This window comes from Oncorhynchus keta, chromosome 19 (assembly GCF_023373465.1).
Source record: "Oncorhynchus keta strain PuntledgeMale-10-30-2019 chromosome 19, Oket_V2, whole genome shotgun sequence".
In the NCBI taxonomy this organism is placed as follows: domain Eukaryota; kingdom Metazoa; phylum Chordata; class Actinopteri; order Salmoniformes; family Salmonidae; genus Oncorhynchus; species Oncorhynchus keta.
In genome coordinates, this window is record NC_068439.1 from 34,727,867 (window position 1) to 34,872,045 (window position 144,179).

Here is a 144,179-nt window from a genome sequence, read left to right on the forward strand (position 1 = left end):
AAGTGCGCAAGTTAACGTTTCCAAAAAGCTAACCAAACAAAAACATCATTACTTTTATGATACGTGTTTGAGCCGTCATGTGCATTAGTAGCACAATTTCTAACTTATGTACATTCTTTTTACTTACACTTGTATGTTGACTTCTCCATATTAATGTTGGTTTTAAGTTTTGTCTGACTGTTCTTAGCGGATGTACAATCGTCGTGAATTGAATTATGGGGCATTTCAGGCCCAGAGTGAACATAGTTACTCGCAAACTCAATCAGAAACGAGGGCTGAGGGGCTTACGTTGCCGACTTCCCTTCATTGGCTAATCATTTGAACCAACGACAAAGATGGCCACGGGGGTTCCCCCAAGGGCAAAGGTGAAGGAAGGTAAGTGGAGGAGGGTGTCTTTTATGAGTTTGAAATGCAGCCCTGGTTAAGATTACCTACTGTATTCTTCCCTCCCAGGTGTGTTTTATTTTGAACTTGTTCAAGCATGCAAGTAAAGGAATGTTTATACCTATGGGTGGCGGGGGGGCTGGAGGAGGGGGGGGTCAGGGGTAGGGTTGTGATGCACTCTCTGTTGTGAACTCTGATTGGAGGCACCACAGCCCCTTCACATACCCACCCAACCGGTAGGACCACATGGATCTCACTAACAGTATTGAATGTGAAGGCTATATATTTGTGTATACATTCAAATGTGTGTGTGTGTGTGTGTGTGTGTGTGTATATATATATATATATATATATATATATATATATATATATATACACACACATTATATATATATATATATATATATATATATATATACATACACACACATTTGTATATATATATATATATACACACACACACATTTGTATATATATATATATATATATATATATATATATATATACAAATATATATATATATACAAATGTGTGTGTATATATATATATATATATATACACACAAATGTATATACGTATATATAATATATATATATATACAAAATTCAGATTTTGGTTTTGAAATCTTCAATCAAGTCTTTTGTGGTCAGTGATTCCTGAAAGTCTGGTCAGATTTCTCTCAGCCCCCGTTGTTGTCTCAATGGTTGCAGGAATTTTTCATAGAAGTGACTGGTCCAACCATACATGTCCATGCTGGGTGGGGTTCCGGTGGTCTGGTTGGGTGTCTTTACTTCAGGCAGGAAGGGTTTTATTTCATTCTTTAATTTTCTAAGAGAATAGGTTTGCAATAGTAGTGGGGGTGGTGGTTTTTCGACAGAATATCGACTCCGAGAAATTGCACGATTTTTGAAAATGTTCAGGTATTTTTCTGAGCCATCCTAATACTCGCCCAGGTTGTGCCACTTGGCAATCTGCCGGCGGGGGTTGTCGCAGACCTCTCTCCAGTGGGTGACCCCAGTGTGCATGAGGCTCTGGCCGCCGAGCACCAGGCGGCCCACCACTTCATTCTTGGTGGTACGGTCGAAGTCGACCACCAGGAACTCCACAGAGATGTCGGCCAGCAGCTCGGCGGGTACGTCGTAGATGAATGACTCGTTAAAAACGGGGTTGAGGGTGCACTTCTTCACGTGCGTCTTCTTCTTGGCAATGCGCTTGCAGCCGTAGAACACGTTCACCTTCACATAGGGGTCTGTGAGGGATGGATAGAGGGGAAAGTGGGTGAGATGTGTGTGTGTGTGTGTGTGTGTGTTTGTTTGTGTGTTTGTGTGTGTGTGCGTAGTACTTACTGCCTGATAGGCCAGTGATGTCCATCTTGGGCAGGTGTTTGGCCTTCAGCACCACCACATTGAGCCTGTGAGTGACAGGCTGGTAGGACAGAGACACCAGTAGCTCCCCACGGCTCACACACTGCAGAGAGAGCACAGGGTTAGAATGTAGATGCACACACACACAGCGGGGAGAACACAGTTAGAACACACACATAGACACATACAGTGCCATCAGAAAGTATTCACACCGCTTGACCTTTTCCACATTTTGCTGTGTTACAAAGTGGGATTAGAATGGATTTTCATATGAACTATTTACACAAAATACTCTTAATGTAAAAGTGGAAGAAAAATGTGATTTTTTTGGGGGACAAATAATGGAAAATAAAACACTAACATATCGATTAGATAAGTATTTAACCCCCTGAGTCAATACATGTTAGAATCACCATTGAATCAGCTGTGAGTCTTTCTGGGGAAGTCTCTAAGAGCTTTGCACACTTGGATTGTACAAAATTTTCCCATTCTGGTTCTTGATTATTGCTAGACAGCCATTTTCAGGTCTTGCCATAGATTTAAGCCAATTTAAGTCCAAACTTAAGAACACTCAGGAACATTCAATGACATCTTGGTAAGCAAATCCACTTTGTGTTTTAGGTAATTGTACTGCTGAAAGGTGATTTTGTCTCCCAGTATCTGTTGGAAAGCAGACTGAACCAAGTTTTCCTCTATGATTTTGCCTGTGCTTAGCTCTATTCTGTTTATTTTTACCATAAAAAACTCCCTAGTCCTTGCCGATGACAAGCATACACATAACATGATGCAGCCACCAACATGCTTGAAAATATTACTTTATTTCCTTATTGCAAACAGGATGCACATTTTGGAATATTTTTATTCTGTAGAGGCTTCCTTCTTTTCACAGTCATTTAGAGTGGAAGTCAGAGGTTTACATACTCTTTGGTTGGAGTCATTAAAACTCGTTTTTCAACCACTCCACAAATTTCTTGTTAACAAACTATAGTTTTGGCAAGTTGGTTAGGACATCTACTTTGTGCATGACACAAGTCATTTTTCCAACAATAGTTTACAGACAGATTATTTCACTTAATCACAATTCCAGTGGGTCAGAAGTTTACATACACTAAGTTGACTGTGTCTTTAAACAGCTTGGAAAATTCCAGAAAATTATGTCATGGATTTAGAAGCTTATGATAGGCTAATTGACATAATTTGAGTCAATTGGAGGTGTACTTCTGGATGCATTTCAAGGCCTACCTTCAAACTCAGTGCCTCTTTGCTTGACATCATGGGAAAATCAAAAGAAATCAGCCGACCTCAGAAAAATTGGAAGAATTGGAGACCTCCACAAGTCTGGCTCACCCTTGGGAGCAATTTCCAAACCCCTGAAGGTACCACGTTCATCTGTACAAACAATAGTATGCAAGTATAAAACACCATGGGACCACGCAGCCGTCATACTGCTCAGGAAGGAGACGTGTTCTGTCTCCTAGAGGAGAACATACTTTTGTGTGAAAAGTGCAAATCAATCCAGAACAACAGCAAAGGACCATGTGAAGATGCTGAAGGAAATAGGTACAAAAGTATCTACATCCACTGTAAAATGAGTCCTAAATCGACATAACCTGAAAGGCCACTCAGCCAGGAAGAAGCCACTGCTCCAAAACCGCCATTAAAAAAAGCCAGACTCCAGTTTGCAACTGCACATGGGGACAAAGATCACACTTTTTGGAGAAATGTCCTCTGGTTTGATGAAACAAAAACAGAACTGTTTGGCCATAATGACCATAGTTATGTTTGGAGGAAAAAGGGGGATGCTTGTAAGCCGAAGGACACCATCCCAACCGTGAAGCACGGGGGTGGCAGCATCATGTTGTGGGGGTGCTTTGCTTCAGGAGGGAGTAGTGCGCTTTACAAAATAGATGGCATTATGAGGTAGGAAAATTATGTGGATACATTGAAGCAACATCCCAAGACAGTCAGGAAGTTAAAGCTTGGTCGCAAATGGGTCTTCCAAATGGACAATAACCCCAAGCATACTTCCAATGTTGTGGTAAAATCGCTTAAGGACAACAAAGTCAAGGTATTCGAGTGGCCTTCACAAAGCCCTGACCTCAATCCCATAGAAAACTTGTGGGCAGAACTGAAAAAGCGTGTGCGAGCAAGGAGGCCTACAAACCTGACTCGGTTACACCAGCTCTGTCAGGAGGAATGGGCCAAAATTCACCCAATTTATTGTGGGAAGCTTGTGGAAGGCTACCCAAAACGTTTGACCCAAGTTAAACAATTTAAAGGCAATGCTACAAAATACTAATTGAGTGTATGTAAACTTCTGACCCACTGGGAATGTGATGAAAGAAATAAAAGCTGAAATAAACTCTACTATTATTCTAACTTTTCACATTCTCAAAATAAAGTGGTGATCCTAACTGACCAAATAATTTTTACTCTGATTAAATGTCAGGAATTGTGAAAAACTGAGTTTAAATGTATTTGGCTAAGGTGTATGTAAACTTCCAACTTCAACTGTATGTTAGTATTGTGGAGTAACTTCAATGTTGTTGATCAATCTTCAGTTATCTCCTATCACAGCCATTAAACTCTAACTGACCTTACAGATAATTGTATGTGTGGGGTACAGAGTTGGGTTAGTCATATGAACACCATTACTGCACACAGAGTGAGTCCATGCAACTAATTATGTGACTTGTTAAGCACATTTTTACTCCTGAACCTATATAGATTTGCCATAACAAAAGGGTTAAATACTTATTGAATCAGGACATTTAATTTTGTATTAATTCAACATTTCTAAAGACACAACTTCCCTTTGATGTGGTATGTGTTTAGATCAGTGACACAAAATCTCAATTGAATCCATTTTAAATTCAGGCTGGAGCACAAAATGTGGAAAAAGACAAGGGGTGTGAATACTTTCTGAAGGCACTGCACATTACACACATATATACACACACAAAGTACCCATAAAGTACACACATACACACAAAACCTGCCTTGCACAAGAATATGGCAGACAAACCTCCATAACCCACCCATCCACCTACACTTCCGGTATCCACACAATTCCTACATAATGACAGTCAAACTAATATACAGTACCAGCCAAAAGTTTGGACACACCTACTCATTCAAGGGTTTTTCTTTATTTTTAATATTTTCTACATTCTAGCATAAATGTGAAGACATAAAACATTTGAAATAACACATGGAATCATGTAGTAACAAAAAATGTGTTTAACAAATCAAAATATATATTATATTTGAGATTCTGCGCACTTTTGGCATTCTCTCAACCAGCTTCATGAGGTAGTCACCTGGAATGCATTTCATTGAACAGGTTTGCCTTAAGTTAATTTGTGGAATTTCTTTCCTTCAAATCAAATCAAAGTTTATATCTGTCACATGCACCGAATACAACAGGTGTAGGTAGACCTTACAGTGAAATGCTTACTTACAGGCTCTAACCAATAGTCTAAAAAAGGTATTCGGTGAACAATAGGTAAGTAAAGAAATAAAACAACAATAAATAGACAGGCTATATACAGTAGCGAGGCTATAAAATTAGCGAGGCTACATACAGACACCGGTTAGTCAGGCTGAGTGAGGTAGTATGTACATGTAGATATGGTTAAAGTGACTATGCCTATATGATGAACAGAGAGTAGCAAAGAGGGGTTGGCGGGTGGTGGGTGGGACACAATGCAGATAGCCCGGTTAGCCAATGTGCGGGAGCACTGGTTGGTCGGCCCAATTTAAATAGTATGTATAGTTAAAGTGACTATGCATATATGATAAACAGAGAGTAGCAGCAGCGTAAAAAAAGAGGGGTTGGGGGGCACACAATGCAAATAGTCCGGGCAGCCATTTGATTACCTGTTCAGGAGTCTTATGGCTTGGGGGAAAAAATTGTTGAGAAGCCTTTTTGTTCTAGACTTGGCACTCCGGTACCGCTTGCCATGCGGTAGTAGAGAGAACAGTCTATGACTGGGGTGGCTGGGGTCTTTGACAATTTTTAGGGCCTTCCTCTGACACAGCCTGGTGTAGAGGTCCTGGATGGCAGGCAGCTTAGTCCCAGTGATGTACTGGCCCATACGCACTACCCTCTGTAGTGCCTTGCGGTCAGAGGCCGAGCAATTGCCGTACCAGGCAGTGATGCAACCAATCAGGATGCTCTCGATGTTGCAGCTGTAGAAACCTTTGAGGATCTCAGGACCCATGCCAAATCTTTTTAGTTTCCTGAGGGGAAAAGGCTTTGTCGTGCCCTCTTCACGACTGTCTTGGTGTGTTTGGACCATTCTAGTTTGTGGTTGATGTGTGTTTGAGCCAATCAGTTGTGTTGTGAAAAGGTAGGGGTGGTATACAGAAGATAGCCCTATTTGGTAAAAGACCAAGTTCATAATACGGCAAGAACAGCTCAAATTAGCAAAGACAAACGATAGTCCATCATTGCTTGAAGATATGAAGGTCAGTCAATGTAGTAGTAAAAACCATCAAGCACTATGATGAAACTGGCTCTCATGAGGACCGCCACAGGAAAGGAAGACCCAGAGTTACCTCTGCTGCAGAGGATCATTTCATTAGAATAACTGCATCTCAGAATGCAGCCCAAATAAATGGTTCAGAGCTCAAGTAACAGACACATCTCAACATCAAGTGTTCAGAGGAGACTGTGTGAATCAGGCCTTCATGGTCAAATTGCCGCAACAACAAAAAACACTACTAAAGGACACCAATAAGAAGAAGAGACTTGCTTGGGCCAAGAAACACGAGCAATGGACATGAGTAAAATTTGAGATTTATGGTTCCAACCGACGTGTCTTTGTGAGACGCAGAGTAGTTGTACGGATGATCTCCACATGTGTGGTTCACACTGTGAAGCACAGAGGAGGAGCTGTGACTGGTGCTTTGATGGTGACACTGTCGTGATTTATTTAGAATTCAAGGCACACTTAACCAGCATGGCTACCACAGCATTCTGCAATGATACACCACATCTGGTTTGCTCTTACTGGGACAATCGTTTTGTTTTTCAAAAGGACAATGACACAACACACATCCAGGGTGTGTAAGGGTTTTTTGTCCATGAAGGAGAGTGCTGCATCACCGGACCTCAACCCAATCGATACTTTTTCGTTACTACATGATTCCATTTGTGTTCTTCCATAGTTTCGATGTCTTCACTATTATTCTACAATGTAGAAAACAGTAGAAATAAAGAAAAACCCTTGAATGAGTAGGTGTGTCCAAACTTTTGACTGGTACTGTATATAGATAGACCTGTGGCTATCCCCATCGTTCTGTTCATCTCTTAGTTTCTCTCCGTCTCACTCTTTTTAACTGCTTGCATATGTCTCGCTCTCTTTCAAAGAGCGTCAATTCCTATACTACGTCTAGGTGTCACCATGGCAACGCGCTGCGGGAGGTTAGCCCAAGGCTGAGTTTGAACTTAAAACGGAGAAATAGAGAATTACCGAGGCCGAGACGTGTGTCTGTGTGTAATGTGTGTGCGTGTAAATCTGCTACCATCTGCATACAAAGTATGACGGAAATAGATAGCCTCCTAATTGTCTCCAATACCGTGTATCGGTAGCTTTTTCATTAGTGAGCAAGACTAAATGCCACACTTCATTTAGAATCACCACTAGTGGCAGGGGAGCTCTGCTCTACAAAAAATACATAAAAATAGTCTGAAACTACTGGTCTGTACACAACCATTTGTAGTGTACAATAGTTCAGTTCCCTAACATTTTAATCTTGTTTCCTTTTTGACTATATTCTAAAGTAAATGATGCATTTCATACTTAAAGTGACCTTTTTGAGTACATAAATTAACATGCCAAAGATTCACTGCAGTGTGAGATGCAGAAATTACCCATCATGTTTGGCGTCGCTTGGTTCCCTGACATTTTAATTTAAAGTACAAGTAAATGGTGCAGTTTTTTTTCTTTCATGGATGGTTCTTGCTGCAAAGCACAGTCATAACAGCGCTAGGAGCTAATGCCGCCATATAAACCAATGTGTCATTTTGGACGGCTTGTGCTGAATGGGAGTTTTGAAGCGTTTAAGCGCTACTGTAGAATGATGGAGAATCACAATGGCCATGCTCAAAATATACATTATATGTTCTAAACGGATAATAGCTTTTATGAACCACCGCTAAGTGTGTGAGCTACTTCTGTCGTAGTGAGTGTGACGTCTTTACTGCCCCCCCAATTCAGTCATTTAAGCTTTCCCCCTCCACTTAAGTTCCCCCGCAGATTTAATGGACGTCTCCTCTGGACTTATGGTCTGGCCACAACCCTTTCCCCCCCCACAGTGCCATCTTGCTTTCTCTCCCCCCATCACTACCGGATCATCCATCAATCTCCTGTACTCACTTTTGTCTTCTTCATCTAGTCAGTGCTATTGCTCTCTTTCTCCTCTTTCACTCCATCAGCAGATACCTATGTCTCTTCTTTTTCATTTACTCAAACTAATCTCTCTCTCTCTCCTATTTATGTCTTGTTCTTTCTCTCCCTCTCTCTGGAAGATCAATTCCATCCTGTCTCTAAACCCCTTAAGGTTGCACTAAAATAGGAGGGAATTCAATTTAGATAAGATATAAGGAGGAGAGTGAGATGAGGGGGTAGACAACAAAGAGGAAGAGAAAGGAAGATGAGATGGGGGAAATGGAAATAGAGGGAGAAAGGGAGAGGAGATGGTTGAAGTATGCACTTATAAACCTCCATATGAGGGAGAGGGGTGTGAAATCGTGTGACTGCATGGAGATGAAATGTGTACAGTACCAGTCAAAATCTTGGACACACCTACTCATTCAAGGGTTTATTTATTCGTACTATTTTCTACATTGTAGAATAATAGTGAAGACATCAAAACTATAAAATAAAACATGGAATCATGCAGTAACCAAAAAAAGTGTTTTATATTTGACATGATTTAAAATAGACACCCTTTGCCTTGATGGCAGCTTTGCACTCTTGGCATTCTCTCAACCAGCTTCACCTGGAATGCTTTTCTTGAAGGAGTTCCCACATATGCTGAGCTGGCTGCTTTTCCTTCACTCTGCGGTCCAACTCATCACAAACCATCTCAATTGGGTTGAGGTTGGGTGATTGTCGAGGCCATGTCACCTGATGCAGCACTCCATCACTCTCCTTCTCAGCCAAATAGCCCTTACACAGCCTGGAGGTGTGTTGGGTCTCATTGCCATGCTAAAAAACAAATGCTAGTGGGACTAAGTGCAAACCAGATGGGATGGCGTATCGGTGCAGAATGCTGTGGTAGCCATGCTGGTTAAGTGTGCCTTGAATTTTAAATAAATTACAGACTGTGTCACCAGCAAAGCACCATCACAGCTCCTCCTCCATGCTTCACAGTGCGAACCACACATGCGAAGATCATCCGTTCGGTGGTCTGGGGAAATGCATCATCTAGTGAAGTTAGGAGGCTGCAGAATGCACAGAATAAAGCAGCAAGGATTGTTTTAAGGCGGAGATATGGTTCTTCTGTTGCAGTCATGGGTTGTTTTAAGGTGGAGATATGGTTCTTCTGTTGCAGTCATGGGTTGTTTTAAGGTGGAGATATGGTTCTTCTGTTGCAGTCATGGGTTGTTTTAAGGTGGAGATATGGTTCTTCTGTTGCAGTCATGGGTTGTTTTAAGGTGGAGATATGGTTCTTCTGTTGCAGTCATGCACAGTGTTCTTGGTTGGTCATCCATCGACAAGATAATTGAAAAAAACATGCTTATTTTATTTTATAATATACATCATTTAAAACGGCCAAGTTCTATTCACAATGGTATTCAGTTGGTAAGAGACAGACATTCCCTAAATACTAGTAATAGATTGTCCATCATCTATGCGTTATCCAGACAGAAAAAATAAATGGGAAAAAGAACATTTTGATTTAGAGCAATAAAGAAATGGAATAAATTAACTGAGCAAACTAGAAACCTTTCTAAATATATACGTTTAAACATTATTTTAAAACAATTTAAATATAGTATATAGAAATGTTGTGGGACTATAGTAGATGAAGAATCAATATATTTTTTTAGATTGAGTATTTATTGGGTCATTATGCTAGTGTATTATGTATGTTTGTAATAGTGTGTTATATGTGAAAGTGTGTTTGTATTATAAATTGTATTTTACTGTTAAGGACTCTTGGAAGATTAGTCCAAATGGGGACTAAAAGAGATCCTAATAAAATCAAATAAAATCACATACTCTGCATCTCACAAAAACACGGCGGTTGGAGCCAAAAATATCAAATTTGGACTCATCAGACCAAAGGACTGATTTCCACCATTCTAATGTCCATTGCTAGTGTTTCTTGGCCCAAGCAAGTCTCTTCTTCTTATTTGTGTCCTTTAGTAGTGGTTTCTTTGCAGCAATTCGACCATGAAGGCCTGATTCACGCAGTCTCCTCTAAACAATTGATGTTAAGATGTGTCTGTTACTTGAACTCTGAACCATTTATTTGGGCCGAATATCTGAGGCTGGTAACTCTAATGAACTTATCCTCTGCAGCAGAGGTAACTCTGGGTCTTCCTTTCCTGTGGCGGTCCTCATGAGAGCCAGTTTCATCATAATTGCTTGATGGTTTTTGCGGCTGCACTTGAAGAAACGTTCCAAGTTTGTGCCATTTTCTGGATTGACTGACCTTAATTTTTTAAAGTAATGCTTATTTGAGCTTTTCTTGCCATAATATGGACTTGGTATTTTACTAAATAGGGCTATCTGCTGTATACCACCTCAACCTTGTCACAACACATCTAACTGACTCAAACGCATTAATAAAGAAATTCCACAAATAAACTCTTAACAAGGCACACCTGTTAATTGAAATGCATTCCAGGTGAAAACCTCATTAAGCTGGTTGATGGTTGAGGGAATGCCAAGAGTGTGCAAAGCTGTCATCAAGGCAAAGGGTGGCTACTTTGAAGAATCTCAAATATAAAATATATTTTGTTTAACGCTTTTTTTGGTTACTACATGATTTCCTGTGTTATTTCATAGTTTTGATTGCTTCACTATTGTTGTACAATGTAGAAAATAGTACAAATAATGGAGAAAGATATTATGCATGTGTGTATACATCTGCACTGTCTCACTTGACAGGCTTACAGTGGCACTGGGAATGATACTTATGCCTGTAATGTGTTTACACGCGTGTGTGCATGACTGTGTGAGTGCATGTGCGTGTCTGCTGTCTTCGAAGAGTAGCTGTGTGTACTGCATGAGTTCTAGAGATGATATGAATATGTTTTAACGTCTCTGTGGGAACATAATGGTGTGTAGCTTATTTACAGTCTGTCCTAACAGCCATATGGTCTAATCAGTGCAGACTTTGTACCGGGTCTCTCTCTGTGTGTGAGTCTGGCTGTGTGCAGTATGCATTCAGTGCAGGTTTCTTTATATTTATCATTTTATCAGTGCAGATTGTGTTGGGCAGAGGTCTTTCTCATATAGTGCAGGCCTCTTTCTCTCTGTCTCTCCCTCCTTCTCTCTAAGTGTGTGTTATGGATGGGGCCCTTTCTTGTCAATTGGAGTAGCCCACCCCACTCTATTTCTCTTTCCATCACCCTCTCTCTCTCCACCCCCCCCCCTCTCTCTCCTCTTTCTATACCACCCCTCTGCTCTCTCACACCCCTCCCTTCCTCTGTCTGTCCGCCCCCCCCCCCTCCTCTCTTCTGTCTTTCTGCTCCCCCACCCCCCACTCTCCCTCCCTCTGCCTTATATGGATCATGTTTAATGATGTGGGGAAGAGGCTTTTGTTCCGGTGCTGACCATGATGGATGTCTTCCTACAGTCAGAAATAACACCAGTCTCTCTCCACTTTTATGGGCCTAATGGGCCTCCAATCAATACACACACACAAAGAGACCAGCCTCCCAGATATGTTTCAGCTGCACGTGTGTGTGTGTGTGGAGTGTTTGGGAGTGCATGCGTATGTGATAATGATTAAATGAGAGAAAGATTGGTTGTTTGCAATAATACATATGCAATAGCCAAAAAGCAAACAAGCCAGGTTTGGTTATTATATTATTTACACCATTTCATATTTCAATCTGTAGACATTTATTTAGCAAATGTATCACCCTTCTGCTAACCCTGTGCTAGAAGCCAGCTATGATTAGTCAGTCTCTTCTCTCTCTCCATCTTTCTTTCTCTCTCTCCCCTCGCTCTCCTTATCCCTCCCCCTTCATCTCTAGTGTTGCTGGCCATAAAAGCCCAGTAACTGCTCATCCTATCCATCCTAACCTCCTCTCTCTCCTTCCTCCCATTCCCCCTTTCTCCATCCTCACCTTTCCAACTCCTCCCTCTATCCTCAAATTCTGTCTACTCATCTCTCTATGAATTTCTATCTTTTACCACACCAATTCCCTCCCTCCCTTTCATCCTCTTTCCCATTCTCTTCATCGGTCCTTCATTCTAGAGTACATTTCATCATCTATCCTCCATCCCTCACCTTTATTCCTCTGAAATGTATTTTTAATCAAAAATAAAAATCCTCCTCCATCACCCAGTTTCCCCTCTCTCCCTCCTTTTCTCAATTCCTCATTCCCTTCTCTAACTAGGATGGGTCTATTGTCAGGCCATTACTGTAAAAGAGAAGGAATGTGTTGTTAATAACCTACCTAAATAAAGGTAATAAATCAAGGTAATGCCTTCTCTCTTCCCTCCCTCCATCCACCCCTCCTCCCCATCCCTCACCTGGATGTGTCTCTTGCTGATCTGTTGGGTGATGTGGACTCGTCCCGTGCTGGGGTCCACCCCTGCCAGGGGTACCGCCGCCTCCCCGATGACATCATCACGGGCAAAGCGGTCAAAGCTAAGCACCAGGAAGTGCAGCGTGAGGTCAGGCAGTGTGCTGTAGGCCACGCCGTAGAACGTAAACGTCTCGTCAAATACTGGCGCCAGGGTCTTCCTCAGAACGCGGGTCTGCAGAGCAATCGCTTTTATTTCAGTCTGGTTGCTATTGTGACAGTAGCACTTAAACAGTTACAGTGACACTAACACTATCTTTTACAATAACAAATAACAGGGATAATGCAGGGCTCTTCAAACTTTTCTTGCCTCATGTTTGCAATAATAAAAGCATATGGCGTCATCTTATTTTGATCTAAATCTGTAATAATGATAATTCACATAATTCAATAATAACAGTATTAGCCTAATTGGGACTGCAACCCTGAATACCTAAACCCTCAACAAAGCAAATCAAAGAAAACAGTGGAAAGGAACAACCTTGTAGGTAGGAAGAAACCTCCAGAGGAACCAGACTCACCTTGACCCGGTGCTTCTTTTCTGGCAATATGGTCATCTTCACGTAGGGGTCCGAGCTACCCGCCTGCTCGTCCACGGCGGGAAGACCATGGGCGCCAACAATGGTCACCACCAGCGCCTTCTTGGGGAAGTTGTAGTCCACCACCAGGCTGAGGGTACCTAGGGCAGCGGGCGGCATGGTGTTGCCCTCTCCCTGACACGGGGTAAAGGGCGAGGCTGTCTTGCTGGCGTCACAGCTACTGCTGCTGCTGTTACCCCTGGAGCTGCTCTCCAGGCAGCAGTAGTCGGAGCGGATGGGCAGCGCCTTCTCTAACCTAGGCTGTCCAGCAGGGGGCAGTAGGTGGCTCATCTGCAGGTTGGTGGAGCTGTTGAGCAGGCCCGTTTCTGGGTCGACGTCCACCAGCATCACCCTTCCTCCTCCCCCTCTTCCTCGCTCACCATTACGACCCCACTCGACACCGGATCCGCTGCCATTTCGCGAGGAGTCCGGGCGTCGACCCACACGGACTATCTTCTTGTTACTAAGTGTCTCCGGGTAGATGCTGATTCCCTTGAGCATGTGGATGAACTTGTAGGGCGGATCCACGGCCTGGTCGCAGGGACCTGATTGGAGCTTGTAGCTGCCCGTCATCTGACGGTAGCGACGCTGGCAGCAGGTCCAGAGGAAGACGGCCACCGTGACTGAGACCACCAGGACCCCGGCGCCCAGGAAGCCCGCCAGCACCGGGGACACGTCTGAGAAGGGTGGCGGAAGAGAAAGAGGGACAGAACAGAGAAAGGTTATTCATTTGATCTTATCATTTCCTTTCCATCGTTATAAACCCCATTTCTTCAACACTGATGGGTTGAAAGCCTTATTAAACAGGAAGATCTGAACTTTTTTAAACTGCCTAAAACAAACAAATGAAGAACGCGTGAGATATGACACACAAGGTAGGATAACATCAAAAAGCATCACTCTCTGCCTAAAGTGAGAACATGAAAGGCTGTCAAAAAGATGTGCTAAAAAGCAGGAAAAAGAGGTTCAAAACACAAATAAACCTTAAATGGATGAAATTGATAAATGTGGTAGGATCAAAGGATTTCAGTTTGTCCCTGTTCATGTTTCTTGGGGCCTTGTCAGATGAGGAAGTTGAAGTTGCTGTAATCCTACTGCAACGACTTATAATATGTTTTACACCATGTTTACACAGCGCATTTTGGAAAACACACAACACCACTGACCTCAATTTGGACTGCGAGCGGTACCGGAGCGCCAAGTCTAGGTCCAAGAGGATTCTAAACAGTTTCTACCCCCAAGCCATAAGACTCCTGAACATCTAATCAAATTGCAACCCAGACTATTTGCAATGCCCCCCCCGATTAAACCACTGCTACTCTCTGTTGTTATTATCTATGAATAGTCACTTTAATAACTCTACCTACATGTACTCAACTAACTGTATATAGTCCTCAACCCCTGTATATAATCTCGCTATTGTTATTTTACTGCTGCTCTTGAATTACTTTTATTTCTTATTTGTATTTTTTTTTAAACTGCATTGTTGGTTAGGGGCTCGTAAGTGAGCATTTCACTGTAAGGTCTACCTACACCTGTTGTAATCGGCGCATGTGACTCATAAAATTGGATTTGATTTCTCTCTAAAACCCCACTTTGTAAGTTACCTATTAGAATGCGACAATAATTTGTGTCGTTCTGGCTTGGACAAGGCTTATAGTTGCTTTAATACGGACTCGTTCTCTGAGGCCTCTTCACCAGCCCTGTAGTCTCACACACACACATACACACCGTAATTAGTGTTGTAATGAGTCCAAATACTAACCTGTGACAGCTCTACCTTGTTATAACTGAACTTCAGTAAAGGCTGCAATGTCAAAAGTCTTTTTTTAAACAAGCCTATAATAGTTTTTGACAGGCTTGCCTTAGAACTATCATTGGCCTAAACTTTTAACAGCAATTTAGCCTGCACATATGGGTACCCTTATGCCCAGGTAAGTGCTATCAGTCATCTACTGATGGTGTAGGTAGATTAAGGTTTGGTGATGCTGGTCACATTTTCTCAGGAACTGATTGACAGAGGCACAATGTCTATCTTTGAGTAAAGCAGTGGGTTCTCAGTCTTGTTGCTAATGTTTAAACTATCTCTGTAATGTTACTTTTGTTTACTACATTACTATGCATGTTGACTACCATGAAAATGTGGTTTCCTTCGCCCTCTCCTTCAATTTAAACCATTTTATTCAAATGAAGCCATTTTCCCCAATAACATTCTGTCTTTCCTTCACTGTCCTCTCCCTCTCTATCTTGTCTCATTTGGGTGGCCCTGGCAACAGCGGGGGCCCCTCTCCCGTCGAGCTGGTCGGTCTGAGCTGTTTGGAATTCTGAGTTCACCCCGGAGCGGATGAGAAGAGGATGTGCGTTCCACCGTCTCCACACATAATCAGACTCCAGAAGCCATCGAGAGAGTTGGTGGGGGGGGTTTACTCACACACTGGCACACACACACACACTAAGAAACACGGAGCCTGGTATACAGTGTGAGAGTGTTTTCCAGTTAATGGACACCCGTTATTGTCATGTACGGTAATGTGGTGAGGGATGGAAGCCTCTGGAAAAGCGTGTCTGTGTGTGTGTGTGTGGTCAGGGGTGTGAAGAGTGTAGTATTCAGCACGCGTCATGCGGTATTGCTCCATCAGGGGCGGGACAGGGACCCGGGGCGTATGTAAGGTTCTGCATACAAATCATCAGTGCACACTATAGAGCAGGGACCTCCAGCACTACTGAGTCTGCAGGCTATCACTCCAGTCCTGCAATAACACACCTGATTTAGCCAATCATTGTCCAGACTGTAGAGATCATGAATGTGTGGATTGCGTGTGCGTTGCATGCTTGTGTGCGGTTGAAAGACACTGCTGTACGGCTGCACTGATCACAGCTATAATGAGGCCTCAAGAGCCTCATTATTTCTCCTTTTCTCCTGCGAGTTCTATGTAAAACAACTCAGCAGCAAGGAAAACTGGGAGGTGAACTACACTATACACACTTAGCATAAAGAATGTTCATGCACTTACAGTAAAAACACTCACATACTGCATTCACAAAAAGCCACCGATGCAAATGCATAAACAACTAAATAAATAAAAGCCCTGAATTATGCATGCCGTTGTCATGGGAATTGTCATGGAAGTTCAATTCGTTTTTTTGTGTAAACGCACCAATTTGCTCACTAATAGGTTTAAAGGGACTATATTACAGTGTAGTCTACGGAATACATAGTTGTTTGTGACTGTTCACTTGTTTACTGTAAAGGCAATCATGTTATATGGTAAAAGCCATTCTGACTTCTGTATGGAGTCAAGTCAGCCTCTAGAATGAGTCATTCTCTATATCTCACTGACCTCTCCTTGGGTCTATGAATGAATACAGATACTGATGAATACAGATGAATGTCAATGTCTCATTCAACATGATGTGTCTTCCTAACAATGGTATCAACACACTTGGAAATTCAAGTGAAGTGCAGCTCATATTTATGCGTTTCACATGGGGATGTCTGCCAACTGAAGAGATTCCTCCCACCAGAGTTGTGTTCAATAGGACACACGGAAAACGAAAGTCTGTGTTCATGTTGGGCAAGTTCTGGCAGCATCTCTCAGTTTCAAAATGTTTCAGGACGTTTTCTCCCTACTGAACACGACCCATGTGTCATGTAAAAGGCTGCGGGATAGGCCTGAAACTGAAACAAGAAGCCACACCCACCAATGGACATCCTAATGATTTCACTTCCGGCGCCGACAGAGATGTCCGCCTCGCTTCTCGTTCCTAGGAAACTATGCAGTATTTTGTTTTTTTACCGTGTTATTTCTTACATTGGTACCCCAGGTAATCTTAGGTTTCATTACATACAGTCGGGAGGACCTACTGAATATAAGAGCAACATCAACGCACCATCATTACGACCAGGAATATGACTCTACCGAAGCGGATCTTGTGTTTTGCCTTCCAGCCAGGACAATGGATCGGATCCCAGCTGACGAACCAAAACAACGTCGCTGTAAAAGGGGCATATGAAGCGGTCTTCTGGTCAGGCTCCGGAGATGGCCCTGAACAAACTTTATTTGACTCTATGTAAACTGGAAACCACATATCATGAGGCTGCATTCATTGTAGCTGGGGATTTTAACAAGGCTAACCTGGATCATTGTTATTCTAACTTCCGTGACTCATATAAGGCCCTCCCCCGTCCTCCTTTCAGAATAGCTGACCACGACTCCATTTTGTTGCTTCCAGCCTATAGACAGAAACTAAAACAAGAAGCTCCCGCGCTCAGGTCTGTTCAATGCTGGTCTGACCAATCTGATTCCACTCGTCAAGACTGCTTCGATCACGTGGATTGGGATATGTTCTGGATTAGGATATGTTCCGCATTGCGTCCAACAACAACATTGACAAATACGCTGATTCGGTGAGCGAGTTCATTAGAAAGTGCATTGGCAATGTCGTACCCATAGCAACTATTAAAACATTCCCAAACCAGAAACCGTGGATTGATGGCAGCGTTCGCGCAAAACTGAAAGCGTGAACCACTGCTTTTAACCAGGGCAAGGTGACCGGAAACATGACCGAATACAAACAGTGTAGCTTTTCCCTCCGCAAGGCAATCAAACAAGCTAAGCGTCAGTATAGAGACAAAGTAGAGTCGCAATTCAACAGCTCAGACACAAGAGGTATGTGGCAGGGTCTACAGTCAATCACGGATTATAAAAAGAGAACCAGCCCCATTGCTGACCAGGATGTCTTGCACCCAGACAGACTAAATAACTTCTTTGCCCGCTTTGAGGACAATACAGTGCCACTGACACGGCCCGCTACCAAAACCTGCGGTCTCTCCTTCTCTGCAACCGACGTGAGTAAAACATTTAAACGTGTTAACCCTCGCAAGGCTGCAGGCCCAGAAGGCATCCCCAGCCGCGTCCTCAGAGCATGCGCAGACCAGCTTGCTGGTGTGTTTACGGACATATTCAATCAATCCTTATCCCAGTCTGCTGTTCCCACATGCTTCAAGAGGGCCACCATTGTTCCTGTTCCAAAGAAAGCTAAGGTAACTGAGCTAAACGACTACCGACCCGTAGCACTCACTTCCGTCATCATGAAGTGCTTTGAGAGACTAGTCAAGGACCATATCACCTCCACCCTACCTGACACCCTAGACCCACTCCAATTTGCTTACCGCCCCAATAGGTCCACAGACGATGCAATCGCAACCACACTGCCCTAACCCATCTGGACAAGAGGAATACCTATGTGAGAATGCTGTACATTGACTACAGCTCAGGATTTAACAACATAGTACCCTCCAAACTCGTCATCAAGCTCGAGACCCTGGGTCTCGACCCCGCCCTGTGCAACTGGGTACTGGACTTCCTGACGGGCCGCCCCTAGGTGGTGAGGGTAGGTAACAACATCTCCACCCCGCTGATCCTCAACACTGGGGCTCCACAAGGGTGCGTTCTGAGCCCTCTCCTGTACTCCCTGTTCACCCACGACTGGATGGCCATGCACGCCTCCAACTCAATCATCAAGTTTGCGGACAACACTACAGTGGTAGGCTTGATTACCAACAACAACGAGACGGCCTACAGGGAGGAGGTGAGGGCCCTCAGAGTGTGGTGTCAGGAAAATAACCTCACACTCAACGTCAACAAAACTAAGGAGATGATTGTGGACTTCAGGAAACAGCAGAGGGAACACCCCCCTATCCACATCGATGGAACAGTAGTGGAGAGGGTAGCAAGTTTTAAGTTCCTCGGCATACACATCACAGACAAACTGAATTGGTCCACCCACACAGACAGCGTTGTGAAGAAGGCGCAGCAGCAAACAAACTTATACAGATGCACAATGGAGAGCATCCTGTTGGGCTGTATCGCCGCCTGGTACGGCAACTGCTCCGCCCACAACCGTAAGGCTCTCCAGAGGGTAGTGAGGTCTGCACAACGCATCACCGGGGGCCAATTACCTGCCCTTCAGGACACCTACACCACCCGATGTCACAGGAAGACCATAAAGATCATCAAGGACAACAACCACTCGAGCCACTGCCTGTTCACCCCGCTATCATCCAGAAGGCAGGCGAGGTCAGTACAGGTGCATCATAGCAGGGACCGAGAGACTGAAAAACAGTTTCTATCTCAAGGCCATCAGACTGTTAAACAGCCACCACTAACATTGAGTGGCTGCTGCCAACATACTGACTCAACTCCAGCCACTTTAATAATGGGAATTGATTGTATCACTAGCCACTTTAAACATTGCCACTTAATATAATGTTTACATACCCTACATTACTCATCTCATATGTATATACTGTACTCTATACCATCTTGCCATCTTTATGTAATACATGTATCACTAGCCACTTTAAACTATGCCACTTTTATGTTTACATACCCTACATTACTCATCCCATATGTATATACTGTACTCGATGCCATCTACTGCATCTTGCCTATGCCGTTCTGTACCATCACTCAGTCATATATCTTTATGTACATATTCTTATCCCTTTACACTTGTGTGCATAAGGTAGTAGTTGTGGAATTGTTAGGTTAGATTACTCGTTGGTTATTACTGCATTGTCGGAACTAGAAGAACAAGCATTAACATCTGCTAACCATTTGTATGTGACAAATAAAATTGGATTTGATTTGATTCAGATTCACAACTGCAGTCTGCCAAGCCACCTTCTTTGGTTACAATCTGTGACTGGGGCCCAAAATCAACCTCAGTGGTCAGGAACAACTACACATAGTCACATTTGCTTAAGGTTACCTAACTCTGTTATAAAGCAAAGATGACAGAGGCCCCAGCTATCGACTACAATAATTCTGCGAGAGATTTTCTCTTGGAAGAAAATGATAGTAAAGGAAGAGAACTTAAAATTGTACTATCAAAAACCAACAGGTTTCAGCATAGCTGTCACGTTCTGTCCATCGTTCGTATGTGTTTTCCTTGTTTTAGTGTTGGTCAGGACGTGAGCTGGGTGGGTATTCTATGTTGTCTGTCTGGTTTGTCTATTTCTATGTTTGGCCTGATATGGTTCTCAATCAGAGGCAGGTGTTAGTCATTGTCTCTGATTGGGAACCATATTTAGGTAGCCTGTTTTGTGTTGGGTTTTGTGGGTGATTGTTCCTGTCTCTGTGTTTGCACCAGATAGGACTGTTTAGGTTTTCACTTTTCTTGTTTTGTATAGTCTGTTCATGTATAGTCGTCTTTATTAAAAACATGAATAACCACCACGCTGCATTTTGGTCCGCCTCACTTTCACCAGAGGAAAACCCTTACAATAGCAGCCTTCATTAGCCGTCATGCACCTTGGCTGAAATTAGTAGCCTGGTAAAACCAGACTGAACACAGCTCTTACAGCTCTCTTGAGTGCATCATTCAGTCTGGTTTGACCAGGCTAGAACTGGACTGGATGACCCCAGATGCTTGAAGCTGCAGGCGGCCACACCCCGGGCCACCAGTAAGCTGCATGTGCAGGGATTTAGCTTTAGTTTCAGCGGCCAATATTCGTATCCAGCAGTGAAGTCAGCTGGAGGGGCTTAGCAACAGTGCTGGAGGCAAGAATTGGGTCAGGGTTAGCAGGCACTTGTCCAGTTGTCACAGACAGGAGGATTTTAACAGCTTGACAAGCCAGACAGAAAAACTAAAATGGCCATGAAATGAAGGTGGCAAACACGGTTACTTGAGGATAAGAATCGGGGTAGAATTCAAAGGTAACAGGAAGAGAGAGGGAAATGGGCAGGAGAGAAAGGGGAGAAGAAATGGTGAATGAAAGAGAGAGAGTCAGGAAATGCGGTATGAATGAGTGGTGACTTTGGCTGCTAACGGAGAGACAACCAGTGAGACAAAGGATCCATAGCTAGGGCCCAGACGGAGAGTCGAGAGCAAGCGTGCCAGACAAACAGACTTTTGGGACATTTCTGAAGAGTGACAGTCACTTCCATGCCGGCCTTGGGAATTCAGAACAGCAGACACTTGTCTGCGTACCGCAGGGCATACCTCACGGCTAAACCATTTAGTCATTTTATCGTCAATAAAATCAGTTACTGGCATCTTGTCCTGCTTTCCCTTTCCTCTTTCTTCTTTTCTTCCCAGAGGCAATGTTTTACCTTTTCCCACACTCTATTTCTTAATCTCTCTCTTCCTCTCATCCACTCACTGTATCTCCATAGTGTCTACAGTAGCTGCCCACACCCACTCACTCCCCCTCTAGACAAAGACTCGACCACCCCCCCAACATTATTGATCATTGTGACCCCAGTGGGGCATTTTTTGGAGAGTCTTTAAAGCACAGCTGTGAAGCTCCCGTTGCCTAGACACATCCCCTGAGAGACAGACACAGAGAGAGAGACACAGACCAAAATGGTCAAGGTCTAAATGAAATAAAACCTTGAGTGAGTTCACATCTCGATAGCAATACTGAAGGCGACATCCAGGATTTCAAAAGGAACAAAATGCGTGAAAGGACAAGTGTGTGTACACGTGTCTGTGCATACGCAGGAGGCGTCCATTATTAATAGACTGCTGTAAATTGTTAATCACGAGCAATGATTCTATTGTCTGATTCATACGCGAGGAGGCGAGCAGGGAAGTGTGGGACTGTGGAGGAATACGGTAAGTGTCACGTCCTGACCTTAGTTCCTTTTTTATGTCTCTATTTTAGTTTGGTCAGGGCGTGAGTTGGGGTGGGCATTCTATGTTTTGTGTTCTATATTTTCCATTTCTATGTGTTTGGCCTGGTATGGTTCCCAATCAGAGGCAGCTGGCAATCGTTGTCTCTGATTAAGAACCATACTTAGGCAGCCTGTTTTTCCCACTTGAGTTGTGGGTAGTTGTTATCTGTCTCTGTGTCTCTACCAGACAGGACTGTTTCGGTTATGCTTTTGTTTACTTTGTGTTTCAGTGTTCAGTTCTCGAATAAATCTAACATGGACACTTACCATGCTGCATCTTGGTCCTCTCCTTCCAACAGCCGTTACAGAACTACCCACCAAAAAAGGACCAAGCAGCGTGGTCACCAGGAGCTGCGTGGAATGGACTCATGGACATGGGAGGACATTCTGGACGGGAAGGGTTCCTACACATGTGAGGAGATCCTGGCTGGAAGGGATCGCCTCCCATGGGAACAGGTGGAGGCAGCCAGGAGAGCGGAGGTAGCAGGTAAAGGGAGCCAGCGCTTTGAGGGAACACGGCTAGCAAGGAAGCCGGAGAGGCAGCCCCAAAAATGTGTTGGGGGGGGGGACACGGGGAGTGTGGCTAAGTCAGGTAGGAGACCTGAGCCAAATCCCTGTGCTTACCGTGGTGAGAGGTTGACCGGGCAGGCACCGTGTTGTGTCGTAAGGCGCACGGTGTCCCCAGTGCGCAGGCATAGCCCGGTGCGCTACATCGCAGCTCCTCGTATCGGCCGGGCTAGAGTGGGCATCGAGCCAGGAGCTATGAAGCCGGCTCAGCGCATCTGGTCTCCAGTGCGTCTCCTCGGCCCGGGGTATATGCCACCAGCCCTACGCACGGTGTCCCCGGTTCACCAGCACAGCCCAGTGCGGTCTGTTCCACCCTGCCGCACATGCCGGGCTTCGGGGAGTATCCAGCCAGGACAGGTTGTGCAGGCTCGGTGCTCCAGACCTCCAGTGTGCCTCCACGGTCTGGTCCATCCGGTGCCTCCTCCACGCACCAGGCTGTCTCTCTCCTGTCCAGCGCTTCCAGCCTCCCTCCTGTCCTGTGGAACGGTCATTAAGACACTAACAGCTTACAGACAGTAGGCAATTAAGGTCACAGTTATGAAAGCTTAGGACACTAAAAGAGGCCTTTCTACTGACTCTGAAAAACACCAAAAGAAAGATGCCCAGGGTCCCTGCTCATCTGTGTGAACGTGCCTTAGGCATGCTGCAAAGAGTCATAAGGACTGCAGATGTGGCCAGGGTAATAAATTGCAATGTACGTACTGTGAGACGCCTAAGATAGCGTTACAGGGAGACAGGATGGACAGCTGATTGTCCTCGCAATGGCAGACCACGTGTAACAACACCTGCACAGGATCGGTACAGCCGAACATCACACCTACGAGACAGGTACAGGATGGCAACAACAACTGCCCGAGTTACACCAGGAATGCAAAATCCCTCCATCAGTGCTCAGACTGTCCGCAAGAGGCTGAGAGAGGCTGGACTGAGGGCTTGTAGGCCTGTTGTAAGGCAGGTCCTCACCAGACATCACAGGCAACAACGTCGCCTATGGGCACAAACCCACCGTCGCTGGACCAGACAGGACTGGCAAAAAGTGCTCTTCACTGAGAAGTCACAGTTTTGTCTCACCAAGGGTGATGCTCAGATTTGCGTTTACCGTCGAAAGAATGAGCGTTACACCGAGGCCTGTACTATGAAGCGGGATTGATTTGGAGGTGGAGGGTCCGTCATGGTCTGAGGCGGTGTGTCACAGCATCATCGGACTAAGCTTGTTGTCATTGCAGGCAATCTCAACACTGTGCATTACAGTGGTATCCTTCCTGCAGGCTCATCCTGACATGACCCTCCAGCATGACAATGCCACCAGCTATACTGCTCGTTCTGTGTGTGATTTCCTGTAAGACAGGAATGTCCGTGTTCTGCCATGGCCAGCGAAGAGCCCGGATCTCAATCCCATTGAGCACATCAGGGACCTGTTGGATCGGAGGGTGAGGGCTAGGGCCATTCCCCCCAGAAATGTCTGGGAACTTGCAGGTGCCTTGGTGGAAGAGTGGGATAACATCTCACAGCAATAACTACAAATCTGGTGCAGTCCATAAGGAGAAGATGCACTGCAGTACTTAATGCAGCTGGTGGCCACACCAAATACTGACTGTTACATTTGATTTTGACCCCCCTTTGTTCAGGGACACATTATTCCATTTCTGTTAGTTACATGTCTGTGGAATTTATTCAGTTCATATCTCAGTTGTTGAATCTTGTTATGTTCATACAAATATTTACACATGTTTAGTTTGCTGAAAATAAATGCTGTTGAAAGTGAGAGGACGTTTATTTTTTTGCTGAGTTTACTTTATGAATGCATTGTCACAAATCAACGTGCAGTTTCTAGCGAACTAGCCTGCTAATATTAGCTTTACCAGCCTGCTAACATTACCTTAGCACTGAATCAGTCAGCCATTTTAAAATTGCAGTCATTTAGCGGACGCTCTTATCCAGAGCGACTTACAGAAGCAATTAGGGTTAAGTGCTTTGCTCAAGGGCAGATGGTCCAATTTTTCACCTAGTTGGCTCAGGGATTTGAACCAACGCTCTTAACCGCTAGGCTACCTGCAAAATAGATAGCACGCAAGCACTAAGCTATCTGGATTCTGAGGTGGGAAAAGTTACAAAACTCCCGTAGCCTACTTAACAGAGAACATCCCAAAAGTTGACAAAACAAAAAGGAGAACAGACGAGGTACTACACCATTAGTGCAAGCAGGTATGATTTTCGCTTTCATTGAGCCCACAGCAATAAAGCACGAGAGCCTGCCATGCTAAAGTGTTTCCACTAGATAACACAGCCACAAAGACTGTGACGAGCATGAGGTGTGGCTAACGTTAGCCAGCTTGAGCAAACTAGCTTAAACTCTGAAGCACAAAGTAGATCCTCCATATGACGTTGAGGGGACTTTCGAAGTTATCCGGAAATAAGTCAATAAATATGAAACAACTAGGGTTGCTAAATTCCTGGAACTTTCAACAAATTCCCTTGTTTTCCAGAAATTGTGGTTGCAGGATTCCAGGATTTTCTGCTTATTCTCTCCTGATTCCAGAAATCTCCAACCGGGATTTCGGGAAAACCAGGGAATTTATTGAAAGTTCCCCGAATTTTGCAACCCTAGTAATAACCACCCCAAAAATTACCATGTTTGTACTTATAGGTAACCAGGTAGTGACTAAAACTAAGTTACTAAGTCTTTGACCACACTGTGTTGTTACATTGTTGAGTAAAAACTAATGTTTCCTACCCGTCCCGCTCAGGAGTGACCGCTAACTTCCTGAAAGGTGACGTCAAGGTGCATGGAAACATTACATTCTGAAGTACCTCCATTACACAGAGTCATGTGTCTCGAGAATTTTTCAAATAACCCAAACACTCATATAAACATTCTTGTAAGCAATCTCTTTTCCCTCTTACACGTACAACATATATCACACAGTAAGACATTAACAAAGACAAAACATCTGTAAACATCCATCTCCCCTACTGCCATCAACACGCCAAGGTAAATCACTGCTGCTCAGCTTCACAGGACTAAGCTAAAAGACTATCTAAACCACCTTTCACAAAACGTTAGCTTCCTCGGTGTGTGTTTCTTCATCCTGAAATCTCAGTGAACAAGAGTAATACAGACAGACATCTTGTCCCGAGGTGGATTGTGCTGTATTTCACCACTGTGTGAGAAAGGAGCTTGTCACTCTGACACCAGTCACTATGGCATTAAATCACAAGCGCTGTTCCGGCTAGGCCGGACACACTGCATAGAGAAGGTACAGAGAGAGATGGAGGGAGGGAGGGGAAGAGAGGTGAGGAGGGTAGGACTGTGTGTCACTGTCAGCTCACCCCTTCATCCAGGCTAGTCTTCCTCAGTGAGACATGTACCCCCAAAGAGACAAAGAAAGGCAATAACATAAGGGTACTGTGCTCCCGAGTGGCGCAGCAGTCTAACATGCTGACCACACCGCTCGCAACTTTACACATACGTGCTAGTCAATCATTGCACCCGCTCGCCTCAGTGAGCGTCTGCGTGGCCAGGTGCCAAAATAGAAATAGGTTCTATTTGTGAGGCTCAATTCACTGCAAGTCTGCCCTCTCCCATCTCCTCATTGGTTTTAAAGAGCATATACCCACGTGCCATCTCCTCATTGGTGTTTAGGAGCATATACCCACATGGGTGATTGAAAGATGAACTGACGTCTACACGCCAGTCGGATGTAGTAATGCACCGTAAAGTTGGTTGCCAACCGCCATATAAAGTCCAAAGAAGTTAAAAAGAAGCCTGAGGAAGGAGGAGAGATGTCGAGAAAGGAATTCGGTTTACCGTTTTATCTGTGGATTAATTGTCGGAGTAGAGGACCTTGTGCATTTCAGGTAAAATAACAGCCCAATGTTTATATCCCAGGACAACAGCAAGCTAGCTAGCTAAATTGCCATAAATGTTTAATGCTTTTCGACCAGTCCCCAAATTAATAGAATTGGTTCAGAGTTTGTTTTGATATTTCAACCTGCATGTCATGATCGTGTTTGGTGTGGGGGTACAAAATCAACATGCGCACGATCGCGCATGCACGCATCCAGTTTGGTCAGCATGTAAGGCACTGCATCTCAGTGCCAGAGGCGTCACTAGAGACCCTGGTTCGATCCTGGGCTGTATCACAACCGACCGTGATCGGGAGTCCTATAGGGCACAATTGGCCCAGCATCGTCCTGGATAGGGGAGGGTTTGGCCGGGGTAGGCCATCATTGTAAATAAGAATTTGTTCTTAACTGACATGCCTAGTTAAATGAAGGTTAAATAAAACAATTAAATGCCAAATAAGTACACCAATAAGAATGAGATTCTTCAAAGTAGCCACCCTTTGCTTTGATGACAGCATTGCACACTCTTGGCATTCTCTCAACCAGCTTCATAAGGTAGTCACCTGGAATGCATTTTAATTAGTATGTGTGCCTTATTAAAAGATCAGTTGTGGAATTCCTTTCCTTCTTAATACATTTGGGCCAATCGGTTGTGTTGTGACAAGGTAGGGGTGGTACACAGAAGATAGACCTATTTGGTAAAATACCAAGTCCATATTAGGCAAGAACAGCTCAAATAAGCAAAGAGAAATGACAGTCCATCATTGCCTTAAGACATGAAGGTCAGTCAATCCGGAAAAGTGCAGTTGCAAAAACCATCAAGCGCTATGATGAAACTGGCTCACACGAGGAACGCCACAGGAAAGGAAGACCCAGAGTTACCTCTGCTGCAGAAGATAAGTTAATTAGTGTTACCAGCCTCAGAAATCGGCAATTAACTGCACCTCAGATTGACTTCAAAGAGTTCAAGTAACAGACACATCTCAACATCAAATGTTCAGAGGAGACTGCGTGAATCAGGACTTCATGGTCAAAGAAACCACTACTAAAGGACACCAATAATAAGAAGAGAATGGCTTGGGCTAATAAATACAAGCAATGGACATTATCCAGGTGGAAATCTATCCTTTGGGTTGATGAGTCCAAATTTAGAATTTTGGTTCCAACCGCTGTCTCTTTGTGAGACACAGAGTAGGTGAACGGATGATTTCCGCATGTGTGGGTCCCACCGTGAAGCATGGAGGAGATGGTGGGATGGTGTGTGGGTGCTTTGCTGGTAACACTGCCAGTGATTTACTTAGAATTCAAGGCCCACTTAACCAGCATGGCTACCGCAGCATTCTGCAGCGATACGCCATCCCATCTGGTTTTCGCTTAGTGGGACTATCATTTGTTTTTCCACACGGCAATGACCCAACACACCTCCAGGCTGTGTAAGGGCTATTTAACCAAGAAGGAGAGTGATGGAGTGCTATATCAGATGACCTGGCCTCCACAATTACCCGACCTTAACCCAATTGATAAGGTTTGGAATGAGTTGGCCCGCAGAGTGATGGAAAAGCAGCCAACAAATGCTCAGCATATGTGGGAACTCCTTCAAGACTGCTGTTGGAAAAGCATTCCAGGTGAAGCTGGTTGAGAGAGTACCAAGAGTGTACAAAGCTGTCATCCACACAAAGGCTGACTTCTTTGAAGAATCTCAAATATAAAATATATTTATATTTTTGAACACTTTTTTGGTTACTACATGATTCCATGTGTTATTTCATAGTTTTGATTTCTTCACTATTATTCTACAATGTAGAAAGTAGTTTAAAAAAAAAGAAAAAACCTTGAATGAGTAGGTGCGTCCAAACTTTTGACTGGTACTGTGTGTGTGTGTGTGTGTGTGTGTGTGTGTGTGTGTGTGTGTGTGTGTGTGTGTGTGTGTGTGTGTGTGTGTGTGTGTGTGTGTGTGTGTGTGTGTATATATTTATTTATTTTCTCGTGGATTTGATTATATAATCTTGAAGCCCGTTCAAAACGGTATGGGACTGGATACGGAAGTAAAGCAGAAGGGGTCATCACTTTCATATTATATTTTCCAGAACAGTTACTGCAAGTATAGGGGATGCATAACCAGGCCAGCTCAGTACAACTTGTTTTGGCTCAGCTCAGTAGTGTGAAAATCCTTAAGGTGGGGTAAACTGCAGCTGTTCCCTCCAGCTTTGGCACTGGGCTCAATTCGGAGGGAAAATCCACCCATGAATCAAAACAAAAGCAATGAAAGTTGCTCTGGGAGATAGTTATCTGTTAAGGAGAGGAATTATGCTAATATGAATTTAACAATGCAGACAAATTGATAATCAAGAGAAGATATAACAGAGAGTCCTTTTGTTGGTGTAATTAGACCCCACGCCCTCACTGAGGAGCTGCTCCAACACTCCAGACACAAACAAACAACATTAGCACCTCTACCCTTCACTGCACACACAAAACAATCTCTACAGGAGGTATTTTATTTTCATAGAAAATTCGGTTTGGAAAAGAGGAGAGTTTGAATGTGTCTTACTAATTTTGTCAATGTGATGTGTCTCATCCTGTCCTGTTAGTTGTCTGCACTGGTTGTTGTGTAATCGATTGTTGAGTAATTGCAGGTGTAAACCATATATTTATACAGTAGGCTAAATATATGCATGTGACTGGGTGTAGTTAGTTTTTGAAATATTTGTCCACTCATTCTCTTAATAATAACATATTCTGCCCAGAGTTAAGCCCCATAGTTAATGCTTTAACTCTGACATGGGAGCATGGTGCACTAGGCTATTGGCAAAACATCCATCAATGCTTCCCACCATCCCACAGTGACTTAACTAGATTACACTGACCACGCAAATTAATTGCCCAGCGAGTGAGGTTTTTGGGCAGACGTGAGAGACCACCATCCACCCTGCCCAAATGTTCTGTTACGCTATGGACAAAGGGTCCAGTTCAGCAATTCGGATAGATATTCTTTCAAATAAGAGAAGACCGGGCAGTCGTGCACAGTTGATGCCAAGCCTCAAGAATAGATTGAACGTCATCATCCTCTCAAACCCACACGCACAGTCAAAAGCTATTCGAGAAGGATGGAGAAGTGCCTTTCAAACGGGTCTCACCTTTAACAATAAACCTGTACCGCGCACGAGATTAACCAGAAGTCACTATATATTGGTTTATATATAAATGTCAAAAGGCACATTTTCATTCAGTCGATATCCCCTGTCAACATTCCTCCTGCAAGACAAAATATGACGAAGCAATAGTGGCTACCGCCGGAAACTAACGCACGCATGACCATACATTTTCATGTATAGGCCTATTTGTAATCCCAACCAATTAAACATAGACAACAGGCCTATGCTCAGTTTTAAAATGATTAGAATCGTTGACACTGTCGAGGCCTTGATAGGTCTGTGTTCTCCCCTCTGAACATTGTTGATTAAAAAATATACTTACTCCCTAAATCCACATAGTTTAAAGAGGCTTCCCATATTCTAGGGGTCTTTTTTATGTCTTCCTGCTATTGGTTGAAAGCGACTGTATTTAATTATCAGAATAACATCACTGTAGGAGATAAGACTCACAAGAAGGAATCAACCATGTAGGCAACACGTCACTCGTGTCGTTTTAAATGTTAAATCGACGTGTGCCATTTAATTTCAAACATTAAATGAATTGAATATAGTACAAAAAACGAGACTAAACAACGAATGTAGCACCTGGGGTCTTTCAGCCTTGTTAGGCCAATAAGACACCATTTAGAATCTGAGAACCTGAGAAACACTCATTTTTTTCGGTTAGCCTAAAACAGTTGTCTGGCATGTTATTTATCATGAGGAAAAACATGTAATAATATGTCTTACCATATGCTGGTCTTAAATTGGTTATCTCAGCCATTTTGGGGTTCAAAAGGCTGTTGTCCCCCCCAAAATTAAAATAACAACAAATTAAACTCGGTGGCTTCTAATTTATTTCCATTAATGATATTGTCCCTACGCTTTTTCTTTAGGTCAGTAGTCTATATCAGCCGGGCGATGAGGCGACGATGTTTTTGACGGTCGTATTTTCCTCAGTCCGAAATTATTGTTGTGATTCAGTGGCTTCTCAAGGATGCTCTCGCAATTGCGCTTGCTTCAGCACACTCCTGTCTCGAGCTCAAGTCGGGTGCGGTTGCTGAGCAAGACGGCAACAACCAGCCTTGAGGACCCCCCCTGACAACCGTGAGTTTAAGGGAGAATATTCTTGATTCCTCGCATGCTCTCTTCTCGCCTCTTTAACAAAACCCATTGGATGAGAAGGTCAGAGGGGCGGGACCTCTGACCTTCTCATCCAATGGGTTTTGTTAAAGAGGCAAAACGACAGGGTTTAAGGAATCAAGGAAACTCAAATGAGATTCTCCCTTGGAAATGTCTGGTTGCGAGATCCAATCATATCACCATTTGCTACCGCGAAGTTACCGATAATTGCCCTAACCAACCAGAAGACAGCAACGCTACCAAGAATTGGCGAATGAGAACAAAGCAGTGGCATTGGCCAATGGGGATAGGGCTAGGGCAGGACACAGAAAAGGAGCATCTGTCCTATAACTTTTTTTTGGACTAGTGAAATACAACTTTTTCACAGCATAGTAACCAACTTGGAAAAAATTAATTGATAAGTTGACGTACTTTTATTTTTTAACCCCTACAGATGTTGGATCTTAACTTGATTACTCTTTTGCCACTGAGAATTTTCCTGTTGCGTCAGGAAATTCAAATGAGCCTCATGATTAGTTCACTACAGCTCAGCGTTCAACACCATAGTGCCCACGAAGCTCATCACTAAGCTAAAGACCCTGGGACAAAACAACTCCCTCTGCAACTGGATCCTGGACTTCCTAACAGGCCACCCCCAGGTGGTAAAGGTTGGCAACAACACATCTGCCATGCTGATCCTCAACACTGGGGCCCTTCAGGGGTGTGTACTTAGTCCCCTCCTGTACTCCCTGTTCACCCACGACTGCGTAGCCAAACACGACTCCAACACCATCATTAAGTTTGCTGATGACACAACAGTGGTAGGCCTGATCACCGACAACGATGAGACAGCCTATAGGAAGCAGGTCAGAGAACTGGCAGTGTGGTGCCAGGAAAACAACCTCTCCCTCAATGTGAGCAAGACAAAGGAGCTGATCATGGACTACAGAAAAAGGCAGGCCGAACAGGCTCCCATTAACATCAACGGGGCTGTAGTGGAGCGGGTCGAGAGTTTCAAGTTCCTTGGTGTCCACATCACCAACAATCTATCATGGTCCAAACACACCAAGACTGTTGTGAAGAGGGCACGACAAAACCTTCCCCCCCCCCAGGAGACTGAAAAGATTTGGCATATGTCCCCAGATCCTCAAAAATGTCAACCATCGAGAGCATCCTGACCGGTTGCACCACTGCCTGGTATGGCAACTGCTCGGCATCTGACCGTACAATAAGGCGCTACAGAGGGTAGTGCGTACAGCCCAGTACATCACCGTGGCCAAGCTTCCTGTAATCCAAGACCTATATAATAGGCGGTGTCAGAGGAAAGCCCATAAAATTGTCAGAGACTCCAGTCACCTAAGTCATAGACTTTTCTCTGCTACTGCACGGTAAGCGGTACCAGAGCGCCAAGTCTAGGACCAAAGGCTCCTTAACAGCTTCTACCCACAAGCCATAAGACTGCTGAACAACTAATCAAATGGTCACCGGACTATTACATTGACCCCCCCATTTGTTTTGTACACTGCTGCTACTCGCTGTTTATTATCTATGCATAGTCACTTCACCCCTACCTACATGTACAAATGACCTCTAACCGGTACACCCGCACACTGACTCGGTACCGGTACTCCCTGTATATAGCCTCATTATTGTCATGTTATTGTGTTACTTTTTATTATTTTTTACTTTAGTTTATTTGGTAAATATTTTCTTAACTCCTCTTGAACTGCACTGTTGGTTACGGGCTTGTTGTATTCGGCACATGTGACAAATAAAGTTTGATTTGATTTGATTTCCTGACAATGAGCAGTTCTCTTTCTCCATGCGGAGGCAGTCGAGTCATTGGGATCAGGCCTGCTATCAAAATAATATTCTCTCACTCGCTCAAAACGCTAGGCCTAGGTCCTATTCCTGCAAGATTCAAATGTACAAAAATGGATCTGAAATGCCATAATGTCCATATATAGGACTACTCTGTCGGTTCGTTTCACGCTTATGATGTACATTTAACAAAAATATAAAAGCAACAATTTCAAAGATTTTTCTGAGTTAGAGTTCATATAAGGAAATCAGTCAAATTAAATAAATAAATTAGGTCCTAATCTATGGATTTCACATGACTGGGAATACAGATATGCATCTGTTGATCACAAATACTTGAACAAAAAGACTTGTTGGACAGATAGTGTAGTTGTCATTAAGTCTGTAAAAATACGTTACCTGGTTCTATTCATTCTGCTAAGGTCCATAACTCTCCTGCCTATTCCACTCATAGACTACTACCAACACCAAAGGCACGTTTGTATTGCTGTGCATGTGTGTTTCAACCCAAAAAGCCAATTTAATCATGTAGTGTGTGTTTTCATGTGCAGGTGATTAAAGGTGTGGGAGAGGCACATGGGGAAGATCTCAATTGCATACTCCATGCGTCCTCTCTCTGTAGAGAGTATGCAATTGAGATCTTCCCAGCTAACAATTCTACCTGTAATGTTCTCCTGTTGGAGTGTCCAGTTTTCCATTAGTTAGGTGAACATTGTATGTATAGTACCAGTTAAAAGTTTTGACACACCTACCCATTCAAGAGTTTTTCTTAATTTTTTACTATTTTCTACATTGTAAAATAACAGTGAAGACATCAAAACTGTGAAATAACACATATGGAATCATGTCGTAACCAAAAAAGTGTTAAACAAATCAAAATGTATTTTATATTTGAGATTATTCAAAGTAGCCACCCTTTGCCTTGATGACAGCTTTGCACACTCTTGGCATTCTCTCAACCAGCTTCATGAGGTAATCACCTGGAATATATTTAAATTAATTTGTAGAATTTATTTCCTTCTTAATGCATTTGAGCCAATCGGTTGTGTTGTGACAAGGTAGGGTGGTATACAGAATATAGCCTTATTTGGTCAAATTCAAAGTTCTTATTATGGCAAGAACAGCTGAAATAAGCAAAGAGAAAAGACAGTTCATCATTACTTTAAGACATGAAGGTCAGTCAATCCAGAAAATTTCAAGAACTTTCAAGAAAGTTTCTTCAAGTCCAATCGCAAAAACCATCAAGTGCTATGATGAAACTGGCTCTCACCACAGGACAAGAAGTCCCAGAGTTACCTCTGCTGCAGAGGAAAGTTAATTAGAGTTACCAGCCTCAGAAATGGGCAATTAACTTCACCTCAGATTGCAACTCATAGTGTTCAAGTAACAGACACATTCAGTCTTCCCAGCCTGGTGCAGGTCTACAATTTTGTTTCTGGTGTCCTTTGACAGCTCTTTGGTCTTGGCCATAGTGGAGTTTGGAGTGTGACTGTTTGAGGTTGTGGACAGGTGTCTTTTATACTGATAACAAGTTCAAACAGGTGCCATTAATACAGGTAACGAGTGGAGGACAGAGGAGCCTCTTAAAGAAGAAGTTACAGGTCTGTGAGAGCCAGAAATCTTGCTTGTTTGTAGGTGACCAAATACTTATTTTCCACCATAATTTGCAAATAGATTCATTAAAAATCCTACAATGTGATTTTCTGGATTTTTTTTCTAATTTTGTCTGTCATAGTTGAAGTGTACATATGATGAAAATTACAGGCCTCTCTCATCTTTTTAAGTGGGAGAACTTGCACAATTGGTGGCTGACTAAATACTTTTTTTGCCCCACTGTACACCTTAGCCAAATACATTTAAACTAAGTTTTCCACAATTCCTGACATTTAATCCTGGTAAAAATTCCCTGTTTTAGGTCAGTTAGGATCACCACTTTCTTTTAAGAATGTGAAATGTAAGAATAATAGTAGAGAGAATGATTTATTTCAGCTTTCATCACATTCCCATTGGGTCAGAAGTTTACATACGCTCAATTAGTATTTGGTAGCATTGTCTTTAAATAGTTTAATTTAAATCAAACGTTTCAGGTAGCCTTCCACAAGTTTCCCACAATAAGTTGCGTGAATTTTGTCCCATTCCTCCTGACAGTGCTGGTGTAACTGAGTCAGGTTTGTAGGCCTCCTTGATCGCACATGCTTTTTCAGTTCTGCCCCCAAATTGTCTATGGGATTGAGGTCAGGGCTTTGTGATGCCCACTCCAATACCTTGACTTGGTTGTCCTTAAGCCATTTTTCCACAACTTTGGAAGTATGCTTTGGGTCATTGTCCATTTGGAAGACCCATTTGAGACCAAGCTTTAACTTCCTGACTGATGTCTTGAGATGTTGCTTCAATATATCCACATAATTTTCCTACCTATTTTGTGAAGTGCACCAGTCCCTCCTGCAGCAAAGCACCCCCACAACATGATGCTGCCACCCCCGTGCTTCACGGTTGGGATAATGTCGGAGAACCTTGGACGGCCCTCAAACCAAGGGCTCAGTTTCTTGCAGGGCAGGCGGAGTGGGAGGTGCCTGATAGAAAGCCAGACACGATCCCCAGGGATGAACACAGGGGTCGCATTGCAGGGGTGATCTGCCTGCTCCTTTCGACGGCGGACGGCTGCGGGCCGGACCCACTCATTAACCGCAGGAGCTTCGGTCTGGCCCGGGGTCCACAGAGCCAGGGCCGGCTGAAAACCCAGAACACACTAGAAGGGGGTCAACCCAGTGGAGGAATGATGTAGCGAGTTCTGGGAGCGCCCACTCTCCCTGCTGGTCCTGACAATGACTCCTCAGGAACCTCCCCAGCTCCTGGCTCATCTCCACCTGCCCGTTTGACTGAGCCCATTATGCGGAAGTGAGGCTGTCCGTGACCCTGGGCTTCTCCATAAAGACTTTCCATACCCATGACGTGAATTGGGGACCACGGTCGGAGATAATATAATCTGGAAAGCCATAATGCCGAAAGACCTGCTGGAAAGTGCATCAGTGACCTGGAGAGCAGTAGGGAGAACAGAAAGAGGGATTAAACAATTGGATTTGGAAAATCGATCCACAAACACCAAAATGGTGATGAAACCGTCAGAGCATGTCCCTGAACACCTCGTTAACAAATGCCTGGAACACTGACGGAGCATTGGCACAGCCAAATGGCACCACCATCATGCTAAACGCTTTCCCCCTCCCGGATGCAGATGAGATTGTAAGCACTCTGTAAGCACTCCGCAGGTCCAGTTTGGTAAAGAACCAGCCCCTTGTAGGAGTGCCACTTGGATGTCATCTTTTCAGGATGGTCACACCTAGTGAGAGTAGCAACAGTGCTGAAATGTCTTACCGTGGACTAACTTTTATATTTATATATATATTTTATTTTTTTACCTCCTTTTTCTCCCCAATTTTGTGGTATCCAATTGTTAGTAGTTACTGTCTTGTCTCATCGCTACAACTCCCGTACGGGCTCGGGAGAGATGAAGGTCGAGAGCCACACAACCCAACCAAGCCACACTGCTACTTAACACAGCGCGCATCCAACCCGGAAGCCAGCCGCACCAATGTGCCGGAGGAAACACCGTACACCTAGCGACCTGGCCACCGTGCACTGCGCCCGACCCACCACAGGAGTCGCTAGTGCGCGATGAGACAAAGGATATCCCTACTGGCCAAACCCTCCCTAACCCGGATGACGCTAGGCCAATTGTCACCCCATGGACCTCCCGGTCGCGGCCGGCTGCGACAGAGCCTGGGCTCAAACCCAGAGTCTCTGGTGGCACAGTTAGCACCGCAATGCAGTGCCTTAGACCACTGCGCCACCCGGGAGGCCATGGACTGACTTTTAGAGATACTTTTGTAACCCTTTCCAGTTTATGCAAGGCAACAATTCTTAATCTTAAGTCTTCTGAGATCTCTTTTGTTAGAGGCATGGTTCACATCAGGCAATGCTTCTTGTAAATAGCAAACTCAAATTTTGTGAGTCTTTTTTATTGGGCAGGGCAGCTCTAATCAAAATCTCCAATCTTGTCTCATTGATTCGACTCCAGGTTGATATTTATTAACAATCCAAAAGAGGTAGGCAAGAGAATGGTCTTGGACAGGCAAAAAGGTCAAAACCAGTTCAGAGTCCAGGAGGTACAGAGTGGCAGGCAAGCTCGAGGTCAGGCAGGCAGGAATGGAGTCCAGAAAACAGGCAAGGGTCAAAACCGGGAGGACTAGTAAAAGAGAAATAGAAAGCAGGAGCACGGGAAAACACGCTGGTTGACTTGAAAACATACAAGATGAACTGGCACAGAGAGACTGGAAACATAGGGATAAATGGGCGGCAGCGTAGCCTAGTGTTTAGAGCGTTGGACTAGTAACCGGAAGGTTGCGAGTTCAAACCCCCGAGCTGACAAGGTACAGCTGTCGTTCTGCCCCTGAACAGGCAGTTAACCCACTGTTCCCAGGCCGTCATTGAAAATAAGAATATGTTCTTAACTGACTTGCCTGGTTAAATAAAGGTAAAATTAAAAAATTAAAAAAATACACTGGGGGAAAAAGCGACACCTGGAGGGGGTGGAGACAAACACAAGAAACAGGTGAAACAGATCAGGGCGTGACAGGTTCACATACTTTTTCCAACATACACAGTGAATTTTTAATTGATGAATTCAATATAGACAAGACAAATACAATCATTTGTGTGTTATTATTTTAAGCACACTGTGTTTGTCTATTGTTGTGACTTAGATGAAGATCAGATCCAATTGTATGTCAAATTTAACATTAACATAATAAAAACAGTTCTGTAGGTATGAGGTTTGTGCATATTGGCTATATGCCTGGCCTGCCAATATCGTTCTTCTCAGACCATATTATATTTCCAAACTCAAGCTTGGATCACAAAATAGATCAGTCATGATGAGCATAAACTGAAATAATTTGCAAATAATTCGCTTTTTTATTTTACTGGACTGATGGTACCGGCATCTGATGGTCATGGTGCTTTCAAGACAACTGGGAATTCAGAAAAAAACGAAATCAAATCATGATGTTACTGAACTTCGGGTAGGAAAGTCGGAACTCTAGAAAGATGCCAGAGTTTCCGAGTTTAATTACTTTTCCCTAGTCAGATCTCGTTTTTTTTTGTATTTTTTTTTATTTGTATTGGACGCACTGAAGGCGGAGATCTCCGAGTTCCGATGTGTTTTTAACACGGCATTAGTCTCAGTAGAGACAAATTCCTGTTGTTCCTATGACCAGAGAAAGTGAACTACTCCTAACACGACGAGCTGCTAATAATAATATCAATACACTTGTCTACTCATTCATTGCAGCTGCAACGCGAGTGGAAGTAGAGAAGCGCGTTTTATGTTTGTAATAGCGTTGAATAAAAACGGTGTTGATAGCTCTGGATAAAACGTAGACATGAACTCACTCATAACAACAGCAGCACTTTGCTGTATTCTTTGACAGCCTCTCTCTCTGATCATGGTTTTAAAAGTTATGAAATCTCATGCAGGCTTGTATCTCATTTTGCTGTGGCCGGAGTCGTGGATGCTGTAGGGAGGCACGGTGATTTAAGCTATCCGATTGTCCAGCACAGGAGACGCAGTCGATTTAGCAGATCTCCCAGTTCGTCGGGTAGAGTTTTTCTTTTCAGACAAATGAAATGTTCAAAATGCGAACAGTTTGCCTACTTGGTGTGCAGGGCTTCTGAATCAAGTGCAGCTACCTTCAACAGTGCAACACCGAAAAAAAGAGCGCAAGCCTTCATGCTTGTATCGTTGAATTTTCGTTGGCTTTTCTACAAAAATGTCTGGCTTCAGTATTAGTCAGAAACATTTATTCCAGTGCCAAAATGGACTAAAAAGTGTAAATTGACAAATGTTGGGCATAAGTCAGTATATTCCAAAATAGAGATGTGAGATTTGTGTTTTGTGAGTCAATGCTAACTAGTATTAGCGCAATGAAAACCATAGACTTTCGCTAACGCTGGTTAGGAATTTACGCATCCTTCAAACTGCACGCAGAGACATAAAAATGGTATCCACGATTTCATCTAACTGGGGAAGAAGATAAAGGGCCTCATTACCAAAATCTCAAAGTATCCCTTTAACCATCATAAAGTCGATCATGTCGTTGTAAGTTATTACATTGTATCATGTTGTTGTTATTAACTTGACGTTTGGTGTAATCTGAGCCTTGGTGCTTCAGTGATGATGGTCAATTTATATGGAATTATGTTAAAGACTCCAACCACCCAAACCATATACTATTTTCTCTGCTGCCGCACGGCAAGAGGTACGGTGCATCAAGTCTGACACCAACTGGCTTTTGAACAGCTTCTATCCCCAAGCAATACGACTGATAAATAGCTAATAAAATAGCTACACGGACTATCTGAGTTAACCTTTATCGACCTTTTTATTTCAATTTCTCTATGCACACACTGTCACTCCAACACCTAAACAAAAACTCACTCCACCATTTGCTCACTCACACATAATATGCACATACAATTACGATGACTCTACACATCCACTCACATACAAGCTGCAGCTATTCTGTTTATCTTATATCCTGTTGCCTAGTCACCTCACCCCTATATATATATATATATATATACTCCATCACTCCAGTATCCCTGCACATTGTAAATATGGTATTGGAACTTACTTAAAAATATATATTTCCTGTATATGGTATGCTTACTTACTTACTTACTTACTTAGTGTATTTCAAATTTCTTATTCTTATTTCTCATGTTTTATCTACGAATACCTTGTTATTGATTATTGCATTGAGTTTGCAAGAAAGACATTTCACTGTACTTGTTGTGCATTTGACATTACAACTTGACATGAAAGAACATGGAATCAACACTAGGTCATAAGTATTTTATACTTTGGGATGATTTTGGCATGAAGCGCAAAAATGCTAATATGGGCACCATTGACTAATATAGGCTGGCCTTTTTTATGCATAACGCACAATATAATGAATAGGATGTGGAAAAGAGGAGGCTGGGGGGAGGAGCTATAGGCTCATTGTAATAGGTGGAATAGAATAATTGGAAGGGTATCAAACACACGGAAACCACTTCTGACTCTGTTCCATTCCAGCCATTACAATGAGCCCGTCATCTTATAGCTCATCCCAACTGCATCCTCTGATATACATTTAATGATAGATAGCCTAAGTAACTGAAAGATTAGGCAACATATGGTGTTTTCTTCCCATTCTGTCATCAATCCTGCCACTACTCAAAGGGAATGGGTATGACTGACTTACAGTGGCTCTAGAAACGATTCATACCTCTTGACTTCCACATTTTGTTGTGTTACAGCCCGAATTCAAAATGGATTACACACATTTTTGTCCACCCTTCTACACACAATACCCCATAATGACAAAGTGAAAACATGTTTTTAGACATTTTTGCAAATGTATTGAAAATTAAATACTGAAATATCTCATTACACAAGTATTCACACCACATGTTAGAATCACCTTTGGCAGTGATTACAGCTGTGAGTCTTTCTGGGTAATTCTCATAGGTTTGCACACCTGGATAGTACAATTTTTGCCCATTATTCTTTCAAATTATTCAAGCTCTGTCAAATTGGTTGTTGCTCATTGCTAGATAACCATTTTCAAGTCTTGCCATAGATTTCCAAGCAGATTTAAGTCAAAACTGTCATTTGGCCACTCGGGAACATTCACTGTCTTCTTGGTAAGCAGCTCCAGTGTAGATTTGGCATTGTGTTTTAGGTTATTGTCCTGCTGAAAGGTGAATTCATCTCCCCGTGTCTGGTGGAAAGCAGACTGAACCAGATTTTCCTCTAGCTCCATTCCATTTCTTTTTTATCCTGAAAAACTTTCCAGTGCTTAATGATTATAAGCATACCCATAACATGATGCAGTCACCACTATGCTTAAAAATATGAGGATTGGTACTCAGTAATATGTTGTATTGGATTTGCCCCAAACATAAAACATTGCATTCTGGGCAAAAAGCCACATTTTTTTTGCTGTATTACTTTAGTGCCTTGTTGCAAACAGGATGCATGCTTTGGAATATTTCTATTCTGTACAGGCTTTCTTCTTTTCACTCTGTCCATTTGGTTAGTATTGTGGAGTAACTACAATGTGATTAATCCATCCTCAGTTAAACTCTATAACTGTTTTAAAGTCACCATTGGCCTCATTGTGAAATCCCTGACCGGTTTCCTTCCTCTCCGGCAACTGAGTTAGGAAGGACACCTGTATCTTTGTAGTGACTGGGTGTATTGATACACCATCCAACGTGTAATTAATAACTTCACCATGCTCAAAGGGATATCCAATATCTGCTTTTAATTTTTATTTTTTTTGCAAGACATTGGAAAACCTCCCTGGTCTTTGTGGTTAAAACTGTGTTTGAAATTCACTGCTCAACAGAGGGACCTTAAAGATAAAATGTAATGTATGTGTAGGGTAGAGGGATGAGGCTGTAACAACAAAATGTCAAGTCAACGGGTATGAATACTTTCCCGAAGGCACTATATGATAGAGAAAGTATGTCCTCCAGCATTCAACCTGAGCAGTAGCAAGCCTATAGCCACTAGAATAATCGTCTATCCTCAAAGCTGCTGTGTGGCGGAGATACAGCGACTGTGAGAAGAGACGACTAATTCTATTTGTTTGGGAAACGCTAATCTCACCTGCCAGACTTTACATTACTTTTATGGTAAATTCAGAGACATTTGTCTGGCTCTGTGAGATAAGAACAATTATTGGAGTGGCTGCAAAGCCAATATAACAATGCAATGACATGGTTAACAGTGTTACACTAACTGTGGAATAACATCCATCACAATCTTAAACCGCTTTTATAAGGGTATGAAGATCATAAGACACACTTATGACTATTGTATAAAGGAAATTCAAACCTCATACTTTAAATATCTTGTAGGAGAAGCCTTGCATACATACTGTGCAACATTAGTAGAAACCTTCACTCTGCCTTGGGGCAACGTTCCTTTTATCAGAAACTTTAACTCTGCCTCAGAGCAGTTTCCTCTACCAAATGTTTCCCACTGTAGATGAACATTTCAGAATTTGTACCCTAAGGACTTGAATACTGGAACTAAATTAACATGAAAAGTCAAACAGTGTCAAAAAGACAAAAAAAGTTTGTATTAAAATGACAATGCTGTATTTTTATTTCACTTTGGTGTACAGTCAACATTACAAGAGCAGCATGTCTTTTTACAATAAAATAATTACAATTACAACAATAATAGAAATAACAATACCATAAAATAGCCAAATTGAGTAATTTCACACTTGATAACATATTGTCTATTATATTTTCTGTTTTAAAAGGAAATAGATAATTTATGTATGGAATGATGTATGATTCCTGTTGAGTGACCATCTCACTCACGTTCTCTTTGGTGACAGGTATCAGTTTGAATGTGGTCAAATGCAGAGCAACATGACATGGGTCTCAATTAGGGTTGCAAAGGGAGGGTATATTACTGGAAACTTTCAAAGTTTACCAGTAAACTACCAGAATGTTGGTATCTTTCAAGAATTTTCTGTAATCTATCAAAATACATCTCGTGGCCCTTTTTGGTACCTCGTAATTACCTCTGGCACTCTGTGTGGCTTTATCACAGGTAAAATATCAAATAGAATGCCAAAGCTGTAAAACATTATCCTAAATATAAACCATCAACTGAGTGAATACCACTGATATTTAGTATTAGGGTTTCAGCATGAAATAGACTTGTTTTATTTTTACTATGTCAATATGTATTTGTTTTCAATGTTTTGGTATCAAATCGGTGGCAGTTGTGAAAAAGTCCATAGTTGGAAGAGTTGCAGAGTTAAATAAAAATAATGGCATTGTTGATTAGATGCTTTTTCATTAATTAGGATATTTTCTGTTTAATTATATGGTCTATCTACTAGAAACTCATGGACAATATGGACACAGGTAAAAAAAAAAAATTAATACTATTTATGAATACATTTTTTAAATGTCATTCAAGTATAAATTACCAAAGTTAAGATAAATTGCCACAGACTTTCTGTTAATTACCAAAATTACTGAAGATTCTGGTAACTTTGGAAAACTACCGGTAGCTTTGCAACCCTAGTCTCAATGGTTAAAGCACTGGTTGAGGGGAGATATAGCACTACGATAAGCAGAGCCATAGATGGAGCAACAATAGTTTTAAACCTCTCTTCATCCCTGAATACATAACACTCCCAGACACATGCCGAGCCCAAGTGACAAATAATGAAATCAACTGTGACAAACGTGTGTGGAGTGCATGGGCAGTTTCTAGGGGCAGCAAGTTTTCCAATTCATATTAGACACCTTAGTAACATAATTGTTCAGTAAGGCTAAACAACACAACAATGGCTATATGGATATTTGGGGTATAACTGTCAAACAGTATTAATCCAATACCAGCCTGATACAATAATAAAGTGGTATGTAATAATACCTACAATGGGGCTGTAACACAGTACCTGAGGGAACCACTAGATGTCGGTCTCAATCTAACTCAGGGGCTGTTGAGCTCAACACTTTCACTTCTTATTGCTTTACTGCCCGAATTGATCAGCAAAACTCAGTGGCATGTACAAACACTTGATCTATGTTATTTTTCATTCCTCCCCAACCAACACACTCAACAGAAGGGATAAAACTATCGAGATGACAACCAGTATATAATGGTACTGTATATCTACAAAGGAAGACAAAGTGTAGTTTGTGTGTTTTTACAATCCAGTGTGAGGGGTATCATCTACTTTGACTAAAACTAAAGGCACTAATCACAAACAGTGAGTATAAATGGCTGTTCACTTTAAAGCAGTTGTGTTAAATGACAACAATTACATGAAGGCTTACTTCTATCTTCAACATAACCGGAGCCACCTTTTTCAACCCTGCAGTGAGGCTTCTCTTTCAACAAAATCTCTAGTATTACTGAATAAACTACCACTAAAATTGTTGAATAGAATCGTTGAATAGACTCTTTCAACTACAGATTTTAAAAGAGCTATTGAGATTCTCCCAAAACAGCGAGAACACCTTTTTGACCTTGACCATTGTTGCCAACATGTAGGCTTAGTAGAAATCCCACTCTGACTGGAGGAGTAAATAGTCATGCTTTGGAGAGGCCCCACTTAAGAATGACATAAACCCTGGCGTCTGAAGTACATTCCTAAACAGCTTGACTAGGAGAACGGAAAGGCACAGGTATCAAATGCACCAGAGCACAGGAAGGAGCAAATAAAAGCACTCATGTTCCTGTCCCTGGATTGGGTGATGGTTTGCATTCAGTCCAGGCACTTCAACCCAAAATCATGAAGCCAAGCCTACTTTCTACTACTGTAGAAAATGTGTTACGTCTTATATGATTAGCTTTCATATCGTATCACACATCAATGTTAGAACATCAGTCATAACTTCACTTCAGTAGGCTTGAGGTTGATTGTTACCAACACTAGGGTACCTGATTTAAATGAATGCAAAAAAGTGAAGATACATTTTATGTTTATCAAAAGTGACCTAAGTCACTGTATAAGTTATATTATTCTGGACTAACTTAAATTGACTGAGAATGAATCATTCTATCCAAAAGTGGGACATCCTATTAATATGACATTTGAAAACGTTGTGTTGGGTCTCTACTCAAAATATTATTCCCACGAGTCACGGGATTTAAGATTTTAAATCTGAGCAACTACTGTATTACAGCCTGGATTGTGTCTTGGTGTTCCCCAAGGCTCCATTGAGGGTCCACTCCATATTCCATTTTATATTGATTTGGTGATACAGGCATAATGTGATATGAGGCTGTAAGGGGGAACTTACAAGAGGAGAAAATGCTGAGAGTCTGAGGTTTTGGCTGAAAGACAAACTGTGGGTTTACATGAGGTATTATCATGAGGTATTCTGGCTTTGGTGAGTTCCACCATATGGCAAACTGTTTGGTTACATACACTGTACTGCTTCATCACAAATACAAACACCACTTTTAAAGCTGACATTTTTGGGCTTTTTTCTCTCCATCTTTTGGTAAGAAAATAAATTAGATTGAGAAAGGTGCCCTGTACTATTACAGGGCTAACAATGTTGACAATGACTAACTATGTGATTAGAGATCCACACACAGGAGAACACAACACAAGCACAGATATGACAAAAGGTTGGCTGGCTAGGTTCATTAGAACGCTGGTTCCATCACTCTGGTGTTCTTCCAAGGTCCCAAGCCATTTTGGTTCTGTGACCAAAGTTTTGGTCTGGATTTGCCAAAAACTCTGTAAATCTTCTCGGTTAACCTTAGAATCCATCTGATTTATTTTTGTGTGAGATGTGTGTGTGACCAGGTCATTTTATTACTGAGTTATTTGGGTCAAGTTCTTTAATCCTCCTGGGTTTGGGTCATCTCTGGATTTCTGACCTGTGTGTGTGTGTGTGTGTGTGTGTGTGTGTGTGTGTATAAGCAGGAAATAAGAAAGTGTGGATTGTGTGTGCATTTGAGGAGTACCAAAGTATATCATGTTACACATCTCTGAAACACATCCCTAGATTTCTACAGTGCATATCCATTTCTGTAGAGAACAGAAGATGAATAAACATAAATTACTCAGTAGACATATTCACTAAAGTTACCTGATTATACTATAATAAAGAACCTCTATGAAAGGTAATGCAGGGATCTGGGCTGCTTTATAGTGTTCGTGTTTAGCATGTGGGAGCTGTGCAAAAACAATGAATGTTCACAAAATATTGAAAGTATGTTAAGGACATCAGTAGCTTTATGTCTGCATGCCCACAGACATGTGGTTTGGTTAGTGGTTGCATGGCCATGTGGGAGACCGTACAAGGTGTTAAGAAGTGTGCAGTGATTGTTGGCTGCTTAAGTGTGTGTCTGTGTGTGACGGAGAGATTGATGTTAGCCTTTGTGGGGCTTTGTGTGGCTCTAGATTGTGTGCGTTAAATACAAAGAAAACATGCATGTGCCTGTATGTGGTTCTATCTGCATGTATCGGTCTATATGTATCATCAAGAGGGGGGAAATCAGTGTGTGTATGATTGTACGTTTTAACCCAGTATGGATTTTTAACTGGTCATCTTTCCTTCCACTCAGTTAGCGGGTCCTGGGTCGGCCAAGGGCATGGTGTGTAGTACCTCGTCCAGCAGCTGCAGAGCCCGGTGCAGGTGTACCTCCACCCAACAGGGGGTATGTTTGATGCTCTGCCGGGGGTAGTCGGGCCCCCAACCCTTCACAAAGCTCAGCCGCAAAATACACAGCCTCCGGAGATCATCTACACCTATCCCCGCTGCAGCAGAAAGACCTGGAAGAAAGAGGAAGTGAGGTATCAGGGATAGGCATTTGAAAGGATTTCACTATTAGAATAATAGTTGAAATACATGTTTTTTTAAGAAAACCCTTATATATTTTTTACTTCAATGGGGAGTTGCTCGCATGACTCGGGAGGGAGCCGGTGCGTTACGCTACAGTCTTAGAAAAAAGGTTTCCAAAAGGGTTCTTCGGCTGTCCACATAGGATAACCCTTTTTGGTTCCAGGTAGAACTCTTTTGGGTTCCATGTAAAACCCTCTGGGGAAAGTGTTCAACATGGAACCCAATAGCGTTCTATCTGGAACCAATAGGGTTCTGCAAATGGTTATCCTATGGGGACAGCCAAATAACCCTTTTAGGTTCTAGATAGCACCTTTTTTTCTAAAAGTGCATGCTTGTTTCAGCAGTAGGGTGGGGGAGCAGAAGAGGAGCAGGGGCTGGTGTGTGTGACAATCTGTGTGGCATAGAGGGAGAGGGAGAGAGAAAAGTAGCCAAACCGACTAGCGCTGGATAGAAAAACTTATTGCTTTCATAGGTTCCTATCATACCATCTGGTAGTGCCTGTTTTGACTGCATCAAATCAATGTAAAGAATCTAGCTAGCTACAATAGCCTGCTAAGTTAGCCAGCCAGCTAGCTAATGTAGCAAGGCTAACTGAGGCTATTTTGCTGAGCTGATCTTCATTCTTATTAAACAACAGCCTACCTGTTGGTTGATCATTGTAGCCATCTCATTTAGTCAACGTAATTCCATAATTGTAATTCCATTTTGCATTGGTTAGAAATCTCCCACTTCACTTGATACACATGGAGCCTCTGACTGTAGAGCCAACAAGTTACACTTGTCACCTGTATGGCTATAAGGTATGCCTTTTTATGGGGCGCACGTCATAAAAACTACATTCAAAAGTTTTATAAAATTAAGAATTGAAAATGTCATGGTATATCCTTCTGTGTAGCAATGTCACATATAATTGTATTTAATTGAGAAAGCCTTCATAGTTCAAATTAGTCTATATATTTTTTATTAAAAAAATGCATACTCTCTCAAGTAATCAAACACTAACTGTTTGGATATTGAAATATTTGATTAATCATGCCCATCCCTATGAGGTATACACTGAGTATACAAACATTAAGAGATAGACTGACCAGGTAAATCCAGGTGAAAGCTATGATCCCTTATTGATGTCACTTGTTAAATCCACTTCAAATCAGACTAGATGAAGGGGAGGAGACAGGTTAAAGAAGGATTTTTAAGCTTTGAAACAATTGCGACATGGATTGTGTATGTGTGCCATTCAAAGGGTCAACGGGCAAGACAAAAGTTTTAAGTGCCCTTGAACGGGGTATGGTAGTAGGTGCCAGGTTCACCGGTTTCTCAAGAACTGCAACGCTGATGGGTTTTTCACACTATACAGTTTCCCTTGTGTATAAAGAATGGTCCACCACCCGAAGGGCATTCAGCCAATTTAACCAAACTGTGGGAAGCATTGGGGTCAACATGGGACGGCATTCTTGTGGAATGCTTTTGACACCTTGTAGAGTCCATGCCCCGACTAATTGAGGCTGTTAAATGGGACAAAAGGAGTGCGGGTGCAACTCCATATTAGGAAGGTGTTCCTAATGTTTGGTATAGTCAGTGGTGTCCCACAGGGGTCAATACTTGGACCCATTGTCATTCAACAGAGGTTATAAATTCACAATAGCCTAATGGAAAAATGTAAATAAAAGACACTAAGGCTGTGCATATCTCATACACTGTACATTGTACTTACTGACTGCAGGGGCAATGCCTCCAACACTGCCTGGCCCGGGGATGTTGCCGGCCACGGCGGCAGCCTGAGCTGCTGCTGCTGCCTGCGCTGTAGCTGCTTGCTGCTGCATCTGCCTGTGACACTGTCTCAGGTCAAACACCTACAGGGGAGAGAACAGTCTGATGTCAGAACACCTACAGAGAGTCATCAGTGTCCAGTGAAATTCCTATAGGAAGAGGTCATCAAGAGGTCAAACAACTGCAAAGAGAACAGACGAAAGTCATTGTGTTCCTCACCTTGATGTAGGCGCCGGGGTAGATCTTGTGTACTGCGTCGCCTGGTGCTCTGCCTGCCTCTCGGTCCAGGTAGTAGCTCTGCACGAACACGGCATGGTCGCTCATACAGCGCATCCACACATCTCCCTCGCCACGACACTCCAGCTGCACTCCTTTACCTATGTGCAACCTGTGAGAGAGAGGGAGAGATGAAGATGATGAGTACAAGTGAATATAAGTTGTATTAAAGTGTTATATTTCAGTCAATAAAAGAAGTTTCATTTTGCTAGAGTGGGTCTTCTGCCACTGGTACAAACAGATAGAGACAAGGCATGGCATGATTATGAACGAGAGATATACACCTATTCATAGTTTACAAAAAGGCATAGATGTACCAATCAACATTTGTGAGCCAAAAGAACACAGACACGTATAAAAACATACAAAATAGACATTTGTGGCAAGGTAAGAACTAGCATACTCATTGATATAGAGATGGCATTAGAGGAGCACAGACCTGGCTCTTTCGCTGGAGTCGGTGCGGTGGACGTTGCTGAGCTGGCCCAGACAGAAGCGGTCGCCCCCTGATGGGTCCACATAGCCGTCCACCGTCACCACCGGGCAGCTGGCCGGCACCTTGAACATCTCCCCCACCTGGACATCCATCTCAAAGTAGGAGATGGAGCACCAGAACTCTGGTCCTGCACACAGACAAAGATGTGGATAGCAGAGTGTTTGTGCATCTATATATCTACATACAGTGCATTTGGAAATAATTCAACCCCTTGACTTTTTACACATTTTGTTAAGTTATAGCCTTATTCTAAAATGTATTAAAATGGTTTTTTCCCCTCGTCAGTCTACACACAATACCCTATAATGACAAAGCAAAAACAGGTTTTTAGAAATGTTTGCAAATTTACAAAAAAAATTAAAAATGAATTATCACATTTACATAAGCATTCAGACCCTTTAATCAGTACTTTGTTGAAGCAATTTTGACAGTGATTACAGTCTTGAGGTTTCTTGTGTATGACGCTACAAGCTGGGCACACCTGTATTTGTAGAGTTTCTCCCATTCTTCTCTGCAGTTCCCCTCAAGCTCTGTCAGGTTGAATGGGGAGCATCGCTGCATAGCTATTTTCAGGTCCCTCCAGAGATGTTTGAGGGTTCTCCCGAAGCCACTCCTGTGTTGTCTTGGTTGTGTGCTTAGGTTCGTTGTCCTGTTTGTTAGAAGGTGAAGCTGCCCCCTAGCCTGAGGTCCTGAGCATTCTGGAGCAAGGTTTCATCAAGGATCTCTCTGTACTTTACTCCGTTCATCTTTCCCTCAATCCTGATCCTCGATCTAGTCTCCCAGTCCCTGCCTCTGAAAAACATTCCCACAGATGATGCTGCCACCACCATACTTCACCATAGGGATGGTGCCAGGTTTCCTCCAGATATGACGCTTGCCATTCAAGCCAAATAGTTCAATCTTGGTTTCATCGTACCAGAGAATCTTGTTTCTCATGGTCTGAGAGTCCTTTAGGTGCTTTTAAAAAACTCCAAGCCAGCTGTCATGTGCTTTTTTACTGAGAAGTGGATTCTGTTTGTCCACTCCACCAAAAAGGCTTGATTGGTGGAGTGCTGCAGAGATGGTTGTCCTTCCGGAAGGTTCTCCCAACCTTACAGAGGAACTCTGGAGCTCTGTCAGAGGGACCATCAGGTTTTTGGTCACCACCCTGACCAAGACCCATCTCCCCCGATCACTCAGTTTGGCGTGGGCAGCCAGCTTTAGGAAGAATCTTGGTGGTTCCAAACTTCTTCCATTTAAGAATGATGGAGGCCAATGTGTTCTTGGGGACCTTCATTGCTGCAGACATTTTTTGTACCTTTCCCCAGATCTGTGCATCGACACAATCCTGTCTCTGAGCTTTATTAACAATTCCTTCGACCTCATGGCTTGGTTTTTGCTCTGACATGCACTGTCAATTGTGGGACCTTATATAGACAGGTGTGTTCCTTTCCAAATCATGTCCAATTAATTCCATTTACCACAGGTGGACTCCAATCAAGTTGTAGAAACATCTCAAGGATGATCAATGGAAACAGGATGCACCTGAGCTCAATTTCGAGGCTTATAGCAAAGGTCTGAATACTTATGTAAATAAGGTATTTCTGTTTATTATTTTTAATTCATTTGCAAAAAAAATCAAAAACCGGTTTTCGCTTTGTCATTAAGGGGTATCGTGTGTAGATTGATGAGGGAATAGATTTATTTAAATCAATTTCAGAATAAGGCTATAACGTAACAAAATTATTCAACAGGTCTGAATACCTCCCGACCGTGTGTATGTGTTGTCTTACCTGGATGATTGGACACAGGGGGAGGAAATGAAGCCGAGCCATGATGCTGAGACCCTAAAAGGTGAACAAATAAAAGATGTAGATTACGACACAGGTTACCAAACATACACTATTCCTAGGGCTGGGCGCTGTACCATATTTTACGATACACCGTTATTGATGCCTGGAGTTATTTGGGTTTTTACTGCTAATCAGCATACCACCCTTCATCACACTGCACGGTTGCCTCTGAAGCTAAGTAGGGTTGGTCCTGGTCGGTCCCTGGATGGGAGACCAAATGCTGCTAGAAGTGATGTTGGAGGGCCAGTAGGAGGCATTCCTTTCTTTTGGTCTAAAAAAATATCTCAATGCCCCAGGGCAGTGATTGGGGACATTGCCCTGTGTATGGTGCTGTCTTTCAGAGGTGTCCTGACTCTCTGTGGTCACTAAAGATCCCATGGCACTTATCGTAAGAGTAAGGGTGTTAACACTGGTATCTTGGCTGAATTCCCAATCTGGCCATAAAATCATCCCCAGCTTCTAAATGGCTCATTCATCCCCCTTTCTCTCCCCTGTAACTATTCCCCAGGTTGTTGCTGTAAATGAGAATATGTTCTCAGTCAACTTAGTTAGCTAGCTACCTAACAAACACATTTATTGAGTCAACAATATCTTCTAAATCAAAGAAGAATATGCGAAGCATGAATATGTTAGCTACATGAAGTAGCTATGAGAAAACATGGAATGTTACCAAAGAGTATAGGGTCCCCTAGGAAACACTTAACAACACTTTGGTTCCTACCCTGTCACAATAACTCCTCCCTGGCATTTTCATTTGTTGTCATGTGAAACACTGTATTCAAAGTGCCCACTATTATATTTTAACAATAGAATTTTAATAATCCTTCTATTTCAATGATTCCAACAGTTCACCAAAGTGTTTTGCTCTAAATGCCAGTCAAATCGCAATTTCAACATTTGGTGAAAAAATAAGGCCTAGATTGTTTGCTTATATCATGCAGCCCTTTGTGGCAGTGCGGAAATTATCCCAAATGAGTGCAGGAAATGCAAATTGCAATTGTTTTTGGTTGAAGTTGAATTGAACAGTATAAAACAATCAAAATGGAGAAAGACCCATTGAAATCACTTCGAATATATGTGTTGCCACCCTGTGGTCACACACTACTCAGAAAGCAAATTTTAAACTTTTATTATTTAAACTTTTATTATATTTTTATCCAACATAAAATACTGTCCAAAATGTAAAAAATACCAAGATATGATATTTTGGCCATAACACCCAGCCCTAACTTTTCCAAACAATATATATTTTTTAAACACCTTAGAAGACATACGGACACACTTTGGGCTTGCATACTATAACTTACTGTAACTGCCTAACTTACAGAAGTGGGTTGGATGGTGGAGAGGAGGCTGTTGGTGGCCACGCCCATTTGGTTGTTGGGGTCCTACAGGAGTGTAGGATGCTGTGCTGCTGCCTGTCCAAGTTGCTGAATTCCCCCAAAATAAATACAAGTTAACAACATGCACATCAATCTAGCAAACAATAATTTAGCATTTTTACTAATATTTTGATTTATTTTTACACTTTCTAAATATGATGATCCATCATGCCATTGAAATGAATTGTGTAATGCTCCCTGAGTGTTTGTGTGTGTGTGTGTGTGTGTGTGTGTGTGTGTGTGTGTGTGTGTGTGTGTGTGTGTGTGTGTGTGTGTGTGTGTGTGTGTGTGTGTGTGTGTGTGTGTGTGTGTGAGAACCATATGGCAGTACTAACTGTGGAACGCAGCCTGTGTCTGTGTGTGTTTGGAGCTGTTGTATCCATTCTGACCAGACGGGAGCTGGGGTGGCTGGGGGGTGTGTGGTGGCCCATGTGGTAGCCCGTGTGTTGGGGTGGAGGGGGGCGGCGTGGGGGTTATAGGGGTCATGACCTGACCCTGCGGAGAGGCGATCTGTAGGAGCCCCTCACTGTGACCTCCCTGGAGAGTCAGCATAGAGCCGGGCACTAGAGAGAGAAGAAGACAGAAAGAGAGACAGAGAGAGAGACACACAAGAAGAGCTACCAGGTTCAATATCAATAGGTAGGCAGAAGTCGATAAACAAATGTCATATAACGGGATTACGTAGTAACACCCTTAGAAACAAAAATATAACCCTTGTGGACATCTTTGGTGACACCTACCAAACAATCCCCTAAGCTTTATTAAAATATCACCTTAGGGAGCAGCAAAACAGGAGCGGATATTCAATTTTTCTCTATGTATTGGAACTTATTTTTGTCTAGTTTCTGTTATTATGTTGGATGTGCGTATAACTCCCTCCATTCATTAAACAACTATCGGTTTTACCTGTGGGCGAGAGGGGCATGTTGGGGTAGAGGGTGATGGGCGGAGGTGCGCACTGCGGTTCCGGCGGGAGCTGCAGAGGCGGGAGGGGCTGGCCGTAGTGGTCGGGAGGCGGTAGCTTAAGCGCCCCTGGGTGGGGGTGGTCCGATGGGGACATGCCTAGTGGCATATCCATCTGGATACAGTCATGAATGTACTCCTCTTTGATCAACCTCCCAGGGGGTCCTAGAGGAGAGAGGGAGAGGGCTACCAACAACATGGTATAACATTGTCATTAGTTTCAAGTTTTATTAGGCGTATGTAGGGGATACACATGGTATACACCGTCCAACGAAATGCTAACTTGCAGGTTCCATCTCGTCAATGCAACTATAATAAGAAATCATTAAAGATTATAATACGACCATGAAGTAAATGGCTCAGTAGAATAAACATTTTAGCATAAGAATAACATGAACCGTGTGTGTGCAATTAATTAGCCATCTGTATTAACAGGTTTAAAACCTGTTTTACAGTATTACCACCTGTGTGTAATGCATTGTGAACGCATTTAAACAATTATAAAACATTAAGTTCAATGCTTTGTAATGAATGCAAGTCATTTTTGTCTATGAAACTAAAAAGAATCGATTAATGCAGAAACAGTCTGGCATCCAGGCCAGTGAGGCACGAGCGAACCTCAATAGTACTCTTTTCACACTATTGTGCCAAGTCGAACCGTTGAGTACTGGCTTGGATATTTTTTTTCTTCACATTGTCCTTTCCAGCAACTATGGTGGATGCTTAACCAGACCAGCACAGTGCAGCTAGGCTCAGTAGTGTGAGAAGGGTATAGGAATGAAAGGAAAGAGGAATGTTTGGTCATCTGATACCATCAGCAAAGTATAATACTGTTATACTTAACATGCCTGCAGTAAGTTCGTTAGTGCTGTGATAGGACACTCACCTGTATTTTGAAGACTGAGACCAACTTTGAAAGAGAACAAAAGAAAGAGGGGCAAAGAAAGAAAGGAGAGAATAAGAGACAGAGAATGCTTATCATTTGTAGTTACGTTACATTGTGGTGAAGTCAAAATATCATGCACATAAACCATTTTATGTGAGTAAAGTACATGTTGGATAAAAATGTCATGACAGGCCTGACGGAAACAGCAAAAATCTTTCTGTGTCAGTAAAATGTATTTCGTGAGAAATGGCAGTGAAAACGCATTGATATAATAACCATCAAATCAAAGTAAACTTGGGAGTCACGCAATGATGTTGGTTGGTCTTCCCAATACGACTCGGGAAAGCTTGCAGTTTGTTAGGCAACACATGAAATAAGTGATGATGAACTTCACAGGGAGGTGAAAGTACACGTTGATGAGGTTGATGCGCTTTTCCAATAAATATTCAGGGTCTAATTCTGGTTACATTATGATCGATGCTTGGCTGCCGTTTGACAAATCTAAAATCTTGCCCTTATCCATAATAATCTCATCATGTAGGTAACCTAACCGTGACTGTATCTGCGAGCTGATGGCTAGAGCACATGTACCAAGACCCGAGCAGGCGCATTAGATTACTATTACGCAACTTCTTTGGGAGAAAACCATCAATAGTACTGAAAATGCGATGGAAACTTTTTTTTTTTAATGTTTGATGCATTACATCACCACGCACAGTTTTTTATCCACAGAAAGTCAATTTGACTGAAACATCTCTAGTGGGAAAATGTACATATTGTTTTTCTGCGGATTTTAATTTTTGGAATGTTATGACAGGAAACATAGTATTTACATATCAGAAACACCTGTACCATTAGACATTACGCGATATATGGTGAACTGTCCCTTTAAGCTGTTGAGCAGACCTACCGATGCCGGGAGAAACCACTCTCTCGTAGTGGTAGGGGTTGACACACACATTGTCATATTTGAGGTCGAAAGCGTATTGGCAGAATTTGACGTGCTTTAGCTCATTCTTGTGCAGGTCTGGCCAGCGCCATAGTCGAGCGTAAATGACATGGGGGAAGCCTTTCCTCCCTGCAACCTGGAGATAAAGAAAAAAAGGTTGATAGGGGGGGAGAGAAAGAGAGGGGGTGAGAGAGAGAGGGTGAGAGAAAGAGAGGGGGTGAGAGAGGGTGGGGGGCGAGAGAAAGAGAGGGGGTGAGAGAGAGAAAGAGAGGGGGTGCGAGAGGGTGGGGGGGCGAGAGAAAGAGAGGGGGTGAGAGAGAGAGGGGGTGAGAGAAAGAGAGGGGGTGAGAGAGAGAGGGGGTGAGAGAGGGTGGGGGGCGAGAGAAAGAGAGGGGGTGAGAGAGAGGGGGTGAAAGAGGGTGGGGGGGCGAGAGAAAGAGAGGGGGTGAGAGAGAGAGGGTGGGCGAGAAAGTGTTAGAGATACATTGAGATACATGGCCCTATTCCGTCAAAATTAGTATATGGGTTTATCTTAAATCTCTTAACTGGGTTAGAATTTTGAGAGGCTGTGCAATCAAAAACGTGATTTTACTTTTTTTAATGATATTTCTACACTATAAGGTTGAAATTATGATAATGTCCTTTTTTTATGCCTTGAATTTAAGCCTTTTCAGATGGGATGGAGTTTTTTGCCCACATCATGACATCACAATCTGATTATTCTTACCAATGACCAGTCATCTTTTATTTGCATATGCATCCTCCGACTTTGAAGGGGGAAGTGGGGTAGGCTCTAGGGCAGGGGTCTCCAACCCTGTTACTGGAGAACTACCCTGCTGTAGGTTTCGCTCCAACCCCAGTTGGAATTAACCTGATTCATCTTTTCAACCAGCGAACAAAGTACAAAGTTAACAATATATGTTAGATTTTAGATTCATCAAAGTAGGCTCCCTTTGCCTTGATGACAGCTTTGCACATGGTTGGCATTCTCTCAACCAGCTTCACCTGGAATGCTTTTCCAACAGACTTGAAAGATTTCCCAGATATGCAGAGCACTTGTTGGCTGCTTTTTTATTTTACCTTTATTTAACCATGTAGGCAGGTTGAGAACAAGTTCTCATTTACAACTGCGACCTGGCTAAGATAAAGAAAATCAGTGCGAGAAAAACAACCCAGAGTTACACATTAACAAACGTACAGTCAATAACACAATAGAAAAATCTATGTACAGTGTGTGCAAATGTAGAAGAGTAAGGAGGTAAGGCAATAAATAGGCCATAGAGGTGAAATATTTACAATTTAGCATTAACACTGGAGTGATAGATGTGCAGATGAAGATGTGCAAGTAGAGATACTGAGGTGCAAAAGAGCAAGAGGATAAATAACAATATGGGGATGAGGTAGGTAGTTGGGTGTGCTAATTACAGATTGGCTGTGTACAGGTATAATGATCGGTAAGCTGCTCTGACAGCTGATGCTTAAAGTTAGAGAGGGAGATATAAGACGCCGGCTTCGGTGATATTTGCAATTTGTTCCAGTCATTGGCAGCAGAAAACTGGAAGGAAAGACGGCCAAAGGAAGTGTTGGCTTTGGGGAAGACCAGTGAAATATACAGTTGAATTAAGAAGTTTCCATACACTTAGGTTGGAGTCATTAAAACTTGTTTTTCAACCACACATTTCTTGTTAACAAACTATAGTTTTGGCAAGTCGGTTAGGACATCTACTTTGTGCATGACAATTCATTTTTCCAACAATTGTTTACAGACAGATTATTTCACTTATAATTCACTGTATCACAATTCTAGTGGGTCAGAAGTTTGCATACACTAAGTTGACTGTGCCTTTAAACAGCTTGGAAAATTCCAGAAAATTATGTCATGGATTTTGAAGCCTCTGATAGGCTAATTGACATCATTTGAGTCAATTGGAGGTGTACCTGTGGATGTGTATTTCAAGGCCTACCTTCAAACTTAGTGCCTCTTTACTTGGCATCATGGGAAAATCAAAAGAAATCAGCCAAGACCTCCACAAGTCTGGCTCATCCTTGGGAGCAATTTCCAAATGCCTGAAGGTACCACGTTCATCTGTACAAAAAGGTATGCAAGTACAAACACCATGGGACCACGCAGCAGCCATACCGGTCAGGAAGGAGACTCGTTCTGTCTCCTGAATGTACTCAAATCTACCCCAGAACAACAGCAAAGGACCTTATGAAGATGCTGGAGGACACGGGAACAAAAGTATCTATATCCACAGTAAAACGAGTCCAATATCGACATAACCTGAAAGGCCGCTCAATAAGGAAGAATCCACTGCTCCAAAACAGCCATAAAAAATCCAGACTACGGTTTGCAACCCCACATGGGGGACAAAGAAAGTACTTTTTGGAGAAATGTCCTCTGGTCTGATGAAACAAAAATAGAACTGTTTGGCCATAATGACTATCGTTATGTTTGGAGGAAAAAATGGGAGGCTTGCAAGCCGAAGAACACCATCCCAACCGTGAAACACGGGGTGGCAGGATCATGTTGTGGGGGTGCTATGCTGCAGGAGGGACTGGGACACTTCACAAAATAGATGGCATCATGAGGTGGGAAAATTATGTGGAAATATTGAAGCAACATCAAGATATCAGTCAGGAAGTTAAAGCTTGGTTGCAAATGGGTCTTCCAAATGGACAATGACCCCAAGCATACTTCCAAAGTTGTGGCAAAATAAGGACAACAGTCAACGTATTAGAGTGGCCATCACAAAGCCCTGACCTCAATCCTATAAAAAAATTGGGGGAAGAATTGAAAAGGTGTGTGCGGGTAAGGAGGCCTAAAAACCTGACACCGTTACACCAGCTCTGTCAGGAGGAATGGGCCAACATTCACCCAACTTATTGTGGGAAGCTTGTGGAAGGTTACCCGAAACGTTTGACCCAAGTTAAACAATTTAAAGGCAATGCTACAAAATACTAATTGAGTGTATGTAAACTTCTGACCCACTGGGAATGTGATGAAAGAAATAAAAGCTGAAATAAATAATTCTCTCTACTATTATTCTGACATTTCACATTCTCAAAATAAAGTGGTGATTCTAACTGACCTAAAACAGGGAATTTTTACTACGATTAAATTTCAGGAATTGTTGAAAACTTAGTTTAAATGTATTTGGCTAATTAGTATGTAAACTTCCGACTTCAACTGTATGTTCCAATGGCACGTTGTGTTAGCTAATCCAAGTTAATAATTTTAAAATGCAAATGTATCATTAGAAAACCCTTTGCAATTATGTTAGCATAGCTGAAAACTGTTGTTCTGATTAAAGAAGCAATACAACTTTCCTTCTTCAGACTAGTTGAGTATCTGGAGCATCAGCATTTGTGGGCTCAAAAATTAAGGCTATTCCATCTGAGAAATTAAGGCTATTCCATGCGAGAAATTGCCAAGAAACTGAAGATGTCCCTTCACTTCTCCCTTCACAGTACAGCACAAACTGGCTCTAACCTGAATAGAAATAGGAGTGGGAGGCCCCGGTGCACAACTGAGCAAGAGGACAAGTACATTAAAGTGTCTAGTTTGATAAACAGACGCCTCACAAGTCCTCAACTGGCAGCTTCATTAAATAGGACCAGCAAAACACCAATCTTAACGTCAACAGTGAAGACTCCGGGATGCTGGCATTCTAGGCAGAGTTCCTCTGTCCAGTGTCTGTGTTCTTTTGCCCACCTTAATCTTTTCTTTTTATTGGCCAGTGTGAGATAAGGCGTTTTCTTTGCAACTCTGCCTAGAAGGCCAGCATCCCGGAGTCGCCTCTTCACTGTTGACGTTTAGGCTGGTGTTTTGCGGGTACTAATGAAGCTGCCAGTTGAGGACTTGTGGCGTCTGTTTCTCAAACTAGACACTCTAATGTACTTGTCCTCTTTCTGCGTGACCCCAAACTTATGAACGGTAGTGTATATTACCGTGAGCACTCCCATGGTAGTCTAATTAAGCAATAAGGCTTGGTGGGTGTGGTATATGGCCAATATACCATGGCTAAGGGCTGTTATTATGCACGATGCAAAGCGGAGTGCCTGGCCACAGCCCTTAGCTGTGGTATATTGGCTACATACCACAAACCCCCAAGGTGCCTTATTGCTATTATAAACTGGTTACCAACGTAATTAGAGTAGGAAAAACAAATGTTTTGTCATACCCGGTCTGATGTACCACGGCTGTCACCCAATCAGCATTCATGGTTCAAACCACCCAGTTTATAATTGTTTTGATAGAGAACTTTTCCGGCCACCTCCAAGAGTCAATAAGTCTAATGTAAGTCTAATGTAGTATGTAATGATGTCACTTTTGCTCTGCTCATACATCTGCTGGTGTCAATACTGTTCTGACTGTACCTGGAGCATTCTGGAAGCAGGGAGATTATGTGTGAAAATAGGGGTGGAGAGTGAGTTTGTACAGTATTTAATGTGTGTTTGCGTGTGTGCCTGCGTGCGTTCATGCATGCATGCGGTCGCATTCGCATTCGCACTTCGCTCTGCAGGTTGTATAACTTTTTCATTACATTTCATTATAGTACAACGGTTGATTTGTCTAATCTTAGCAATTCTTCTTAGCTAGCTACATAGCCGTCCTTGTATCAGAGATAATTGCATAATTATCGTATTTCGTCGCCCTAACGTAGCCTTCACTGCTATTCGCCCAGGAGCTAGCAAACGCTAGCTAACGCACACAGATTAGCATCACTGTAGTGCTATTCACTCAACTGTACGACTTGATTAGTTTACTGTTAGCTAGCTACATAATCTTAGCCATTCTTCTTAGCTAGCTACATAGCCGTCCTTGTATCAGAGATAATTGCATTAATTATCGTATTTCGTATTTCGTCGCCCTAACGTAGCCTTCACTGCTATTCGCCCAGGAGCTAGCAACGCTAGCTAACGCACACAGATTAGCATCACTGTAGTGCTATTCACTCAACTGTACGACTTGATTAGTTCAGTGTTAGCTAGCTACATAGCTGTCTTTGTTTCCAAGATAATTGTGTAGTTTAGTGTGTGTAGCCTTGGAGTGATTATCTTAATTCACTGAGGTTCGCTAGCCAGCTATTTGTCGTCCTTAACGTAGGAGACTCTGCTAGCTAGCCAACAGCTAACAGCTAGCCAACGTCTACTGAATAGAACCCAACAACCCGGTCGCATTCACAGGTAGTATCACATTTTCATTTCATTACAGTACAACGGTTTGATTTGTTTGATCGTAGCTAGCTACATAGCTAGCTACATAGCCGTCTTTGTTTCAAAGATAATTGTGTAGTCTAGACCGATTTCCTAGGTTAGCTAGCCAGCTATTGTCGTTCTTTTAACTCAACGTAACGTAAACAACACTGCTAGCTAGCCAGCTAGCCCCGAACAGCAGCACTGTAGAAATTATTACACTCAACGGAACGACTTGATTAGTGTAGTGTCAACAACGCAGCTACTGCCAGCTAGCCTACTTTAGCAGTACTGTATCATTTGAATCATTTTAGTCAATAGATTCTTGCTACGTAAGCTTAACTTTCTGAACATTCGAGACGTGTAGTCCGCTTGTCATTCAATTTCCTTGCATTAGCGTAGCCTTTTCTGTAGCCTGTCAACTATGTGTCTGTCTATCCCTGTTCTCTCCTCTCTGCACAGACCATACAAACGCCCCACACCGCGTGGCCGCGACCACCCTAACCTGGTGGTCCCAGCGCGTACGACCCACGTGGAGTCCCAGGTCTCTGGTAGCCTCTGGAACTGCCAATCTGCGGCCAACAAGGCAGAGTTCATCTCAGCCTATGCCTCCCTCCAGTCCCTTGACTTCTTGGCACTGACGGAAACATGGATCACCACAGATAACACTGCTACTCCTACTGCTCTCTCCTCGTCCGCCCACGTGTTCTCGCACACCCCGAGAGCTTCTGGTCAGCGGGGTGGTGGCACCGGGATCCTCATCTCTCCCAAGTGGTCTTTCTCTCTTTCTCCCCTTACCCATCTGTCTATTGCCTCCTTTGAATTCCATGCTGTCACAGTTACCAGCCCTTTCAAGCTTAACATCCTTATCATTTATCGCCCTCCAGGTTCCTCGGAGAGTTCATCAATGAGCTTGATGCCTTGATAAGCTCCTTTCCTGAGGACGGCTCACCTCTCACAGTTCTGGGCGACTTTAACCTCCCCCGTCTACCTTTGACTCATTCCTCTCTGCCTCCTTCTTTCCACTCCTCTCCTCTTTTGACCTCACCCTCTCACCTTCCCCCTACTCACAAGGCAGGCAATACGCTTGACCTCATCTTTACTAGATGCTGTTCTTCCACTAACCTCATTGCAACTCCCCTCCAAGTCTCCGACCACTACCTTGTATCCTTTTCCCTCTCGCTCTCATCCAACACTTCCCACACTGCCCCTACTCGGATGGTATCGCGCCGTCCCAACCTTCGCTCTCTCTCCCCCGCTACTCTCTCCTCTTCCATCCTATCTTCTCTTCCCTCTGCTCAAACTTTCTCCAACCTATCTCCTGATTCTGCCTCCTCAACCCTCCTCTCCTCCCTTACTGCATCCTTTGACTCCCTATGTCCCCTATCCTCCAGGCCGGCTCGGTCCTCCCCTCCCGCTCCGTGGCTCGACGACTCATTGCGAGCTCACAGAACAGGGCTCCGGGCAGCCGAGCGGAAATGGAGGAAAACTCGCCTCCCTGCGGACCTGGCATCCTTTCACTCCCTCCTCTCTACATTTTCCTCCTCTGTCTCTGCTGCTAAAGCCACTTTCTACCACTCTAAATTCCAAGCATCTGCCTCTAACCCTAGGAAGCTCTTTGCCACCTTCTCCTCCCTCCTGAATCCTCCCCCCTCCCTCCTCCCTCTCTGCAGATGACTTCGTCAACCATTTTGAAAAGAAGGTCGATGACATCCGATCCTCGTTTGCTAAGTCAAACGACACTGCTGGTTCTGCCCACACTGCCCTACCCTATGCTCTGACCTCTTTCTCCCCTCTCTCTCCAGATGAAATCTCGCGTCTTGTGACGGCCGGCCGCCCAACAACCTGCCCGCTTGACCCTATCCCCTCCTCTCTTCTCCAGACCATTTCCGGAGACCTTCTCCCTTACCTCACCTCGCTCATCAACTCATCCCTGACCGCTGGCTACGTCCCTCCCGTCTTCAAGAGAGCGAGAGTTGCACCCCTTCTGAAAAAACCTACACTCGATCCCTCCGATGTCAACAACTACAGACCAGTATCCCTTCTCTCTTTTCTCTCCAAAACTCTTGAGCGTGCCGTCCTTGGCCAGCTCTACCGCTATCTCTCTCAGAATGACCTTCTTGATCCAAATCAGTCAGGTTTCAAGACTAGTCATTCAACTGAGACTGCTCTTCTCTGTATCACGGAGGCGCTCCGCACTGCTAAAGCTAACTCTCTCTCCTCTGCTCTCATCCTTCTAGACCTATCGGCTGCCTTCGATACTGTGAACCATCAGATCCTCCTCTCCACCCTCTCCGAGTTGGGCATCTCCGGCGCGGCCCACGCTTGGATTGCGTCCTACCTGACAGGTCGCTCCTACCAGGTGGCGTGGCGAGAATCTGTCTCCTCACCACGCGCTCTCACCACTGGTGTCCCCCAGGGCTCTGTTCTAGGCCCTCTCTTATTCTCGCTATACACCAAGTCACTTGGCTCTGTCATAACCTCACATGGTCTCTCCTATCATTGCTATGCAGACGACACACAATTAATCTTCTCCTTTCCCCCTTCTGATGACCAGGTGGCGAATCGCATCTCTGCATGTCTGGCAGACATATCAGTGTGGATGACGGATCACCACCTCAAGCTGAACCTCAGCAAGACGGAGCTCCTCTTCCTCCCGGGAAGGACTGCCCGTTCCATGATCTCGCCATCACGGTTGACAACTCCATTGTGTCCTCCTCCCAGAGCGCTAAGAACCTTGGCGTGATCCTGGACAACACCCTGACGTTCTCAACTAACATCAAGGCGGTGTCCCGTTCCTGTAGGTTCATGCTCTACAACATCCGCAGAGTACGACCCTGCCTCACACAGGAAGCGGCGCAGGTCCTAATCCAGGCACTTGTCATCTCCCGTCTTGATTACTGCAACTCGCTGTTGGCTGGGCTCCCTGCCTGTGCCATTAAACCCCTACAACTCATCCAGAACGCCGCAGCCCGTCTGGTGTTCAACCTTCCCAAGTTCTCTCACGTCACCCCGCTCCTCCGCTCTCTCCACTGGCTTCCAGTTGAAGCTCGCATCCGCTACAAGACCATGGTGCTCGCCTACGGAGCTGTGAGGGGAACGGCACCTCAGTACCTCCAGGCTCTGATCAGGCCCTACACCCAAACAAGGACACTGCGTTCATCCACCTCTGGCCTGCTCGCCTCCCTACCACTGAGGAAGTACAGTTCCCGCTCAGCCCAGTCAAAACTGTTCGCTGCTCTGGCCCCCAATGGTGGAACAAACTCCCTCACGACGCCAGGACAGCGGAGTCAATCACCACCTTCCGGAGACACCTGAAACCCCACCTCTTCAAGGAATACCTAGGATAGGGTAAGTAAGGGTAAGTAATCCTTCTCACCCCCCTTCTCACCCCCCAACAAGATTTAGATGCAAGTGGCTGTTCCACTGGTTGTCATAAGGTGTATGCACCAATTTGTAAGTCGCTCTGGATAAGAGCGTCTGCTAAATGACTTAAATGTAAATGTAAATGTTTGTGTGACGGAAAGAGAGAGAGAAAGCGAGACAGAACGGGAGAGTGGGTGACAGAAAGAGAGGATATGGATCTACATGTGACTGTGAGCAAAGTCCTTAGACATTTGAAGCCTGATCTAGTCTACAGCTATGTCTATACAGCCCCCCATCTCTCTCGCTCTCTCCCTCCCCCTCTTGTTGGGGAGAAGGTCACAGAAGGTGAGACATGTCTTCACTCAGCAGTTAGGATTTATTCTGCCAGGGCGTATTGAATTAATTCCCTCTCTCTAGATCCACCGCACGCACACATACATACAGTATATATACACACACTCAAAACAGTAGGCCTCAGATTAGCCCGGTCCCTTTCCTGTGTCTCAGACAAAACAACTCTAACAGCCCCTCCAGCCCTCCACTCCCTCCCGCTCTTTCTCCCCCTCCCTCTTTAGGGGGATGGGTGGGGGTTCATTGGGAACTCCCTAAAACGTTCTCTCTCTTGACATGCAAAACTTGACTGTTGTACTGGCCACCATTATTCAGGCTTCAACTGTTAAACACAAGTTTCATATTTTTTTAATCATCACCAATAACCAAACACCCTCAACCAACATTGGAGATAGGATTCTCCTTAGCAATACTGAGGTGTTAGCTACTATTAGCAAGTATCCCTTTGTTTCACTACTATAGCACTAGCCCCATAAGCAAAACCTGGCTGTTGGCTAACACGTTTAGCATTTACTATAAGCAGTGAGATCTTCAGCTGTCAGTAACTCTATAGTGTTAGCCTCAATGAGTACAGTCTGCTGCCTAGTAAATTTGCAGCATTAGCCACCAGGCTTAAGTCACTGAAACCTCATAGCATCCGCATAAACTAGCAACTCCTCATCTGACTATTGCCTTGTAGCATTAGCCAACACTGTTTCCAGGGAAAATCTATGAAAGAGTTTAGCATTTAGCTGTATCGAGGCAAAAGATTTATACATTCCATGTAGCCTATCGTCATTAAACATTTCTTGTCTTTCAGTACAATACCTCCCACATGTGTTTGACAGCAAGTGCTTGACAGAAACCTGGGCCCAACTTTCAAAAGAGAAAACCAGGGAAACAGCTGCAAGGAACAACGTATTGAGAGGTTTCACAGTAGGCAACATATGATGTGGCATGACATTAAAAAGTTGTCAATGTATTTCTCCGTTTACTAAAGTGTAGTCAAATAATCGCCTCCTCATATCGCACAGTTGTCTAATTAAATCACACTGCAAGACTACGAGGTTTACGCTATTTCTGGCACTTTTCATAATGCTCTTGCACTATGAAAATGATGCCCTAAGTCTTTCTCTGTGACATTACATGTGCATTTGAGTCATTTAGTAGATGACGTACATGATCAATCAGGGTTACGTGCATTCCTCAAGGGCACATCGGCACATTTCTCACCTAGTCGGATCTGGAATTCAAACCAGAGACCTTTCGGTTACTGGTCCAATGCTCTTAACTGTGCTATAGGTGTCTCTCTGCATGCTATAGGTGACCCATCTGCAGGTGTCCATATACATGAATGAATACACAATAAATCATTTATACTATAGACTTTGGACAATACTTTTGCACTATGAAAATGTCTGTATTATAAATTATATATGGACACCTACAGATGGGTCATCTATAGCACACTGAGACATGTAAGTAGTGCATGTGTACACTGTACAGACCTATATCACAGAGAAAGACTTGGGGCGATATTTTCCTTGTGTCCCTCTCTTTTTACTACTTTATGACCCACTTGCAGGCGACCGTCTAGGGTCCTCTGGATGGTGACACACTTGCTGGGGTGCACTCCATTGGTGGTGATGGCGGTGATGAGCGAGTCCAGCTCGTCCTTCTTCTCCTTCAGCTTCTTCACCAGGCTCTCGATGGCGCGCTTGGCGAAGCCCTCATTCTCGCCGCCCTGCCGGTGGCACATGAGGCTGTGCACGATGCTCAGGCAGGCGTCATTGCTGCTGGGGGCATTCACCGACATGATACTGCAGAGGGAGGGAGGAAGGAGCGGAGAGGTCAGTGGTTGGCATAATGATAACCCTCAACATATGTCATAGCGCTTGTCATAAAGGTTCAGCTGCATGCAAACTGACACTGTCTTGACACTTGACATTCAGTTATGTTATGTTTATGACAACATTGTGATACTGTAGTAGCATACAATTGAAAATAGTGTCCCACATAAGGACTTAATAACCCATTCATAACCCATACATACTGCATTCATGAGCACAGACATGAGTGCACACCATTGGCGCACACAGTCACACACACACAAAAGGGAGTGAAGTTGTGTATCAAGGCTTGTGCTTTGTTGTTATGACTTGCTTGTGTGTGTGTGTCATCATTCTTTACTGGCATTGTTAGTCAGCAGCGGATAACACTCAGTATCACCAAATTAATTTAAGCGTTCCAACTGGCTTCTCTCCATCTCCTCTGAAAAGAGTCCCAGGGTTGCATCCAATAAAATGTGCTTCTTCAATGTTGATTCTGATGCAGTGTCTTTGCTTACAAGCTGCTGCCCCTGCACAGGTTGCCATTGCCAACCCTCCCGGCTGGTCTCGACCAGAGAGTCTCCAAGAATTGAATCTTGGGGTATAAAGCTATTTTGGGAGATTATAGTAATGTCGTTGACTGAGATGTGAAAAATGTTAAAAGGCTTCCTATGAATACACTATTCATAATGCATTATAATCACATTTATAATATATCATGAGCCATGGATAATGCACTCTTATGCACAAAATACATGCTAACAACTATAATCTCCCAGACTGAGCTTGATCCAACTTGGCAACCCTAGCCTCGCCTGGAGTCACCTGCCTGTGAGGGGAATCTACCTGGTACTTTAAAAAAGCCTGCCTTTAACCATTCTACAGTTTCATTTGACAAAAGTGGAAAACATGTTTGTGCTACTAGTGCAATATGAATTGAATTAAATTGAGCACCCCATACTCACTAATCAACATACCTCCACTACCAGGGTCGAGTTCAGGAGGCACAAAATGAAAGAGAGAGAAAAAAAAACGCTTCAAAACTGAGTGAAATAGGGTGGTACTATCTGCACTTACTCTTCATATTACGTAAGCCAATTTCTCTATTGTTAGGCCAATAACCCCAAAATGTCACTATTAGGAAATCCATGGCAAAACTGCAGCCTTGCTCTGTTAATACGTGCAAGAGCTAAAATAATTCTGCAATGACGTATCTATCATAACCTGTTAACATCTACGTGGCTAAGCTGACTGGAAGTGACTCCATGTTCTCCCTCCTCTCATTAATATCTGTCAGTTTGGAAACATCCTCGCACAACAACATGGCCTCAAGCTGTGGGAGAAAGTCACAGGCTACCAGTGTGTGTACACTCAGGAAATTCATTGACACAGCTTCTTCAACATAGAACAGCCATAAAAAGACAAACTCGGTCACCATAACGTGAGTCACGTCAAAAAACAGCAAGTCCTACTTATAGCAAGTGATGTGTGTCTTCGTTATTCAGGATATACTGTATAGGCCGGGCCTACTGAGTTGGTGTTGTAGTCTAAAGCTTATCTAGAGCAGGATAGCATTCCTTTGATAGTCCTTTTTTCAAAGCAGTCATAGGGAATGGTGCATGTCACCATCAAAAAGCCTGGTGTGTCTGTCCTCTTACACTGAACCAATCTGATAAATATCGAGGGGCAGGGGGTTATATTGGACTAAGCCAGTGTTACTGTGAAGTCAATGCTCCAATAGATATATTATGATATTATGAAAAGAGAGGATTTGGGGGCTCTCTGCAAAGGGGAAAAGACTCAGCTGATAAGAAAGCTACGATGGTTTACAGTAGGTCTAACGACTGTCGATCAACCTGTCCTCAGGCCGACTATAAACCAAGCTTTAGACAGGCTCTAAATCATAAATCGAAATTCAAGAATTCAGACGTGAATCCATGCAACAGGTGACCAACAATAAGGGCATTCTGAGAAAAGAATGATAGTCTGGAGTAGAGATGTCATTCTGTGGGTATATGATAGATTTGTACTAAACTAGGGCCTACCTCACAATTAATAGATATATAACTTGCAAATTATCACTTCAACAATTAATGAATGAATGATTGCAATGCTGTTCTACACACTATTCCTGTAGGCCTACAGTACTCTCTCAGGGCTTCACGCATTTTGAAGGTAATATTTTATTAAAATGTAATATTTTAATAACAACATGAGCAAGAGCACGGTTAAGGTCCACTTATAGGCCTAAATGTATAGCATGCGGATGGGGTTACATTTAATGTGCATCTTTAGACCCTAGTAGTAAAGCTATTATAACATAATAGTATGGCCTACACTACAGAGTCTGCTGTTATGTAGCAAGTAGTGAGCATTCTGACATGTCCCTCATAAAACAGCTGATTCTGCCAATAACATTACCGATCCAGCAATGCTTACAATATATAGGCCCCTACTGCACAAATAAGATTTGCCAACTGAAGATGTACACTCACTGGACAGTCTATTAGCTACACCACCCCGTTCACAAAAATGGATTGCTCCTACAGACAATGAGTCATGTGGCTGTGGCTTGCTATATAATGCAGGCAGACAGGCATCCAGTTACTGTTTGATTGACCATTAGAACGAGCAAAACAAGTGACTTATGTGGCTTTGAAAGTGGTATGATTGTCAGTGCCAGGTGCACCGGATCCAGTATCTCAGAAACGGACGCCCTCCTGGGTTTTTCACCCATGACAATGTCTAGGGTTTACCGGGAATGGTGAAAAAATTATAATAACCATCCAGTCAGCGGCAGTCCAGTGGGCGAAAACAGCTCGTTGACGAGAGAGGTCAAAGAAGAATGGCAAGAATTGTGTAAGTTAACAGGCAGGCCACAAACAGATAAATAACTGTGTAGTACAACAGTGGTGTGCAGAACGGCATGTCAGAACGCACAACTCGTCGATCCTTGTCACGGATGGGTTATTGCAGCAAGCGACCACATCACGTTACACTAGAAGCATCTAAAAACAAGAAGAGGCTCCAGTGAGCACACGATCACCAACACTGGACAATTGAGAAGTGGAATAACATTGGCTGATCCAACAAATCCCAGTTGCTGTTGCGTCATGCTGATGACAGAATCAGGATTTGGCGTAAGCAGCATGAGTCTATGGCCCCATACTGCCTGATGTCAACTGTACAGGCTGTTGGCGGTGGTATACTGTTGTGGGTAACGACTGAACGCCACAGCGCATCTGAACATTGTTGCTGACCAAACCCAATAGAGCATCTGGGATGAGATGGAACGGGCTGTTGGCAGCATGAATGTACTGCCGTCCAATCTGCAACCACTGTGTGATGCCATCACATTAGCGTGTACCAACATCCCTGTGAAATGTTTGTGACACCTTGTAGAATTCATGCCCCAAATAATTAATGCTGTCCTGGAGGCAAAGGGGGGGTCCAACCCGGTACTAGATGGGTGTACCTAATAAACTGGCAGGTGAATGTATGTGTCGGTTTCTGCACATGACTATGGGCTAATCTCAGGGAATGAAAAGGATCCTTACATGACAAATAAATATGCTCCAACTAAAACACAGCATTGTTGGTGTGACCTTCTTGGGTGACCCTTATAATGCATTATTATATCTCAATCTGACCAATTTTCAAGGCATACATTCCCTTTTCGAGGATCTTCCGCGGAGAAGCAAACACTGCCACACCATATTTGGTCATATCGCGTCACCAAGTCTAGGCTCCAGTCAACATTTTAAGAAATCCCGGTAGGGATGATAAAACGCTTGCAACGTTGTATCAATCGAATCACCCGAAAGCAGGAACTACAGTGTAACTAATTACAGTGCTACATCTAGTAGCATCTTTGAATAGAACATTAGACGTTGAGAAGATAGAGGGCAAAATGTCATATCAACTACCTTTTCGAAAAAACATCGACAGCGCAGACTACACAGTCATGCAGCCAGTGAAATCACTGCTGGACCAAATCATTCGAAATAAAAGCAGCTAAAACAAGCATATCATAAAACCGAAGACAGACAGACACACTCCCCAGACATATGTCTGGTTGATAAAACTAGCGAGTAATCAAGCTATTTTGCCAGTCTGGTCCAGAAATCTCCCCCTCGGTCTCTTACTGTATTTGGTCTGCTTGGAGATTAGAGCTCGCGTGACGAGAAACCGCATAATTTGATAAATTGACTATACTTACACGTCAACCAGAGTGTATTGAGGGATTAGAAGAGAAGTAGTGGTGAATGTGTTGCACTGAGGTAGCTAGTATTCCGAATTCCCTTCCTCCCCTCCTGGGATATCTGTTTCTATCCCTGTCGATATCAGCCTCTCTGTCTCCGCTCGTGCATCCTGCTAGCTCCCCCAAACCTCTCCTCGCGCTCGGTACAATAACAAAAGAGAGTAGCTATCTTGCGCGTGAGTGTCTCACCGAGCCCCAGCCAATGCGGCCTCCAGTCTCAAAGGGATGGCGGCTCTCAGCCAATAGTGATGCGGCTCTCACGGGAAAGCCCGGGTGGAGGTCTGTCTGGGTCGCGTCAAGATTGACATATCAACGCGACTGTTTTTTTTAAAGTGGCGCCGCGGAGATTACCACGCCCCTATGCCTAACCCACTCACCCCCTCCCCGACTCCACTTTGTCAGTCCTACTAATGACTGGTGTTGTAGGCTATACAAATAGGGCTACATCCCACCCCAAATTTGATGACTATTGTATTGTTTCTTAAATCCCGATTACTTAGCGCCACATTGGCTCTAATTTGTTAACATCAGGTTTAAAGGTTTAAGGAACCATGGTGATGAATAGGGCAATTAGTATTCAATTTAAAAACACCTGTTTTCAGTAATACATTTCATCTACAGTGATTACAATCCAGTCACACAACTCTATATAAAGGAGTGGGATAACTTTTTTCTGCCTAACTTTCTAAAACAACCGTGTCCCCTCAATAATCCAGTACAATTCCATTTTAATGTACCATTTGTATGACATTCTGTGATAAACAAATGCACCAGCGTGGCATATATGAGTGCTACTACCTCTACCTGAGCCCCATGGCTTTCTGGTACAGGTTGTTTAATGATCGCTCCTGCACCGCAGGATCATTGATTCAAGCCCCCCTTGTGGTCCTTCTGTAGCTCAGTTGGTAGAGCATGGCGCTTGTAACGCCAGGGTAGTGGGTTCGATTCCCGGGACCACCCATACTTAGAATGTATGCACACATGACTGTAAGTTGCTTTGGATAAAAGCGTCTGCTAAATGGCATATATTATTATTATATATTAGGCTTTTCTCTAAGTTACAATAGACAAAAGAGTTAAGCATAAAAAAATACACAACAGTGAAACTCTAACTCTCCATTGAAAGTGCCATACATACATGTCTGCACAAATTCTCTCCAAATTCATGTTCAGGGAAATTCAGGGATATTCAAGAAAGTCTGGTTTGATCTGAAAAACACACCAAGGGCCGTACAGTCAGTGTAAGATTTTTACTTTGTCTCAGCCCTTCCCTCCATCTCTTTCTCTCTAACTACCTCAACCTAAGACAACACCACCATAAAACTCAAACTCAGCTGCCCTCACCCAATCCATTTGTATCAATTCATCTACCTCTTCCACAAGCCTTCCCCTCTCGACCTTTGCCCCTCTCTCGCATTCCCTCCTACTCCAGTTCAAACCCAACTGGATCACCTTCAACCTACGTTACAAAACATTCAGGGTTGACACAGGAGGCAGACACACTTTGCATTTTACCACTGATCCAATTATGCAGGAGAGCAATCCTTAAGAAGGTATACAGGTCAAGGACTTTTTAAAAAGAGTGGAGGAGCATTTCTAGCCCAGTCTTAGATTTGTTTGTGTCGCTTCATTCTTAGTTAACTGTGGACACTGTCATGCATGAAAAGCCCAGGAGGGTGGCCGTTTCTGAGACACTAGATCCGGCACGCAAGGCACCGATGATCATTCCACGGTCCAAGTTGCTTAGGTCACTTGTTTTGCCCATTCTAACATTCAATTTAACAGTAACTGAATGCCTCAATGCCTGTCTAACTGCTTTATATAGCAAGCCACAGCCACGTGACTCACTGTCTGTAGGAGCGATCCATATTCGTGAATGGAGTGGTGTACCTAATAAACTGGCTGGTGAGTGTAGGTCAGAGCTGAGTTTCCTACAACGCTGTCTTTCTTGGCATGAAAACATGATTTAAAATGATTTAAGTTCAGTATATCCACATAAACATAAGGTTTGTTTGTGAGAAAGATGGTGTTGTTTGAGAATTGTGATTAATATTACAGAGCAGAAATTTGAATTACAGAGCAATCCCTCAAAATCACATTTTTCAAAGGTGTCCTTGAAGTTTACTGTTAAAATGCTTGAAAACAGTTCGCTAGTAAGAATACTGACTTGCCACCATTCATCGTAAACTTTGATACTGATCTGTCATCTTGAACCAATGAAATGTGTTTGCGTAAAACATCAGAGTAAATATTTGGCTACTATAACACATTTCATTGTGTTGTCAGACCACTCCGCTGAAACACAAATAATGTTAAGGACCTCCTTTGATTGTCTATACACACACACACACAATACGACAATGTCGTGACAGTATTACTAATACAATTTCCTTAAACTAAAATGTATACACTAACAGAGTATTTGCACAATTCACAATATAAAGGACCGGAAAATAGTAATGCTTCTGTTTTATTCAATTGCATCAACTGAGTACAGATGTTGTCACTAACATGATGTTTTGTACTATTAGGTATTACTACACTGTCGGAGCTAGAAACATAAGCACTTCGCTGCACCTGCGATAACATCAGCAAAATATGTGTATTGCAACCAATAAAATTCGATTTGACATCAAGAAAAAAAGGGTTGACACACCGTATCAGGCAGCGGTGCATATCAGCTGCTGCTCGAAGCGTGAAACAGTGACGGCTGTTTCCAAACATTCCTTGCATCTTTTTTTTTCTGCACTATATTATATTGCCCGGTCTAGTTACAGAGTCCATAGAGACAAAAAATACATCACCCTTCAGAGAAACCGGTTCCATCAATTACATATATGTGGGCATAGCTTTGAATGGAATGAAGAGGCATCCATTCACACATTCTGGAAAGAGGTTCGTAAAAATCTGTACGCCCCAAAGCATTTAAACTCACATTTCTTGAGGATAACCAGCCACCCATGGTTCTACACTTAATCCTATTTGAGTTGCAATGTCTGAACATATTAAATGCATTGTTTAATTCATTTTCATGAACTATGTGAAAAATAGTGTGACAAGTGATTGATTGGCAAACCTTAGTCAAACAGTGTCATGTGTTAAGGATGAACCATGCCCTCCTGTGGCCATAGCAAAGCTGTGCATATATGCAATGGTGAAAAGCATGACTTTAGATCGCTTTCAAATTATTTTTATTTTCAATTCTAATTTTAGCTTGCACAATCTTAACATTGTATCAACTTGTGTCCGTTTCTGAAGCAAAGCGCTCCTGTTTCTTATTGCTTTTGGCTTATTGTAAATTAGTAATTTATGACTATACAAGATATGTACTCGTTGAACATTAGCACAAAGCAGAGGTAAGGTCGGCGTTTCAGCAGGTAAAATGAGCATAGTCTGTGAGAATGGAAAGAAATATTCCACCCACTCTCATAGCGCAGGCTTGGGCAATATACCGTATACCGGGACATTTTGAAATACAGATGGTATGATTTTCAATACCGTTTGCTATGCCACGGCATAAAAGTTAACCATCTATGATGTGCCAAATAAATTATATTCTCAGGACTCCAGCTATGCAGCTAGATCAAGCTTCTAGGTTACAGCAAAGACAATCAATCCCTAATGGATCAATATCCCTGCTATCTAATATTTATTTTGTACTACAGCAAACTGTGAGTAGCCTTTTGAGATTGTTATCTGTCCTTGCAATTCGTTTATGTTTGCTTGCGCTTATTAGCATTTAACTAGCATCCGCTATGGGAATTCACTAGTAATTTGTTGGGACCCCAACACACACACACACACACACATATATATACACTATTTACATTTGAAAATAAATAGCGCCCCTTGTGCACACTGACGGTAATCCCGTATACCCCGGTATGGTACAGGAACGGTATGAAGGTATGAAAATCTGGATACCGCCCAACCCCAGTGGAAAGTAGAATGTGAAAACTTTATTAAGTCCAGGAGGAAGGCAGACAAGTTCTGTTGTTTTCCAGGCTGAGGAGTGAGGCTGTGGTCATGGTTTACTAGGCGACCGAGGAGTGAACGCTCCAGAGGTCTCCAGCATGGTCTTTCGACGCGCCGTCTCCTTGGCGACATTGTGATTGAGCCGTCGCAGCCGTTCCTAGAGAGGGAGAAAGAGTGAGTGAAATTCAAGTGAGCATTGAATGTTGAAAGTCAGAAGTTTGAAATAATATACCACCTGAGCAGTGGCGACCCGTCATTCATGGCCTGAGCCCCACATTTTTAGATAAAATAAAATATAAAATAAAAAATGTTTTGGACTTGCCTGTTTTGCATGTTATTTTGGCATTAATACGTGTCACATATCAATTTGCAAAGAATGTAATTTAAAAAATATAGAATTTAGTTAATAAAGTCGCATACTCAAGAAGAAAAAAAAGAGACTTGTGGTTGTAAGGCAGCTCCAAAATGCAGGTGTTTCAGCCAAACTCAGTGCTTTCTGTGGTGGTGGGGCAAGCCAGCAGAAAATATGGAGCGTTGCGCTGTGATTGGCTCAGTGTTCTGTCACTCATGGGGACACTGCATCACTGCCAAGTCTAAGGGTATACCTCGAAAATTCTAGCCCTTTGGGTGCTGCCATAGAGTTACATTAGAAGTGCCCATTCAAGAAGGCTCAAGGTCATTGGCCACAGATAAAATGACGTCAAGTAGCTTTGATTGGACTGTCAAAATCATACTTCCAAAATCTTAGCTAGCTGTCATCATGAATCAAGTCGACAATCTACTGGCAGGTCCGTGTCATATGAAGAGAAATAATGAAGAGAAATTGGACACAGTGACACATAAAAAGAGTGTTAGGTAAAATGACAGGAGTAAAAGAAGGCCCACAAAACAGCACAGGCAAATAAGAAAGAAAAGCATCCAAGCTCTTGCTTTGAGCCACTGACCTGAGCATTCTGTAGTATGTTGTTGACCAGCACCACCCTGCGTCTCACATTCAGCAGCTTTTTCACATAGGGGTCCAGGTCGAGCACCACCTTCTGGTGCTCATTTATCCTGCACAACTCTAAAAATGAAGGGATGAGCTGAGGATGACTGACAGGATGGTTTGGCTAACCATAAAGAAAATTGATAAAAGACAGCAGCCATTTGGTAAGGTATTCAGGTCTCATTCATACCTTCAACTGTAGGATTGATTCTGTATATAATTAAACAACTTTTTTTTATGCTCTCATGAAAATCACAGGTTCTGAATAAAGGATATACAGTGCCTTGCGAAAGTATTCGGCCCCCTTGAACTTTGCGACCTTTTGCCACATTTCAGGCTTCAAACATAAGGATATAAAACTGTATTTTTTTTGTGAAGAATCAACAACAAGTGGGACACAATCATGAAGTGGAACGACATTTATTGGATATTTCAAACTTTTTTAACAAATCAAAAACTGAAAAATTGGGCGTGCAAAATTATTCAGCCCCTTTACTTTCAGTGCAGCAAACTCTCTCCAGAAGTTCAGTGAGTATCTCTCAATGAACCAATGTTGACCTAAATGACTAATGATGATAAATACAATCCACCTGTGTGTAATCAAGTCTCCGTATAAATGCACCTGCACTGTGATAGTCTCAGAGGTCCGTTAAAAGCGCAGAGAGCATCATGAAGAACAAGGAACACACCAGGCAGGTCCGAGATACTGTTGTGAAGAAGTTTAAAGCCGGATTTGGATACAAAAAGATTTCCCAAGCTTTAAACATCCCAAGGAGCACTGTGCAAGCGATAATATTGAAATGGAAGGAGTATCAGACCACTGCAAATCTACCAAGACCTGGCCGTCCCTCTAAACTTTCAGCTCATACAAGGAGAATACTGATCAGAGATGCATCCAAGAGGCCCATGATCACTCTGGATGAACTGCAGAGATCTACAGCTGAGGTGGGAGACTCTGTCCATAGGACAACAATCAGTCGTATATTGCAGAAATCTGGCCTTTATGGAAGAGTGGCAAGAAGAAAGCCATTTCTTAAAGATATCCATAAAACGTGTTGTTTAAAGTTTGCCACAAGCCACCTGGGAGACACACCAAACATGTGGAAGAAGGTGCTCTGGTCAGATGAAACCAAAATTTAACTTTTTGGCAACAATGCAAAACGTTATGTTTGGCGTAAAAGCAACACAGCCCATCACCCTTAACACACCATCCCCACTGTCAAACATGGTGGTGGCAGCATCATGGTTTGGGCCTGCTTTTCTTCAGCAGGGACAGGGAAGATGGTTAAAATTGATGGGAAGATGGATGGAGCCAAATACAGGACCATTCTGGAAGAAAACCTGATGGAGTCTGCAAAAGACCTGAGACTGGGATGGAGATTTGTCTTCCAACAAGACAATGATCCAAAACATAAAGCAAAATCTACAATGGAATGGTTCAAAAATAAACATATCCAGGTGTTAGAATGGCCAAGTCAAAGTCCAGACCTGAATCCAATCGAGAATCTGTGGAAAGAACTGAAAACTGCTGTTCACAAATGCTCTCCATCCAACCTCACTGAGCTCGAGCTGTTTTGCAAGGAGGAATGGGAAAAAATTCAGTCTCTCGATGTGCAAAACTGATAGAGACATATCCCAAGCGACTTACAGCTGTAATCGCAGCAAAAGGTGGCGCTACAAAGTATTAACTTAAAGGGGCTGAATAATTTTGCACACCCAATTTTTCAGTTTTTGATTTGTTAAAAAGTTTGAAATATCCAATAAATGTCGTTCCACTTCATGATTGTGTCCCACTTGTTGTTGATTCTTCACAAAAAAATACAGTTTTATATCTTTATGTTTGAAGCCTGAAATGTGGCAAAAGGTCGCAAAGTTCAAGGGGGCCGAATACTTTCGCAAGGCACTGTACCTCTTTCAATTTAATTACCCCCAGGCAGCACATGAGCTTGTAGAAGCTTTACACAAGCGTCAAAATCTGTGGTTGTACTGGTCACATCACAGCAGCGTTTGCCTGTCTCACACACTGGTTTCCATGGGCTTGGCTAAGGGCTTTCTTTCACAGGGTCAAGTGCATTAACCTAGCACCACTCCACTTTCCTGTTCCCCCGGGAAGGCATAATAAGCATGTAAAAGTAAATCATTTTACCTGTGGCTAGATTGTCTATGTGTTCTCGTAGTTCCACCTGGCTTTCCCTATAACAAGAAAACACAATAGCATTATTCATAGAGAAAAATAGTAAAGTTACAATCATTGCTACTACAACAGACAAAGAGTGGTTACAGCAGACTCCATTGACATCTGTAGCATAGGCCTACTTGGGCTACAGCAAGTAACAAAGTAATAAGGAAAGGAGACATCCAGAATGTACCTCCCTAAAAACACGCCTCTTGAATACAAGTGACTTTTCATAGCAGGTTAGGAGAGCATTTTCTCTAACCCTAACCCTTTTCCTAACCTAATTCTCCAAACCTGCTACGTAAGTTCTTAACTTGCTATGAAAAAGTTGTAGCTGAACCACCAACACAGAGAATAGTGAGGCACTGAGCACAGGAGGCAGATTCAATAATGCAGGACTGTTTTTGAGTATACTGATTGGAATATGTTCAAAGATCACCCAAGACTCATCATCAATGTTAAGGAATATACATTCGCAGTCACAGGCTTCATTAGGAAATGTGTTGATTATGTTGTATGCACAATTACAATCCGGACATACCCCAACCAAAATCCCTGGATGAACGGAGATATCCGTACTAGAGGTCGACCGATTATGATTGATGATGATAGCGATTATTGGAGGACCAAAAAGCCGATACCGATTAATCGGTCGCTTAAAAAAAAAAAAAATGTATTTGTAATAATGACAACTACAACAATACTGAATGAACACTTCTTTTAACTTAATATAATACATCAGTAAAATCAATTTAGTCTCAAATAAATAATGAAACGCGTTCAATTTGGTTTAAATAATGCAAAAACAAAGTGTTGGAGAAGAAAGTAAAAGTGCAATATGTGCCATGTAAGAAAGCTAACGTTTAAGCTCCTTGCCTAGAACATGAGAACATATGAAAGCTGGTGGTTCCTTTTAACATGAGTCTTCAATATTCCCAGGTAAGAAGTTTTAGGTTGTAGTTATAGGAATTATAGGACTGTTTCTGTCTATACCATTTGTATTTCATATACCTTTGATTATTGGATGTTCTTATAGGCACTTTAGTATTCCTAGTGTAACAGTATAACTTCCGTCCCTCTCCTCGCTCCTCCCTGGGCTCGAACCAGGAACACAACGACAACAGCCACCCTCAAAGCAGCGTTACCCTAGCAGAGGGGAACAACTACTCCAAGTCTCAGTGACGTTTGAAACCCTATTAGTGCGCACCCCACTAACTAGCTAGCCATTTCACATCACATCGTTACACCAGCCTAATATCGGGAGTTGATAGGCTTGAAGTCATAAACAGCAGAGCTGCTGGCAAAACGCACAAAAGTGCAGTTTGAATGAATGCTTACGAGCCTGCTGCTGCCTACCACCGCTCAGTCAGACTGCTCTATCAAATCATAGACTTAATTATAACATAATAACACACATAAATACGAGCCTTAGGTCATTAATATGGTCGAATCCGGAAACTATCATCTCGAAAACAAGACATTTATTATTTCAGTGAAATACGGAACCATTCCGTATTTTATCTAACGGGTGGCATCCATCAGTCTAAATATTCCTGTTACATTGCACAACCTTCAATGTTATGTCATAATTACGTAAAATTCTGGCAAATTAGTTAGCAATGAGCCAGGCGGCCCAAACTGTTGCATATACCCACCCTGACTCTGCGTGCAATGAACGCAAGAGAAGTGACACAATTTCACCAGGTTAATAATGCCTGCTAACCTGGATTTCTTGTAGCTAAATATGCATGTTTAAAAATATACTTCTGCGTATTAATTTTAAGAAAGGCATTGATGTTTATGGTTAGGTACACGTTGGAGCAACGACAGCCCTTTTTCACGAATGCGCACTGCAACGCAGGACACGCTAGATAAACTATAAATAAATATCATTTTTTTTATTTTTTTTTATTTCACCTTTATTTAACCAGGTAGGCTAGTTGAGAACAAGTTCTCATTTGCAACTGCGACCTGGCCAAGATAAAGCATAGCAGTGTGAACAGACAACACAGAGTTACACATGGAGTAAACAATTAGCAAGTCAATAACACAGTAGAAAAAAATGGGCAGTCTATATACAATGTGTGCAAAAGGCATGAGGAGGTAGGCGAATAATACAATTTTGCAGATTAACACTGGAGTGATAAATGATCAGATGGGCATGTACAGGTAGAGATATTGGTGTGCAAAAGAGCAGAAAAGTAAATAAATAAAAACAGTATAAAAACAGTATGGGAATGAGGTAGGTGAAAAAGGGTGAGCTATTTACCTATAGACTATGTACAGCTGCAGTGATCGGTTAGCTGCTCGGATAGCTGATGTTTGAAGTTGGTGAGGGAGATAAAAGTCTCCAACTTCAGCGATTTTGCAATTCGTTCCAGTCACAGGCAGCAGAGTACTGGAACGAAAGGCGGCCAAATGAGGTGTTGGCTTTAGGGATGATCAGTGAGATACACCTGCTGGAGCGCGTGCTACGGATGGGTGTTGCCATCGTGACCAGTGAACTGAGATAAGGCGGAGCTTTACCTAGCATGGACTTGTAGATGACCTGGAGCCAGTGGGTCTGGCGACGAATATGTAGCGAGGGCCAGCCGACTAGAGCATACAAGTCGCAGTGGTGGGTGGTATAAGGTGCTTTAGTGACAAAACGGATGGCACTGTGATAGACTGCATCCAGTTTGCTGAGTAGAGTGTTGGAAGCCATTTTGTAGATGACATCGCCGAAGTCGAGGATCGGTAGGATAGTCAGTTTTACTAGGGTAAGCTTGGCAGCGTGAGTGAAGGAGGCTTTGTTGCGGAATAGAAAGCCGACTCTGGATTTGATTTTTGATTGGAGATGTTTGATGTGAGTCTGGAAGGAGAGTTTGCAGTCTAGCCAGACACCTAGGTACTTATAGATGTCCACATATTCAAGGTTGGAACCATCCAGGGTGGTGATGCTAGTCGGGCATGCGGGTGCAGGCAGCGATCGGTTGAAAAGCATGCATTTGGTTTTACTCGCGTTTAAGAGCAGTTGGAGGCCACGGAAGGAGTGCTGTATGGCATTGAAGCTCGTTTGGAGGTTTGATAGCACAGTGTCCAATGACGGGCCGAAAGTATATAGAATGGTGTCGTCTGCGTAGAGGTGGATCAGGGAATCGCCCGCAGCAAGAGCAACATCATTGATATATACAGAGAAAAGAGTCGGCCCGAGAATTGAACCCTGTGGCACCCCCATAGAAACTGCCAGAGGACCGGACAGCATGCCCTCTGATTTGACACACTGAACTCTGTCTGCAAAGTAATTGGTGAACCAGGCAAGGCAGTCATCCGAAAAACCGAGGCTGTTGAGTCTGCCGATAAGAATTTGGTGATTGACAGAGTCGAAAGCCTTGGCGAGGTCGATGAAGACGGCTGCACAGTACTGTCTTTTATCGATGGCGGTTATGATATCATTTAGTACCTTGAGTGTGGCTGAGGTGCACCCGTGACCGGCTCGGAAACCAGATTGCACAGCGGAGAAGGTACGGTGGGATTCGAGATGGTCAGTGACCTGTTTGTTGACTTGGCTTTCGAAGACCTTAGATAGGCAGGGCAGGATGGATATAGGTCTATAGCAGTTTGGGTCCAGGGTGTCTCCCCCTTTGAAGAGGGGGATGACTGCAGCAGCTTTCCAATCCTTGGGGATCTCAGACGATATGAAAGAGAGGTTGAACAGGCTGGTAATAGGGGTTGCGACAATGGCGGCAGATAGTTTCAGAAATAGCGGGTCCAGATTGTCAAGCCCAGCTGATTTGTACGGGTCCAGGTTTTGCAGCTCTTTCAGAACATCTGCTATCTGGATTTGGGTAAAGGAGAACCTGGAGAGGCTTGGGTGAGGAACTACGGGGGGGGCGGAGCTGTTGGCCGAGGTTGGAGTAGCCAGGCGGAAGGCATGGCCAGCCGTTGAGAAGTGCTTATTGAAGTTTTCGATAATCATGGATTTATCGGTGGAGACCGTGTTTCCTAGCCTCAGTGCAGTGGGCAGCTGGGAGGAGGTGCTCTTGTTCTCCATGGACTTCACAGTGTCCCAGAACTTTTTGGAGTTGGAGCTACAGGATGCAAACTTCTGCCTGAAGAAGCTGGCCTTAGCTTTCCTGACTGACTGCGTGTATTGGTTCCTGACTTCCCTGAACAGTTGCATATCACGGGGCTATTCGATGCTATTGCAGTCCGCCACAGGATGTTTTTGTGCTGGTCGAGGGCAGTCAGGTCTGGAGTGAACCAAGGGCTGTATCTGTTCTTGGTTCTGCATTTTTTGAACGGAGCATGCTTATCCAAAATGGTGAGGAAGTTACTTTTAAAGAATGACCAGGCATCCTCAACTGACGGGATGAGGTCAATGTCCTTCCAGGATACACGGGCCAGGTCGATTAGAAAGGCCTGCTCACAGAAGTGTTTTAGGGAGCGTTTGACAGTGATGAGGGGTGGTCGTTTGACTGCGGCTCCGTGGCGGATACAGGCGATGAGGCAGTGATCGCTGAGATCCTGGTTGAAGACAGCGGAGGTATATTTGGAGGGCCAGTTGGTCAGGATGACGTCTATGAGGGTGCCCTTGTTTACAGAGTTAGGGTTGTACCTGGTGGGTTCCTTGATGATTTGCGTGAGATTGAGGGCATCTAGCTTAGATTGTAGGACTGCCGGGGTGTTAAGCATATCCCAGTTTAGGTCACCTAACAGAACAAACTCTGAAGCTAGATGGGGGCGATCAATTCACAAATGGTGTCCAGGGCACAGCTGGGAGCTGACGGGGTCGGTAGCAGGCGGCAACAGTGAGAGACTTGTTTCTGGAGAGAGTAATTTTCAAAATTAGTAGTTCAAACTGTTTGGGTATGGACCTGGAAAGTATGACATTACTTTGCAGGCTATCTCTGCAGTAGACTGCGACTCCGCCCCCTTTGGCAGTTCTATCTTGACGGAAGATGTTATAGTTGGGTATGGAAATCTCTGAATTTTTGGTGGCCTTCCTGAGCCAGGATTCAGACACGGCAAGGACATCAGGGTTAGCAGAGTGTGCTAAAGCAGTGAGTAAAACAAACTTAGGGAGGAGGCTTCTGATGTTGACATGCATAAAACCAATACTTTTTCGATCACAGAAGTCAACAAATGAGGGTACCTGGGGACATGCAGGGCCTGGGTTTACCTCCACATCACCCGCGGAACAGAGAAGGAGTAGTATGAGGGTGCGGCTAAAGGCTATCAAAACTGGTCGCCTAGAGCGTTGGGGGCAGAGGATAAGAGGAGCAGGTTTCTGGGCATGGTAGAATATATTCAGGGCATAATGCGCAGACAGGGGTATGGTGGGGTGCGGGTACAGCGGAGGTAAGCCCAGGCACTGGGTGATGATGAGAGAGGTTGTATCTCTGGACATGCTGGTTGTAATGGGTGAGGTCACCGCATGTGTGGGGGGTGGGACAAAGGAGGTAACAGGGGTATGCAGAGTGGATCTAGGGGCTCCACTGTGAACTAAAACAATGATAACTAACCTGAACAACAGTATACAAGGCATATTGACATTTGGGAGAGACATACAGCGAGGCATACAGTAATCACAGGTGTTGAATTGGGAAAGCTAGCTAAAAACAGTAGGCGAGGCTAATCAGCTAGCACAACAAACAGCAGGTAAAATGGCGTTGACTAGGCAACTGGGCCGACAGATAAAACAAACAAGCAGAATGGAGTACCGTGATTAATGGACAGTCCAGCGTGCGTCAGCTATGTAGCCAAGAGATCAGTGTCCAGGGGGCAGCGGTGGATGGGCAGGGAAGCTGGGCTGGCGAGTGTTATCCAGGTTTTTTTTTTTTTTTTTTTTTAAACTAACAATGACTAAATAGCTTGTAGCTAGTTAGCTGGTTAGCGTTTGGAGGTTCTTGAGTGTGTCATAAAAATAAAATAAAAATTTAAAGTGATAGCGATTCCGTATCACAGTGGGTGAGGCAGGTTTCCGGAAGGTATAAACAAAATAAAAATCAAAGAGAGATAGAAAGTAAATGGGTTCAGAGTGTTTGGGATACAGTGAGTCAGTTGTGCAATCATAAACCATGTGTAGTTATAACTAGTGATTATGATTGATTAAGTTTAATGGTAGCTAGCAATTTACCTTGGCTTCTTACTGAATTTGCATAACAGGCAGGCTCCTCGTGAGGCAGGAGGTTAGAGCATTGGACTAGTTAACCGTAAGGTTGCAAGATTGAATCCCTGAGCTGACAATGTAAAAATCTGTCTTTCTGCCCCTGAACAAGGCAGTTAACCCACAGTTCCTAGGCCGTCATTGAAAATAAGAATGTGTTCTTAACTGACTTGCCTAGTTAAATAAAGATTAAACAAAGGTGTAAAAAAATATCTATATATTTTTTTTTTTAAATCGGCGTCCAAAATGACCAATTTCCGATTGTTAAGAAAACTTGAAATCGGCCCTAATTAAATTGGCCATTCCGATTAATCGGTTGACCTCTAATCCATACCATGCTGAGAGCCCGTACTGCAGCATTCAATGCCAGCAGAACGAACCCCAATGACTCGATGGCGTACAACACACACAGGGCAAGAACGTACGAGCTCCACAAATCCATTAGGGATGCAAAAAGACAACTCAGACTCGCAACGCATGTGGGAAGGATTATAGACCATTAGGGACTAGAAAGGCAAATCCAACTGTGTCGTGCCCACCTAAGCCTCCCTCCCAGACGAGCTTAACACATTCTATACTCGGTTTGAGGCAGACAATAGCCATTCAGGAAGACTCACTGCTTCGGAGGACCAGGTGCTTTTGCTCTCCGAGAAAACTCTGAAGAGTGAAAACTCACAAAGCCGCCAGTCCAGATGGCATCCCTGGCCGCTTCCTCAGAGTGTGTGCTGAAGAGCTGGCGGGAGTCTTCTCGGACATCTTCAACCTCTTCCTCTCCCAAGTTGTATTCCCCACCTGCTTCAAGGAGACCACCATCATCCCAGTGCCCAATAAAAACAAGGCTAACAGGACTATCGCCCTGTCGCACTCACCCCGGTCATCATGAAGTGCTTCAAGGTGCTGATCATGGCCAGCAGGCCACGCATGCTGGACCCACTCCAATTTACCTACCGCTCCAACAGATCCACGGAAGATGCCATTTCCATCGCTATTCACACAGCTGTAACACATCTGGACAAAAGGAACACCTTATGTGAGAATGCCGTTCAGTGACTACAGTTGAGCATTCAAAACTATTGTTCCCTCTAAGCTCGACACAAAGCTCAGAGCCCTGGATCTGGATACCACCCTCTGCAACTGGGCCCTGGACTTCCTGATGGTCAGACCACAGGCTGTGAGGATTGGTAACAACACCTCCTCCATACTGACTCTTAAAGTCAGCCTATAGGGAGGAGATAAGTGAACTGGCATTCTGGTGCCAGGACAACAACCTCTCCCTCAATGTCAGCAAAACAAAGGATTTCATTGTTGACTTCAGGAAGCAGAGGAGGGATCATGCCCCAATCCACAAGAACGGGACTGCAGTACAGAGAGTCAGCAGTTTTAAGTTCTTCTGCATCCACATCACCGATGACTTGACATGGACCAACAACACCACCACTCTTGTCAAGAGGGCGCAACAGCATCTCTACTTCCTAAGGCGGCTAAAGAAATTCAGCATGCCATCCCGGGATTCTCTCCAAATACTACCAATGCACTCTCAAGAGCGTCCTGACCGGTTGTATCATGGCCTGGTACAGGAATTGCTCCGTCCACGACCGCAAAGCCCTCCAGCGGGGGGTGAAGATGGCCCAGTACATCACTGGGACCATGCTCCCACCCATCCAGGACATTTACTCAAAACTGTGCCTGAGGAAGGCCTGCAGCATTGTTAAGGACCCCACACACCCCAGCCATGAGCTGTTCACTCCCATACCATCAGGTGGACGGTGTCGGAAGGTCTGATCGGTCTGATACCAAAAGGCTCAGAGACAGTTCCTATCTACAAGTCATTAGACTGCTGAACACTTGAACTGGACTGACCATCTGCTCTGATTCTCTGCACCTTAGCACACATGCACTCTATCATGCACACACAACACAAATGTTACAACCAGACTCTTATTATAATTGCTAAATACTGTACAATTTAGACACTTGTACCCAAATATTGGAATATAAATGGTGCCTTCCTTTATTATACATATGCTCAAATATTTTCCTATTCTACTGAGCCATTTCCTTTATGTTTGCATTCTTATATTTGATCATTTCTTATTGTTGTTGCATTTCGAGAAGGAACCTGCAAGTAATTGGAATTGTAACCCCCTTTAAAGACTGGATGTAATTTATTACGTGTGGCAATAGTCATGTCTGCGTTCTGGAACTGCCTGCGTCCCCATACAGAACTGTCCATGTAAGGATTGGAAAGCTGCCGCAGTCATCCCCCTCTTCAAAGGGGGAGACACCCTGGACCCAAACTGTTACAGACCTATATCCATTCTGCCCTGCCTATCTAAGGTCTTCGAAAGCCAAGTCAACAAACAGGTCACTGACCATCTCGAATCCCACCGTACCTTCTCCGCTATGCAATCTGGTTTCCGAGCCGGTCACGGGTGCACCTCAGCCACACTCAAGGTACTAAACGACATCATAACCGCCATCGATAAAAGACAGTACTGTGCAGCCGTCTTCATCAACCTTGCCAAGGCTTTCGACTCTGTCAATCACCATATTCTTATCGGCAGACTCAGTAGCCTCGGTTTTTCGGATGACTGCCTTGCCTGGTTCACCAATTACTTTGCAGACAGAGTTCAGTGTGTCAAATCGGAGGGCATGCTGTCCGGTCCTCTGGCAGTCTCTATGGGGGTGCCACAGGGTTCAATTCTCGGGCCGACTCTTTTCTCTGTATATATCAATGATGTTGCTATTGCTGCGGGCGATTCCCTGATCCACCTCTACGCAGACGACACCATTCTATATACTTTCGGCCCGTCATTGGACACTGTGCTATCTAACCTCCAAACGAGCTTCAATGCCATACAACACTCCTTCCGTGGCCTCCAACTGCTCTTAAACGCTAGTAAAACCAAATGCATGCTTTTCAACCGATCGCTGCCTGCACCCGCATGCCCGACTAGCATCACCACACTGGATGGTTCCGACCTTGAATATGTGGACACCTATAAGTACCTAGGTGTCTGGCTAGACTGCAAACTCTCCTTCCAGACCCATATCAAACATCTCCAATCGAAAATCAAATCAAGAGTCGGCTTTCTATTCCGCAACAAAGCCTTCTTCACTCACGCTGCCAAGCTTACCCTAGTAAAACTGACTATCCTACCGATCCTCGACTTCGGCGATGTCATCTACAAAATTGCTTCCAACACTCTTCTCAGCAAACTGGATGCAGTTTATCACAGTGCCATCCGTTTTGTCACTAAAGCACCTTATACTACCCACCACTGCGACTTGTATGCTCTAGTCAGCTGGCCCTCGCTACATATTCGTCGCCAGACCCACTGGCTCCAGGTCATCTACAAGGCCATGCTAGGTAAAGCTCCGCCTTATCTCAGTTCACTGGTCACGATGGCAACACTCATCTGTAGCACGCGCTCCAGCAGGTGTATCTCACTGATCATCCCTAAAGCCAACACCTCATTCGGCCGCCTTTCGTTCCAGTACTCTGCTGCCTGTGACTGGAACGAATTGCAAAAATCGCTGAAGTTGGAGACTTTTATCTCCCTCACCAACTTCAAACATCAGCTATCTGAGCAGCTAACCGATCGCTGCAGCTGTACATAATCTATTGGTAAATAGCCCACCCATTTTCACCTACCTCATCCCCACAGTTTTTATTTATTTACTTTTCTGCTCTTTTGCACACCAATATCTCTATCTGTACATGATCATCTGATCATTTATCACTCCAGTGTTAATCTGCAATATTGTAATTATTCGCCTACCTCCTCATGCCTTTTGCACACATTGTATATAGACTCCCCTTTTTTTCTACTGTGTTATTTACTTGTTAATTGTTTACTCCATGTGTAACTCTGTGTTGTCTGTTCACACTGCTATGCTTTATCTTGGCCAGGTCGCAAATGAGTTGTTCTCAACTAGCCTACCTGGTTAAAAAAAGGTGAGAAAAAAAAAAGGTGTGGCATGAAGTAGATTGGGCGGGTACGCGGGAGTTGGACTGAGGTGATCTTGGGGAACAACGACAGATTTCGCTAGAGTGTTGAGACACTGAAGTTCCTTGTTCAATTAGCTTTTTGTTTAATAGTCAGGGGCGGTATGAGTGTAGCCAGTTCCTTTTCACTCACTATTCTTGTTTAATTTTGTGGTTCACCGGATTAGTCATCATCCTCGAGGGACAGTCGAACGACATGCTGGCTAGCCAAGCTAGTCGGTACAGCTACCTACTCTACCAGCAGGATCCTATTGATCCTACCACTACATCATCACCGGCTTCCTGCAGTTGTTGTGCAAGTTCTCTCTCGGCACCGATGGAGCTCCCTAGTTGATTTTTCACCTGTTAAATCCTGTGGAGGGCCTGGTCCTCTCATTGACGGATGCCGGTTACCTACGCTCCCTCTGTCCGGTTCCCCTCTCTTCACTGGATGGATGGTAACTTGAATGTTTAACCCCTCTGTGTCCAAGGACAAGGGCCAAACTTATTAATATTAATTTCAGGGCGCCCCAAGGTTTTTATTGTTTGTAAAAAATAAAAATAAAAACATTTTTTTAACTTAGGTATATATTCTGGTACTAGTTTCAAACTAGCTTCAGCATACTAGGGTTCTAGGTTTGGAAAGTAACTTTAGCTACAGTATATTTCCCCCCGGGTTTCAGCTGTTTACAGGGTTTGAGCCATATTTGTAATAGCCCATGTGGCTCACTTGAGCATGGCACTTGCAATGCCAGGGTTGTGAGTTTAACTCCCACGGGGGACCAGTATAAAAATGTATGCACTCCCTACTGTAAGTCGCTCTGAATAAGAATGTCTGCTAAATTACTAAGATGTAAATATATATATTTGTAAAATTGCAATACTGTTGATTTTTTATGAATCTTATTCAAATAATTTTCTCATTTTGAGGTTTTAATATTATACCAGTGTACAATTTCTCTCAGGGTTTTATTAGGTCCAGTATTATTATGTGGTTCTCCTTGGCTCATTGTTCTTTGTGATAATTGCTATGTCTTTATTTCATTTTACATTCTAATTTATTTTTGACCATTATCTTTAGTTTGAATCAATTCTACTATATATCATGGGGGAAAAAGGTTGTGTTTGTCACTGTGTGGGTGTATCATGTAGTTTCCTAATAAGCTAATTATAACCTTTCACGTCTTATTGCTTATCAGGTGGAGGCACAGCATTATTCTATACATGGTACATATACAGTCTCATGGTATATCTTACCCCTGTATCATTCATGGGCATACTGACTCATGGTAATACACAGTGTCCTGTAGACCTACAGGGATTTTCTTTATTTTTACTATTTTCTACATTGTAGAATAATAACAAAGACATCAACACTATGAAATAATGTATGTTCTATTTAATAGTTTGGATCTCTTCACTATTACAATGTAGAAAATAGTAAAAAAATAAATAAATAACTCTGGAATGAGCAGGTGTTTCCAAACTTATATATATATATATATATGCCCACCCTGATATAACGCAGGTATTCTCTCTCTAACAGTACGTGCTTAGTTAAAGTCATAACAAAGCTGCCTGAAGAGAGAGAGGGGTCACATAAGCATTTTGTTGGCTGGTGTATACCATGTGTATCCCGTACAACTAATAAAACTTGAAAATATATCGAAGCGGCATGTTTTTAGGGAATCTCTGTCCCTGATAACTAACGCCTCAATTCACGTGCAAGTCGAAACTAGGAAACGCTGACTTGCTAACTGGTTGTAGTTATAGAGCTTGCTAGCTTGTAGTCCTAAAACCCAGAATGAGTTACCACCACTGGTTCGTTCAACCGTCCCTATGGAAAAAATAATGGGGAAATAATAGGGTTTTGGAATAAATGCATTTTGTTCTATGAGTTAACAGTCAGTTAGCATGACCTTTATGAATGATGAAGCCTTTATGTGCTTAATGTGCTTTTTTTATTACAAATTCTCAAAAAGGTGGCTTTAGCTGTTGAAGATGGCCATAGAACAAAAACGAATAAGATCTCCTACGCCGTTTTAGCACAGACCTTATTTTTTGCGTTTATCCAAAACCGCCATTCATTTTCCCCATAGGCATTGTCCAACTCACCATCGCGGAGTTAATGCCTACAAAAAGACCGCATTATTATGTCTCTACGCGTGCTGCGTTCAACGGTTAGCTAGTACGACATTTCCGAGTTCCTACTTCCTACTAGGGACGAGGAAGGGCTGCATCGCTGGACTGTCATCACGATGGGGTTATCTTATTTATGCGTTCAAAACAACTGGGAACACGGGCCTCTTTCTAGAACACGGACTTTTAAACCTAAAGATCATCCACGTCAAGTTTTGACCATGTTTTGTTGGTGTTCCCAGTTGTCTTGAAAGCATCATATTTGATAGCAAGCTAGCTAGCTGTGAATGGAAAAGCACATATCTTGCTACTAGCTACCCACCTCACTGAGTGTACATGAAGATCAAGCTGCTGGACAGCTGGTTTTAGGAGGTCAAGCAGTCCTTCTGCAATTGCATCCTTCCCGGACGGTGTCTCCACCACAGCTAGAGCGGCAGCCATTTCTCCTCCAAAAACAGTGACAACAACAAACGTAAACCCCTCCAGGAAGTAACTATGTGACGTAGCTATAAAACGTCTCCATTTTCCGCCAGTTAGCACCATTTTGTAAGGAAGGGAGTTAGGGAGAACAGGCTGTTCTTAGTTTAAAAAAATAATAATAATCAAATAACGTTACTGTTTTAATCATTGTAGCTAGCTAGGATAGTTCGTATTTTAATATTAACCGAAAGAGCAAGGCGAAAGAAAACATCAAGTGAGAAGTGGATCCAGATCTTTCGGCTGCAACTAGCTTAGCTACTAGCTAACTCATCGCTCAAGTTAACGAAGATAACTAGCACAGCTAGTAAGTAGTTCGCTTGCTAGCCAAGTGAAACGAGTATTGACATAACAAGCACCGATCAAAGTAAGTTTCCACCAATCGTCTACTGAACTTGTTTCAGACAGTGTTTACTATTTTAAATAGTTTATAGCTAGTTAGCTAGCTAACGTTATTTACGTTGACTAATATTGAGACTCGTAGGGGACGCCAGACCAACGTTAGCTCACACTGCAGGTTCCTTTTTTTGTTGTTGCTTACAGGCTGTTTATAGCTATTTAATTAACTACCGCGAATAGGTAACGTTACTGTAGTTTTTGTAGATGTCCCGTCTCTCTCGGTCTTTCAAACGCAGTGAAGTCGACGCATGTGGTACATGTTCTTATTAACTGGACGTGTAACGTTATGTTGTGCCAGCAATGTCCACGATATGTTTATTTCGAGCCCGTGGCGTTTTCTTAATTCAAATTATGCATCCAATTATTGTTTGATGCTAACTAACTAGTTGGATACCACAACTAGCCGACGCTAGCGATCTACAAACTACGGTAACCATTTTCCCATCTAAATATAATGAATTATTATACAACTAGTTAGTTATGCACAGATGAAATGGCCAACACGGGTGTATTTCCATCTCCTTGCTTGTGAAGTTTTTCTAACCAGTCCCCTCTCCCCCCTCCCTTTTACAACCTCCCCCTCCCTTTACAATCCCCCCGCCCCCCCTCCTCTCTTGTCTGTTGCTTGTTCCAAGGAGTTCCAGTGAAGTCAAAATGAGTGCTCCCTCCTCCCAAAAAGTTGTGCTGAAAAGCACCACCAAGCAGTCCCTGAATGAGCGGTGAGACGCGCTACGCACCCTGACAGCACTAAGCGAGGCGAAGGGCGAAACAGTGGTACAGATGGCCCTAGTGTGCTCTGCTACGGAAGGCCACTGTTGGGGACCAGACATGGACGCTAGACTGCCCAGGGCCGACGTGTGCTCCGCTCACTCAAAAGGCATGCCGTAGTCAACACTTGCTGACAAAAAGTTTAACAAACAGAGTTTGGAGTGCAAACATGGTGCTCCGGGCCAACCTTTTGTGTGAGCAGCGCACACTTAGACCCAAGGAGAGAGGGTAACGGTGATGCTTGGTAAGGCGACTGCCCTAGAATGGGCACAGGCTGCACTCCTGATATGCCCGGGCACTCCTCTCTGTGTGTCACACAACCCAAAATATACTGTACGTATGGGAGAGGAGAGACCAAACCAATGAAAAGGGGAGGGTGTGCCAAAGCACCCTTCCGCTCCTCTCCAACCCTCTCTACACACACAACTCTCTCTCAACTAAATGACTGTTTGTTTAGCCATTTGTCTCCTCTTCCTCTCTTCTTTGCTACCACTTTAATTTTCAGTTCTCTGTGCTCTGAAGTCTTTCTATAAGACTAGGTGCCCAGTCCTAGCCCGGACGTGACCAACCCCCCCCGCCCCCCTTCTATTCTCTCTCCCCCTTCTATTCTCATGTGTGGTGTGAGCACAAGGCACGGTCCGGGCTGTAAGTGGCTGGGTTGCCAGATACCCCTCCAGTCCTGGGCCTCCAACCTCCACCAGGCCTTTTTCGCAGGCGGATGACATCAAAACAAGGTGGCGGGAGGCCTGTAAGTGGCAATCGCTCTCCTCTCTTGACATCCTCTTTCTGTTCTCTCCTGCCTTTCTCATTCTTGTCTTTCAATCTGTCCCATCTCTTCCAGTGTTTCTTCTACTGCCTTTTCATCCATCTTTCTACTTTGTTTTACTTTAACCTAAAATGTGCTGAATTGCTTCCAGAAGACATTTTGGGTTGTCAAATACTTAACACTGAGAGAGAGAAACAAAGAGAGTGAGGTGCCAACAAGTGGGGCATTCGTAACACACCACAGCTCCTGTGGCCGTGTCCATGGTATGAGAAATGACTTGATTTGGAACCCTCCCTCCCCCTCCATATCCTCTCTTTCCCTCCTCTTCCCCCTTCTGTCCCGCTCCCCCTCCCCTCCAAAGCTTCACTACCATGCTGAAGAACAAGGCGCCGACAGCGGTGAGTGTGCGAGCCACCATGCAGCAGCAACACATGGCCAGCGCCCGGAACCGTCGCCTCGCCCAGCAGATGGAGAACAGACCCTCTGTGCAGGCCGCCCTGCACCACAAGCAGGTGAGATAAGGTGCTCCATCTCATTTAGTCTTTCTGCAATTCCTCACGTTAAGATGAATTGAGATAGAAACAAATGGGGAGACATCAGAAGCACTAAACCGGTGAGAAGGAGAACGGAATGGGACACCGGAAACAGGCCATGTTCTATGTAAGTGTATGGTGGGGATCGGGGAAAAAGGCTTTACACTTGAAATCAGAATATATTAGGAGCTTGACGCAGACCTAGTAAGAGAGGGGACCGTAGAGCAAAGGTTAATATACAGATCACATAAATGCTGAGTGCTTCACCACCTCCCTATCTCTGCCACTTGGTATCAATCTTCCACCTAACCCTCCCAGAGCCTGAAGCAACGCCTGGGGAAGAGCAACATCCAGGCCAGGCTGGGCCGGCCCATCGGGGCCTTGATGCGGGGGGGTGCTGGAGGCCGGGGGTTTTCCATTGGAGGGATGCGGGGGATGACCAGAGGAGGTCTGCGAGGCCGCGGCAGAGGAGGAGCCCTGAGGGGAGCTATGGCTCTGAGAGGTGAGCATTTGGTATCACACAGCAAAGCCTACTTGGATTGATATGTTGGTACTATGTTAGACCTGAAAATGTTAGCCTAATAAATTGTTGAAAGACTACGACAAGAACGTTTTCACTGAAATGTTCTACCCTGGGGCTGGAATATACTTTCCACAGCTTTTATGTTGGCCTTGTACTTTTTTTGCATAGGGGAAAGGGCACATTTAGATATTTTAAGGGGTGACTTCATCTGTAAACTAGCTTGAACAATTGCCCCCTGCTGAGTTGAATGGAATACCCCAGCTGTCTGTCCAGGTGGAGCTGTCAATCAAAGTATGGTTTCACCCCCTGGTTTACTATCCATCCCTTCAACCTGAGGGAATGTGGCTTTAAATCATGTAACTCCACTCTCCATAAACCCCCTGCTGTCCTGATTGGCCCGGCATCTTGGCAACTGTTGTGCAACTGAACATGTGGTGACGGATCTAACAGCTGCACTGTCCCTACTTATCCACAGTCACCCCACACCCGTTTCTACACACTCCTGGTGGCGGGGATTGATTTTAGAAACCATTTAGAATAAAATGTTTTAAAAATGAAGGTAATACTTCAAGTGAAATGAATTGAAATAATTCTGATGTCTAAACGTTGGCTTTAATTTATCTGTGTTTGTAATTGTGCCGACACAAAATGTGCACTGCTGTCGCATATCTGTTGCATACTGGCATTCTGTAAAAATAAAATAAAAATGAACCAATCTTGGTCATAGCATTTGAAGTTATATTAGTTTACAGTCTCGCTAATTGTTATTCTGTCAGAATACATGCCTAGCTAGAACGGAAGTAGGTGATTCGAGAGAATACATGGGCAAACATCTTGACCCTGTCTGTCAAGGCTAACTTAAAACAAGATGGAGTACAGTTTTGTTTTTGCCCCCCCCCCCTCATAGAATTGGAATACTTTAGCTGTTTTACTTAGGTGTGGTGGAAATGGGGGTGAATGATAAGCTTGCAGAAGGTTCTTCTATTCACTTGACAACTTTGTTCTTAAACTGAAATGTGATAGTTCAATTCCTAAATGCTAACTTATCAACCTTCAGCTAAGTCGCTAGCTAACTGTTCCTTTATTACATCCTGTGTCGTGATAGGGAATCGCCTTGCCCCGGGCATGGGCCAGATGCGTGGCAGAGGGGGTCCAGGCCGGGTGGCCCACCGTAGGGGGATGCGTCAGAGAGGAGGGTTTGCTGGTCGTGGAGGTGCCTTCGGAAGAGGAGCTGGAAGAGGAGTGGGAGCCAGGGGTATGGAGCTGAGATGAATTAAATCTGTATATTGACATGTCACAATCTGCCTCAAGTTTCTTGTTTACATGAACATTTGTGCAGCAGCCATTTTGTTAACGCATTGTGATTCTATCGTAGTTTGGTTGGTGTTGTTGACCACCATCTCTCTGCCTCCAGGACGAGGCGGTCTGCGTGGGCGTGGTAGCTTTGCCGGCAGGGGTGGTGGCCGCGGTCGTGGGGGGGCAAGAGGAGGCCGGGGCAGGGGAGGTGGCCCAGGGATGACCCGCGAGCAGCTGGACAACCAGCTTGACGCCTACATGTCCAAGACCAAGGGCAACCTGGATGCTGAGCTGGATGCGTACATGGCCCAGGCTGACCCAGAGGGCATGGAGTGAACCTGGACCTCCACCACGAGAGCAGGGACTCCTTCAACAGACCCCTTAGTGAGACAGTACTGATAACATGGTGACATGGAGAGAAGCTTGTTTAGTGCTATTACTCCACACAAACGTAATGATAAACGCACATACGTAAACTCTTGAGTGCACTGTCTCGCACTACATGGCTAAAATTTTAGATGTGATCACAACCTCTGGCTTAAATATGAAACCTGCTTACTCACTGACACACATGCATACAAACTCACTCTAAAATGTTGGGCCTATGAAGAACTGTTTGAAATGGACTGTTTCCCTGAATCTGGATTTGACCATTCTATCAGTATCAGTGCAACGTAGACACACCTGCGGTTTTAAACCCTTTTTCTGTATGTGCAAGTGTGCATGAAGAACGCAAATATCTTCAACTTGAATGGATGACACTGACCAAACTAGAGACTTGAAGAACTAATATTATCAATGTTCCTGAAAGGCCTGCATTTTGGACCAGAATCTCTCCTGTCATAATCTGTTTTGATGCTGAATTGGACTATTACTGAACTTTGCATCTATGTCCAAATTCCTTTTTTCGGGAAGGAACCATGCCCCCCCCCCGCGCCATAATCATGTCTAGTTAGCATCCACTTATCATATTTCGTAAACCTATTTTTTTACTACTATGTTTTTGTTAGGATTTGTATTTAGCAATGGATGCTCCTTTTATTGTTTTAGCAGTAATGTACATCGATTTGACTCTCGAGTAAAAAAAAAAAATCTAAAGAAAATGACCAGGGGAATTCTAGAGAAATCATTCTGTTTTTCTCCCATTTAATGCCTCCAACTTAAGCTTTGCTTCTGGTGAATTGAAGTATGTTGATGTCTTCAGTTGATATTCCCCTAACAGCATTGTATGGATGCTAGACATACCAAATAAGCAACTACACAAGGAGGTGCAAAATATGTCCATCAAGTTGCAAATGTGAGTGGTCTTCCCTCCTGGTGTCAATTGTATACATTTGAAATGGTCTTTAAGCTGTGGTTGTTGTACACAACACTAATGAAGTGAGTGAAATATTTTCAGATTGATAGTGTCATCCAGATGGACACAATCTAAACTCCAATTTCTATGTAATTCCTTCTCCTACCTGGTTAGTGTCATAGAAAAGAGAATAAACTTTATATTGTCATCTTCTCTTAACATAGTTGTTGTTTGAATATTGGTTCCATCTATTCTCTCAAGACTAATACACTTGGCTTTTTGGCTAAATCACCATTTACACTCACCACCATTTACACTCATTTTCACAAAAATCGATCTCTCCTACAGCATCATTGGTGCCAGCCGCACTAGATCCAGTTTCTCAAACCGACGCCCTCCTGGGCTTTTTACTCATGACAGTATAGGGTTTACCGAGAATGGTGCGACAAACAACCAGCCGGTCAGCGGCAGTCCTGTAGCCGAAAACACCTTATTGATGAAAGAGGTCGAAGGAGAATGCAAGAATCATGCAAGCTGACAGGCGGGCCACAAACTCACACACAATGATTGGTAGAGACCTGATCATATATCAATGTCTGATATATGTTAGGACTTTACCATAAGTTTCTCCGTAGTAATTGTAATCACTCTATGGTACAACATTGCATTGTAGTTGTGGTTAGCATTGTTTTTGTTCTTGAACACTCCCTATTCCCTTGTGTAATTAATATGGCTCAACTCATGGCTTCATCACAAAGCAATTACTAAATACTCAACATAGATGCAACATGCAACAATTTCAAAGATTTTACTGGGTTACAGTTCATATAAGGAAATCGGTCAATTGGATTAAATTCATTAGGCCTAATCACATGACTGAGAATACAGATATGCATCTGTTAGTCACAGATACTTAAATGAAGCGGTGTGAAAACCAGTCAGTATCTGGTATGACCATTTGCCTCATGCAGCGTGACACATCTCCTTCACATAGATTTGGTTGTGGGACAATGGCTGTGTGAAGGTGCTGGATATTGGCAGGTACATTGTCAATCCAGAGCATCCCGAACATGTTCAATGGGTGACATGTCTGGTGTGTATGTATTTTCAGCTTCCAGGAATTGTGTACAGATCCTTACATGAGGCTGTGGATTATCATGCTGAAACATGTGATGGCGGCAGATGAATGGCACGACAATGGGCCTCACGATCTTGGCACGGTATCTGTGTGCATTCAAATTGCTATAGATAAAATGCATTTGTATTTGTTGTCCGTAGCTTATGACTGCCCCGGCCATAACCACACCGCCTCCATGGGGCGCTCTGTTCACAATGTTGTCATCAGCAAACCGCTCGCCCATACAAAGCCATACACGTGGTCTGTGGTTGAGAGGTCGGTTGGACGTACTGCCAAATTCTCTAAAACGATGTTGGAGGCGACTTATGGTAAAGAAAATAACATGAAATTCTCTGGCGACAGCTCTGGTCGACATTCCTGCAGTCAGCATGCCAATTGCACGGTCCCTCAACACAGATATCTTTGACGTTGTGTGACAAAACTGCACATTTTAGAGTGGCCTTTTATTGTTCCCATAATAAACTGCACCTGTGTAATGATCAGTCTGTTTAATCAGCTTCTTGATATGCCACACCTATCAGGTGGATGAATTATCTTGGCAAAGGAGAAATACTAACAGGGATGTAAACACATTTTATGCACAACATTTGAAATAAACTTTTTGCGCTTATGGAACATTTCTGTGATCTTTTATTTCAGTTCATGAAACATGGGACCAACATATTACATCTATTTTTGAGAGAAGTAAAATTTTTGGGCGCATGGAACATTTCTGGGATCTTTGTTTTCAACTCATGGAACATGGGACCAATACATTTCATGTATTATTTTTTTGTTTGTTGTAACAAGTAATAATTACAGGGTTACTACCCAAGCTACACTATAAATGATCTTTGTTAAGAGCCTAATGGCCTACTTATTGGTAGATCTGATGATTTTGAATATTCATAGAACAAGAATATCCACGCATTTCAATATTTGCATAAGATATACACTCCCCTATGTATTTATTTGGACAGTAAAGCTAAAACCTTTAATTTGGCTCTATATGAGGTGACAGTATAGAATGTCAAATGTTATTCTTTTTTTCATTCATACAAGTATTTGGACAAATTCACTTATAGGCTATTCATTACAAGTTTAGTATTTGGTCCCATATTCCTAGCACGCAACGACTACATCAAGCTTGTGACTCTACAAATTTGTTGGATGCATTTACAGATTGTTTTGGTTTTGTTTCACTTTATTTTGTGCCCAATAGAAATTAATGGTAAATAATATATTGTGCCATTTTGGGTCACTTTAATTGTAAATACGAATAGAATATGTTGCTGAACACTTCTATATTAATGTGGATCCTACCATGATCACAGATAATCACAAATTAATTGTGAAAATGAAAGAGTGAGAAATTTAAAGAGGCGTAAATATCATACCCCCCCCCAAATGCTAACCTCCCCTGTTACTGTTAATGTTGAGAGGTTAGCATGTTTTGAGGGCATGATCTTTGTGCATCTGTAACTTTCTCACTCATCATTATTCAAAATTAGCATGTTTTGAGGGCATGATCTTTGTGCATCTGTAACTTTCTCACTCATCATTATTCAAAATTAATTAATGATTATCCATAATCATTGTAGCATCCGCATTAATGTAGAAGTGTTCAGAAACATTTTATATTCTTTATAAAATAGCTCCAAAATGACACATCATTGACTATTAATTTAAATTGGGCACGCCTTAATCCGAAACATAACCAAAACTAACGGCATCCAACCAGTTTAGTCACAAGCTTGAGGTAGTCATTGTGTGCTTGGAATATAGGACAAAATACTAAACGTTTGACATAAATGTAATACAATATAAGTTGAATTTGTCCAAACACTTTTGATACCTTCAAATGGGGGGACAAGATACATAATAAAGTGCTTCCATTTCTAAACAGTAAAACAGATATGTATGAAAATACCCTCAAAAAAGGTGGCAGACAGCCTCATATAAAACATTCGATCTCAAATCCAGCTTTTCTGTCCAAATACGCAGGGGAGTCTGAGCTTGATATAGGGGGGCATTGAGGTAGGAAGAGTGTCTCCTGCTTGCCCTCCAACAACACACTTCTAGCAGCATCTGGTCTCCCATCCAAGGGTCGATGGTCATCAAAACAAGAAGAATTTTATACATTTGCAATTAAGTTGAGTTATTGGGTAGTTGTACTTAGTAGGCAAAGTGCTTCATATTTGACTAACCTAGTTGACAAATATCACTTCATTGAGAAAGAATGCAAATGCTAAATTATTATTGGCATTTAGATTTTAAGATGTCAAATCCATCTGTCATACTTTTTGTTGAAGTGGTTTTTGTATCTACAGTACCAGTCAAAAGTTTGGACACACCTACTCCTCATTCTAAAGTTTTCTTTGTTTGTACTATCTTCTACATTGTAGAATAATAGTGAAGACATCAAAACAATAAAATAACACATATGGAATCATGTAGTAACCCAAAAAGTGTGTTAAACAAATAAAAATATTTGTTATATTTGAGATTATTCAAAGAAGCCAACCACTCTTCAAGTGCTGTCGCAAAAACCATCAAGTGCATTATGAAATTGGCTCACATAAGGACCGCCACAGGAAAAGAAGAACCAGAGTTACCTCTGCTGCAGAGGATATGTTCATTAGAGTTACCATAAATAACAGACACATCTCAACATGAACTGTTCAGAGAAGACTGCATGAATCAGGCCTTCATGGTCGAATTTCTGCAAAGAAACAACTACTAAAGAACACGGATGAGATGGAGAGACTTGCTTGGGCCAAGAAACACAAGAAAAGGAAATTAGACCGGCGGAAATCTGTCATTTGTTCTGATGAGTCCAAATTTGAGATTTTTGGTTCCAACCCCTGTGTCTTTGTGAGTTGCAGAGCAGGTGAATGGATGAACTCTGCATGTGCAGATCCCACCGTGAAGCATGGAGGAGGAGGTGTGATGGCGCAGGGGGGGTTTGCTGGTGACAATGTCTGTGATTTATTTATACTTCAAGGCACACTTAATCAGCATGGCTACCAGAGCATTCTGCAGCGATACGCCATCCCATCGCCATCCCATCTGGTTTGCGCTTAGTGGGACTATAATTTGTTTTTCAACAGGACAATGACCCAACACACCTCCAGGCTGTGTAAGGGCTATTTGACCAAGAAGGGGTGTGATGGAGTGCTGCATGAGATGACCTGGCATCCACAATCACCCGACCTCAACCTAATTGAGATGGTTTGGGATGAGTGCTCAGCATATGTTGGAAAAGCATTCCAGGTGAAGCTGGTTGAGAGAATGCCAAGAGTGTGCAAAGCTGTCATCAAGGCAAAGGGTGGCTACTTTGAAGAATCTGTGAAAAAAGAAGAAACCCGCACACTGCTCTTGATTGTATCACTGCTCTTTAATAAGCTTTACATGTCGGCCTCAGGGACTTCTTCAGTGATTTTCGAAGCTCTGAGGAAGGCCATGTGACCTATATGTAAAGCTGATTAAAGAGCAGATACCATCAAGAGCAGTGTGTGGGTCTCTTATTTTTTCTAATTTTATTCAACTGTTACCATTCACCTGCATAAAAGATACCTCAGATGTGAATTTTACTTTGAAGAATCTAAAAAAATATTTTGATTTGTTGAACATTTTTATGGTTACTACGTGATTCCATGTGTTATTTCATAGTGTTGATGTCTTCACTATTCTACAATAGTATAGTACAAATAAAGAAAAACCCTTGAATGAGTAGGCGATTCCAAACTTCTGACTGGTAATGTATGTATTTAAACATTCATCGAAAGAAAGTTAAAATGTAACAAGTAACTATATTTGTTAGATTTCAGGAAAATATTTAGCAGAGGATGGTTTCGATCCATCGACCTCTGGGTTATGGGCCCAGCACGCTTCCGCTGCGCCACTCTGCTACTGCTGTTATAGCAAGATCCTAGCTATTTATTCAGTTTTTCTGATGGCGGTCTGCACGCCGGCGTTGTGCTTTTGCAGTTTGCAACAGGTAGTTAGTTCCATTTTGGGCCCTGACTTCCGTCCATAGCTGTACTCCATCTAGTAGTCTAGCTGACCGGCGTTGGATGCTGGTGATTTCTCTGTGAATATATACATTAAAACATCAAAACGTCGTACGCAATGAGGTAATTTCATGCATTTGATAAGACCGTAATGTTGGACTATATCTATACATTATCCAATTATAATATAGTTATAGACATATGGAATTTAAAGGGGTGGTTTAGAGAGGGTTGCATTATTAGCTAGTTTACGTGTAGCGTGCTAACGTTAGCCCAGCTAGCCCACTTTGTTAGCCAGGTGGCCGGTATCATAGCTTATCTGGTGACTAACTAGATATCTCTGTAGATAGGTAGCTATAATAGTTATGCATCAACTATCTTGCTAACTAGTGTATGATTTGCTAGCTAGCGCCCTTTATTAGCTACATAGCTAAACGTGCTTTGTTTTGTCTAAGTAAAATCAATGGACGAATGAATGAACAAACAGTCAGTAGCTATTCATGCTATGCTATAGTAGCAGCTAGCTAGTCATCTAGCTAGCTGCTGCGGCTTCTAACACAATTTAGTTAATGTGATAACTGCCATCACTCAACTAACTATATTAATAATGTAATCAATTTCAGAGGCGATAGGGGCAGGGGCCGTGGTGGCCGGTTCGGCTCACGTGGAGGACTGGTGCAAGGGTGAGTAGCCAGTTAGCCAGTTGCTAACATAATAATGCCCACAACTGTAAATTTAACCTGTCCATTGTATGATTTAGGCCTATGAGATTCAAGATTCATGAAGTCACTTTGCCAACTGAAATTCATAGAAGAATGTCTGGCACAATATAAGATGCATTGATGTTTCCTTGTCCCTTGTTTCAGGTATCGGCCATTTGTCCCCCACATTCCCTTTGACTTCTATGTGGTGAGTATTTGCCACTATTCCAAGCATCCTTCCCATACTCATGCACCAAGGGTTACGTTGAAGTGGTGCAGCATGTTGCTCACATGAATTGAAATAAACAAAGAGTATGACCATAAAGACAGATTATAATCAATGGATATCAGCTCACATACACACACACACAATGGTCTAGTAATGCTCTAGTCGAAACAACAGGGATCTTGTCAAAGTAATACAGTAGCGCAGATAGGGATGTCGAGTGGACAGTGCTAAGTTGTCTCTCTGTTCCCCCCAGTGTGAGATGGCCTTCCCCAGAGTAAAGCCAGCAGCGGATGAGACTGCCTTTAGCGAGTGTCTACTGAAGAGGAACCAGGACCTCAGTCCTACACCCGCAGAGCAGGTAGAGAACACATACATTCTCTCTCAAACATTCAACACACTTCCCTCGGTCAAACCACGCTCGCTGGATCATTTCAGTCAAACTGTTGTATGCACACAGCGACGTATTCCTTTCGGCTATGTGTTAAAAAACACTCCTACACTATGCCACCATAGAAGTCTTTCAGTTGACTCCATGCAAACTCTCTGCTCTGACTTTCAGTCCTCTATCTTGTCCCTGGTCACCAAGATCAACAACGTCATCGACAACCTCATCGTCGCCCCCGGCAACTTTGAAGTGGTGAGTTCCAGAGCTTGGTAGAGATTAGCGTGCCAAAATGGACATGCATTTGTATTGGATAACATATTTAGCCATGTACAATAACAATGGGAATTGCTTTCTCCTCTCATTCCAGCAAATTGAAGAGGTACGTCAGGTAGGCTCATACAAGAAAGGCACCATGACAACGGGACACAACGTCGCTGACTTGGTGGTCATCCTCAAGATCTTGCCCACTTGTGAGTTGTGTGTGTGTGACCCAACAAAGCAAAGCCCAGTTGTACATTCATTAACTGGTTTTCAAATGTCAGCATAGGGTCTCAGGTGTTGATTGCTGCACAGCATTTTGCATCTTTGCTGGGTTATAAATACGAATTAGTCCTCATTCTGGACTGTATTTCCCAGAGCAGCCATTTTTGAAATTGCGTCTATTGGTTATACTGAACCCCCATAATGGAAGTTCTCTCTCTTGCAGTGGAGGCCGTCGCAGCTCTCGGCAACAAAGTGGTGGAGACCCTTCGCACACAAGACCCTGCTGAAGGTGACCTATATCACACAGTTACATTTGTTTTCATGTAGCCACAGTGAAACATCAGTCACATAAGTTAGATTTTGCTTTCAATAGCATACATTTTACTCATATTTAGCTTTATTAATTTGTCATGCCATGTTGTTTAGTGATGAATTCATACAAAGTAGAAGGATAATGTAGGCACACTGGGTAATGGGATATTCTCGATTTTCAGTGGTTATGATCTAATGTTCCCAAGTGACTCCCGCTCTGTGTCCTAGTTCTCTCCATGCTGACCAATGAGACAGGCTTTGAGATCAGCTCTGCCGATGCCACAGTGAAAATCCTCATCACCACTGTTCCCCCCAACCTGCGCAAGCTGGACCCCGAACTGCACTGTACGTGGAGACAGAAACCCACACACAAACACGCAGTACAATGTGATAGAATGTAAACATGAGCGGCAACATAAGTACACTCATAGAGCTACAGAAATAAGTCAAAACACTCACTTAGATTCACTGGGATTGGCAAACAGCTCCCTATACCATGCATGTCATACATAAGCAGTCATTGTAGACTGGAGGAAGAGTGTGTGTGTGTGTGTGTGTGTCTTAAAGTAGATGGTCCCAGGACTGAGTTTTGGAAACACTGCTGTAAGTGGTCGCATTGGTGTTGATCTTGATATGGTCTCTTTCTCCCCAGTGGACATCAAGGTGCTGCAGAGTGCTCTGGCTGCCATCCGCCATGCCCGCTGGTTTGAGGAGAACGCCTCCCAATCTACGTAAGTCACCGTTTTACCCTTAACCTTTTAGTCTTTTACCACTCACCTGGTTTACCCTCCCAAACCGATATCTCCTCAGAATGTGTTCCAAGTTTTTGTAGTAGGTCCTTACACCTCAGGCTTCTTTTTTTTTTTTTTTCACGTCAAGGAGGAATAGAGGAATAGGGGAAGGCTTTTTAATCTAAATGTTTCAGTCATCGTGGCCTTTGTCTTGAAAAATACTGTCTCCCTTCAAGGATCAAGTTGGCGCCGACTAACTTGATCCTTTAAGTTAAAAGTCTTACTCATGTCCTGTTTGCTGCTGTTATTTAGGGTGAAAGTGCTGATTCGCCTGCTGAAGGATCTGAGGGTGCGTTTCCCCGGGTTCGAGCCTCTCACCCCCTGGATCCTGGATCTACTGGTGAGTCCATTGCACTGACCATAGTTGCACTGGATGTACTGGTTTGGTCACTACACCCACCATTATCACGACTCGGCACTTAACATGTGATACTAGTAAGCCCACTGCATTCACCGTAGTTATGCTAATGTTCAGTTATACTGGATATACTGGTGAGGACGCTACGCCTACCATTAACACAACTACTGGTGAACCAATAGCATGTGATACTGGTGAACGTTGGCACTTGGAGAGGCATGATAATGGATGATTTAGCTATTCATTTGTTGTGGATTACAACACACAGAGCAAGTCCCCTGGCTAATATGTTTTGTCTGATTTTCTGTCTTTGTTATTGTATTGACCCTAACTGAAAGCTTGTATCGCATCACTTCATATCTAAAGGATGAATAGGAAATTAAAAGGGTTTCATGTGTGTCTTCTCAGGGTCATTCTGCAGTCATGAATAACCCCTCCAGACAGCCCTTGTCACTCAATGTGGCTTACAGGTGAGCCTCCCCATTCCCTCAGTCAGTGCTTGATGTATCTGAGGTTGTTTTCTTACGACTTACTATTAGATATAGTACGTTTTTCTGTTATACATGTATTTCGTACCACATTCCACTATCATTTTGTATTAGACACCCATATTTCCTTAAGTGTATGCACCAAGTTGTTTTTCAACTGGAGGTGTCTTTGTTGACAGTGTCTCAATTTATGAAACGTTGCTGGCGGTGCCTATTTTTGCAATCGGAAAGTATTCAGACCCTTTTCCACATTTTGTTACGTTACCGACTTATTCTAAAATGGATTAAATTAATAAATGTCTCCAATCTACATTTACATTTAAGTCATTTAGCAGACACACAATACCATATAATGATGAAGCAAAAACAGGTTGTTGAATTCTTTTTGCTAATTTGTATTTAAAAAAAAGATATATATATATAAACAGAAAACCCTTATTTACATAAGCATGCAGACCCTTTGCTATGACACTTGAAATTGAGCTCAGGTGTATCCTGTTTCCATTGATCATCCTTTAGATGTTTCTACAACTTGATTGGAGTCCACCTGTGGTAAATTCAATTGATTTGACATGATTTGGAAAGGCACACATCTGTCTATATAAGGTCCCACAGTTGACTGTGCATGTCAGAGCTAAAACCAAACCACGAGGTCAAAGGAGTTGTCCATTGTGTTAAGGCATAGATCTGGGGACGGGTACCAAAAAATGTCTGCAGCAATGAAGTCCCCAAGAACACAGTAGCCTCCATCATTCTTAAATGGAAGAAGTTGGGAACCATCAAGACTCTTCTTAGAGCTGGCTTCCTGGCCAAACTGAGCAATCGGGGGAGAAGGGCCTTGGTCAGGGAGGTGACTAAGAATCCGATGGTCACTCTGACAGAGCTCCAGCGTTCCTCTGTGGAGATGGGTAAACCTTCCAGAATGACAACCATCTCTGCAGCACTCCACCAATCAGGCTTTTATGGTTGAGTGGCCAGACGGAAGCCACTCCTCAATAAAAGGCACATGACCGCCCGCTTGGAGTTTGTCAAATGGCGCCTAAAGGACTCAGACCATGAGAAACAAGATTCTCTTGTCTGATGAAACCAAGATTCAACTCTTTGGCCTGCATGCTAAGTGTTATGTCTGGAGGAAACCTAGCACCATCCTTACGGTGGTGGCAGCATCATGCTGTATTGATGTTTTTCAGCGGCAGGGACTGGGAGACAAGTCAGGATCGAGGGAAAGATGAACGAAGCAAAGTACAGAGTGATCCTTCATGAAAACCTGCTCCAGAACGCTCAGGACCTCAGACTGGGGTTAAGGTTTACCTTCCAACAGGACAACGACCCTAAGCACACAGCCAAAACAATGCAGGAGTGGCCCAGCCAAAGCCCGCATTTGAACCCGATCGACCATCTCTGGAGAGACCTGACAATAGCTGTGCAGGAACGCTCCCCATCCAACCTTAGAGCTTGAGAAGATCTGCAGAGAATAATGGGAGAAATACAGGTGTGCCAAGCTTGTAGCGTCATACCCAAGAAGACTCAAAGCTGTAATCGCTGCCAAAGTTACTTCAACAAAGTACTGAGTAATGGGTCTGAATACTTATGTAAATGTAATGTTTCCTTTTTTATTTTTTTATACATTTATAAGAAAATATATAACCTGTTTTTGCTTTGTCATTATGTGCTATGGTGTGTAGATTGATGAGGGGGGAAAACTATTTAAGAATTTTTAGAATTAACCTGTAACATAACAAAACGTGTCAAGGGGTCTGAATACTTTCTGAATGCACTGTATATATTTTCCTTAAACGCCCTCCCGTTGGAGTAAACGAATGGACAACAACACTTATGCTTCTACTTCCAGTTTATACATACTATATAGTTATTTTGTTTGTTTTTCGTACCATCCTTCCAAAAGTGAGATGATGTAATCTGAATAAAGGGAAAAAGGCCATTCTTGATTCTTAATTTTTGTTTGTTGCTCTTTTCAGGCGCTGCCTACAGATGTTAGCCGCTGGACTTTTCCTGCCAGGCTCAGTGGGCATCACTGACCCCTGTGAGAGTGGAAACTTCCGGGTGCACACCGTCATGACCCTCGAGCAGCAGGTAATAATTTAGCTTTAGCTTCCTTCATGGTGCAGGGGTGGGGAACCTTGGTCCTGGTGACAGGGTTTGCGCCAGCACTAAAGCACTAAATTCATTTCCGTGATCATATGTGTTTGGTCAGGATTATTGTCAGATGAATCACATTGAGGTATGTGAATTGAAAGTGTGTGTGTGTGTTTGTTTTGTAGGACATGGTGTGTTTCACTGCTCAGACGTTGGTGAGGGTGCTCTCTCATGGAGGGTACAGGAAAATCCTGGGCCTGGAGGGTGATGCCAGCTGTGAGTCTCATTCTCTCGCGTGTGCTCTCTCACTCACACACACACACACACACACCATTTTTTCAAAGTAAACATTAAACAAATCTACCTCACTCTCCCAGACCTGGCTTCGGAAATGTCCACCTGGGACGGCGTGATCGTCACACCCTCCGAGAAGGCCTACGAGAAGCCGCCAGAGAGGAAGGAAGAGGAGGATGAGGCACTGGAGGAAGGAGGAGATGTTGAGGATGAAAGCATGGAGACACAGGAATGAGAAGGACCCGGAAGGTGGTGAGCTGCCAGGTACCAGTAGCCAGTCAAAAAAAACAGGCTCATTACCAGGCTAGCTAGCTGCCTAGCTTGTTGCAGCTCCTACAGTAGCTTTGTTAGCGCATTAGCTAACTTAAGCCATAGTTAGCTAGAATCGTAACGTTCTATAAATTAGCCTACTTTGCATAGATGCTAGTTGAAAATCTCATTGACTTAACAAAATCAACATAACTTTTTTTGTTTATGGAAAGATGTCATTGTAATTCCAAGTCATAACAAAGTAAACTATGTAGCCAACAAGCAGTGCTGCCACACATCAACTCACCAGCAAGAGAGACTAGCCAGCGATAGTACTGCATGGTGCCATAGTGCATAGCGCCATCTACTATATCAGTGTTATTGGCAAGAATTCAACAAAATCAACTCCGCTTTACACAGATTATAATAGGAGAGGGTTTGCGAAGGATATTATTTTTTCTTTGAGAACCACCCCAAGTTCAACTTCAATTCTAACCCTGTGGGCAGAGTGATGGTTGTGCCAGATATCCTCTCTAGTAAGACAATAAGGTCAAGGGTTAATGGGAGACAGGCAGCGCCATTAGCGTTGCGAGTGACAGAAGTCCAAATAGTGTTAGTGGTGGGATCCAATTCACCCTTTTACCCATACAATGTGCTCTTAGGCTTAACAACATTTTATTTTTCTCTTGTTGCTATCCAGAGGATCCTGTGCCACGTCTTTTAAACAATCGTTTACCCCCTGACCCTTTTGGAAACCCTTCACTCGCCCATTTGTCCTTCATTGAAGTTCATGTCCACTAATCATGAATTGACTGCATTGACCTGGACCAAAGTGCGCCAACTGGACGGACAGACTTGCATATAGACTGTTACTGGTTCCTCAACGCCCTCAACACAAATTCAATTCATGATCTTCTCAAAAGGGGGCGGGTGTCACTATCAAATTGTATTCCGTGTGTTTGTGTGGTCTTTACTTTGTAACAGCAATGATGACTAAATTAAACAGCTTCTTTATTTTAATATGCCTCTATGTAAATGTATACATTTAGAAATGCATATCCCTATTTTCAAATGTGTGGCTGGATGGATGGATGGGTGGAATACATATGCCCCATGCTTGTGTGAATACGCATACTTCATTTTTAGATCTGGTCATAGAATGTGTAATTACCTCCACAGAACCAGTCTGTACCCAAAATTTGACAAACTTGTTAATGTTTTATTTGATACTTTATTGAAACACAGTTAAAATTAAATGCTGTTTTGCAGTTCAGATTTAAGATACTAAGATACTGCTGGAAAATGCCTGGATCTTTCAAATGGTCTCATAGAGATTCTGTGAAATGACTAGAGGGGATATGTCACTAAACCCTCAAAAGTCCTTAATAGGGTGAAAATGACATCCATCTTACAGTCAAATTGGAATGAATGGCAGTAGGGGCAATGGTGTGGTGTTACCTGCTTCTACTTATGCAGGAACATAAAAGTAAGGCATGGGATGTATCATAAATTGTAATGGTATTATAGTCAACATAAAATGTTATACAGTTATACAGTTTATACAGGTTTTGTACACATTTTCTATATAAATAGTCCCTATCGTCAACTGATTTCAGCCAATGAATGGCTGTGGATTGACTGCATTGTTTGAATGAAATGTTGGTATATTGGCAGTTAATTTGACAAATGTATGGAATACTTCCTCTAAAACTAAATGCAGATAAATTCTTCAAATTCACCGCACTGGAAAGCCATGGTTGACCAACTATTCTAATTCTACGTTCTCATTTTGAAGTTGAAGTTACCACAATTGAATTAGGACTTAAAGTAATATAGTAGGGTCTAATGATCTAACTGAAGAAGACTGCATAACATTGGAACAACCGAGGACCAGCCACAAGTAGCACCGCATGCCTGTAGGTGGCATCAGAGTAAAGGGTATTGCATAGGGCAGCCAAGCTCAACCAACTTTTGCTGAAATCCCCCTTATGGTCTATCGATCAACTCTCCAATTCAAGCTAATCACACTGTACCATGATCTTATAATTTACCATATATCCTAATTCTATTTTTCAAGACTTTATTCAGAAACAGGATATTCATGATATTAGATTGCATTCTTATGTATAATGCTTTATTACTGGTCTCTATGTGTTACCTCATCCAGCTCCAATATGTAGCTTCCACCTGGATGACACACGGAAGCCATTTTGTGCCCGAAAACTATGCTCACATCTGCGATTATAGCAGAGAAGTGAGCGTTTGTTCCCTGACCAATCTGTTTCACTTCTGAAGGTTTACGCAGACAGACTAATTGAATAACAGAGTATCTGGAAAGCCATCATGCACTTTGTGCCTGCTCTGTTTTCTGTTGCTTTTACCAGACTGTTCAAGTCCCTCCAATGGTGTGTTTACTGAGTGAATTTAGCCAATTTAGCTGCAGTGAATTAGTGTCTGTGTTCCAGATGGCCAAGTGATCTTGTTTTTGATCCAGTAGACCTTATTAACCCAACAGTGACCTCGTCCAGATATTCGGACCTCTTGGCTTTACAGCTAAAGTGTTGGGTTGACAGTAGCATGGGTTCAGGCCCTGGTTGGGACTAAACCCTGACTTGTCTATGTGAAATGTACAAAGGAAAAATACATTTCCAATGCTGATTATAAGAGAAACATTATTTTAGAATACAACAGCGACAGTATGTGGTGGTAAAGCACTACAGTTTAATCATATCTGATAAACTGGATAGGCCTTATTAAGTATCCAAGCCCAGGTCCTTTAGCTATATTGTAGTTTGTTGGATTACAAAGATCAGCTCCTTTTCAAACAAACGTGACAGCCTTCCAATTTTCCAACAACTAAGTCACACCTGTAAATGCCACATCTTGTGTTCACTTTCCATATCCCTCCTTTCTGAAGTAATTGCCTGGAACAGCCTATTTCCCCCCTGCAGGAGGTAAACTGGGATGTGAGAAGCAGTTTACTCAGTCGAATAAAGCTGGCGCTTGGAATCTCGGATCCCATTGAGTCACACAGCTGTTCCTCTCTACGTGCAGGCCTTCTTTCTGATGCTGTCTGGTCCAAACGAGTATGATATTGTTGCCGCCCATTGCATTGAAGGCAAGGGAATATAAAAAATGATTAAATCAGTATTGAGCTAAACTGAGCGAGCTCAACTGTGAATGGTTCTGGCACAACAACAAAAAGGTGGGGGAAGCCAGTTTGGATTTGGCATCACTCCTATTAAATCCCATTGAGAGCATACCTCATGGACAGTAACATTTTAAGTGTTGCATCGTGTTGTATTGTCCTCCAAAGGCTAGTTAGCCAGCTAGCTAAAATTGTCCCTTTCCTAAATTAGCTATGGATGGAGAAAGGGATTTGGACTTGTGGTTTTACTTAATTCTCCATTCTGGGCAATGATTATAATGGCGATTCTGATCCAACCATCAATTCATACATGTGCCCCTGGTCTGAGAGGATGGAAGTTAAATTGATGTAAAGAGACACAATTGTGAGCTGAGAGTAGCCTAGATGCAACACCCTCACTCAGACTCTTATTAAAATAGTGCAGAAAATGGCAAGACTTGTTCACAAACTACTCTTGTAGAGCATTTGGAGGCAGCATGAACAGTCTTACTTGTCATTGGCTGAAATCCTGGACATTTAGTCCATGAAGCCGTATATACATTTTCCAATAAGTATTTCCCATAGAGTGAGCGCTCATCTGTTCCTTCAGAGAATCTTGGTTACATACTCAGTGCAACCTTTTAATATCTCAGGTCCAGATCAGACACTAATTCAGAGGATGAAAAGTTTGAAAATCTACAGGAGTGAAATTTGACCCCTTCGCTCTATAATCACTGTCCTGGTGACCAGGGCCGGTCCTTTCCATTCTGCCGCCCTAGGCGCGACCAAAAGATGCCTCCCTGCAAAACTATTGCAGTCCCAGTATTTGGTATTTTATTAGGATCCCCATTAGCTATTGCAAAAGCAGCACCTACACTTCCTGGGGTCCACACAAGACCTGAAACATAATACAGAATTACATAATATCAATAGATAAGAACAGCTCAAGGACAGAACTACATACATTATTTAAAAAGGTACACACAGCCTACATATCAATGCATACACACAAACTATCTAGGTCAAATAGAGGAGAGGCAAGGTGTTGCTTTATCTGTTTTTTGAAACCAGGTTTGCTGTTTATTTGAGCAGTATGAGATTGAAGGATGTTCCATGCAATAAGGGCTCTATATAATACTGTGCGCTTTCTTGAATTTGTTCTGGATTTGGGGACTGTGAAAAGACCCCTGGTGGGATAAGTGTGTGTGTAAATTGACTGCAAACTATTTGGGATTTTCAACACATTGTTTCTTATAAAAATAAGTTACGCAGTCAGCCTCTCCTCAACTCTTAGCCAAGAGAGACTGGCATGCATAGTACTTATATCAGCCCTCTGATTACAATTAAGAGCAAAACGTGCCGCTCTGTTCCGGTCCTGCTGCAGCTTAACTAGGTCTTTCCTTGCAGCACTGGACCACACGACTGGACAATAATCAAGATGACAAAGCTAGAGCCTGCAGAACTTGCTTTTTGGAGTGTGGTGTAAAACAAAGCAGAGCATCTCTTTATTATGGCTAGACCTCTCCCCATCTTTACAACCATTGAATCTATATGTTTTGACCATGACAGTTTACAATCTAAGGTAATGCCAAGTAATTTAGTCTCCTCAACTTGTTCAACAGCCATACCATTCATTACTAGATTCAGCTGAAGTCTAGAACTTAAGGAATTATTTGTACCACATATAATGCTCTTAGTTTTAAAGATGTTCAGGACCAGTTTATTACTGGCCACCCAATCCAAAACAGTCTGCAACTCTAAGGGTTTCAGTGACTTCATTAGCTGTGGTTGCTGATGCGTATATGGTTGAATCATTAGTATACATGGACACAAATACTTTGTTTAATGCCAGTGGCAGGTCATTGGTAAAAATAGAAAAGAGTAGAGGGCCTAGAGAGCTGCCCTGTGGTACACCCCACTTTACATGTTTGATGTTACGTACGCCTCTTGGCGGAGGGAACACCCTGCTACAACTCGACTCCCCGTGGAGTGAAAAAGTATGTGATCGTAGGTGCGGGGAAGGACGACAGAGGCAGAAAAATGAATGTTTTACAGGGAATTTATTTCCTTAACACTGTAATGTGTGGAAAAGGGGCTGGATGGAACCAAAGCAAAGAAAGTCAAAGTTAGAGTCCCCTCTCCTACCTTACCTGCCTACCTAATCTTAGCACCACCTGGTGCGCTAACCAAAACAAAGGGGGTGGTCCGCCCAGATTAAATACTAAGGGTAATGTATGCCCGCAGCCCTCTTGCCTAAACATTCCCAATGTGCGCTCCCCTCCCCCCCTGGAATCAAATGAGACGGAATAATTCACCAATACCTAGTGAACAATTTCAATAAACCAAAAACAAAAAGTCCTATGGCATACACATACCTCTGCAAGAGCGGCTACAAAATACTTTCAACATCTTATACAGACCAACAACCAACACAGAACATACAAAGAAGCTCTCTCCCCTGGGGCAGGAACACTGGCTTCTCAAGCTGCAGAAGGAGTCGGTAATTGATAAGCCAGCTGTTTCCCCTGACGAGAGTGCGAGGTCAGAGCTCCAATCAGTGATGGGGCCGACCAATCAGCTGATTGAGGAATCCAGGATTCCATTTCCTGAAATACACACATACACACACACCCTGAACAACACAGAAACTGGGGAACGTAACATTTGACATTAGAGAAGCTTCCATTAAAGAAAACCCTCTTGAGTTCTATTAGATAGATTGCCATATTGTGGATTCAGAGCTGAGGTTGAAAAGCCGTAGCACATACGTTTTTTTCAAAAACAGGTTATGGTCAACAATATTAAAGGCTGCACTGAAATCTAACAGTACAGCTCCCACAATCTTCTTATCAATGTCTTTCAACCAATCATCAGTCATTTGGGTCAGCGCAGTACATGTTGAGTGCCCTTCTCTATAAGCATGAGGAAAGTATGTTGTTAATTTTTTGGCTGAGAAATAGCATTGTATTTGGTCAAACAATTTTTTCCAACAGTTTTCTAAGAGCTGGCAGCAAGCTTATGGGTCTGCTGTTAGAACCAGTAAAGGACTCTTTACCACTCTTGGGTAGCGGAATTACTTTGGCTTCCCTCCAGGCCTGAGGACAAAGGCTTTCCTCTAGGCTCAGCTACCATCCTCAGTAGCTTTCCGTCTAAATACAGCCCCAGATCGATTCCAATCATTTTCCCACCTCTCCCACACAAACTTTACAAAATTCAAACTTGCACTGCTTTTCTTTCATTATTTGTTTTTTGCATGAATATAATTGCTCACTGTTTGTTGTTCCTGCCTAAGTTTGCCCACTTTGCCAATGAAATAATCATTAAAATCATTGGCAACATCACATTTTTGTGTGTTGTGATGAATAAGCCATCTGATTTGATGAAAGATGGTGTTGAATTTGTCTTTCTGCTCATAATTTCATTTAAAGTACTCAAGTTTTCCCCACCATTCTTCATATCATTGATCTTGGCTTCATAACACAGTTTCTTCTTTTTGTTGAGATTAGTCACATAATTTCTCAATTTGCAGTAAGTCAGATGTGCAGCCAGACTTATTAGCCACTCCTTTTGCCCCATCTCTTTCAATCATACAGTTGTTCAATTAATCATCAATCCATGGATCCTTAACAGTTCTAACAGTCAGTTTCCTAACAGGTGCATGTTTATCAATAATTGGAAGAAGCAATTTCATAAATTCATAAAGTGCAGCGCCTGGATGCTCCTCATCAATCACATCAGACTAACAAATATTTTTAACATCAGTAAGCAAATTATGTTGTATTTTCCAGACGTTGCCGTTAGGTTCAGTTTAGGTTCTGAATGAAAGGCGAAAAGGTCATTTCTGTATGTTTAAAATACATATTTTACAGGACATTCAAAGAGCATCTTGAAAATATGTATTTTTCAGAGATTTGAAAGTATGTATTTTCCGGATGTTGAAATCAGGCACATTTTTGGGTCTGAATGAAAGTTGAAAATAAGTAATTTATAGACATCTATATTTAGGCCAAATCTAAGCTGGACAAAATCTGAACCAAACATAGTGTCTATAGCGGTTTCGGGTCTGTGCTTACAGAGGTGTAGGCTACAGTTTTGGTTGAAATATAATGTTATGAATGCCCATCTATGTGGTAAGCCTACTGTTTGTAAAACACACAAAAAAAGAGGTCCAAAAGACATCATGCTTACTGATGTGTAGCCTACCATGTTAGCGCAAATGGAATTTTATGAATGCCCATCCATGTGGTAGGCCCACCATTTGTAAAACAGGCCGTTGCGTTCACTTTATCAGTCCTGATTCATGTGACTAAACAATTTGTCTGTTCAAGCTCTGAATATCAGCTACCCAACTATATCAGGAGTTATCGTGAGCCTGTTTGCAATGTTTTTAAACAGCCGGAAATGCAGAAGTATTTTATTTTTCGCTACGATCAGCAATTGAGGGATACAAACTTGAAACCACTGATCATGACAATGGGGTGAAACACCTGAACAACAGTTGTGATTGGTCCATTCCATATTGTCCATTTTACTTTGACCTGTCCTGTTTTTAGGATATGTTGTTTGTTAACATGACAACACATTTTTTATTTGATTGAGTGCCATTTATTTAGGTTAGGCTATTTGATCGGAGAAACCTGTATGATGTAGAAAGTTTCATTACATTGACACATATTTTATCTCTGGCCTGTAGTAGGCTATATAAAAGGCCACATACTATTTCTACCATATCCTATATCTGCTACTTGATTTATGTTAATTATCTTTTTGACTGAATGTTTGGGGGAGTCCCGCAGCGATGCCCGGCGAGGCATGCTGGGAATGGACGAGCTAAATATTTTGCGCCATTGACAAATTGGCCACTGCTTATCACAGGACGTCATCAACGCTCACCTAAAAAGCCCATATGCCACTGGTTGAGAGAAATTGTTTTTGTGCAGAATTATGTGAGGCTTTATGTGTTGTTGTTGGAGGTGTGTCTTGGTCAGTTTAGCTCAGAAGATGCCGCCCTCGTCAATCTGCCGTAATAGGTGTTCGCCTAATCCTGCTTAATGAGCGGGCTGGCCATGCTGGTGACTCATCTTGCATCTCACTCTAGCGGGAACAGTTTCTCAATGGCGCTGTGTCAATAATAGTCCTAATTAAATGAAACTCTGAAAGGACATGCAGCTGCTGGCAGAATCACATAATGTCAAATCTACATCATTAGCTTGCAGTCATATCATATCAAATTACCATAAATTGGTGACTAGTAAGAGTGCCATTTAAACAGGGGCTAGTTGATCTTTACAATCTGCTTGGATAATTACAGTACTTTTACCAAATCCTTCTATATACTTGTGCCAAGGTAGTAATGGTTAAATGTGCACCAACATTGTTTTGAACTACCATCACGTGACAGAAAATAATGACTCTGTTGACGTATGCCCTCCATTTGATTTTGGCCACACAGTTGATGCTTATCTACGCATCTCACGTCCATATTTGCCATGCTCCATACCATGTTGATGCTAACTTTTATTTTGTCCAGAACAAAATACTGTGTAGACTGGCCATTAGCTTAGCGCTAAAAAAGAAACAATATCATTTTCATCCATATGAGCAGAAATGACCTTCAGGAACTTGAGGTAGAAGTTGCCGCAAACCCTAATTACGTCTGGGCTCTGTGCAGGCCGGTCAAGTTCTTCAAAACCGATCTCAACAAACCATTTTGGTATGGACCATGCTTTTTGCATCGGGTGCACGGGGGCATTGCCATGCTGAAACAGGAAAAGGCCTTCCCCGAACTGTTGCCACAAAGTTGGAAGCACATAATTGTCAAGAATGTCATTGTATGCTGTAGCGTTGATTTCCCTTCACTGGAACTAATGGGCCTCGGCCAAAACATGAAATACAGCCCCAGATCATTATTCCTCCTCCACCAAACTTTACAGTATGCACTATGCATTGGGGCAGGTAGCGTTCTCCTGGCATCCGCCAAAGCCATATTTGTCCGTCGGACTGCCAGATGGGAAAGCGTGATTCATCACTCCAGAGAACACGTTTCCACTGCGCCAGAGTTCGATGGAGGCGAGCATTACACCACTCCAGCCAAGGCTTCACAGAAATTTAACAAACTTACTTGTTGGAAAGGGGGCATCCTATGACGATGCTACGTTGAAAGTCACTCAACTCTTCAGTAAGGCCATTTTACTGCCAATCTTTTTATGGAGATTGCATGGATGTGAGCTATTGCCAAATGTACTAATTTGAAGGTGTGTCCACATACTTTTGTATATATAGTGTATGTGTGACTCCTCTCCAGTATTACAGTTTTTCTCAATCGCGTACAAGTATTTTGGGGATCTGTGTTGAAATATATCTACAGCAGAACAGCAATGATCAAATTCTCAAATACATTTACAGATCTTCAGATCATTTGTTCCTGAGTTAGATATCTTAGACCCCTTTTTGCAAAACTTTAAATACAATTATTTTCAGTGAATTTTGGTTAAATGCTTTGTTCACAGAATATGAACAAATTGTTTAATCAGAAGAGAAATGTGTGCAAATTGTGTTCACTGTTTCCAGCAGTGCTGGGGGGGGTGCATCATTCGTGGGGGACCACATGTTTACTGTTGCCTTGTTTCTATTGTGGGATTGTGTGTCTGTGGGCCAATGGAAAGTTGCAAAACTATTAGTAACCAGGCTATGTGTTGTATACATGGAATTGGATTGTGCTGATAACGATGAATGAATCATGCACTTTTAATCAAGAATCCTATTTGTTTTAATGTGCATGGAATTGTTTGGTGACATGCATAAAATAAAAAGTGCAAAGCTGTGAAACCTACTCTTGTTCTCTGTTTTTTTTTGTTGTTGACATGTCAAATAACTCCAGCATAGGTTGGTAACCACAGGCCATTAGGGCGGCAGGTACCCTAGCTGTTAAGAGCATTGGGCAAGTAACCGAAAGGTCGGTGGTTTGAATCCCCGAGCTGACTAGTTGAAAAATCTGTCGATGTTCCCTTGAGCAAGGCACTTAACCGTAATTGCTTCTGTGAGTCGCACTGGATAAGAGTGTCTGCTAAGTGACTAAAATGTAATCAAGTAACTTGGTCAAATAGAATGGCAGTGATTGTCCTGTAGGTGATGCTGTTATAACCAGTCTCACTCAAATCTGTCGCCCAGCTTGACATTGAAACTTTGTATGTAGGTTTCTTTCCTCATGCTGAACACATTTGCCTCAAGGACCCTTAAGGTCCGCCAGGATAGATTTTGGAAAACCAAACAACACCAAATTGTATTTTTTTCTACTGGTGGTGGACTCCGATAGAGGTGCCGGTTTAGATATAGTTGCAACTGTCCCAGCGTCCTGGTAAGAGGACATAATTTACCAGTAAGAGACAGGTGTACAGAACACACATTTATTGCCACACGCAAGACAGGGACACACACAGCAAACAAAGAAGACTAGCATAGTATTTTTTTTAACCTTTATTTAACTAGGCAAGTCAGTTAAGAACAAATTCTTATTTTCAATGACGGTCTATGAACAGTGGGTTAACTGCCTGTTCAGGGGCAGAACGACAGATTTGTACGTTGTCAGCTCGGGGGTTTGAACTTGCAACCTTTCAGTTACTAGTCCAATGCTCTAACCACTAGGCTACCCTGCCGCCATGTAAATCATGCTTATATGACTTGTTTGTGTAGCAGTATATAAAGCCTAAAAGGTTTCACCCTTTTCAGAGTTTTCATCAAGCTTGGATTGAGTTTGTGAACCTCTCTGTTTGTGATAATAAAGAGTGATTCATTTAATTTTGACTTCCGGTGTCCTTGGTGTAGAATTTCCACGACATTAGCATCAGTGTTGGCAGCTACAAAGGTTAGGATGCTAACATGCAGCCATGTTGGATGTGGCTATGACCATATCAGGACGTGACTGTGAAGTATGTAACATGGGATTACAGAAGGCAATCCTGACATAAACATCTTAAGGAAGCATATAAACTCAGTTTATGCCCCTGTTTCAAGACCCTGTCTTTCAAAGATAATTCGTAAAAAATCAGATCTTCATTGTAAAGGGTTTAAACACAGTTTCGCATGCTTGTTCAATGAACCATAAACAATTAATGAACATGCACCTGTGGAACGGTCGTTAAGACACAAACAGCTTACAGATGGTAGGCAATTAAGGTCACAGTTATGAAAATTTAGGACACTAAAGAGGCCTTTCTACTGACTCTGAAAAACAAAGAAAGATGCCCAGGGTCCCTGCTCATCTGTGTGAATGTGCGTTAGGCATGCTGCAAGGAGGCACGAGGACTGCAGATGTGGCCAGGGCAATAAATTGCATTGTCTGTATTGTGAGACGCCTAAGACAGAGAGGCAGGATGGACAGCTGATCGTCCTCGCAGTGGCAGACCACGTGAAACAACACCTGCACAGGATCGGTACATCCGAACATCACACCTGCGGGACAGGTACAGGATGGCAACAACAACGGCCCGAGTTATACCAGGAACGCACAATCCCTCCATCAGTGCTCAGACTCTTCGCAATAGGCTGAGAGAGGCTGGACTGAGCGCTTGTAGGCCTGTTGTAAGGCAGGTCCTCACCAGACATCGCCGGCAACAACGTTGCCTATGGGCACAAACCCACCATCGCTGGTCCAGACAGGACTGGCAAAAAGTGCTCTTCACTGACGAGTCATAGTTTTGTCTCACCAGGGGTGATGATCGGATTCGCATTTATTGTTGAAGGAATGAGCATTCCCCCTGGGCCTGAACTCTGGAGTGGGATTGATTTGGAGGTGGAGGGTCCGTCATGGTCTGGGGCGGTGTGTCACAGCATCATCGGATTGAGCTTGTTGTCATTGCAGGCAATCTCAACCCTGTGCGTTACAGGGAAGACATCCTCCTCCCTCATGTGGTACCCTTCCTGTAGGCTCATCCTGACATAACCCACCAGCCATACTGCTTGTTCTGTGTGTGATCACGTGTATACAGATCAAATGCACACGAACCCTAACAAAGTCCACTTACATGTTCAGTGATGCACTAACACAGGGTTGGGGAAGTCTGTTACCTCCAGAAGGTAGAGCCTGTGAATGGCTGGCCCTGGTCAGCTGACTGAGTTCCCTGGCAAACTGGTCCATAGCACACAGGTGTGAAATGCCCTATGCCTGAATAATAGAGTCAGGCTGAGGCGCTGGATGGTAGCCTACCTCAGCAGTGAAAGGCTACAAATGTTGTGTCTCTTCCAGGGTCAGAGAGAGGGTTAATGAGAGAGGGGTTTTAACACCCATGGTAGATCTGTAAACTTAGTTTCAGAAAAGTTAAGGGATTGCTTAAGAGATGGCTGAGTTATTTATACATCATGAAATCAGCCGATGTCAAAGTGCTATACAGAAACCCAGCCTAAAATCCCAAACAAGCAAGCAATGCAGATGTGGAAGCACAGTGTCCATTTAAAGCCTTCGTGAATCCACTCCACAGTGGCCTATCAACATGAAACTTTCTTGGGTCTTCAAAACCAATACAATGATGAACCATGTTAAATTTGGCATTGATGTGAAAAATAAGCTAACTATTAACAATATATTTGACTATGTAACACCAATGCTCAATCATCTTCTTATGAACCAAACCTCAGATTCACTCAGTCTTGATTGGTTTTAAGAAAAAATTGTTGCTGCATTCCTATAGATGCACTTTAGCACATATGCGACTGCTAAAAATACTTTACAAATCTTCTCCTCATGAACCACACATCAGATTGATTCCAGATTTGGAATACAGACTCAATGAATTAGCCTCTAATCAATTTAAGAATGATTCATTTTTGCATTCAACGTCGGCAATGCAACACCACCAGATGACACCATGTCACATCAGGGCTATAAGAACTGAACAGATGAACATGGGGCCATAAAATTTGGTATGTAAACTTCATGTACATTTCCTTAGAAGCTGTGTGAATATTAAGTCACTGCAACCTTAGATGGCTGCACCAGACGAGTTGGTGGCACTATAGATGTCATTGGCACCATAGGAGACTAGAGCACTAACTAATGATCAACTAGACTTTGTCTCATGCAAATGAATGTTAGATTTGAATTATGCAGACGAACAATGTAAAATATTGTGAAAATATTTCACCAAATTGACCCCAGAATTGGTATACAAACTCGATACATTAAGTAACGACTTTAAGAATGAATACCTGCTGCATTCAAAGATCACCAAACTACAGCACTGAGCACCTACTGTGCACAGTACGAAAGTTTTCATTTTGACCAATTAGGAATTTAATGCTGAAGATTTTTCTTTTTTTAAAGTAGGTTAAATCAAAACCATGTCTGGTGTGTTTGATGTTTTCCTAAACTGATTAAAGGGTAACCAATTAACTGTGTCTTTGATTGGTTGCATCCTTTAACTGGGCATGCATACTAATAAGTGTTTAAGTAATGGTCTAACGAATAATGCTTTGATTATATTGTCACAGGTGTGATTCATTTGCATGTTTATGAAATAAGTATTTTTATTGGTTGATTAATGCATCTGTATTTAAACCCCCCAGTTTGTGTGTGCCAGGTGGATGCCCATAGGAAGTGAATGCAGTCCGGAGGCATGTTGGAGCCCAGGTATGGCCAGAGTGTGTTATGGCTTTGTTTGGTGAGAGCCATGGCTAATGGAGTTTGGTTAAGCTGAAATAGAGATATTGAGAAAATGGACGTGTGCTTCCTGGGCTGCATCACTTCCTGTGCTCCTTTTGTTTTCTGTTGGTTTGGTATGTATGAGTGATTAAAAAAAAAATATAATAATTTGAACTACCATGGCTTTTAAAAGTAAAGAAAATTGAAATTATAAGTATGGTAACAAAGTATGCTGAACTGAATTGACAATGGAATAAGATTGTGCTGTAATGTTCTGAAAGGAATGTTAGAAAACCTGGGAAACAACATTGATTCAACCAGTTTGTGCCTAGTGGGGGGGGTTGTTTCAACTGTGACTCAGTTGTCTCACTCATGCAGTAGCAGCTCGACTGTGGCGGCTCGACTTGTCGTCTTGCCTCGCTGTTTCTTGTCCACACTTGTCTCCGTGCCCTCTGGAAAGTGATCAGAGCCTTGTGCAATTGGCTGCCCTCTCTTAAACTCAATTCAATTCCAGCTGCTACCAGGAACTTGCACCGCTGTGATTACCCATGGTTGGCAGCTGCACAACAACAACCCCCCCATACGGGGCATGGCGGTTTCCTGCACTCCCTCTCATGGGCTAACTGTAATGAGAAATGAGTCATTCAGTTGAGCTTGTCAGCTGTGATGCCTTCAAACGAGCCTCCTGCGGGCTACGGCCTCCTCTGAGGGCAAAGGGTCTGTAAAAAAGTCTGTAGCTGCTGTAACTGGCTTTTTGCATCCTGAGCCAGTGTACGACATATACACTGCAGGTCTATGCAATATGTTTATTTATACGGGACTTGCATCTGTTTATTTGTAGTTTTTTTTGTTGGTTTACATCAGCCTCTGCCCAGTGACTATTTGCGACGATAACAGTGATTTGTACCTCATTTGTTGTCATTTTCTTGCACTGGCTCAATTGGGTGGGGGTGTTTAATGTATGGGAATGTGAAAGGTCCTGCTACATATGGTATTTACCAAAAAAGAGGTGTGGTTTATGTCAACTTCCATTTTCAGCTAACGCCAAGATGGTTTCCAAGGGAAACCTGTGTGAGTGTGTGGTACATTCCCTAGCATTACTTAAGGCCGTAGGCTCGTCCCAACACTTCTCTGTATAGGTTTTGTGGGGACTCCTCTTTTTTCCCATTTATGTGATGTATCTATTACAGCTTCTCTCAATCACATACAAAAACAATTTGGAACAATGTTGTCGATTTTCAAAACCGAGTTCACAAGACAGAACTCTGTGGCCCTTTCCAAAACAGTAAATGTGTTGTTTTTTTTTCAAAATGTAAATACATTAATCTCAACTATACCATCAAAATGGCAAACGTATACATCAAAATAAAACTACTGCCTGCAAAAAAAAAACACAACCATAGTTATCTCTTAAGTCCAGAACCAAGTTAGTCTGTCTTTTCAAAAATCTCAGTAGATCAAAACATTTTTCTTTGCCATCACTAAATCATGATGATCAAAATTGGAAGCACACAATCCAATGGGATTCAATACAAAGGCTGGTTTTATCAGTGTTTTGTAGACTTTCCATTGGCTCACAAACACTATCCACAATAGAAAAAGAATACAATGTATGAACACAACTGATATGAATGTATAGTCCTAAATTCACATCAGTTAAATACTTAACACTTTTTTTTGAATAAAAAATGAACTCCCATCAAAGCAAAGCTCTATAATGGAAGGTCACAATGTTGAAGATGATGACTGAAGGCGCCCGCGCATACTAGGTACGTTTATCTCCTAGCAGGGCTAGGCGACGCGAGTGACTGTGCCTTGTGTAACAGTATAATTTTAAACCGTCCCCTCGCCCGAACCAGGGACCTTCTGCACACAACGGCAACAGTCACCCTCGAAGCATCGTTACCCATCGCTCCACAAAAGCCGCAGCCCTTGCAGAGCAAAGGGAACTACTACTTCAAGGTCTCAGAGCAAGTGACGTAACCGATTGAAACGCTATTTAGCGCACACCGCTAACTAAGCTAGCCGTTTCACATCCGTTACACTTGCATACTCCCTAAAAAGACCTTCGCTTGAAAAACAGCAATATAGTTGGAGACACCGTAGCAAAAACATATCCAGTATAGACAATAGTTTGCTTTAATCCAATATAAATCAAGAAACATGTAATTGATTTTAACATTTTTGCAGAGGAGGTCTTAGTCGTGCAGTATTTCTCATGTGAGAATGTTTTCATTAAAACTAGTCGTCTTTCATTGAATGACGACAATTATTAAATAGAATCCCCTCCATAGTTCACAATCCTACTAGGAGTAGTACTGTTGACCAATCACAGACAAGGGGGCGTAGACTTTGGCTACTGAACATCAACTTGCCTCAAGAAAAAGTAATGTGTGCTTTAACAACCACCCCACAAAATGACCTGCCGAACCCCAAACGAACAAAAAAGTCTAAACATTTCGTCACAATATATGCGGAAACTGTTTCGACTGCGACGCATGCAACAAGCTTAAAGAGTAACCCAAAGTTACTGAGAAGTAACCCAACTCCATTCTCTGCGTCTCTTCATGTCTGCAATATGGTGAAACATCATATCGATTAGACAGTTCATATATTGTACATGGTATGACACTGATCGGGTGATTTTTAGAATTTTGTGCAGTAGTATTTATTGATTACCGGAAACAGCGAACACAATAGCTTACTCCAAACAAATAAATACATTCAATACACACACACACACATCTCACTGAACAAAAATATAATGAGCTGAAACTCCCCAAACACAGGTGTGCCAAGCTTGTAACTTCATACCGAAAGAATACTTGAGGCTGTAATCGCTGCCAAAGGTGCTTCAGAAAAGTACTGAGTAAGGGTCTGAATACTTATGTATATGTGATAATTGTAAAAAAATATATATATATATGAACATTTCTATAACCCTCTTTTTGCTTTGTCATTATGGGGTATTGTGTGTGGCTTGATGAGGCTGTAACGTGAAAACAATGTGGAAAAAGTCAAGGGGTCTGAATACTTACCAAATGGACTGTATACACACAAACCAAAGTATGTGGACAACCCTTCAAATTAGTGGATTCGGGCTATTTCAACCACACCCGTTGCTGACAGGTGTATAAAATTGAGCCATGCAATCTCCATAGACAGCCACGCAATTCCCATAGACAAACATTGGCTGTGAAATGGCCTTACTGACTTTCATCGTGGCACCGTCATAGGATGCCACCTTTCAAACAAGCCAGTACGTCAAATTTCTGCCCTGCTAGAGCTGCCACGGTCAAATATAAGAGCTGTTATTGTGAAGTGGAAACGTCCAGGAGCAACAGCGGCTCAGCCACGAAGTGGTAGACCACACAAGCTCATAGAACGGGACCACCGAGTGCTAAAGCGCAAACTGGACAGTTTTATCTCAATCGCTTCATTCAAGCCTCAATCATGAACACTCTTACGGACTGTTGTGGCTGCTTTGCATGATGTATTGTTGTCTCTACATTCTTGCCTTTGTGCTGTTGTCTGTGCCCAATAATGTTTGTACCATGTTTTGTGCTGCTACCACGTTGTGCTGCTGCCATGTCGTGCTGCTACCATGCTGTGTTGTCGTGTGTTGCTGCCATGCTATGTTGTTGTCTTAGGTCTCTCTTTATGTAGTGTTGCGGTGTCTCATGTCATGTGTGTTTTGTGCTATATTTTTATTTTAAATCCCAGCCCCAGCCCCGTCATTGTAAATAAGAATTTGTTCTTAACTGACTTGCCTAGTTAAATAATTACTGAGTGCCAAATTGCCTCTCGAAGCAAAGTCAGCACAAGAACTGTTCGTCAGGAGCTTCATGAAATGGGTTTCCATGGCTAAGCAGCTGCACACAAGCCTAAAATCACCATGTGCAATGCCAAGCATTGGCTGGAGTGGCGTAAAGCTTGGACTCTGGAGCAGTGGAAACGCATTCTCTGGATTGATGGACAAATCTGGATTTGGCGGATGCCAGAAGAACGCTACCTGCCCCAATGCACAGTTCTAACTGTAAAGTTTGGTGGAGGAGGAATGTTCGACTGGGGATGTTTTTCATAACATTTTTTTTTACTAGACTGTAGCTTGCGAACACACTCACAGGCGAACACACACGGTGATGCAAACCATCATTAGTGAAGCTGCATCATGTCAGAACCATGGAGGCAAGTGGTAACTAATTTTCTGTAGTAAGATCAAGGCACTCTCCCACTCCCACACAGACCCGCAAATGTGTGTGCGTGTACACACACACACACATCAATATCTGTCACCACAGCGATGTTCGGCTCTCTATTTTACTCAGTGACACCATTAGCAGCTTTGGAACAGTGTGATTCAGCAGGTTCAAAGGGACAGAGACCAGAGAGAAGGGGAAAAGGACACAGAGAGCTTAGGCGTCATCACATGCAACTCGCTGGGCAGAAAATGCTAGTGGGAGTGCAGGGAAAGAGTCATCAAGAGCTGGAGGAAAGCAAAACACCACATGTTGTGGAGGTTTTCTAGTCTTATATCTGTATGTTCATGTGTAAGATAGCTACATAAGAGACTACTGATCTCATGCCATTTTATCCAGAGGTATTCTGTCTTCCACCAGTTAGTAGTGTGGGTAGGGAAGAGGGAAGCATGTGTTTAATTGTCAGAGCAGTGTGATGACCAATAACCTGAGTGCACGGGCCTAGTGGAAGAGAAGAGGGAGGGGGCGGAAGAGTGTGTGTGTGTGTGTGTGTGTGTGTGTGTGTGTGTGTGTGTGTGTGTGTGTGTGTGTGAGGGGGGTCTGTCCGGAGGTCGGTGATAATATCCAGGAAAAGGCACAGGGGAGAAAGGGAGTGCACAACTGTGCCACATCCTGTTTTGTAAACTGTATCCTGCAGCCTTTTGGAGTGCGGCTTGGGCAGAAGGACGAGGGAACGAGAGGGGAGAGAATGGGTAAGGTGGGTGGACAGTAGTGGAGGAAGGTTGTACATTAGCCAAGAAAAAACACATGCCGGGGTAAGAGGAGCATGGTGAATGAACTCCTCCTCTGTTGGAAGTAAAGGCATCATGCATCCCGCGGATGATTTACGAGTGGCCATGACTCGGGAAGCTTCACCTCCGCTTGGCACTGCATACACACGTTCTTCCGCCTCCCGGCGTCCGGGAAGCAAGCGAGCGCTTGTTTTCCCTCTATTGAGCTGGAAGTTAAGCGAGCAGAACACGCTTGCAAGTGATGCAAGACACGAGGTAGGGCAAGGTGAAATTAAAGTGCAGTGAAGACTATTGAGGGGAGAAGGACTAAGTGGCAATAAAAGCTTAATGGACCTTTACAAAAATAGTATGTTTTAGAATGAAAAGGAAGCGGAGCGTGCGATGGGCAGAAATTCTTCAATATCTAGTTTAGCGACAGTCAGTAGTAGGCAATTGTTAAATACATTGTTGCTCTCCTTTAGCAGAAGTCACGAACATTAACCTACATCGCTATCCAGTCATAATAGGAGTGACTGGATTACCGTTTGCAATCACAGTTAACCTTAGACATTTGGCAAAAAAAAATACACTATCTCAGCTTGCTTACTCAGTTTGAGGAACAATGGTTTCAGAAGTGCACATCGAACAAGCTCACCCAATTAAGCATTTATCTGGAAATCAGCCCACCAGCCCTGATATTCTAACTATTACAGTACATGCATTTGGGAACAATGACAATGCATACGTTCATTATCCACACAATCAAACAACATGTTTTGGCATAAATGTCCCTGCAATGACACAGCTCCCCATCCATCCCTTGGGCGCACATCTCTTGTTATTGATGACACATGGTAATGTAATGGTATATGCCTCACCCTTCCCAGCCCTGTGCACAAAAGCAAATATAGCCTATCACACTGCAGCGCACACAGACTGGTTACCCTTGTGCCCGGAGCTCCCCAGCGCTTATTCATCAGAGCGATAGATCCTTGTGTGTTGCTGTATGAGCTGAATGTTGGCGATGTGCGCAGAGAGGAAACCACCGCACGCAACGCTAAGAATGACACTTCGGTTTATCGGTCGGCATCGAGAACTTTGGATGTTTAGTTGCTATTTTAACTTTGAGCATTAATGGAATCAACAACAGACGAGTAAAATCGCTGCCTTCACAGCACCAGCAAAACATGTGTTGGAATTTAGGTTAAGAAGCAGCGGCTACAGATTGAAATAATTAGCCGGTTTTTTTCATTCTTCAAAACAACAAAAGTGATATACATTACGCAATAATTCAGTCGCCTACTGCAGATTTTCAGCTAACTTTTGTGTTATTTATGATCCCAAATACCAGCCAGAGCTTAGAGAATTTTCCTATGGGCCTAGTGTTGCCAATTTAGCAGTTTAGCCTATAGCCTAGTTCATAGACACTCCTGGCATACCTAGAGAGCTCTTTTTTTAATAAACGGTTTTCTGCGTTGAAGTAGCCAATTAAAGAAAACAACAGTTCAAATCTCCTGTTCAAACTAAACTGAAGGAAAGAGTCAGGAGATCAGGGATTTGCACTCTAGTAGGAGTGGTGAGCAACAAATATTTATCGTGCAATGTCTTTACAGCCTCGCATCTTCCATTGACAGGACAGCCGGGAGACAATCAACTGATAACATGGCGAGAAATAACCATCGACATTAAGGTAAAATGTCATTTTAATTCAATTTAGGCCAATCATAGAAAGTTTCACGCAATAGTCCAGGGTTCCCCAACTGCCATCCCACTGGTGATTTTATTTGGTTCCCCGAGATTTGTTTGTGGGGAAGAGGGGGGACATAAAAGACTGTAAAAACACCAGCAAATCTGTTCTTAGTGATTTTAATTTTGGATATTTCTCCCGAAGTACGCACGCACAATAGAGATGTGATCTTGTGAAAATGTAAGCACGGTTTGAAATGCTTGTTTGTCAACTTTGATATCTGTTTGGGCTTCTTGCGGTCAATTTGCAGTCTACAAATGATTTGTAATTATGTTCGAGCCCCGTGACCATCTTCTCAAGAAAACATCGTCTGAATCTAGTTGATTGATGATCCATACAATAGGCTATCTGATAGTAACAGTTCGAGTAGCTAGCCTATTTGGCTGCAAAGATGAGCACGCACTGACAGCTGAGTTAGTTTTGGCTTCACACACGCAATGGCATAGTAGTGAATATTTTAAACTAGTGACAGGTTGGCTACGGGGTTATACTACATTTTTTGGTGTCTCAAGTAAGAAACTGACTGTTAGGCAATTGCTATATAAGCTATTTAAAGTTAAGTATACAGTGGCAGGTCTAGCCATCCTCACTAACAAAGCAGTCAAATGCTAGACTTTATCATATCATGTGTCTTATCCACACACACCAAATAAGTAGATTAGAACCTGTTAATACCATGATGCTTCCCTTATCCCCCACCACCACCTTTTTTAAATGCTTATTCTGTCAATCGCCATCCATCCAAATTCCATGGTATTTCACATAGAATAAATTCAACACTACTTTGGTACTCTTATCTAGTGGTTATTCAAAATCCTGCTACAGAATTGAACTGAATCATTCAAAATAAAGGCCACATGCCTCTGGGAGTTGGGTTGGTGTCATGTTATAAATCATTATTCACAGGCCACCTCATGCACTGTGTGTTTGTTCCTGCCAGCCCCTCTGTGGTTGATGGTGATGCCCGAGTCCAACCCAGCAATGCAGAGGACGAGAACCTGGTGGTGGCAGGGACGACTGGGGGTTCCTCTGCTGTTTCTGGTTTTCCCGCTACTCAGGACCGAACCACTCCAGCTCGAGCTGCCTTTCAATGGACTTTCGGAACCCCAGAATGTGACACTGGCTGCTATTCTGCCTTTGAGCAACACTGAATACCCGTGGGCCTGGCCTCGCGTGGGACCCGCTCTGATGAGGGCTCTGGAGCGAGTCAATGACGACCCCACCCTGCTACCGGGCCACCGCCTTCGAATAGTCTACGACAGCAGCGAAAACAAAGACGGCGTCTGCTCCGACTCAGTGGCGCCATTGGTGGCCGTGGACTTTAAGTTCTCCTACGACCCATGGGCCTTCATCGGCCCTGGCTGTGACTATGCTTCGTCTCCCGTGGGCCGCTTCACTACCCACTGGGACGTTCCCATGGTGACGGCCGGGGCAGCGGCCATCGGCTTCCACTTGTACACGTCCATCACCAACACGGGCCCCACGCACAAGAAGCTGGGCGAGTTTGGGGTGCGCCTGCATCGGCATTTTGGCTGGCACAGACACGCCATGCTCATGTTCAGCGACAACAAGAAAGACGACCGGCCGTACTACTTTACGGCCGAGGGGTTGTACACGCAGCTGCAGCTGGACAACATCACCACAGCAGACAAGGTCTTCAATGAGCAGAATGGACCGGTCCAGTATGATAACCTCATCAGTGTCATCAGCCAGAGTGCCCGAGGTGAGCTCCATGTCTAATCTCTGTCCATCTGACCTTTGTCCTTTTTCTACCTAAAGTCTTGTGGACACCCTCTGCCATTATCTGGGTGACTGTTCCTTGTTCTCATCTTGATATGAAATGTTTTTGGTTTGTTTGTACAATTGCATACAGACGCGTACGTACATGTTGACATGGTTTTCTCATGCCAGAGACATGAGAAAATAGCTCTGAATCAGTCACAAACTCAGCTAGCAGTAGATTTGGTCAAATTTTTATGACCGCGCATTAAAGTCATATGTTTCATGTGTGAAAATAAGTGGCCTGAATAGTTGCTTTTGGCAGTATTTTAATTCCGTTATTTCATGAAGCTGTAGCGAGCAGTCATTCCCAGTTGGTCCTTATTTTAAGACCCCCATGTGTATGCTGTTTTCATTTCCAACCACTCTTTTAATTATTTTGAATTGACCTGTAAACTTACTAATTATGTCGACACATGACGTCCCAATTACCAGAATTAGGCCTACTTGCACATGCACAGTTTAAGTCCAATAGATTGAATGATATTATTTGAGCTTATGTTTTGTTGACCTAGTGAGTCAAACAGATGGACCTAGATGGAAAATGTAACCAAAAGCCGAATTAATGCATTGCCCTGGCAGATCGAGTATTCAAAATGCTGTCAACTTGCTGTCAACAACGACAATTAACACACAACACAGTGAGGGAGAGAAAACAGACATCTGTTAACACACATTTAACAGACAGCATGATAATGTATACAACAAAGACAACAAACACAACTCATTTTTCACTCTCCACTTTTAAATTCCACCAAGGGAACAACTATTTTAGAGAAATTGGAATTAAAACAAGGCAACAGTAAACATCTCGTCCTCCACGAACAATCTCTGTGGCAAGCCGTATCATTCACCCAAGTATCGTCAAAATTGGGCCAGTGCTGTGAGAGATGTCGCATGTGACTAACGGACGGAGACAAATCCACAGTCCCCTCCCCGATTTCATTGTGGGGGACAATGAATCCTGGCAGGTAAAAAAAATGGAGAGTGGAGAGGGAGTTAGAGTGAAAAAGAGAGCATGTGCACAAGCAAAGTGATGGGTCTGTCAAAGATATAATGGACGAAACAGGATGGTGAAAGATAAATAAAGATCTACAGATAGAGTGCAAATAGTTAGACGACGTAGTCCTGCTGTCAGAGAGACGGCAAGAGTTGAAGTACAATAGCGTTGAAAGGAAGTTGAATAGTACTCCCTGCTTTGCTGGGCTATGGATGGTATTTTATTAGGATCCCCATTAGCTGTTGCAAAAGCAGCAGCTACTCATCCTGGGGTCCACATGAAACATGACATAATACAGAACATTAATAGACAAAACTACATACTTTTTTTTTTTAAACGGCACACGTAGCCTACCAATCAATGCATACACACAAACTATCTAGGTCAAATATGAATCATAACTAGTCCACTCCTCTGCTTTAGCTCTGTGTGTGGCAGTGGTCCTATCCATATGGCAGCAGGAGAACACCCTGTGTGCACATTCTGAAACGACATCTCACCACGTCTTCCCATTTAAGAGATGCTGCGTCTGGCACTGTCTGCAGGTGTGAGGAGCCTCGCTGGCATCACCTTGTTGCAGTCAGGCCACACAGGCACTAAAGTTTAGGAGAGAAGTAGAGGGAAATGCGTCCAGGAAATGCTGACAGAACATGTTCCTGAAAACTCTCTCTCTCTCACACACACACACACACACACACTAAGTTGGGCACCTCCCCACCAAATAGCAGTGGAAAGTTAAGGCCAACGTCAGCAGAGGCAACTCCACTTGGCATACAGATAACCTTATTATGTACTTGAGTGCTTCATTGTTATTTCAAATATGTAACTAATTAAAGGTGCACTATGCCAAAATTGCTCTGACATTTCCTGGTTTCTAAAATTCAAATAGTTTGCCTAATTTACATTTTATGTGAGCAAGTATAGTGTAGAGAATCACTACCATCTAAACCGCTGTGAAATATATTTTCCATAACCAAAAATATTGTTATTTCAGCTGTTTGAAGCTGGTGTACAAAACTGAAAGTAAAAGACACAAAAACTCAACTTTAGAATGGGAAGCATAGAAATAGCGTACATAGACAAAATCTACCACTTCTTAGACTTGCTTTCAATGAGAATGACAGATCTATAATTCACATTTCTATGTGATTTTGTTTAGATTACCCAAAAAGTTACATATTGCAGTTATAAGTGCTCACTGGCTAGCACCCTTAACTGAACCACCACCAAGCAATCAATATATCCAATATGAAGTTTTTGAGTACTGTGAACTTTAATTCGATGTGGCTTTAATTCGGCTTTAATTCGATAATTGGCTAGTTCAGATGTTGAAATGTGTTGTCAGACTGGGTCTTCCCCCAAGAGAGAGTCCAAGACATACTGGAGGAGGCCACCTAGAGAGAGAGGATTAAAATAAACATGTTCTGGAGCCCTTCAGTTGGTGTGCTGTTTGAGTGTGCAGTTGACCTGAGACAAAGCTGTCATGTCCAGGCAAAATAACTCTTGTACAAAGGGCAAATGTGAACGGAAGAGGGAGATGTACAAAGGGCAAATGTGAACTGAAGAGGGACATGTACAAAGGGCAAATGTGAACGGATGAGGGACATGTACAAAGGGCAAATGGGAACGGAAGAGGGAGCTTGTTTTACCTTCTAAGACCTACAGCATTTCATTAAGCATTTTTTCACACTACTGAATTATTTATTTTGGAATTAATCCACAAGAAACTGTATCTAGTTGGCTGTAAAATCCAACAATGTGTGAATGGGAACACTTGATTGGTTCTAGTTGGATTGTAATGGAGAAAGTCTTTGTTTCCTTTTAGTAGACATATGCATTTCTGTTGCCAGTACTTTGTGTTCTTAGCCTCAGGACACACTGAAGAAGGTACTTGAAAGCACATTGAATGATCAGAACTCATCATTTTCTATAGATTTTACTTTTGACTTCTTCAATTTGATCATAAGCTATTTGATTACTATTAGCAGATGGTATTCATTTTAACATGGCTTCTTTCAATTTATTTGGCTTTCTGCATAGCTGTAAATGTGGAATTTTGATAGTGTGGCTCATGGTTTCTGAAAGAAGACATGACATGAAGTTGAATGGTAGAATGTTGGTGGTATAACTGCCCTGTCAGGAACCACCTCGCGCTGTGCCCGGCCTCAGCCCACTCCCCCAGTTCCCACATGGGTACGACAACATTTCTAATTAAAAGTCCCAAACTTAAGCAAGAGGTCAATCCAGTGGCCCCTCTTTGACTTTATAAGGCAAATGGCTCGGGACATTTCTTACACCAAGATATTTCCTGTGAAACATCATTTATCCAGATTTTTTTGTTCTCTAATGTTTTGTAGGGCTATTTCTGGTACCGTCCCCGTATGATCGCCATCTGAGTTTATTGACTGTCACACAGTCGTTTGTCTCACCGAGCAACCGGGGAATCAATTTGCAGGCTAAGCTGACCCAGCAGGAGTGGAGTGGTGATGGGTAGGAGAGAGAGAAGCGGGATGGCTGGCTCTTCAGCTCTACCCCAGTCCATTGTGAGGGATGCTCCGTTCTCACATGGTCTTCACTGCACTCCCTCTCCCTCACCAGGAGCCTGAAGTTTTTGTGGTTGGTCAAAAATAATACAGGACCATCAGTGCCCCCTCTGCCTCCCTTCAACAACCACCGCTTCACAAGATTAGGAAACCAATGGGAACCACTCTTAACTGGTCAGAACACACTGTTTAAAATGAATTATTCTTTCAATTACCCAGGGCTCCGTACAATATCCGAGTGTTTTCCTCTTGTATTTTTTCGGTTATAGCCTGTCCAAGCCCCAGGGCCTCTGGAATGATTTAAGGCTGGTGGTAAAAGGGGTTTGGGTTTTGGGGGAGAGGCGTTGGGGGGGAGCTCTGTAACAACGTCATTTGATGAAGTGATTTGCAAGCAGAGATATATATCGGAGCCAGCAGTCCCATTTAAAAGGCAAAATATAAGCCTGGTTTCTCTGGCTCTTTGGGTTGGAGTGGAGGCAGAGAGCGCCCCTAATTCAAACAGCATGGAGACTTCCAGTGTGGGATTACTTAGTGGTGCTGTGGCTGTCTCATCCTTCTTGTTTACCCCCCCAGCAGCATTTATTAAATCAAAGCTGGGGATAGTGTCGGTTTGTTAGACTGGAAGGCAAGAGAAGGGGATAGAGAGAGAGAATGAGAGAAGGAAAACATTTTTCAGAATGTTTTCTAACTGATTTGACATTAGGAATGTTTTCAAATATTTCAGAGAACATTAAGAAACAACGTTCTTCTGGGGGAATTTCAGTACTTCAGCATAACGTTTCTTCGGGATTCTATTTAAAAATGCACTATGCAGAAATCTCTCCGCCGTTTCCTGGTTGCTAAAATTTGAATAATTTCAGTTTATCTGACAAAACAAGGAGTTATTGTGTAGAGAATCATTGTACCATCTAAACTGCTGTGAAATGCAGTATATTTTCCATAATCACAAGTATTGTATTTTGAGCTGTTTTGAAGCTGGTGTGCAAAACCGAAAGTAAAAATCATCAAATTGTATTTGTCACATGTGCTGAATACAACAGTAGACCTTACTGTGAAATGCTTACTAAAAGCCCTTAACCAACAATGCAGTTTGAAGTAAAAACTGAAGTAAAAAAAATATATACAAAAATAAGAAAATGTACATGTAGGTAGAGGTAAAGTGACTATGTATAGATAATAAACAGAGTAGCAGCAGCGTAAAAATGGGGGGTGAGGGGGGTCAATGCAAATAGTCCAGGTAGCCATTTGATTAGCTGTTCAGGAGTCTAATGGCTTGGGGGTAGAAGCTGTTAAGAAGCTGAAAAGACACTTAAGAACGGGAAGTATAGAAAGAGTGCACATAAAACAGATCTACCACTTAGACTTACTTTCATTGGGAATGAAAGATCTATAACTTGCATTTTTCTATGATAATTGGGTCGGTCATGTTCTCAAATTGTTCTGAGAACATTAAGAAAACGTTCCATAAAAACCACAACTTTAATGTTCAGAGAACGTTCTAAGAATGTTATTTAAAAATATACACGCCATTCTCAGCATCAACAAAACTCTTAGAGGATAATATCTTGTTTTATGTGTTCAGGTGTGTTGGTGGCACCCACTGATTGGCTACACCTGATCTTAATCAGTGCTTTGTTCCTTTGAATGGGGTCTGTTTGAAAATACTAAAATGAACAGCTTTGAATGCGTAAAAAACTAATGGAATGCTAGCTGGTGGCACAGTGGACTCATTCCATGGATAGAGAACAGAAGATTATAGGTTCAAATCTCACTGATGCCATGTCACAATAAAAAAAAATGTGTTTGCATGTTTAGGTAATTAATTTCCATGTGTCCTATCTGTGATTGGTACAACAAAGTTAACTCAAAATGAGCTAGCAGTGTTATTAAAAGTCTTTAATGAAATGTTCAATCAAAGTTTTTAGAAAGTTATTCAAAAACCTCCAAATAACCTATAATTTCCATTGTTAGTGTTAATAAAACCTCCCAGGAAAATCTCCAATGAACCAGAGTAAAACATTCTCAGAACCTCCCTGCAACCTAAAAATGAAAGTTCCCAGAACAGGCAACATTTTCACTTCTATTCTCAGAACCTTTAAAAAATGTTCAGTTTACCGGTCAGGAAATGCATGGCTTCGTTCCCACAACCAATGTGAAACCAAAAGCATACGTTCCCACAGCTTCCAAGAAACTAAATGTGCTAGCTGGGAGAGCTTTTATAATACTGTTCCATTATTACTTCTAATTACCCCGGTAGCATTGCGTCTTTCACAGTCATGCTGATAAAGAGTATTTGGATCAGAGTCATAGATCTCACCAGAAGGGAAGACTGAGTGTGTCAGAATGTGGCAGCTTGTCGAACAACCCGAGGGGCAATTAGAAAACAGTTTGGTTTAACTTACTCCCAGAGAAATATGCAAAGTCATTTTTTTTGATCGCATTCCAAACTATTTAGTTCTGGCTGTTTATCCTCCTGTTCAAATTTCAACCAATTGTAGTACCTTACTTGCATAAATATTACTTGCCCTGTGTAGTCGCAAAGAAAGTTACAAAACAATTAGTTTGAAACATAGAAACAAGTGAGAGAAGTAAAGACAGAAAGAGATGGCGGAGTCTTGGCCAGTGAGGGGTATCTCTGAGAAAGAAAGAAATACCAAGAGAGCCAAAACAGAAGGAACGAGAGAAATACACATTTAGTGTGAATGAAAGCACAGAGCTGCTTTGTAAAGCTCACTACGTCTAAACCGCATTTTAGCTGGATTTGTGAGTTTATGAGGCACTGGCATTGTCATGGTATTTGGATAGATGCTCCATTTTCTTTCCTACTCCCGATGTGCCATGATGAAAGTTTGACGGAGAGGAGGATCCGCAATCATGTCTGAGCCGAGGAGATAGTTTCCATGGCGACAGGCAGCATCTGCGCAGGGACGTGTGGGCATGACAGGAGCTGTCACCTGCCCTCCCGTGTCGTATATTTTCATCGGGCGCACAGTGGAACTGTCAGTGTGACCACAACTCTTTACTCCCTCTCTTTCACTTGCTCTCAAACATACAGAAGCACACAGTCTCTCTCTCTCTCTCTCTCTCCCTCTCAAATACACACACAATAACCATATGTTCGAAAACATGTCACTTTGTCTATGCATGTGCATCTGACAGGCTAAATTGAATGTGTGGATGTTCAATACTCCCAGATAGACGTAAATCAAATCAAAGATTTGCTTTTTACCTAAACTTTTAACTGCAATTGCCATAAATAATTTTACAAGCCAGGACTTTGAGAACTGACATATGCATGCTTCAGCAGAGTAACTTTGGACTAGCCTTTACCAGACTGATTACTGCTGAATCCGTGTCGGTTAACTGAATGTAAGCTCGCAAGACTTCCAGAATGTTGTACAAGGTTAACTTTGGACTCCAATTAATCAAAATCCTACATTTTTGACCCTCACCTCAATTCCTTTAAATTGCTTGTCTTTTTCTAAATACGCGGATGTAGGAAAAAAAAACGGACCAGTTTCTACAGGAGCAATATGGCAGAGCCTTAGCTCATCACACTCTAGGTGGGATATGTTGACAGGACTCTGCATTCTTAGAGTGTCTACAGTGAATTGTACCCCAGGGGGACTTCTTTTACATTAACTCTGGGGACATGGTTACAAATTGAACAGACAAACTCGTGTTTGCTTTAATTGTTGTTACATTGTTAGGTTGCTGAACTGTAGAGATTATTTGCAAGCATTTATTCACTTACTTCAACTTGCCTGGATTTGATTCACTTCAAACTAGAAATTGGTTGTGCAAGCAAGGGCGTCCCTAGAAGTTTTGTCACGCACATTAAATCATGTAAAATAAAGCAACTATTACCATTCATGAGGCTATGTTCAGTTTTATCTATGCAACTGCTACTGTGAAATGTTTTATTTGCCACTATCGACAACAGTTTAAGTCAGCACTGACTGTTTGTCAATAGAATGGATTATAGTTTTTGAGTGAACACGCCACCTGTCATCATTTCAAATTATATGCTTGAACAGAGGTTGATCATTGGTTGAGTTGTCACATCAACTGAGAAGGTAAACTGATGCCTTGTGCGCTGGGGCAAAATGATACGATATCGTTCCACTTCTCTGAATTGGAGAGAATTACTTTCACACCAGCTGGGAATCTAACATCTTTTCCTATTGGCAAACTAGGTCGCCTTTTTTTTCCCTCTTCATTTTGTCAGAAAATGCTATCACACCTGTTAAAAAAAAAACAAGCAACCCCTTTCAAACGATCCAGGTTTGACAGATATCCACCTTAGATGGTCCATGGCGGTCAGTACGGGTATGAAGTACAGTTGACCGGACATTGCTGAACGCACCCTGAATCTAACACCCCCTCCAATTGAGCCAGATTTGAAAGACAACTGAAGAGGAATCCACCTGAGGGGGGGTCAGTGTTTAGGTCTAACACTCAGACAGGACGATGCACCTGGACACCGGTGCGGCTAAGCAACAGACGTGGCATGTTCTTTGGCTGAAAAACCACTGAGGCGCGGCTCCGGGTTCGACGCCTCGGTAAATGGCACAACACACACACACACACACACGGGAAAACACACAGAGGAGCGAAGGGTCTGACCCTATCTGATTTATTACGGCTGATACGGTTGAACATGACGCTGGTCGAAAGATTGCTGGTCCGGTTAACATGGCAAACGCTCCCCTGGATTCAGTGGGCTATAATAAAGGGGGCCATCTGTTGTCGCTGGAGATGTGAGGCCTACGTGCCGTGTGCCAAGACAGGAGAGGCTGTAATTGCTGCTGTTTGCCGTATGCAAGACCCGCCGTCGCTCGTCATGGACGTGCTGGACGTAGTGTGTAAACAAGATGGGCCTGCTGCTGCTTTTCTTTCACCACGTAGAAGCCAACTCTGCCATATGTACTTCCTCGACACAAGAAAAATGGGTTCGACGGAATGGAAATATGTTACTCCGAGCTAAACATTTGAACATAATGTCAGAGAACTTAGTCAACCTGCTAATATTACCTGGCAAATATTTTATCTTAAAAAAAACTCCCAGTCCTTGGTGATGACAAGCATACCCATAACTTGATGCAGCCACCACTATGCTTGAAAATATGAAGAGTGTTACTCTGTTGTGTTGGATTTGCCCCAAACATAACACTTTGTATTCAGGACATAAAGTTAATTTCATTGCCAAATTTTTGGCAGTTTTAATTTAGTGCCTTATTGCAAACAGGATGCATGTTTTGGAATATTTATTATTCTGTATGGTCTTCCTTCTTTTCACTCTGTCATTTAGGTTAGTATTGTGGCGTAATTACATTGTTGTTGATCCATCCTCAGAGTTTAATGGCTGCGATAGGAGAAAACTCTGTTTTAAAGTCACCATTGGCCTCATGATGAAATACCTGAGTGGTTTCCTTTCTCTTAGGAAGGACGCCTGTATCTTTGCAGTGACTAGGTGCATTGATACAACATTCAAAGTGTAATTAATAACTTCACCATGCTTAAAGAGATAGTCAATGTCATTCTAAAAATGTATTTTACCCCATCTACCAATAAATGCCTTTCTTTATGAGGCATTGGAAAACCTCCCTGGCTTTGTGGTTGAATCTGTGTTTGAAATTCACTGCTCGACTGAGGGACCTTGCAGATAATTATGTGTGGGTTACAGTGCTGAGGTAGTCATTCAAAAGTCATGTTAAACACTATTATTGCTTGTTAAGCACATTTTTACTCCTGAACTTATATAAGCTTGCCATGATAGAGGTTGAATACTAATTGACTCAAGATATTTCAGCTTTTCATTTGTAAATGATTTGTAAACATTTCCAAAAACACAATTCCCCTTTCACATTATGGGGTGTTGTGTGTAGTCCAGTGACACCAATTCTCAATATAATACATTTTAAATTCTGGCTGTGACACAACAAAATGTGGAGAAGGTGTGAATACGTTCTGAAGGAACTGTACATCATCGACAAGATAGAGACCATGTGAGCAAGGGAGAGAAAGGGCAAGAGTGGGAAAGTGGGGAAAAAAAAGAGAGCGAGAGAGAGGGAAATGAGAGAGCGATGGAAGAGAGCAATGCAAAAGAAAGAGGAGAGCGACGACCGAGTATAAATAATTAGTGATTATAAGGAAAAAGAGGAGAGCGATGGAGACAGAATGTGTGTGTGAGAAATGGATTAGCCCGTCCTTCAGTAATTAAGTCTCCCAGCTCCTCAGTCTTAAGTCTCTCAACACGGCTAATTTACATTAGCCGCTTCACAGCCACATCCAGCAGAACCATTTAATTTGGCAGAATTTGTTTAGAATAATGAACCTTTCTTTGAAGCTTTACATTTGGCATTACGACATAGGTTGTTTCAGGTTAGGGAATAACTTGTCAGTTGGTATTGTTTCTGTCCATATACACCTGGTTGTTTTGTCAGGTATAGGGTGGATTTTTTTCAGGAAAGGTTGATTTATGCTACAATTGATTAATTATATTGATCAGATACTATAGTGGCCACTTTTCAATTAAAGAAATGTCTTCAAAAATGGAAGGCAGTCTGAAGAAGATCAGATGGGACCATTCTAGCCAATGAGAGTCCAGATGTGCCTGTTGTTCACATGCATAACGATTTCCACTAGTTATCACAGCCACAAAGTCAAAATTGGCTATCATAAATATTAATGAAAACAAACATGTGTTTTTTGGTCATATTTTAAGGTTAGCAATGTGGTTAGGGTTAGAATCAAAATTTAAGAAAATAAATTCTAGAAATAGGCAGGGTTTATGACTGTGGCTGTGGTAACTAGTGGAGACCAGGTACAAATCTGATATAAATTGTTTTTTTCTCAAAGTTTCTTGTATGTCACAGTGGGTCAGAAGTTTAGATACACTCAATTAGTATTTGGTGGCATTGTCTTTAAATTGTTTAACTTGGGTCAAACATTTCGGTTAGCATTCCACAAGCTTCCCACAATAAGTTGGGTGAATTTTGGCCCATACCTCCTGACGACAGAGCTGGTGTAACTGAGTCAGGTTTGTAGGCCTCCTTGCTCGCGCACACTTTTTAAATTCTGCCCACAAATTTTCCATAGGATTGAGGTCAGGGCTTTGCAATGGCCACTCCAATACCTTGACGTTGTTGTGCTTAAGCCATTTTGCCACAACTTTGGAGGTATGCTTGGGGTCATTGTCCATTTGGAAGACCCATTTGTGACCAAGCTTTAACTTCCTGACTGATATCTTGAGATGTTGCTTCAATATATCCACATCATTTTCCTCTCTCGTGGTGCCATCTATTTTGTGAAGTGCAGCAGCTCCTCTTGCAGCAAAGTACTCCCACAACATGATGCTGCCACCCCCGTGCTTCACGGTTGGGATGGTGTTCCTCGGCTTGCAAGCCTCCCCCTTTTTCCACCAAACATAACAATGGTCATTATGGCCAAACAGTTCTGTTTTTGTTTCATCAGACCAGAGGACATGTCTCCAAAAGTATGATCTTTGTCCCCATGTGCAGTTGCTTTTTTATGGCGGTTTTGGAGCAGTGGCTTCTTCCTTGCTCAGCGGCCTTTCAGGTTATGTCGATATAGGACTGGTTTTACTGTGGATATAGATGCTTTTGTACCTGTTTCCTCCAGCATCTTCACAAGGTCCTTTGCTGTTGTTCTGGGATTGATTTGCACTTTTCGCAACAAAGAACGTTCATCTCTAGGAGACAGAACGCGTCTCCTTCCAGAGCGGTATGACGGCTTGCGTGGTCCAGTGGTGTTTATACTTGCGTACTATTGTTTGTACAGATGAATGTGATACCTTCAGGCATTTGGAAATTGCTCCCAAGGATGAACCAGACTTGTGGAGGTCTACACATTTTTATCTGAGGTCTAGGCTGATTTCTTTTGATTTTCCCATGATGTCAAGCAAAGAGGCACTGAGTTTGGGGGTAGGCCATGAAATACATCCACAGGTACCCCTCCAATGATGACAAATTAGCCTATCAGGAGCTTCTAAAGCCATGACATAATTTTCTGGAATTTTCTAAGCTGTTTAAAGGCACAGTCAACTTAGCGTATGTAAACTTCTGACCCACTGGAATTGTGATACAGTGAATTATAAGTTAAATAATCTGTCTGTAAACAATTGTTGGAAAAATTACTTGTCATGCACAAAGTAATGTCCTAACCGACTTGCCGAAACTACAGTTTGTTAACAAGAAACTAGTGGAGTTGTTGAAAAACAAGTTTTAATGACTCCAAACTAAGTGCATGTAAACTTCCGACTTCAACTGTATATATATTTTAAATATATCTAAAAATAATTTTAAAAACGTTGACTTCCAAATGACACCACATTGTAGGAATGACCCAGCTATGCTTTCCCACCTTATTTACTAGCTAGGTAACTTACCATCTAACTGCAGGTAACATTACCCAGAGTAGCTAACGTTAATGTAAACCCCTGCGATTATTTTTGGTTTTGATAATGTTAGCGATCTACACACACACACCAATGACCTGTAAATCACCAGCAGTAGCTAGGTAGCTACAGTACATTTGGCCAACTAATTTTCCTCATCTCTCCTTCTTAGTAGCTTATTAATGCCCCCCTCTCACAAACTATGATAGCTAGTTAGATACAAGTATTTGACACACTGCCGATTTTTGCAGGTTTTCCTACTTACAAAGCATGTAGAGGTCTGTAATTTTTATCATAGGTACACTTCAACTGTGAGAGACGGAATCTAAAACAAAAATCCAGAAAATCACATTGTATGATTTTTAAGTAATTATTTTGCATTTTATTGCATGACATAAGTATTTGATACATCAGAAAAGCAGAACTTAATATTTGGTACAGAAACCTTTGTTTGCAATTACAGAGATCATATGTTTCCTGTAGTTCTTGACCAGGATTGCACACACTGCAGTAGGGATTTTGGCCCACTCCTCCATACAGACCTTCTCCAGATCCTCTAGGTTTCGGGGCTGTCGCTGGGCAATATGGACTTTCAGCTCCCTCCAAACATTTTCTATTGGGTTCAGGTCTGGAGACTGGCTAGGCCACTCCAGGACCTTGAGCTGCTTCTTACGGAGCCACTCCTTAGTTGCCCTGGCTGTGTGTTTTGGGTCGTTGTCATGCTGGAAGACCCAGCCACGACCCATCTTCAATGCTCTTACTGAGGGAAGGAGGTGGTTGGCCAAGATCTTGCGATACATGGCCCCATCCATCCTCCCCTCAATACGGTGTAGTCATCCTGTCCCCTTTGCAGAAAAGCATCCCCAAAGAATGTTGTTTCCACCTCCATGCTTCACGGTTGGGATGGTGTTCATGGGGTTGTACTCATCCTTCATCTTCCTCCAAACACGACGAGTGGAGTTTAGACCAAAAAGCTCTATTTTTGTCTCATCAGATCACATGACCTTCTCCCATTCCTCCTCTGGATCATCCAGATGGTCATTGGCAAACTTCAGATGGGCCTGGACATGCGCTGGCTTGAGCAGGGGGACCTTGTGTGCGCTGCAGGATTTTAATCCATGACGGTGTAGTGTGTTACTAATGGTTTTCTTTGAGACTGTGGTCCCAGCTCTCTTCAGGTCATTGACCAGGTCCTGCCGTGTAGTTCTGGGCTGATCCCTCACCTTCCTCGTGATCATTGATGCCCCACGGGGTGAGATCTTGCATGGAGTCCCAGACCGAGGGTGATTGACCGTCATCTTGAACTTCTTCCATTTTCTAATAATTGTGCCAACAGTTGTTGCCTTCTCACCAAGCTGCTTGCCTATTGTCCTGTAGCCCAACCCAGCCTTGTGCAGGTCTACAATTTTATCCCTGATGTCCTTACACAGCTCTCTGGTCTTGGCCATTGTGCAGAGGTTGGAGTCTTTGAGTGTGTGGACAGGTGTATTTTATACAGGTAACAATTTCAAACAGGTGTAGTTAATACAGGTAATGAGTGGAGAACAGGAGGGCTTCTTAAAGAAAAAGTAACAGGTCTGTGAGAGCTGGAATTCTTACTGGTTGGTAGGTGATCAAATACTTATGTCATGCAATAAAATGCAAATGAATTACTTAAAAATCATACAATGTGATTTTTTTTGAATTTTTGTTTTAGATTCCGTCTCTCACTGTTGAAGTGTACCTATGATAAAATGACAGACCTCTACATGCTTTGTAAGTAGGAAAACCTGCAAAATCGGCGGTGTATCAAATACTTGATCTCCCCACTGTAGCTAGCTTAGTTAACCCAGTTAACCGCAAGTTAGCTAGTTAGCAGATCAGTTAGCTATGCTTTCCCTCCGTGTAGCTAGCCAAAGATATTTAGAAATCCACTTCTGTTTGTGTTGTAACATTAGCTAGCTAGTTAGCTAGCATCTGCATTCTTGAGAAAGGTCTACATAAAATAATTGTTTCGACTTGGACAGATTACAAAATGTTTAGAAAATTATTCTGACAAAAATGTGTACTTACAGTCCCCACTCTCACCTGTACTCCACTTTTTGAAAGTTGTCAGTGTGCTGTGTGGCTTTTGTGTGGTCTTGAGAGGAGCAAATGGCGCGAATGGTTCAAAGTATTTTGTCCCTCTAGCACTTGCGCAGTAAAGTTGTCACAGAAGCAAATGGTTGTTAAAATATCTAATTCAAATTGCTATGATTTCATTTCTTAAATTGTGCACCCATAAGATTACAGGCTGTTTTCAGGCATATTCTTCCTGTGTCAGAACATTTTGACAACTTGACAGGGTAAATTTGTTGGAAAAAAATCCATATTTTGTGGATATTTCCATGAAGCCACCATCATTTTATCAATATAGGCTAGGCAATACATGATTCTTTTTGTATATTTCATGTTTTCAATGAGTACAGCAAGCTAGCGGTAAGGCTGATCTTTGGTAAAAATTTAGACCAAAATTAACTGACTATTTTTGGGCAAAATAGCAGCCATGACGGACGGACCAGATATCACCCATAATTTGAAGTCTATTGACTTAACGTGCTGAGTGAGATGTTCTCCAACCAGATATCAACTAATTGATATTTTTTCCATGCAATGTTTTAATTCTGGGATGATTTCACCAATGATAATGAGACTTCACTTTATCCTCTGTCTTAGCCTCAGAAATGACAAAGTGTGTTACACAGAACAAAGCCATTAGAGTCCCCTTCAAACCCGTATGCCTTTTTCATATTTTGTTCCTATGGGCTCAACAGTAATTAGCTCTTCTTTAGTTGATTGTTAAGCGGCTCGTTAGGAGAACCGATCTCGGATAATTATCATAGAGATTGACCTAGTATGTGAAGTCATCAGTGAAGCGCAGTTGACCCCATGGAGAGGGGGATATTGAGTTTCCCTCACTGTATAATAGATATAGAAATATAATGGGGGTTGGGTGAATTGGTTAAACTGTGCGTATGCCTGAAGCGTAAGAGCCTGGATGAAAGTAATACGGGACAAAAGTAACACGCCCATTTTCTCAGATAACACAGACGCTAGAATGGTGCACTGAAGTCAGCATGTCCCTAATGCGGAGGACAACCTCCCTTTAAAAAAAAGAGACCATGTTTTGCCAAGTTATCAACAAAAAGTGGTTTTGAGCAATGTAAGTTTAAAAAAGCACACATGACAAGGACAGCTGCAACACACCTGATTTTAAAAAATGTTTTGAAAATTTGACCCCTTTTTCTCCCCAATGATATTCAATTGTTGTAGTAGCTACTATCTTGTCTCATCACTACATCAGGGCTTCTTCTTCTGAACACGGCGCACATCCAACCCGGAAGCCAGCCGCACCAATGTGTCAGAGTAGCGCACACTGCGCCCGGCCTGCCACAGGAGTCGCTGGTGAGCAATGAGACAAGGACACCCCTACCGACCAAGCCCTCCCTAACCCGGATGACGCTAGGCCAATTGTGCGTCGCAGCCGGTTACGGCAGAGCCTGGGCACGAACTCAGGGACTCTGATGGCAAAGCTGGCGCTGCAGTACAGCGCCCTTAACCACTGCGCCACCCGGGAGGCCTGCAACACACCTGATTGATAGGCCTAAGCATGAATAGTAATAGAAAATCTCCCACTACATTTACATTAAAGTGAGATGATAAAAGGATAGTTAATATAGCAATTATGTGAT

The 144,179-nt window shown here is 42.8% G+C and overlaps 6 protein-coding genes across 15 annotated transcripts in view; 3 read left to right on the forward strand and 3 right to left on the reverse strand.

Moving 5' to 3' along the window:
• Window positions 1–938: 938 nt before the first annotated feature.
• LOC118398112 (synaptotagmin-11-like) lies at window positions 939–30,467 on the reverse strand. Its single transcript, XM_035793152.2, has 5 exons — window positions 30,082–30,467; window positions 13,047–13,780; window positions 12,473–12,700; window positions 1,731–1,851; window positions 939–1,633 (listed from the first exon to the last, which is right to left on the reverse strand). The coding sequence occupies exons 1-5, from the start codon at window positions 30,113–30,115 to the stop codon at window positions 1,323–1,325; spliced, it is 1,428 nt and encodes a 475-aa protein (XP_035649045.1). The 5' UTR covers window positions 30,116–30,467; the 3' UTR covers window positions 939–1,322.
• Window positions 30,468–41,464: 10,997 nt separating this feature from the next.
• LOC118398110 (mothers against decapentaplegic homolog 4-like) lies at window positions 41,465–69,589 on the reverse strand. Of its 3 annotated transcripts, none has more exons than XM_052470336.1 (12): window positions 69,452–69,589; window positions 64,752–64,992; window positions 54,239–54,413; window positions 53,329–53,352; window positions 52,386–52,628; window positions 51,815–52,042; window positions 51,423–51,527; window positions 50,038–50,091; window positions 48,209–48,392; window positions 47,713–47,881; window positions 47,438–47,576; window positions 41,465–45,653 (listed from the first exon to the last, which is right to left on the reverse strand). In XM_052470336.1, the coding sequence occupies exons 2-12, from the start codon at window positions 64,986–64,988 to the stop codon at window positions 45,442–45,444; spliced, it is 1,770 nt and encodes a 589-aa protein (XP_052326296.1). In that variant the 5' UTR covers window positions 64,989–64,992; window positions 69,452–69,589; the 3' UTR covers window positions 41,465–45,441. The 3 variants fall into 3 exon arrangements, with proteins under 3 accessions (XP_052326296.1, XP_035649042.2, XP_052326295.1); XM_035793149.2 differs by lacking the exon at window positions 69,452–69,589 and adding an exon at window positions 69,221–69,423 and having other exon boundaries at window positions 51,869–52,042; XM_052470335.1 differs by lacking the exon at window positions 69,452–69,589 and adding an exon at window positions 69,221–69,423.
• A 2,125-nt stretch (window positions 69,590–71,714) lies between these two features.
• LOC118398118 (SNARE-associated protein Snapin-like) lies at window positions 71,715–89,216 on the reverse strand. Its single transcript, XM_035793160.2, has 4 exons — window positions 88,996–89,216; window positions 76,369–76,415; window positions 74,182–74,300; window positions 71,715–73,394 (listed from the first exon to the last, which is right to left on the reverse strand). Exons 1-4 carry the CDS (start codon window positions 89,214–89,216, stop codon window positions 73,287–73,289), a joined length of 495 nt encoding a protein of 164 aa, XP_035649053.1. The 3' UTR covers window positions 71,715–73,286.
• Window positions 88,741–94,951, forward strand: LOC118398116 (chromatin target of PRMT1 protein-like). 4 transcript variants are annotated; one of them, XM_052470338.1, is made up of 6 exons: window positions 88,741–89,517; window positions 90,185–91,065; window positions 91,445–91,595; window positions 91,935–92,118; window positions 93,245–93,394; window positions 93,554–94,951. In XM_052470338.1, the coding sequence occupies exons 3-6, from the start codon at window positions 91,455–91,457 to the stop codon at window positions 93,769–93,771; spliced, it is 693 nt and encodes a 230-aa protein (XP_052326298.1). In that variant the 5' UTR covers window positions 88,741–89,517; window positions 90,185–91,065; window positions 91,445–91,454; the 3' UTR covers window positions 93,772–94,951. The 4 variants fall into 4 exon arrangements, with proteins under 4 accessions (XP_052326298.1, XP_035649049.1, XP_052326297.1 ...); XM_035793156.2 differs by having other exon boundaries at window positions 90,185–90,268; XM_052470337.1 differs by having other exon boundaries at window positions 88,996–89,145; window positions 90,185–90,268.
• Window positions 94,952–99,817: 4,866 nt separating this feature from the next.
• LOC118398113 (interleukin enhancer-binding factor 2 homolog) lies at window positions 99,818–107,269 on the forward strand. 2 transcript variants are annotated; one of them, XM_035793154.2, is made up of 15 exons: window positions 99,818–99,985; window positions 100,486–100,545; window positions 100,729–100,771; window positions 101,046–101,150; window positions 101,352–101,429; window positions 101,545–101,647; window positions 101,884–101,949; window positions 102,201–102,317; window positions 102,625–102,703; window positions 103,016–103,103; window positions 103,530–103,591; window positions 105,589–105,703; window positions 105,892–105,982; window positions 106,084–106,252; window positions 106,950–107,269. In XM_035793154.2, exons 1-14 carry the CDS (start codon window positions 99,981–99,983, stop codon window positions 106,233–106,235), a joined length of 1,164 nt encoding a protein of 387 aa, XP_035649047.1. In that variant the 5' UTR covers window positions 99,818–99,980; the 3' UTR covers window positions 106,236–106,252; window positions 106,950–107,269. The 2 variants fall into 2 exon arrangements, with proteins under 2 accessions (XP_035649047.1, XP_035649046.1); XM_035793153.2 differs by having other exon boundaries at window positions 99,819–99,985; window positions 106,084–106,264.
• Window positions 107,270–125,914: 18,645 nt separating this feature from the next.
• Window positions 125,915–144,179, forward strand: part of LOC118398107 (atrial natriuretic peptide receptor 1-like) — a 114,542-nt gene continuing 96,277 nt past the window's right edge. The window contains exons 1-3 of one of the 4 annotated variants that reach the window (XM_035793141.2): window positions 125,915–126,063; window positions 126,616–126,671; window positions 127,635–128,451. In XM_035793141.2, coding sequence (XP_035649034.1) covers window positions 125,997–126,063; window positions 126,616–126,671; window positions 127,635–128,451 — 940 coding nt within the window. In that variant the 5' untranslated portion in view covers window positions 125,915–125,996. Of the gene's footprint in view, window positions 126,064–126,594; window positions 126,672–127,634; window positions 128,452–144,179 lie in introns of all 4 variants that reach the window. The other 3 variants (XM_035793142.2, XM_035793140.2, XM_035793144.2) reach the window with 3 other exon arrangements.

Bases quoted from the DNA above. Each gene is read 5' to 3' on its own strand.
- LOC118398113 (XM_035793154.2), top strand. The intron at 100,546-100,728 runs GTGAGTAGCCAG...CCCTTGTTTCAG, and splicing joins CGTGGAGGACTGGTGCAAGG to GTATCGGCCATTTGTCCCCC. The intron at 105,983-106,083 runs GTGAGTCTCATT...TCACTCTCCCAG, and splicing joins CCTGGAGGGTGATGCCAGCT to ACCTGGCTTCGGAAATGTCC.
- LOC118398112 (XM_035793152.2), bottom strand. From the start codon at position 30,115: ATGGCTGAGATAACCAATTTAAGACCAGCATATG. The intron at 13,781-30,081 runs GTAAGACATATT...CACCCTTCTCAG, and splicing joins CAATTTAAGACCAGCATATG to ACGTGTCCCCGGTGCTGGCG. The intron at 1,852-12,472 runs GTGAGGGATGGG...CTCTCTCTGCAG, and splicing joins TCAGCAAGAGACACATCCAG to TGTGTGAGCCGTGGGGAGCT.
- LOC118398118 (XM_035793160.2), bottom strand. From the start codon at position 89,216: ATGGTGCTAACTGGCGGAAAATGGAGACGTTTTATAGCTACGTCACAT. The intron at 76,416-88,995 runs GTGGGTAGCTAG...TTCTTGTTATAG, and splicing joins CTTCATGTACACTCAGTGAG to GGAAAGCCAGGTGGAACTAC. The intron at 74,301-76,368 runs GTAAAATGATTT...CTTCATTTTTAG, and splicing joins CATAGACAATCTAGCCACAG to AGTTGTGCAGGATAAATGAG.
- LOC118398116 (XM_035793156.2), top strand. From the start codon at position 90,204: ATGAGTGCTCCCTCCTCCCAAAAAGTTGTGCTGAAAAGCACCACCAAG. The intron at 92,119-93,244 runs GTGAGCATTTGG...GTGTCGTGATAG, and splicing joins GGGAGCTATGGCTCTGAGAG to GGAATCGCCTTGCCCCGGGC. The intron at 93,395-93,553 runs GTATGGAGCTGA...CTCTGCCTCCAG, and splicing joins AAGAGGAGTGGGAGCCAGGG to GACGAGGCGGTCTGCGTGGG.
- LOC118398110 (XM_052470336.1), bottom strand. From the start codon at position 64,988: ATGTCGGTGAATGCCCCCAGCAGCAATGACGCCTGCCTGAGCATCGTG. The intron at 53,353-54,238 runs GTAGGTCTGCTC...TCTCTTTCAAAG, and splicing joins AGTGGTTTCTCCCGGCATCG to TTGGTCTCAGTCTTCAAAAT. The intron at 50,092-51,422 runs GTAAGTTAGGCA...TTCACCTTTTAG, and splicing joins CCACCATCCAACCCACTTCT to GGTCTCAGCATCATGGCTCG.